Raw genomic sequence first — 144,179 nt, 5'->3', positions numbered from 1 at the left:
TGGAAAGACACCTCATGGTTCTCGTGACGGGGGAAAAAAGGGAAAAAAATCCCAACAAACAAGAAAAATTTTCCCCCTAAATGTCAAATTAGTACCTTCTCCATTGTCTCCTGACACCAAAATCAATCTCCAGACACAGCTTAGTAGAAACTCTGACTCCAGTAGTTCAGATGTTCACAGAATAATTTGTTCTCTGTGGGAAGCCGCCTTCTTTGAACCTGCTTCCTTCACTTGGTCAAAAAGAAAAAAAAAGAAAAGGTTTTAATGATCTTCCCAGTGCAGTGCTTCCCTTTAAAGACTTAGGGGTTGTTGCAGGGAAGGCCTTGAAAGGATGAGTGAAAGATATTTTTTGCTGATCATTGAAATTAGTTGGGGTTTAGGCTGAGTCTATTTTAGATTTATGACAAAGAAGCCTAGAGTACTGGATATATTTTCTTGTACGTTTGTACTAGAAAATGAAATATAATAAATCTATGAATAAGCATTATCCAGTCCTTGTTTTATGAGTCCGTAGAGATCTAGCCCATAAAATAAATGAGCACAATATCACTGAGTGTTGGACTTTGTTCAGAGTTATCTGAAAGTTATGCAAAATCATAACGAGATCTGCTAGCTTAAGCAAGAAGGACATTAGTCTCCAGCCACCCATTTTCTCCCCTTCTCCTCTGCACTCTGTTTATTTCAGGAAGCCTGTGAAGTTCCGATCTTCAAAAAATATAGCATCTGTACTTCTGAGCAGAGAGAAATATAAGAAACTGTTGATGTGTCTTCACCTTGGGTTTTGAAGTGAACCAAAGTGTTCACTGTGTTCTCGTTGCTAATTGTCCTCAGTTTAGAACTGTTCTCATTCAGCACAATAGAAATGGCATTTTTCAGCTGTTCAGACAGGTTTAAGGACAGATCAGCATTTTTTTAAGACATCACTTATTGATCCAATATCATCCTTGTATTGGAGAAAAAAGAGCTGGGGAAAATTCTTTGTTAAATTTTCAGTTATAAGTACAGTCATGAAGGGGCTTGGCACATATCTCTACCTCTTTAGACTTACTTCCTTCGTTTGCTGCTTTATCCTGGAGGTGCCTAAGGTACTGAGGCTACAAGCGTCTGACATTGGGGATTGCCAACACGCCGTCAGTGCCAAACAAATTTTCTGTCTCTGGAGTTCTGGCAGAAATCCCCAAGGAGGCAGCAATCAAGCACCTGTGGCCTCCACAGGTCAGTACCACTGCTCCAGCTGCACAAAAGGACATCTGTTCCTCCAATTTCTGCCACTTAAAACCCCATGAAATCCTTTTTCCAGTCATCATTCTCAGCTAGACTATGAGTTAAATTTAGGATTTTCCACCCAACCTCTTAATTTGCTCCACCACCAAAACAACATGAAAATGACAGAGAAAGCACTATGTACAGGGGTTCACATACTCCCCTACTGATGAAGACCTCACATCTAGTATCGTCTGACCCCACAGAGAGAAACATGGCACAGCTGGGCGCAGACATCTGCTGGAATCTACTAGTGCTACCATAACACATCAAAAAATACATAATAGTTGTGTCTTGAAACCAAAACAGCTTCCCACAAATCCCTGAGATTACCAAAACCAGGACTCGTCAGATCTGAAAGCCCTCAGAGTGTTCATCTGCCCAAATTTGGAGAGATTTTGAATGTTGCAGCTCAGTATTGACTGAAGCTGTGACTGTCTGGACAACAGAGGATTAAGAAGATATTAAAAGGAATAGCCTTATATAAAACAGGTTACATTTCAGAAACACCTTATTTCTGCTGGAAGCCAAGTACGTTTCCTCCATACCCATCTCTGGTGAAATATACCCTGGAATTTTTCGCCCTGAAATGCTAACTAGTTTGCTGTAAGAGAAAGCCCAGTTCACTTTGAAGTAGTAAGTATGCTTAAATTTGCTGCAGGCTTCAGTATCCCTGAGGGTCCTAAGGCCTACAAATTATTTTTATTCATTTAAAATGAAATAGAAATTAGAAAAAAAAAATCAATACCGCTAAAAAGAAGACCCTGGAGAGCTTTGTCACCCCTTCACTCTCCCTACGGTATTCTGTCATCTATCTAATAGGATCTCCTCTACCTTTTCTTCTGGAGAAAATTCTCCTTTCATTCAGAGCAGAGTAAAATTTGACATATTGTCTGGAAAATATAAAAAATATTACTTCCATAACTCTATTGTCTGGTGTGAATTATGGTTGTTAATGTGTTTGTTTGCATATTCTGCCAAAAGAGAAGCTCCAGTGAAAGTACGGTCACAGAGCAACTTACCACTGCACCAAAAGATATGACTGCAGCAAAGATGCGATGTTTTAACCAGCCCCAGTAACACTGCAGTGAAGACCATGGATTACATTTTGTCATACAAGAAGAGTGCTTAGCTGATAGCCCACACAGATATCCATGCTGCTGTATCTTCCTTTCTGCTGCTTCATGTTTTAGCCTTGCGGAGATTATTGAAGATGTGTCTGTGCACACTGCTGTCAGACCCCGAGTTACTCTGCAAGAGTAGCACAAGCTGACCCAGTGGGAGCACAGGTTTAGTGTTTGGAGGCAGTTTTCATTGCAGTTTGTGGAAACAGGAAACTCAAGGAACAAAAGTGTCATTCAGCCAACTCGAATCAATAGATAAAATACCACATCCCTATCCTCCAGCCTATGGATACCTCTGCCTAATTGAGCTAAGTATTCCCCAAAGCAGTGGAAATTTTTCTAGGGAATGCTTGTCACCATATTTGGCTTAAATACCTGTCCTACAAAGACTTCTTAGTCTCCATATATTTGCCCCATCGTTCAAGTACATTAGTTCCTATGGCAACGAGGATGTCATTGGCATGGGAGAGCTCGATGGCATGCATAATTCCTCTTTAAAGTCCATTTATAAAATACAAAGTCATTTATACTATATGGTTTGTCAAATAAAGGAAGTGTTTATGGGCCAGGTTCGGATCTGCTGATGTGGGTGGGAATTTTGCTACTGCCTTCAGTTGCATCCAGTATGGTCCTTATGCTGCACACCATATGTCTCGCTAACCACCACACAATCCCTCACACCAAACTGCTAGATCCTCTCTTTTTTGGAAGCAGAACTAGAGAGACTGATTCATGCAAAGTACCCTTGTTGTTTGTAATTAAAATTGAAAGAATAATTATTTTTAGGGGCTCCTCAGTGAAGGAAATTTTAGACTTCAGAGAACGATGCCAGATGATCTAGTCCTTGACTTCACAAAAAAGATTTCCACAGGTACTGCACTCTCTTCTGTTTCATGTCACTGCACCCGCCTCTCACTGACTCCTGGCACCATTTTAAAGAATAGCATGGGAATTATTTCAGACATGTAGAAGATGGTGTGTGGTTCAGTTTGAGATCTCAGTGGGTTGCAGGGATGTAATTGACGATTTTGAAAAATATTCCTACACATTTTCCGTATATTTCACATGTCATCCCACAAAAGGAACGAAAATAGAAGAGTCCCTTTTACTGAAGCTGTGAGTAGACGAGGATGGAAATCAGAGAGGTGAGTAAAATGTGCCAGAATGCCTCCATTTTACACATGTCATTCCAGATAAACCAGGCAGAAGTCATTTCCCACACACAGTATTTCTTAAAACCCATGCCACCTAGACTAGAAAAATATATGACACTAATACAATGCCTTCATTATTTATCATGTGCAAGTAGTGTGCTCAGGACAGAGAAAAAACTCAGAAGGAACAAGACTGCTCCCCAAGAAAGTCCAAGAGAGCTAAAAGTGGAATCAACAGCCGACAGTAAGTAAACAGCATTTTGGCTTGTGTGATCTGGAAGATTGGTATTACTGGAGTTTTGAACAAGGTACCGTGGAAGGAGATTTGGAAAGAGTGAGGGAGTTCCCCTGTGTACTGCAACTATGTGTAAAAGGAAGCATCAAGATTACCATGTGAAACGGATTTTATTCTACAATGCCCTCAGAGACTCCCAAAAAATACTTCCTGAAGCACATCGACCTCTTAAAGCCTCCGTAAGTTAGTTTCCAGCATCCCACTGGGACATCAAGGATGGGCAACCCTACATATGAAGGCAACCAAGGATCTTGCAGAGTGATCACATTAAATCTCAGGAAGCACCATGTGTTTGTCAAGATCCAGCTTTGTGGTAGTGAAGGGTGCTAAATTTTAGAAATTCAGTGCTAAACAGGGAAGGCTACAAGAAGTTTTAATGTCTTACATTAACTTTCTCTTGAACTCTATTCAGCTCTGCCTGACACTTTATGCAATATGGGACATATTGATATGTGTCAGTTCTGTCTGGAGGGCTGTACCAAAAATATATCAATCTTGGTACTTTATGAGACTGAATTGAATATTAAATTGTTATTCTACATAGGCAACACATTGCCTAGGTTGACTCACACATAGAAAAGGAAACGTCTGACTTAATTTCTGTTCTTTTTATGTCATTTCTGTGCATTTCTGTCATTTTAAGAAGAATCTGGTCTACTTTCACAGCTGAAGCCTGTTTCTTGTGAAAGAGAAACAGTGACATCCTGTGGTTCAAGTGTAGGAAAAGTGTGTATTTCACCATTATCCTTTCTCAGATGTAATTTCTCTTTTTCTATATAAGAGCAACAACAATCTGAATTTTGGCTATGAAAAAAATCATTGATTAGATAGTCCCAAACAGCACTTTACAAGTGCAATAGCTTTCTGTATACGTAGGATTCCGGTTATCAGGAATTTGAAGACATTTAATAAAGATAACACTTTACCTATAGTTTCATGCCAATCAAAATAGACTATAAAATAGATAATAATAATAGAAAATAATTTAGATAACAATAATTTAAAAATAGATATGAAAAGTGGCTTTCGAAAAACAAAGTCACTCCAGGCCTAGAATATAGCCCTTTCTTTCATAAACACCTTTAAGACTTACCATCTTTGGAAATACTTTGATTACCACTGTTACCAGAACATACTTGAAAGAATAGACTTTAATCAGAATATGATGGCATATCTCCAGGGTAAGCTGAGAGGACTAGCGAATGTAATAATTGAGCAAAGAATGGTCATATTCATGAAGAAAAAAAAAAAAAAGGATTCTGATATATTGATTTAAAAGGTAATTTCCTCACCTAAGACAATTTTAAACTATATTACTTTGGTCATTATGGAACTTTTGATGATCCTGTACTGATAGAAACAGTATCTTTAGACAGAGCTGTAACAATTTAAGATAATATACCAAAAGTGATGCCAACAAAACTCCACAAAGACCTTGCAATAGTATGAAAATCGTATTTCTATGGGAGAAAAGAACTGCAGAATTCCTCCACTTTGGCATAACCTTAATGTCATATACTGGTGACATCCTTAAGAACTTAAGACTCTATTTTCTTTTCAGATGTATGAATCAGACAGATTATTTCTGCAGTTTTCCTCATATCAGACTCACAGTCTGGATTTTTTCTGCAATTTTTTTTTTTGCTATTTCCATATTTCTCAGTTGTAAGGTTTACCCTTGCTTAAATTTAGTTTGTTTTTATTAAGATTCCCAGACACACATACTCACTGTAACTGTTACATCATGGCTCTCCTGCTTCTGTTACAGCTCTTGTCAGTGGCAGCAATACAAAGAGCAAATATTCTCTTGTCCCCTGACTTCCCAAATACAAATGGCCGAGTGGATGGGTGACAATGATGAAGAATGAAGTTGGAAAAGAAAACAAACCTGTTCAGACAGAAAGGTTGAAATGTGTTTCTTGAGCATAAGTGATTTTTCTCCAGGGCTTCAATTTCATTACTTTTTTCCCCTTCAATGCAAATAACCTCCAAAGGCAAAAGCGTGTTTATAGAAAAGGGGGCACCTCAACTTGATGTTAATGCTGTGCAGGATGCAGACATCCCTGATGGAAACTGCGAATACCAGACCATGAGCTATAAAGAAAGCATTGTTGCCAATGGATTATTTATAATCTTTCTTATCATTCAAAAGGTACGCACTTGGATAGGCACTTTTTTTTTAAGATAAAGCCAAATAAATAAGTAAATCCCCACACACGGCGTGGAGAGTGTTCACAGAGATTGCTAATTTCAGAGACAAAAGAATACGCCATCTAACATTTGCATGTATTTCATTATGTTTGACTGGCATATGGTGATCCATAAGCTTGCTGCTAATATAGTGCCTGTGTTTTTTAATTAAATTGATGGTCTTAAAAAAGGTACCTAGTCTCCTGAGTAAGGTATAATCTCTTCAATTTTGAATATTGCCTGGTCTCACACCAGCACTGCAGTAGTCCTAAAATTGCTTCAGACTCTAGAAGTTGCTTCAGACTAATTTTTAAAAATAGGCTTGTAAAATTATAGTAAAGGACAAAGCAAAACTATAACCAGGGATTTCCCCAAAGAAAAATGAAACAAAGAACAGTACAGCCTATAATTCAAATTGTCAATTAGATTTGACTCAGAGGACTTTGAAAATTAAGTTTTTAATTTCTATATACTCCTTCCACTAATCTGTTTGTGAACTTTAGACTGTCAGCTGAGAAACAAAAAGAAAGGAAAACTAGACTCTTTTGAACCAGAGATTTAATAACTCCCCTAGGTCACAGTGCTCATTATAAAGGGAATGAAGTGCTGGTTCTTGGGCAACAGAGCAAACATCTGCATCCTGCAACAAGCCAGGTGCTCTAAATCAGGGCAAAACCAAGGCAGCCCAAGCAGCAAAATCTGAGCATGTCCTTTCTCTCTCCAGCCTGCCTGGGTCCCTGCTATGATTGTGTCTGCAGCTGGAGCGACCTCTCAACTGAATAAGCACACCTGGAAACACTGATGGGCAGCAGCTGTCTGGCACCCACAGCAAAATTCCCAGCAGGCATCAGGTGTTTGCCTGACTTTTCCTAGGGGAGGTGGATGCACGTGCACTGTGCAAGCTTTAAAATGTCATTGTTAGTTTGCATGTCAGTGAATAACATTTAGGTCTTGAATTGAAATGACAAGGGAAAGAAGTGTTCTGCAAGAGGTTCTGTTATTGGCAAAAGTGCTTACTGCATTTTTATTGTGAATTTCCTTTCTGTAAATCTTTCAAGCCTCTCTCTTAAAGCATAATAAAATTTTAACTTACACACAGCTGAAAACTGCACACGTATCACTATGAGCAATGTATCACCTCCATTATATTCTCTTTCCTAGACAGTGCTTTACCAAAGTACAGAGTTGATTTTCACGCATTTCTTTGAATAATTCTGTATAATAGGAGTTTATATGAACTTCTTATCTGCCCTGTTCTTCCAACTCTGCATTTGCTCTTCAAAAGCACATACTGCTTGCTTCCTGACTCCCAAAAATTAAGATAAGCATTCAAGATAATCACTATAGTAGATGTCTATTTACACAGAGGTTGTTTGCATACATACATACTTTTTAATACCAGCAGCGTACCTGTAGGAGTATTCACAGCCCTGCAGGTATCCTCATGAACAAAAGCTTTCACACTTGAATGTTTGCAAGTCAAAGGCAGAGCAAATGCCACCAAAGGCTGCTTTTATGAATGGGGATCATGTGGTTTTATTTTACTCCAAAGGTTTATGCATCTGGGAGCTATGCTGCATTGCTTGAACGGTGCATTTTTGCTTTGATATGATTTCATTCTCAGCTTGGTCCAGGAGTAATGTATTAAACACTTTCTTTCACTAGATAAATAAAGCATTGGTTATATTCATGCTTCTCTGTCCCAGTCTGTAAGTGTGCAACAGATATCTTCTAACTTATACAAAAACACCTTTTGGGTACACCATATGTAAGAAAGAATGTTCCCCATTTGTCTGGGTTGTTCCAAGCATGTCCTCTTTTTACCCCCATGATGAGTCTTAGGATGTAGGAAGTCCAAAAGCAACCAGAAATCCTACATTGTATACATCTGCCATATGCCTGATTCTCCCAGTAGTTTATAGACTGTACAGATGACAGTGTAAATGCGGTGTGTACTGGATCCATTTGACTGACTATGTGTGCACAGCTGCATAGCACATGCACAGTACATCAGACATGGTGAGCTTGGGATGCACTTCTAGTCCATGTGTAGGCCATCTGGGTGGTGCATGCACACATATTTCTGGCCAGGAAACCCTTGTCACAGATATGGCAGTCCTAATCTAATCCAGGAACAGATCTGGAAACAAGTGCCAATCACTGCAGCTCTTCCACTTCCTCCCTTAAGCATCTCTTCAGCACTGCAGAGCAGAGATGTACCTGTCCACATCACAATGAACTGTTATGTTTTTCTTCTAATGTTGCTATTCAAGAGGTTTCCCTCCTTTTCCCATATTTAATTTATAGTGACTTCAAGATTTGTTGGCTGAGAATCGTATTTTAAAGGTGTCTTTATGAAAGGAAATACTTAATGCATTTATTTTCTAGAGACTGTATTTGGCATTCCCAGAGGGGTTTCCAACTTTCTGTTCCTAACCATTTGAGAGGCTGCAGTAGCCAGAAACCTAATGCTTTTATGCAGACAGACATGGTCACTACTAGTCTTGTATGTGGAGACCAGGATCAGTTGCTGAGAATCAGTTACACGCAACATCTCCAACAGAGCTTAGCTGTGTATTGGCAAAGACACTTTGAAACCGTTTGCCTCACTGAAAGCCTCCTGTGCATAATTTGGTTTGCCTTTGACCACTTCACTGGATTATTTGGTATAAACACCGAGCGTTTGCTGCTTGCTGTCACACAGTGCTTTCCATTTAGTCATCCGCAAATTAGTGGTAAAAGTAAACTAATGCTTTGCTGGTCCTTTCTGCTTCTCTTTTTTTGTGCTCACTGATGAGAAGAACCTGCTTGTTATGGATGGATGACTTTTTAATCAGAATTTCTGCTTTTTCTCAGGGTGTTATCTACAGAACTGTGTTGTGGTTTTAATGTGACCTCAGCTCCACATTTCTGGACTGTAAAAGAAGTTCAGATTTGATTTAACTTTTGCCTATATTTACATGGGACTTTTGGATGAGTTTTTTTTCTTAAAAGGTATTTAACACTTAAGATTATAGAGTCACCCAAGCAAATGTATTTTCCAGAGTTTCAATTATCCATCAGCCTTTCCAGGAAATAAATACCAGTGAAGAGTGTAGCACTGTACCTAGATTTATGTTAGCTGGCCATCTTACAAATTTAATTATAAAAAACATATAAATATGCAAAATATTTCAAGAAAAATCATGCAGTTTGATGTAGCTTAATGAGCACTAAGACAGCTGATATTACAGTTATTACAGTAACATTGATATCACTCATCCTACAAACTTAAAACTATTTTGAAGCTAGAGCTACCAAGGCAATCTTGACTCATCTATATCTCCTTAAGTCACCTGACTGTATTACAATAGACCATCTAATCATCTGACAGTAAGTTAAAGGTCTGTACTACAGAGACCTGGATTTGCTTTCAGAGATAGTACATTGTGCCTCTCGACCTGTGCAGCAATGGTAGTAGGTCAAGGGGTAAAACCTAAGATGTTTTGCTTTGTCCTTTTGGCAGCAGAGATTTGAAACATTCGGTAGTGTTATTTCAGTGTTAAGAGTAGTCTCAATACCTCCCCAGCTTTAGATTTTCATCATTGTCAGAGTATATGGATCAATGGCATGCACATTCTTTAGAAAAGGTAGATCTGGTGTAGCAGGAGGTAAGATATTTTAGTGACTCTGATAGTGCTCTTATTGGATACATAAGCAGTAAGTGTTGATAATACATCAGAATGCTTTTCTTTAAATTGCCTACTTTATTTTAATGTAATTTGTGTCTGTCCAGCAAAGAGTATTATCTGGTAACATCTAGTATTATAAGGAAGTCCTCATGAAGTTCTGCAAGGGCAAGTGCAAAGTCCTGCACCTGGAGAGGAACAACTTCATGCACCACTGTATGCTGGGAGCCACTCAGCTAGAAAATAGCACTGCAGAAACAGACCCAGGTGTCCTGTTGGACACCAAGTTGAACGTGAACCAACAATGTGCCCTTGTGACAAAGATCGCTGACAGTGTCCTGGGCTGTATTAGGCAAACCATCACCAAACAGGTCAATGGAGGTGATCCTTTCCCTCTACTCAATACTGGTGAGGCCACACCTGGAGTATTGTGTCCAGTTCTGGGCTTCCCAGCACAGGAGAGACATAGACATGCTGGAGAGATTCCGATGAAGGGCCATAAAGATGATTAAGGGACTGGTGCACCTCACATATGAGGAAAGGCTGAGAGAACTGGGACTGTTTAGCCTGCAGAAGAGAAGACTCAGGGGGAACTTCATCAATGCGTACAAATACCTGAAAGGGGAGTGTAGAGAGGCTGGTGCCCAGGGACAGGACCAGAGTCAATACACACAAAGTGAAACACAGGAGGTTCCCTCTAAACATCAGGAAACACTTCTACTGTGAGGTTTACCAAGCACTGGCACAAGTTGCTCAGAGAGGCTGTGGAGTCTCCATCTTTGGAGATGTTCAAAAGCCGTCTGGACACGGTCCTGGGTAATTGGATCTAGATGGTAAAGCTTGACTCGGGGGATTGGACCAGATGACCTCTAGAGGTCCCTGTCAACTTCAGACGTTCTGTGATTCTGTGGTTCTGAAAAAGACTGGACTTCTCAGCAGCAAAACTTTACCATTTTTAGTATCCCACATCATTAATTTCAGTCATCAGGTGGGCCTGTTTGTAACAGCTGCAGCTGCAGGAAGTGACAAGTTGACTGAGGATGATTGTCTTTCTGTGACCTCACCATGGCCTGATTGTTTCACTGCCACAGCCAGCACCGGCAGAAGGTAAAAGTGAGCATCGCATGGGAAGTTAATTGAAACTGTAACCATACCTTTGTAAGAAAGCTCAGGTCTCTAGATCACCACAGCTCACAACCTAGCAGCTGGTCAGGCACTCACAAGGACCTTTTCAGTGTTTACTTCATTGTTGCTTCTGGTCCTCACATTTCTGGCACGTCTGCTCGCTCAGAGAAAAGAGCAGCACTTACACGCCATGAGCACAATGAGAGTAACCCGAGGGAATGGGACCCCGGCATAAAGAACATGCTGTTTTACTTAGACACTTTTTCAGGAAAAAAAAAAAAACTTAAAACAACATGTATGCCGTTGATGCAGTTTCCCTTGGCTTAAAAACAGAACATCAGACACGTATTTAATCAGTTTTGCTGTCCCTGGGGGTGTTAATATTTGGCACTCTGCCCCTTTCAATTAAGAGCTGGTTCTCTAGTTTTTAAACAAAACTAGTCAGGAAAATTCCATTAATGCATTCTCATAGAAAATGCATTTTCTGAAAAATTGAACTTTATGCAAGGAAATATTAATTATATACCTTGAAGTTTCTGAATCTTCACCAGTAACACTGACTCCAAGGGAAACATTTTGACTGGTTAAAACACTTCAGACCAGATCAATTAGACTTTACCTCATGGTCACAAAAGTCATAGCAATGCCTCATGGGAGTTTAGTTCAGATACGTCTCAGTTCTTTTTGCAAAAGTTTGCTTGTATGAGCTACACCATAGGCATTCCTGAAGCTGAAACATCAGACAAGATCCAGTTGAGTTGGAGACCGCAAAACACAGTGGAAAAAGGGAAATGCCGCATTTGAACTCTAGTTCTCATGAGGAATCAGAGTCCCTCTGACTCTTGAACTAAAATGTTTGAGTCAACAAATCAAAATTTGGCATTTTTAATTGAAAATGTTAAGGCATTTAACTTCAGTCAAAGTAATTGAAGGGATCTGCTGAAATGCGTTTTAACTAGTTCTGTAGAAAGAATGATATTCATTGTTTTCCTCCTTTTAAAAGACAAGACAAAAAACCTCTTGGGGTTGTTCCATCTCTATGTGTGAAGAAAGGGGTGATAGAAACCTGGCCTGACTCAGAAAGTCATCTCCCAGGTTGTTAAAGTTTAAGGTCAGGACGGACCAACATCTCTTTTAGTCTGTTCTCCTGCACATCCCAGAGTACAATGTTTTTTCCAGTCTCCACTACTGAGTGAGATAGGTAATATATGTGACTGAAGTAAAACTTGCATTAAGTAAATACAAGTCTTCCAGAAAAGCATTCAGACTTATTTAGGCGATATCACTGGGTTTTCTGGTATTGTGTTGCAGCAGTTACTTTCCCTCACTGCTCAGAGAATGTTTCATGTTTTCTTCTGACTTATCTAGCCAGAGCTTCCAGCCATAACTCTTGTTGTGGACATACCTGTCTGGTTAAAGTTTACTTCAACATCTATCTTTTCACTTGAATACACACGAGCTTCAAGTCTGTGAAGGGAAAGTATCTTTCTAGCTCTCAGATAATTTTGGTTACTCTGTTTCCTCATTTTTCTTTATTATTTTTTTTTCCAGTTGCTCAACATCTTGTTTAAAAAGCTGACTGCAGACCCATGTACCGTGTTCTTATATTAGTCTTACTGTGCACACACAGAGGAAAAGTAACTCCTAATTTCTACTTATCGCTGACCTGCTTGTATACCTGGGGACTTCATAAGTTATTTGGCCTCAGCATCACAGCAGTAAACTGTCATGAACTTTAATGAGTTTCCATGTCCTATGTCTTATGTTCCCTGCTACAGTTCCTTTCTATATACTTCATGAACTCTAGCAGGGAACTCAAACTTTTTATAGAGTACTACATTCTCCCTTGACGAATTTACCATACAGGAATAACACTAATATACAGCATGCTCCAAAATGTAATCTGAACTTTGACTTCCTTTTTCATAAAATACACAATTCTCTTGAAAGAAAGGCTTTTATGACGAAGTGCTGATGTGTCCATTCTTTCTTCCCTCTCCTCCCCACTTTTTTTTTTTTTTTTTTTGACAGAACAGTACAAAAGCAAAACAGATAGAATACAATCAGATTAAATGGCAGTGGAGATAAAATTTCAAATTCTTCTATTTTCCTTCCTCCCACCCCTTTTTTTTCCTAATCCATTTTTTTCAACTTTTTTTTTTTTTCGTTTCTACAGAATAATAGAATATGCAACTACAATCAACTCTGGAAGAAGCGCAAGAAGAAAAAAAGGCTGGGGTGGCTTTTCATAGGGAATGTAGAACTTCTACTTTATACTTTATAGAAAGACAGAGTAAAAAGGAATAAGTATGAAAGATGTAGGAACTCACCAAGAAAATCAAACTGGGGAGACTAAGAATAAAAAGAGATATGTAAAGTCAGAGCTGCTCAGATGAAAGAAACTCTTATGTATCTTCTCAGAAATAACTGCATTGCAGTCAGTGAAGGTAGAGGAGTGGAATGCACTGGGGTCCTGGTCTGATCTTGTAGATTGAGGTGGGAGCAGAAGGGAGCACCTTGAATTCTTTCCAGATGGAGACAAATATCTCAGTGCTCCAGACGGGCTCAAGCCTCGCAAGAGGACAGGAATTCACCCTAAACTAATATTTGATGAATAAATACCAGCAGTTGGGCTTGTAGAGTGTCTCTTCCCTGGAAGGGGTCTCTAAAACTATGACACCCCCCGATTATATTTCAGTGGCCCCCAGAGCAGTCCTGACTTAGGTTACTGACAGCAAGAACTCTTTGCATGCACTTGCTAATCTTAATAATCCAAGTTGCTTCTCAACCTCATTCTTTAAAGTCTTGGCTGTAAAGAAACCACCAACAAAATTCCCATAGATTTCAGTAAATATAAAATTTTGCCCGCTGTGCATTTGTGCTGTATCAGTTAATAAAAGCTCTATAAATACATCCAGTTACAGGTGAAGAGAAGCCTGCTCCCTTCTGTTGTCCTTGCGTCTGTATCTGAAAGGGATGAAAACCAGCAGCAGTCTATGGGGGAACCAAATACTGTGTGATGAAAAATACCCAGGCAAAGCAGTGTTTTCGTATTCCTGCTTTTCAGCTAAGGTGCACGAAGTTGATAGAAAGCTAAGAGTGAGACTCCTGAGCTTTCAGTAATCAATGTACTTGAAGGACATGCAAATAAAAGGATATGGTGTTCCCAATTTTTTCATGCCATGCACATACAAGGGACTCTCCCTCTTCACCCAGTGTAGTCAGGAGGTGGCTCTCCAGAATTCATTAGACCAGTTCTCTTGTACATCAGCTGGGAATCAAACTACTTTTGCTTGCACCTTTATTTTTAAAGCAGTAGCATACTGATTATGTGTTGACTTTGTGTGTGCCTGTGTCTGTGTGTAAATCTGTGTAGAAAAAAATAATGTAAACCTTGGGATAATAATTTGAATATTAGGCAATAGAAGCAGAAAACCAACCCACTTCCTTCACTTTACTGAAGCTACAGAAAAGCATGACAAGGAGCAAAACCCAAAGCCATACTCGACCCTAGTTTCTGGATGCTGTCTCTGAACATCAGATAAGCCATGAGCCTAAGCTAAAGTCTAAAGAGTTATAAGGTCAGGAAGGTAAAGAGCAGGGCCAGTGCAAGCTTTATAAGTCAGTAAAAGAATTTTAAAGCCATATGCTGCTTAACAGGCATCAGGGTAGAGGGAACGTGAGACTGGAGAAATATGATCTGTAGATCAAGTCCTAGTAACAATTCTGGCAGCAGCAACATTCAAAACCATCTGCAGCCAGTTTAGCAAACAATCTGGAACATCACCAGGAACAAATTAAAGTAGTCAATCCTGGAAGTCATGAAAGACTGTATGAACAAGAGCTTGAGCAAATGGAATGGTGTTTTCTTGAGAATATCTTGCAATACTCTCAAAAACATCAAAAGAATTTTTTTGCCCTTTCTTTCATCTGAAGACAAAAAGCTGAAAGGAAAGTCGTATGGGTAAGCAGAGGGAAAAGTGTTTCTGCACTAGAGCTCGAAAGCAATCAAAATGCCACAGATTTCACTGGCAGCAATATTAATACAAGTCAGGAAGAGTCCTCCTGTACACCGCAGGGCCTCAGACCCGGATATTCCACCACACTTTGCACCACATGTTGAGTGCAGGAGCTGGGAAGCAAGTGTGCTGAGAAATCCCACAGAGAGGGGTGTGGGTGAGAAAACTGGCTAGCATATGCGGTGCTCCAACATATAGCAACTGAACTCTCGCTACATGGATCTCATTGTGCAGCACCTCTCCCAGCAAAGTGGAAAAAAAATTGCATGTGTGTAAGAGGTTAGGAGTTTAGGATGCAGTGCCAACAGGAAATAGAAAGGGAGAGAGAAGTAGAAAACCAGACGGTTGTAGAAGCTGCAAGGAAACACACCTCCACTAATGCTATCCAGCAAGGAGCGCTGCCTTGTCAGCTGTCTGGGATGGGAAATAGTCAAAGAGAAGAACACGAGAGGAAGTGTTTTCACAAAGGCCCACACATTGGATGCAGTACAGTCAGGGATTTCTGTTGTGGACTAGATTAACTCTTTTTGGGGACATCTGCCTGCTAAGTTTCACTCCAGGCATGAGAGGCAGCTCCCACTCCTGCTGCTCTAGTAGTGTACCCGCTCTCCGCTCCAGCAGCGAGGGCAAAGCCCTTCCTACTTAGTGCTCTGACTCGCCCTCCTTTTTGCCTGGGAAAAGAAGGGAAAGTTTTCATTTGTGTGTTTGCCTGGATTTTTTAATCAAAAGGAAAGCTGAGTTCAATACAAATTCCTGGCACTTCAGATTCTCGCAGGTTTAGCTGAATATGAGGAGCTATGGGAGAAATCTTTTCACAGAGCAGTTTGACCCACCAGCACAGATGGAGATGCAGAACATATGATCTGGGCCAGGTTCTCATTCAGACACGACAGGATCCAAACAGGCAAGTTTCATGCAGTGTCTATGAAAAGGAACATTAGCATGATATTAACTTTTTTTTTTGAGCAGCCAGGAGGACAACACGAGAACAAAAAATTAACTTCAGATTAATCCTGCTGTGAGTCTCTTGTTTTAGTCACTCTTCTCTCAGCTTTGTTACTCTGGAATTAATAGATATTAAACGAGAATTTTGTCCAGTTAAACTGCAGACAGAAGTCCTGTCTTCTTTGCCTTTGACTGGCAAGGGTGACATTTAACCCTTGGTCCTGGTCCTTAGGACGGGTTGTGTTCACAAGTTGCTACTGCAGTAGCAGAGCTGTGATGGAGCTGGCTCATTCCCAAGCACTGCTGCTCCTTTACTTACCCAGGATAAGGGTGTTAAGCTCACAACACGACCAGGCTTGGTCTTGAACCCAGCTGCAAAAAGCCACACAGATCCCACTGGGTGATTGTTTCATTGCCTTTCTCTCTCTGTTGGCTATGTCATGGCCATTCTTAATCTAGCCCTAAATCTGCAGTCAGAACAAAACAAAATAAAATGAAACAGTGATTTATATCCAAGAAAGCATATTCTGACAGACTGGGGTAGAGGAGGGGAAGCAAAGCAGACACCTATAAAACACTATTTCAATTTGTGTATCAAGACTTTTATTAGCAAAGCGGATGGCAGGCAGCACTCCGGGCTGATGAAGTTCACAATAAAAAAACCATAGAGACTGTTCTCTGGCTTTTTAATTGTGCTTTCTAAATCACCCATGGTATGGATTTTGGAATTAAGTTGTTTAATAGCTGACTCAAACGAATGGTTTTGATGATGGTTTTATTCAAATGAAGGACAAGCTGTGCCTGTAGTGCGAGCGGCAGAGAGGCTGGGGAGGGAGACATGCCGATCGAGATGGGAGTTCCAGGGTGCTAGGAAGCATTTGCACTCCCACACAGAGCCCGGTGCCCCCCCAGAGCCCATGTAGCTGCTCAGAAGCTGGGCAAGAGCCCCCACAGACCCTTGCTGCTCCTGGCCTGCAGCACAGGAGGCAGTGGGAGCAGTGAGGGCCCCTGCCCAGGCAGGAGCAAGGAGTGAGGAGGAGGCTTGCCTTTGCCACCCGCCGAGGACACAAAGCTGTCTGATTTGCCTTTTCCCTCAAGGATGAAAGGAGCAGGACAGGGTTGATGGCTGTGGGGTTTTAGGGGACAGGCAGCTGCCCAAGCCCCATCACAGGCTAGAAGAATCCTTGCCAGTGCTGAAGGGGGGAGCACCGTGAGCCAAGCAAGGGAGAGAGTAAAATGTGCTGCTCCCTGAGGCTCTGAAACACCAAGATTGCTCAATCCTACATAGCAAGACAACAAGGATTGGTTTAAAAATAGAAGGGAGGTCCTGTATTCATTCTCACTTGTATCCTAGCTCCTCATTTCATACCCAAACTTTAGTACATCCCTATATCTCACTATAGCATAGCTATTATATGACAACACAAGCACACAATCGCTGGAGTCAATACTAGACATGAAGAGCAAGATGTGGGCCAAGAAAACGCTTGGTGAAAACCAAAACTGCAGATCATGCACACTGACCCTCTCCTTGTTCTTCCCTCCTCAGAGCAGGAGCAGGAGGAATGAAATATTTAGACAAAAATGTCACTGAAGATGGGCACCTAAACTTTGTCAGTCTGTCTGGCTAAAGCTATATCCTGTATAATCAATAAGAAACCCTAGATTCCTTTTAAGGCCCCCAGAGGGGAGGCTATTGCTCATTAGATGCTTCAACCTGCCAGAAAAAAAATCTGTCTCTGGAGATCTTCAAAGCCCCTTACCTCTCTTGGTCACTTGTTTAGGGAATACAAGCACTGAGTTTAGCAGGACTGTTTCATTAGGTACTGACAGCATGGATCTACCTGCCAGACCTGTCATGCCCCATCTTTTGCAAAATATTGTTTTCAAACTTAAAAGTCCTTTATTCATATTTATATCTATTTTTCTTTGCAAGTATGGAGCACTTGGAGTCAATCAAATAAACTTGTGAAGTGAGAGATGAGTACCATTTCTCATTTTTTCTGTAGGGCTCCCTGCCCACCATAATATCTAACAAGCTATAAGGAACAAACATTTTTTCCACAGCTGCTAAAACCCCAGTAAATTAAAGAAATAGAAATAAAGATAAAATGCTTAAGCACTTTTACCCAATAACATTGTATTGTTTTATCCAGCAAAAAAATGGCCAAAAACTTTGGAAAACTAATAAACCACAATATTTAAGGCAGATTCTGTGGTTCATGAGATATACCAAGTCCTCAGGAACAAGACATAAAAAAACCTAAAAAAGAGGGGTACAATAGGTAGAGTTCTTACCATTTTTCTTCAAAAGGATATCCTGCCTGCAGTTTTCAGCACAAAATAGCTAGCATAAAAGAAAAATGTTTTTTCCCACCTGTCTTTAGAGAGGTATATTTTCATATACTTTCCATGTATATTGAGAAACGATGAATGAACGATGGATGTTTTGGCTGTGCCCCAAGTGACGACCAGGAGGGAGAGTGTCTCCCCCCACCTCACAGACGCACATGCAGTTCCTCACCAATCTTAAGAGGTAATTGAGATTCTCATACTCCCAGGAGACAGGCACTGTAAACCCCAGTAGGATATTCATGGACAAATGGAGTCCCACGGAAAAATACACAACTGGGTGACTGCAGGAGGTTCTCTCTGTGTTCATAGAAACACAGTACGAATCTTGGATGAAACTCTGAGGATGAATGTAAAAAATTATTCTTTATTATAATTTATTAGTGAAGCTGCTTTATCGCTAGGAAAAATTTATTGAAAGAATTTAAAGTTATTGTAAAGAAGGATCCTAATCATATGATATTTTAAATGGAAAATTTGTTTTATGGAAGAAATATCCAGTTTTCTAAAAATTTCCTAGTCTGACCCCCAGAAGGGACAATTATATTTTGAACTATTCAGAGATCTGCTATCGAGTAACCGCATTAAACCACCATCTCTCCTGTGTACTGACATCCATTAATCAAAATCATTGTGTCACCATCAATTACTTGGTAAAAGAAATAATACTGTTATTGTAATAGCACAAGATCGATATCTTCTGCTTTGAAGATAAATCTCATTTCAGTAAACGTCTTGCCTGCCTCACAGCAGGAGACGTATTACTCTACAAAAATATTCTGTTTCATTCAGATTATCTCTTAATTAAAAGTTTATGGCTGTTCTATTAAAAGTACGGTCAGGCAGGCAATTTCTTATGTAGAGCTGAAGCTAACTAGCTCTGTGGTAGAAACGAAAGGAAGACAGAAAAGTTCCTCTGTCCCTGGCTCTGGGTGCTACCTCCTGGTTATGAGTCTCACGTCTGTTTTCAACAACGATGCTTCACACTGGCTATCTATAAGGGCTACCGACAGATTCTGATCTGTACTTATATTTCCCAGACAGAAATATCTTTAAAAATGGATTTTCCAGCCTAAGATAACTTTATTTCAATTTAAATTAAAACTGTTAAAACCAAGAAAACATTTCTATTAAAATAATGAAAGTAATATCACTGAAATTGCTTCAGATTAAATATTTTGTAATTAATTTGGAATATTTTCTATAAGCTTAGAATCCTTATTATTTTTAATAGAAAATAGAGACAGCTTGGAAGTAAAAATTAATTTTAGAATCAGCAACATGCTTACCAGTGTTTCTCGGCACACTTGAAATAATATTTTGGCAGAAATTTCTGTTATTTTTTTTTTTCTTAGACACTCTAAATATTCTGCTGGCAAGAGAGAGGTCTCACCTCTTGAGCAGAGTGAAATCCTGCCCAGCACAAAGATCAGCGGCAAAAACTCTCTTGGCTTGGATGGGGTAAGCACTATTCTCCAACAATTTGAATTTCCATCTTTGTAGTCATTTCCCTGGCAAATACTTCCAGGTTAATACCATGGCCTTTCTGTTTTCTTATAAAACCTATTTTGTTGAGAAATGTCCTCCATAATATTATAGAGTAGAAATATTTTATATGAGTAGCCTCAGTTAAAACTTAAAATACAATTTTTTTCCCAATAGTTCTTTCTTTCTTGACAGGAAATCCATATAAGGCTCACAAAAGAGAGGATTAGCACCACAAAATTGAAATAATTTATAGAAGTGGAGGTGTACTGAGAAGCTGCAGTTCTGAAAATTTATAGCAAGTGAAAAGCTGTGGATCAAGTATCCAAACTCTCCTTCCATAGAGTGAAATGGGGACGATTCGTCATTCCATTAGACAATTCACGTGATAGATCTCCAATTGCTTCCAAGATATAAATGGATATAAAGCTTAGGGTACCCTGTGAGATTTCAAGACAACTTTAATTGATTTCAGTGGGAATTGCATTTATGTATCTACAGAAGGAACTCAGCTGTTCATATTTAAAATGCAGAATCTCAACATACTTAAATAATTTTGCAAGAGTCTGGAAGAACGGTGAGCTTAGATTTTTCTCAAGAGACATGAAGATGCTGCAGCTTACATGGGGTATATAACAATAATTTGAAAAGATGGGTATTCACATCAAGAAGGATTTTTAAGTGCAGTGATGCAATTCAGATAGGAGGCCTGCATTTCAGATCAGAAAGTATTCCCGAGTTTATGGCAGTTTCATTTCAGATTTCTGAAAGAAATAACAAAGTGTGTTGGGAGAGTTAACGGCTAAGGACTGATGCTTGTTTATTTTTATTTGGAGCAGTTTAGTAGGATGACTCGTCGTGCCTTTGTGCCCATCTGCAAGGAGTGGTGAACATACGTAGGAACGGGCATCCTTTTCAGAGTAAAGGGATTTCAGCCAGCTCTGGGGAGAGAAGTATGTTGTATTGTTGTATAGCAATATTGTATTGAATTCAGTCTGGGAGTGGAGAAACTGTATCTACTTCAGTTCAAAATACTCTTTCCACATTTTCTTCAGGACGGGGAGGGGAGAAGCAGCAGCATTGCAGACCCCTCTCAGGCGTTTACCAAGCCACATATTTTTTGACTTTGGCAGGATAGCCGCAGGTCATACACAAAAGTGTGCATGTAGAGGAGTGCCAGTCAGGTGAACTGTATGGTAGCCAGGGAGATTAACACTTTTTAGTGTATGTGTTTGTGCATTTTATTCCCAGCAGATGCCAAGTCAATGGGCACCAGGACAGCAAGCAGTAGTTTTTGTTTGCTACTGAAATGTTTTTCTCGGTGTAACTACAGTAAGTAGTTACTCTTTTATGTCGGTATGGTTAGTGTCTATTGTGCATTAACTGAAGCAAGTGCACCCTGCTTAATTTCAGACTTGCCAAGGAACTTTATTTCATGCTATGTTCTTCTTGCAAGAAAATCCAAAACCTCCTTTGGCCAGTGGTAGCATAGTTAAAAGCTCAAAGATTTATGACTTCAATTGTTTAGCTTGCTGGCAATAATGCATCATGACAGAAGCAATTGTTGGAACAGGCAGCTATGATACAATTCTTTTATGAAAAACTGTAGCTGGAGATGAGGAGGGCAAAAGAAGTCTTTTGTGAGTATTATTATCCCCTGGAAATTATCCCAAAAAGATTTGCAGTTTTTCTATAGATTACGGCTAGAGTTCGTTGATCCACAGACTGTCATCCTGAATAGCAGATTAAAAACAGATGGCTGTAGATCTGCTCTTGGCTGCAGTGGTGGCTGACCACAAACGAAAGCATAGAAGGGATTCTTCTCTTTTTTTCTTTAATTCCCTGTTTGTTTCCTCTGTAGTTTTATACAAAGTCCATTGTAGTTAAAACTCAAATAATATCAACACAGAGAAGGTATACAAAGTATACTGAAGTAGATCAAAATTATGCAAAGTATCCTAAAAATACACTACGAAGTCTTTTATGTGGGGCTCTTGTTAGGTTGTCGTGCTGGAGCAGTGCATTGTCAGTGAAAAGAATGTTTGTATAAACTGACTTGAACTGATGGCAATCCTTTTGCTTTAATGGCTCAGGTCAAGTGAAGAGTAGGCATACATTATGCGTCATCATAAAAGTGATAAAGCTATACTACAAGGTAAGGCAAGACAGAGGATGAGTCCCTGAATATTTTAACCATCATGTCAAAATCCTTGTTTTCATTTAACACATGCAGATTTGTTAATAATGTCAGTCCTTATGCACATAAGTGCAACCTCACAGACAAAGATTTTCCACCTTCCTTTTAATAGATTTTAATTAATTTATCATGTAGTGCCATTCAATTTTGAGTAATATTTTCCTTTTTCTCTACTCTGAATTAACTGAAAAGGTGTCCTGGAATTCCAAAGTTTCTTATGGAATAAAAATTTCAGAAAATTTTAATACATGCTCACTGAAGCAATCTATTTCAGCAATCTATCGGGTGTTATTTTATTCTGACCTCAATAACATCATTCTAACAACATAAAAATCCCTTAACTTAAGATTGTAAAAATTCTGAGTTTCCAGTTATAATTTTAGATATTTTATTTGGATTTTATTTTATATTAAAAAGTTCATTACATATAATACAATATTCAGTGCATTTGAATAGGACAGTAAATTAAACCACCTAAAAATGCAATACAACTTGTTTTTACTTTTTTCATGCCATATTTTCTCAAAATAAATAGATTAAATATTTTGAAAATAACAAAACTGCACTTTTATCAGAAAGCTGTTCTACAAAATTGTTTTCAGGCAGTGCTACTCCTAGATAGCAATCACGGGTCTGGTCAGTGAGTGAAATTCCCATCCAGTTTGTTATTCAGCTTTAGTTCAGCTTTTTGTAAACATTTTCAAACACAAGTGGAAACAGTTTTCAGCAGGAGTGTACTTAATATTAAAAAATTAATGGAATCAATCATATTAATGATAACTGCGCAATAATGGACGAATTATATGATCAATGTTATTGTTATAAGCATAAAGTGTCAATGGCCAGACCAATCAAATGACACTGTTTCTGTTCTTAGATTAAGAGTATTTTCACTTTTCGTTTCATTCTTGGAAATAGTGTCCAAGTATAGCTATGCATACTTCAAAGTCACTGTCAATGAAGTAGAGCATCTGTACAGGTGTGTTGTTCAAATATTAGTAAGAATTAGATGTAAAATCTTGACCAAAACTCACCTTTTTTCTATATTGACCATCCATAAAATACATGAAATAATTGTTTATCGTGATTGGAAGATGAAAAAAAATAAAAATAAAATCATCTCAGCTCAGTTGATCTTCATGCAACAGCATAAAAGTATTAGAAGGTGCCAGCCCTTCACAATCTGCCTGTGTCAGCATCTCCTGGGATGGGTAACAACTTGGAAATACAACACCGCATAAGTTTTGGCCAAGACAACTCTGTCTTCTGAATTAGAATCTGGATCTTGTAAGCGGCTAAAACGTTGAATTCAGCTCAGACTGAGCCTTTGGAAGGATGTTTAGGATTTTCAGTCAAACAGCCACTGGGGCTCTTGCCTCCCACAAATTAAACTTGCTTTTCCCCAGTAGATTGTAATTTCATTTACATCATTGTTATTCTCTACCAACACGGAAGGATTTAAATCTTATTTACATCAGGCTAAATCAACAATTTTCTATCAAAATGTTTTGAAATTAACATGAAAGTTTTGCTAAAAGAATTCAAGAATGTTCATGATTTTAATTAACGGTACAAAAGTTAAAATGGAAAAACTAAATATATTTTCTGTTGCTAGTGGACAAATAGCACTTTGCTTTTATGTTTTATGCACTAAATCAATATAACTATTGGAACAAGGGTTTTTTTTCCATCATCATCAAAACAGCTTCTTTACCCTCCCAATCCATCCTAAAAGAATGAAAATAAATATTTTTTTCAGAATAAACTATAAGAATTAATTGGTTCTGACATCTATGATTCTATGATACTTATCCTCTCTATAACCATCTCTATTTTACAATGCTGCTGGGTAGTGTCAGAATTCACCTTCTAGACAGGGCAGGGAATATCTCAGGCACGTCAGTTCCTCTTCAGGGGTCAATACATGAATCCAGCACTTCTTCAAAGATATTTTTTGATGACCAGTGAACTGATCCTTGGTGTCTTAGGGATTCTCTGCTTTTTCTGACACTGCAAGGACTAGCTCCCCTCAAATCCCAGACTGGCGAAGACAACACCATTACCTTTTTTCCAGATGTAATTCCAGAAAACAAATTGTTATAAAAATCATGACAATTCCAAAAACATTACCTCTCATAATAAATATTCCCTATTTTTTCTCCTTTGTGACTGAATTTTGATGTAAGTTACATTAAATAAACTTTTTAAGGACCCCTACTAGTGAGTGTCCTTCATGGCTATATCAGTTTCGATGTTATAATCCAATAGGTAACTTAGTTTTTGGAATGTGTAAGGAGACTAAAAGGCTCCTTCTTTTCAGGAGTATTGTTTAGCACATGTGTATGTGGAAGTTACTACTTAGATGACAATACCTTAATATGTCAAAAAACAGGCTTCTTGAAATTACAGAGAGGAGTGCTTGCGTAATTACGAAATGGTGGGCATTTTGAAATGAAACATATAGAGGACCTTATTGGTCTGGTTCAGTATGTTTGTGCAAAGAATACTAATTCAGATGTACTCATCCTATAACAAAATTAATTTCCTTTTCATCCTCATGAACTAAGTCAGATTTACAAGTCTATGAATGCAAGCAAGAGGTCAGCCGCACTAGCTGGACAGAGATTGGAGAATAGGAACTCATAATCCATTGATCTCTCTGTTGGCAAAAGAAATCCAGCCCTTTGACACAAAATATTAGACAATATGGAGCTGTGCTACACAGTTTGGAACTCTATGAAGGAGCTGGACAACAATGAAAGTTTTTCATTAAAGCAAATGTCAGCCAAGTTTGCAATGCGTCTTTGATTAGCAAAAATGGCTTTGCATGATATGCCTTTGAGTGCTTCCTCAAGGTCCCATTTCCCTAATTTTCTAAACGTGGGATTATTAATTCTTCACATACTGATGAGTTGTCACTGGTGCAGTGATGAGCACTGTTCCTCCCTGGCTGTGCTTGTTATAAAATGCCAAAAACGTTAATGACTTTCAACTGCCAAAGCATATTCTTTGCTATCCATTCTCTTTTCTTTTAACTTTCTCTTGTCTGATACAGTACTATCCTGCAAAGGAAAGACTGATCCCATGTCATGCCTAGTACTGTATTTTGGGGGAAGGTTTTTCCCATTTGTATTTCCAGGCTCAGGCAAGGCATCACACGAAATTTGCATGGTGACCTCAGGTGGGATTCTGAATACTCCTCCAAGCATCCAGACCTTTCTGATCTAGTGTCTGGTTCAGACTGTTGTTGGTCCAGTGTTTAAGAACAATTTTAAACAAAAAAACCTCTTCAATAGCCCAGACTCAAATCCTGAAGTGTGTTCATATGTGAACAATGAATCAAAACACCCTGCTGTTAATATCACTGCTTTATCACTATACTTTTAAGGATAGCCACTGTTTTTCTGTAATTTACACTGTCTTACATCCTGCAAAGCTAGGCAACTGTTCAGCCAAGAGTAGCAAGGAAGGTTAACTAGCAGTTCTTGTCTCCAGAGATCAGTCGATGTCATTGATTATGCTGTTGTATAAAGAAGAAAATGAGGAAACCACACTAATTTTAGTTTTGTTGAATATCCATCATAGTGAAGGGTCAAAGCAAAATGAATGTTTAATGAAAATAAATAGAAACATTGGAAGGGAATAATTATTCACAAAGATTGGAATGAAAGAACTACAAAGGAGGTTGCGTATTTTTGTGTGTTGTAAATGGTGTTACAGACTACTAAGTCTAGGGAGGAGTGAGATGTATTCAGACTATATATTTTGGTCTACAATACAGTCATAGATGTTTAGAATTACACATACCTTCAAAAAAATTGATGGCAGGTTCAATCTTACTAGCCAGAGCCAGTAAGTCATAGCTAGATATATGTTTAATGGCAATGACACACTAGGAAATGTAAACCGTCTGAATAGGGTGATGTGTCATTCTATAGACTGCCCAGGGAGCCAGACAACCTTTGCTTCACTCACTAATTGGTACCTTGAACTTAACCATCTGTTGGGCATGCAAGTCCATTTTAAGCACTATACTAGCTGGTCAGAATATATCTTGTTAACATGAACTCGTCGTGTGACCAGCTTCAAGAAGTATCTACACTGCGAAGTCCATCGACAAAACTAGTGCAAAGTAATCCACTAGGATCTCTGCATGCAGATATATGCCTGGCCAGGGATAATGAATTAATTCTCTCTGGGACTGAACCAAATGCTGGCAAAGCAAAGAGAGGTTTGCAGTGATTTTTTTTCTTTTGCTATGTTTTTATAGGAGGCAAGCTGGCTATAGAGTGACCTGCAGTAACCATTGAATTTACACTGAAGGAATTACCCCTTTTGAGAGACTGCAAAAAAGCTCAACCTGGTGAATTTATCACATTTTTGCATTTATTGTATTGTAGGAGAAATAAGGTGACACCACAAATGAAAACATAAGAAAGTCCTTCACAAGGATTTTAAGCGACAGAATTATTTTCAATAGCAGAACATTTGTTTAAAGCCTTTTAGAAAAACCTTTCCCCCCTTCTTTTGGCTTTAGGTCTATTTTGAAACATAACATGGCTGGTTTGCTCTTCTACCCTTCTACTGCCATTGTTTTTACCTGGAAATATTTTTCATCAGGTAGGAGTGTCCTGTACAACAAGGAAAGAAAACATTTTTGCTTATTCAAAAAAAATCCAAAGGTTTCATTGCAGAATGAGAAAGGGTCTGATGACATTTTCTAGCAGCCAGCAAATCAGGCTGTCGCGCATAGGGAAAAAGCCTCTAAAATATCCCCAGCTAAAATATCGCAAAATTATGTAGAGCTCAATCCTAGGGAGCCATCTGCCATGTGAGAGCTCCACTGATTTCTAAAGACGCTCATTGCAGGCGGGCTTGCAGGACAGGACGCATAATTTGTCCCTTTTAGAAACTGTAGCAGTCAAAAAGAAACCTTCATCAAAAACACTTGAGTGGCAGAGGCCGCCTGAAAAAAAGCCTGTGAATTCAATTGAGCAAAAAAACCCCCACCACACACCCTCAAATGGAGCTTGTGTGCTGACTGAAAATGCACCGCAATGACAGGTATAGAAATGAGCTACACATGAAAGATCTGATCCTGCCATGTGTATGCATGGAAATTTGCCGCTGTCAGGGATTTTTTTGTACCGAAGGTGTTCCGATAAGGTTCCTCCTCAGTAATTGTCCTTTTCTGAATTATTGGCCCTTTAACACTAAAGGTAAATAATGCCAGCCCATATGGAGGACTTTTTTACATACATTACACATACATGGAGTGATGTGTACATGTATACACATGTTATATTTCAGTATTGCCTTTTATTTTGCTAACAAATACCTATTGGAATGGTTTAGTGGGTCCTGCCATGTGACAGGGAGATGGACAAATAGCCTCTCAGGGTCTTTCTTCCAGCTCTGTGTTTCTGGAAGCGCTGAACCTCGATGTGGAGGAAGCAATCTGCAGAGAGGCAGAAGGGGACGTGTTTTAAAAATTACAGCCTGATGAGCTTTTCAACATTAAACAGAAAGTTACCATAATACAAATACTAAATGAAAAATCTTTTATGGCAGTAGTGAAAGCAAAGCCTTTGATATATATATATATAAAACAGATAAAATTCCATTAATTTTCAACTTGGGACAGACGGTATATTTGAATTTACAGACATGCCACATGGTAATTTTGGCTTCCAGTCTTTGAGATGTGGCTGATCTATTATGGGTGATAACAGCATATGCTACTTTCTGAGTCAGTTTCTGTTATGTCTTGAGAAGCATCACTGCTAGTAATGGAAGGCATTTTTATATTAGCTAAATTGCCAAATGAGGTCCATAACATAGAAAATAGGTGGGCTCCAAAGGTAGATTCAATATTTCAGGTGGATGTCAAATTCAATACTGAGTAAATAAATCAACAAAAGCAAATCTTACATGGCAAATCAACACGGCATGTAGCTCGTTCAGATTTTTTTTTCCATGATGTCAAAGGGTTTCATATCTTGACAACTTTCTTTAGCTGGTGATGCCTGGGAGAATTAATGGAGACATTTGGCTTTTGTGGGTCTGTGTCCAAACTTGTATGTCCCGGGGAGGTAAGTAGCTGCTTGAGATGCTGTGGAGCAGCGGCGAACAGCAGAGGAATGGGAGCATCTGAGTGCAATTTGATAGACCAGATGTTGCATCCCAGCACTCCACAGCTGCCTCAAGGCTTTGTCTGGTGTCAGCCCTTTCCTAAATGAGTTTTCATAATGAATTTATCTGTTAATTGACACATAAAAACCTATGTTAATATAACATTAAGGACGTATCTTAAATTTACCAATACCAGGAAATTGGAGGGGGGAAAAAAAGCCTAAGCTTAACTGTCACCAAAACTTATCTGCTGTTTTGCATGGCAGAGAAATCACTGACACTGATGCAGACGCACTTTACATGCCACAGAATTAAACAATTTTTTTTTTTTTTTTTTGCTTGTACTTGCTAAAGCAAATAGTATTTCTGTGGAAAGGTCCTTTTTGACAACTGCACAGACAGAGGCAGAACCTCCAAAGCCTGGTAAAGGTTTTGGCAGTTGTTCATGACTTTGGGGGTGCTGTGGTATTAGAACATTTTATTTGCCTTTACTTGGTGACCAGACTTCTGTCTCTGGTGGCACCAGAGTTGTCCCATCATTGGCCAGGAAAAGAGTGAGGCATTTCCCTTGCTCCTTGCAGAAATATAAATATACTCCCCACTGATCTTTCAGTGTTTCCGCCATTTTGACGGCAGAAAGCTAACAAAACGTAGTGGTGGCCCTCATTTCAGACATAAGCTGGGGCAGCTCCTTCAGTAAAATAGCCCATTTTTTACTATGTAAGATGAGAAATACAGAAACAACCTCCTCCTCGGGCTGATAAGATTCAAAGGTATCATTTTACCTTCAGGGCAATACCCTTCCCACTGATGGGTGAGGATACCTTCCACAAAATCTATACCAAGAAGAGTTTAATTGGTCAGTTTAGTAAAAGGATAGATGCTCTTTTAGTACCTGGGGAAGTCATATGAGTGGGGAGCTCCTGGGCACCATTATCGCTTCTCAGGAAAATTTATATATATGATGTTAAAACACTCTTACAAAGACCAGATCCCAGGAACTTCACCTTAGATCACCAGCTCATGCCCTCTGTTGCCTTTGACCTTGGTGCCAATAAATCTTGTTGCCCTCTTTTCTATGCAGCAGGATAACATCCATAGGAAGGAGAAATTATAGAAGAATTAAGGTACCTTCCCGAGTGAGGAATGGGAAATACATGGCTGAAAATATCCAGCCAGGAACAGCGATTAAATCTGGACATCTCAGCTCTCAGGAGGTTGTTTGAACCATGATGACATGTAGAGGGCACAGAAAGCCTAAGCCCTTCTCCAGTTGTGTTTTGAAAAGGAAATAGTGAGACCTTTTTACTCTGTTAGCAGAGAAGTCCTCAGTACCTACCTTCATGAAGTCAGGGCTGGGAAATGGGGGCTATTGCACCATGGCTTCCACAACCCAGGATGCATTTTATGTTTGAGCAATATTCACATAAGACTGACCGGAGCCCATTTGCTTGTGTGCTTGTTTCCATACTGATTGGTAGCCAGTGTTAAAAGACTGTGGTACCAGCTGCATTAGCCTTTGCTGCCTGTCTGGAGAGGGGAGAGGGTTGCCATGCAGGTCCCTATACAAAAGCTGGTGAGAGGCAGGGTGGCAGCTAGCACACATACCAGAAAGACACACTTTAATTGGCCAAAGTTGTTGTGGTCACCCAGGCAGACTCAGAGAGTCACTGAGATTGGACAATACCTCTCGAGGTCTCTTGTCCAACCTCCATGCTCAGAGCAGAGTCAGCTACAGCAGGTTTCTCAGGGAAGTGTTCAGTTGGGTTTCAAGTACCTCCAAGGATGGAGACTTCACAGTCTCTCTGAGCAACCTGCTCAAATGTTTGAACATCCTCACAGTAAAAGTATGTTTGAATGGAATTCCCTGTACTTCAGTTTGTTCCTGTTTCCTCTTGTCCTGTTCCTGGGCACCACTGAGAAGGGTCTGACTCTGTCCTCTTTACTCCCCCATCAGATATTTGTAGACAAATAAGATCCCCCTGAGCCTTATGTTCTCCAGGCTGAACAGCCCCAGCTCTATCAGCCTCTCCTCCTGTATCAGGCTGTGTGGCTTTTGGTAGACACCAATATGGCCATCTCTTCTACTGGGAAGCCCAGACCTGGGCACAGTAGATTTCGGTGATCTGGTAATACTCAGCTTAAGTTCTCAGATCAAACCTTGGTGCACACAGCCCAGGTAGGCAGGATATTGCCTTTCTAAGCTGAGGACCATGTAGAAGACAGATTCAGCAGCTGTCCAAACACACACAGATGTCTCTCTCCTGATAAACAACTACACTAATGCCTGGTTGCTCTGTGCTGCGTGGGTCACAGTATTCCTCTGTGTAGTGCCTGCACATCTCCAGGGTACCCAGGTGCAGCTCTGAGTGTGCACAGAGGGTACTAAAGACATCTCTCTACTGCATCTCCTAGTTTGGTACTCCTCTGCATGGGCAGAGCAGCACCACACACCAAGGCACAGGGTACTATGTCCCAGAGAAACTCTATCAACATCATTTGTTCGTAGCTAACTATTAACTATTCCTAACTGACTGATTATTCTAAAATTATTATCCTATATTTGAACTAATCTTTTTGGCTGAAAGTATTTCCCTTTTATTTTTCTCTCTTTTGGTTAACAAACTTCTAGTCCTATCCTAAATTTTCTTGGATGTATGCCCATGAATGGAGCTGCCACTACCCCTGCTGGTTCCTGATGAAGTATCTGAGTGGTGACATTGATGGAGAAATGATTGAATTGCTTTGAGCACAGTGTTTGCAATGAATGTCCATAACATGGAGGTGATAATGCTCAGGATACACCTGTTCCTCCTTATGGACCACCTGTCTCTGAAAAGGTGTAGTCTGTGAGGTTGAAAAGAGGCAGATGTGAGCTTGCTTATACATGTATTTTGTGCTTACATGGATGAAACACCTATAAACGCTGCATTTTGTCTGAAAAAGAAGTCTTACTCTAGGAAAAAAAACAACCCTGTTCTTTTATTGATATGAAGTAACTGAAACGCTGTCAAAACCACATTAGTGGGATCATTGGCAGTGTGGGGAAACTATCCGTGTATGAGGCAAACTGCACTCCTGAAAGAAAATGACCTCACATGCTGATCAAAGGCCTGCAAATAGCAATTGGTTCAAATTTTTATGGTGTGCCTCTCCTTCATCCAGCATCTCCGTGCAGCCTGACATTCCCAGCTGCACCTTGTGCTCTTCAGCTTTTCCATCCATGCACAGTATCACACAGTATCATTCCCTTGTTGTTATGTATCACTCCGTTACGTATCACTCTGTTATGTTATATCATTCTGTGACACTCTGCCACTTTGCCTGTGGACTGGTAAGAGACCTCATTACCAAACTGATGATCAGCAAGCATGTTTAACTATACTGAGTCTAGAAATGACAGTTTAAGTTTCATATTTGCTGATCACTTTGCTTGTATAAAGTCTGTGATTTACTCAAAAAAGCAAAAAACATGTGAAAAGTACCTTCACCAAAAACTTACAATTATTAATTATAAGTAACAATCAAGGGATCAAACGGAATAGAATACAAGACAGTGTATCCAATTAGTGGGATATACTTTGTGGGACTTAAGTGAATGTACAAGTTGCAGCTTAATTTTTAAGAATTCCTAAAATTTGGCTGAATTTTAAACTGCTACAGCAGGACAATCAAAGTGCAATGGGACTAAAAATTGTTTACCATTACTGAGTCAGTCAAAGCAATAACACAGACTTTTATGACCACCTGTACAGGACTATGAGCCACTGCCTTGGTTATTCTTAACCCTTAACCACCTGAATGTATCCATCACAAAGGACCTCTTTAATGGAAAACGCATTAGAAAAAAATTAACCAGCCAGCCATTTCTCTGCTTTTACATGTCATGCTCTCCAGAAATGCTGTGGAGCCAGAAGATTCCCACTAGCGAAGGAGTTGCTGCTCATGTTACCTTTCAAGTCCCTGGTAAGAGCTGATCTTGGACTTCTACATGCCCATCCTGGGAGTGAAAAGAATGACATCACTCAGCCTTCTCACTCGAAAGTGGTGTCCTTGTTATTGTATAAGTGTAATTGAGAACCATAGCTCTAGAAAATAACACTTGTCATTAAGAATATGATTAAGAATGTTTAGCTGTATAGCATTTAGGAGTTTATGGTATTGCAAATTTTTTATAATTTTGGAAAACATTGTAAAATCAAAAATGTAGGGTTTGCATTAATTTTGGTAGAGGAAAATGCTTTCATAAATTACCAGGCTTGAAAAACTAAGCTGCTACTTTCAAGGTCAAATTTTTAAAGATATGCTAATCTATTTTCTGTTAGTGTCATCACAGCTATTTGGAGGGTGGAAGGATTTACCCATAGTTTCCTCTCTGCTGGGGTAAGCCACAGACTGCATATCAGCAATGCCATCAGTATGCGCAAATTGGATACGAGGTGCACCATCAATAGAGGAAAATGACAATTAAAAAAGACATAGTCAAATGACTGTGCATGTGTAGAGGCAATATTGGAAAAATTTGCCCACGTTTTCTATGTCTCTTACAGAGGTAAAAACGTCTGTTAGATGCCATACTCCCCTAAGAGTTGCAAGGAAGTCAAACTTCTGAACGTAATGCAATTTCTCCTCTTTCATTATTAAGATTTAATACATTTTAAGGTTGGAGAAGGCAACATATCTCATTACAGACTGGTTAGTACAGAACGTAAAAGAAAAAAAACTGCTAAGTACTGAAATAATGAGAGCATTTTCCTTCTTCCATTCATAAATTATCTCATATTCCAATTTATTTCCACATAAATTTATTGTTGCATGTTAATACACAGAATTGAAAGAAGAAAAAAAAATTAAATGCATTGTAAAACATATGGAAACTTACAGATTATGTGATCTTTGCTAAAAATCCATCTTAATGATGAAAGCACCATTTAGCATCCACTTCTTCATTTATTTATGAGACACTACTTTCTGTAGACAAAGAAAGTATCTTCCAAAAATAGGAGTGCCATATTTTCAAGGCATATTGTGTATTTTATTTTTGTAACTAGAAAATGTCAAACAGTATTCATACACAGTATTGATGCATTAATGTTTTCATTCAACAGTGAAGATACCTTTCCTTGTTACATTATATATTTATGACACACAGAGCTGTCAAATAAATTATGCCAAAGCAACTAAAGCCAGACCTTGTGACACTTGAATCATAGAATCAGGGCAAATAACCTTTAAAATGAAAGGCATATGATGAGAGTTAGAAACATTTAATTTGCATAAATATAATGTTAACAGTCTTTCCCTTATTACATCTTTTATGCCTAATTTATTATTGTCACTATATTCATTTCTTAACATCAGTTTGCACTCTATTTTTTTTCCTCATTGCTCACTTTGTTTTGGAATGTGTGAACCACAAATTCTGTAAGAAACATATGATCAAATCTCCATTTTAATGTACTCTGATTAGCACATCTTGAATTTTGCGGGAAACTCTTCGGTCACATAACGTACTATCTAACATTTAGAATTAATTCCTAAAGATAGGTAAAAATTCCCGAACACATCAAGCAAATATAACATTTCTGAAAATACTGGGACATCTCTTGAAAACAATCTTGTATTAAAGTTTCCCTGTGAAGTGTAGAATACACCAAAATGTGCAAAATTGCAGCACTGACTTTTGTAAGCTAGGTGATTCGTACATTTTGAATTTAGGAATGTAAAATCTGAGCATCTAAGTATACCTATAGGAATTCCAGTGAATGGTTAGATTTTCAGAATTGCTTACTACTCAGAGTAGTAAACTCATTGGTTTCATTAGTTGAAACACATTAGTAAATGTAAGACTTCCTTGAGCCTCTGCTGGAGTATGCATTCTCCTGCTGACACCTTCAGAAACGAGTGAGAACAGAGACAGCTCCACACTTTGCAGGACTCTGCCCTTATTGCTAGCACTACACAAGCTTATGTATGCAAGCATAGTTAATAAAGCTTTTGATTAGTCTGCAAACTGCCTAGGAATGTTCAGGTAAATAAGTCTGGAAGGTACAAAGATAAATGTCTGCCTCAGGAGGGCACAATAACTAACCCCTTATTCTTACTGGCTGTAATTCACCTCTGTGTGGATAGCAAGACCAGGGTCTGCACTGCCGTAAGGAGACAGAGACTTTGTGCAGTCTCTTTGCTACAGGGTGAGTTTGGCTCACTTCGCACTTCTGAATCAGAAGAATAAATATGGTTTATTCTATTCTATTCTATTCTATGCTATGCTATGCTATGCTATAATAGTCTGTATTTTATAATAATGGCAGTTTGACTACATGATCATCACAGGTCCCTTTCAATTGAACTATGTTATTCTAGTCTATTCTCTTCTATTCTAGTGAAGCTAACCAGGATGTTTCGGGTTAAGCTCCTATACATTTAGATAGTAATTCTTCCAGGGAGCCAGAGGGAAGTCAGGGGACAGTCCATACAAAGAAGCATTGAGGAAAAGGTTGAAATTGACAGCAAACTCCAAAACTTAATCTAGACTGTTTAGGGTGTTTCCTTAAATCTTCGTGATAGAATTGAGCAGTTATTTGTCAGTTGACTCTGCAAGTGAAGCAGACACCATCACCAGAGATTTACAGAAAGCACCTCAGGCAAGACACTAAGCAACTCCCAGCCCACCAGCACAGTGACCAGTGATCTCCTGATGGTCAGTCACTAGTGCATGAGATCTGATGGTGTGTCGTCCTGGTCACCCGAAGACAGGCAACGTGCAATCACCAGTTTTACTAAACATCAACAGCTCAAAGAGGTGGTGGTGGAGAAACAGAAACTGCATCAGTAGTGAAGTAATTTACCCTCCTAGGTCAATGGTAAAAAAGAAATGACCCTCACTCACACACTAACCAGGGTTTCATAGAGCAGTTCTGGTCTGACAGAGCTTAAACTCAGTACAGGTGTTTTAGAAGCAACTGAAAGGGCAGCTATCTTCATGGGTCCCTTGAATGCTCTGTTCTTCTGAGAAAAACTATGATGCCAAGTGGTGCCACTTGCCAGAAACAGAATCTAATTAACAATGTATATTCTCAGAAATAGAAGGAAATCTAGGGTAAGTACATAAGGCAAAATACATTATAGGAATATTCTAAGTATCCCAAGGCCCAGTGTTGAAAGGGTAGGACATTTAAAGTTATGATTAAATGTTTTGAGGGAAGAAATGTGTTTCATTCCTTATTCTGTCCTGAGAGACAATCAAGCCGTAATCACAGCATTAAGACATTTTTCATTTGAAGTATTACACTGATGAAACAGTTTTTTAAATGACGCTGTGTCACAAAAAGATCTTTGAGCTAATGTGAGATAAATATCCATCCCAAAACAGCCACCTAGCTGTGGAAAAATTATTCCTATTGAAAGCGATGGAAACTGGGAGCCATTTTGATTAGCACTACAAAATTGTTAATTTGATGCAGAGGGTTTCATCAAGGATTAACACTACAAAGAGTTTTAAAACTATCTATGTTTTTCCGATCATTCAGAACAAACCCAAAAGCTTCTTGGTAGATGTTATCTTTGCTAGAGACCCTATTTTTAGCAATTTCATTAATTAACTTATCTGTACATTTTCAGAAAAAAAACCATTTAGCTGTCAAACAATAAATACTGAACTTAGTAGAAAATATACCATTTATTCATTTATTCAGTTTGCAGTTGAGACTTGCATTCAGCTGTGACAGAAAATGGATGTTTCTTCAGTTAAAGTACATAGTAAATAGTACCTGAAGTGTTAATAAATTACTAAAACTGCTTGAGGAAATTATTAATGAAATGTTATAGCCTGTTACTGAGTCCGAGGATGTAATGAGTCATTTGCAATCAACTAAAACATCTGAAATGAATGCGCTTGGGACAATATACAGAATTTATTTCTCCTGTGTATAACAAGCTTCTCACAGTTACTAATCAACCCTTTTCACAGTAATTATGAAAACAGCCTCAGAACACGTACAGAACACTTCTGGTCACCTGTGGGACAAAGTGGGGAATAACTCCAAGAGCCACCTGTAACTGGAAGGGTAAAAAAACCCATGGATCTCTCCCACTGACTTCTAGTAGTGTAGAATCACCAAGACCAGAATTAAAGCCTATCAATGCCTTAACACAACCACACGGAGATGTGAAAATCACTCCACGAGCCACCACATCTACTGCAGGCAGCTGCTTTGGGCAGACAGAGCAAGGAGAGTCCAGACCAGCATACATATGTAGCTGCTGTTGAAAACAGGATGCTTAGCGTTAAATTTTTCCTATACACTCCAGCTGCACAAAGCACCCTTGTACTTCTCTCCTCTCTATAGTACTAAGATGGCCATTACAGCTGTGCCATATTCATTTACCTTTTAGCTTCCATAGTTTTTTTTAAGTTGGTGAGCAAAAATCCTGCTTCCTTACCCTTTCTCATTTTTTGATTGGTTTTTGCTCAACTCACTTTTTACTGCTAGTGTTCAGGTATGGCAACAAAGGTAAGAGGAAAAAAGTCATACGTTGCCGCACAAGATGATACTGATATGATAGCATAGTCTAATATGATTGCCGGCAATCCATAATTGCAAACCAGATACTCAACTCATGAATTCCTCCACCCCATTTGTGTGCTTGCACATCAGGATTGGGGCTGAAATGTGGCCCACACCTTAAGGGTCTTTCCACTGTCATCTCTCAGCTGCCAAAGCTGAAGATTTCAACACCAAACAAATCACAACTCAAACTGGAAATGCAGGCTACTCTATGCTGGAAACAAGAACAAGTTTTGAAAAAATATTACCAGTATTTCCTCTTTGATTTGAGCTGAAGAATATCTGTGGCATTGAAAATCTAGTAAACCATAATAACAATTCATGACAACTACTAGAGGGGCAGACAATCCAGTGCACTTGGCCAATATACTTCTGCCTTCTCTGAATGTACAGTGCTCCCTCTGACCTTGGCAGGCATTAAAAAGCATGCAAAACCAGGTATAAAAAATGGAAGCATGTATTAGCTGTGATACAATGCTGTTATTGCAAATGGTTGTCCTGAACAGAAGAAAGGGTAAGTAAAGCCATTACAAAGACTATGCACTGGTATATGCCCTCCTGCATATGCTGTATCAATTATAACACCCTGGTTTTAAGAATTCATAATGTCTCATTATTCCATACACAAAACTACAGGTGTCTATTACAACTAACGTTACAATAGAAGATATCTAAAAGAATATACCTCACTGGTAAACACAGTCAGTACCTCATGTCTGTTTTCTAATAATTTGTATCTAAACTTATATAAAAATATTATGTAAAACCACTATAGAACAATTGTATGAACATTCTCTGAGTGATGGCAGATGAAAGTTTTTTTTCTAAATGGCAGATCAGTCATTACTGAATGTAGTAAATATATATGGCATACAAAAGATCACCTATGAAATCCCCTGGAGAAAAAAGCTAAGAAGAAACTGTGCTGTAGTTCATTCTGAATATGAGCAGATGAAACTATTCAATGGGTTGACATCACACTTCACTCTGGTCATTGAACTTGCTGTAATTCTAAATTAGAATAAACAGAAAAAAATGTGTCATAATGTTTTCCTACAACATAATATAAAATCAGCAGATGAAGCAGTGCTAGCTTGAAAATGCCACCATTATAAAGACTGATAAATCAAAAAGTTATTTATGATGAGGATGAACTGCATAAAGCAACAGATGAGTTTCTTATCAACATAAAAATGAGAATCACATGATATTGTCCTTGGAGGAAATAGATAATTGCATTTCTGAACAGCAGCAGAGATGGAAAGGAACCATGAAGCCCTCTTGCCTCTACCGTTCTGCCACTGAAAGACTATTTCCTGCTGCGGGGTGAAGCTGAAATGTAAATCGGAACAAACCGCTTCCTGTAAATCTCCAATTCCTTCCTCCTACCCTATCCTATCCTATCCCATCCTATCCTGCCATTTTTCCTTCATGTAAACACTCGAAATTCCTACTGGCCTCAGTGTCATAAAAGGGTACAGGAGGAGTACATAGACAAACAGTATTAGTTACAGTGTGATGGTGCTATTGCAGTCACCCTGCCTTTTTACTCCTGTTCATCTTATCTTCAGGTGTAAAATGCAAGGAACACATAAAAAACTCTGAATTATAACTTTTGAATACTCTGAAGAAGCATCAGCAGCACGTATACACTGTTCATAATTACATTTAAAATTTGAGTCTGTGTGCAAGCCTTTAGAACTTAGCCACTAAGCCACTATTCAGAATTTTGATTTGCCTAGCAGCTCTAGCAGAAATGTGGGATCAGTTCCTAGAAAAGTGGGCTTCTGAGCTCTAACTCCCCCTTTTCACTTTGAAAGTTTGTCCTGGTCTGTCCATGTCCCATTTCCATAAAATGAGAATGCTGGTACATAACTATCTTACAAGAATGTTAAGAAGGTTAATTAATGTCTATAAAGAATGCAGAGATTTTATAACACAACAATCATCCTAATTCATCTAATCAAATCCAGACAAAATATACAATAGCCATCTCCGTTACTTTTGCCCTGCAGTTACCATTTCAGTAAATTATTTTTTGCAGGGCAACAAAATTGAAAAAGTCAAAAAGCTCTGAAGAGAACATGTTTTTCTGGTCAATTCACTAGACAACTGTGCCAGCTAACGTTAGCTGGATAAATAAATGGAAAGTGATTTTGTCCATAGGCAGCTTTAATTTAATGAGTAAAATATAAAGTGAAGAAAAAAACCCAACAAACAAAGCCACAGGCCATGATGAGTTTAACATCACTTGGAGAAAGCTCTGAGTCAAGCTCTAGCCGTATTTGGAATCAAATAAAACCATGGGAAAGCACACTACTTGTAATGCACACTCTGTTGTGCTGGGGTTACAATGGAAAAGGCTCACACGGTTTATAAGCAAAGCCCAGGTTTACAGCCTTTTAACAAGGAATGTAAGAATTATTGAGCAAGTAAATACATGTTCAAGCAAATGCCTTTTCAAGCCTCAAGCCTCAGTTTCTGAGCCAAGCCTTCGTTCTCCCTCGAGCTCTCTCTTCCACCTTGCGCAATTCCTCTCCTCTTTTTCCACCAATGAGCCAACAAAGCACACTACAGTGCAGGGCAGTGGCAAGCTTATTAGCTTGAAACAAACTTTCTGAGGGACCAGAAATGTTTTGGTCAGAACAATGCAGTGCTGTGTGAAGCAGCTTTAAGCAACCCAGGCTGAGGAATAGAGGAGTGTAGATTCAGTAATGCAGAACTGACTGAGTTAATTTGCCTCATCGAGAAGCAATGTTTGGTGTTTCTAGATGACATTATGCCTTCCAGTGGAGAAAATGCACCCAGAATAATGCACCACAACACAGTGCCTCTGGATCTAGCATAGAAGACGAAGAAGTTGTTGCTAAAGGAGAGACAGTGATGGGAAAGTGTGTTAGCAGAAAAAGCTTGGTGACTGCAGACCAGAGGCTAAGGACCAGTTGTAAAGAATAGACAGACAAAAGATTACACAAAAGATTCACCGAGTAAATAAGATTTTCCCAGACCTTAACAAATTGCTGTGAGCATCAAAGAAGCCTTCCAGACTTCACCTACCCCTGCTGTAATTCTCACCCTGTGAATTTGAATGGCATCAATTGCTGAAGAAACAGATTCAAAGAAAACAGAATTTTCAGATTCGAGATTCCCTCCGTACTGCATTGCTTTTATCAAGGAAGCTGCAATAAAACAAACAAACATATGAGCACTGGTAAGGTAGTGATGCTATATAAACCATCATGTTAAAAATTTGATAAGTTCATACTTGCCTTTGCAGTGTGCTAGCAACACATTGATGTGTCTGTTTTTACAGTCCATGTAAATCTGTACGTGTGAAAACATGAAATTCAAAAACACTGTTTAAAATACCAATAGAGGATAAAATACTCAAAAAGAATATTCAAAGCAGGCAGAGAGCGTGGAGTGCTGCTGTTGAAGCTATACTGCGAGCCACCACCAGAGCGAGCCCTTCTACAATGCAAACAACACAAACCCACACTAATTTCCTCCACTCTCCTCAAAGTACCCTACAACTCTGCTGAGAATTAAATCTGAATTTAACTAACAATTTTGCGGTTTGTTACTGTATTTTTTAGGGTTTTTTTTCCAGTTCTCCTTTTTCAGCAAGTTTTCTCTTCTCCTCTCCATATGCTTACCTACCAGTCCACAAAGACAGGAATCAGATCTAGGAATCTTTGAGACTTCCAGCAGTCTATCAGAAAAGCACCATAACCATGATGCTACTTCTGCAGAAGGTTATTCTTTATTCTTTCTTTGAAAATGTTCAGCTTCACAAAGACTAAATATTCAATAAGCTAGAATGTAAAAAAAAAAAGTGAAAATAGTTCTAGAACCAGAGTATGACCTTTTGTTGGCAGATGAGGAACACCCAAAACAGTCCCTGCTTCAAAAAATATTTAAATAATCCATGTGAAGTGGAACAATTCTGAGAGAAGAAATTCAATGAGAACCACATCAGAATACCCTATTTTTAAAAAAAATAAAACAAAAATTTGACTCAGTCTAAAAATCACTCCAACTCTAGCAGCAGTGATGATTTTATTGGGAAGGAGTGTAATAACGAGGACATGTTGAGTGTGTTACCCCTCTGAGTAACTCGGTTTTCTAGCAGTCATTCAATCAGAGGCTGCACTCCAACCTGTGCACTTCACAGCCCATGACGGACTTAACCTCTCACAAATCTGTCAAACAGTTCTTTGACATAATTTGTAGTTCTCAGGTCTCTAAGACCTTTTGGAAATCAGTTTCACAATTATTTCTTTTTTTAATTAACGCTTTGTTGAATGGCCTATACTTGGAGGGGAGCCATAATAGAGTAACTCCCACTAACCCTATTTTTCCAGTTTTCTTTTTTATGTAGTTTTAATTTAATATTTTTAAGGCAACACCTACTTCAGTGCTAAATCACTGCATTGAATCAAGAAAATGGTTAGGATAAGAAAAGTCCTGGGCTGAGATCCAAGTTCAAATCTAGTCTTCTATCTTACTCAGAGAAATTACATGAATCAAACCTTGCATACCCACTTAAATCTGTAACAACTATATAACTATTAAATGACACACTCAATGGAAACTAAGAAATTGCTTTTGAACATAGTTTTTCATTCACTATATAGAAATGCTTACTATGTGGAATCATAGAATCACAGAATCATAGAATCATCTAGGTTGGAAAAGACCTTTAAGATCATCGAGTCCAACCATTAACCTAACACTGCCAAGACTACCACTAAACTGTATTCCTATGTATCTTTTAAATACCTCCAGGGATAGTGACTCAACTTAAGACCTATCCATGTCTACACATCTTTTGAACACCTGCAGGGATGGCTTCTCAACCACTCTCCTGAGCATCCTGTTCCAATGCTTGAGAACCCTTTCAGTGAAGAAATTTTTCCTAATACCCCATCTAAACTCCCCTTGGCGTAACTTGATGCTGTTTCTTCTCATCTGATCACTTGTTACTTGGGAGGAGAGACCAATGCCCATCTCACTACAACCTCCTTTCAGGTAGTTGTAGAGAGCGGTAAGGTCTCCTCTCAGCCCCCTTTACTCTGGGCCAAACAACCCCAGTTCCCTCAGCTGCTCCTCATAACACTTGTGCTCTAGACCCTTCACCAGCTTTGTTGCCCTTCTTTGGACACTCTCCAGCACCTCAATGTCTGTCTTGTAGTGGGGGGGCCCACAACTGCACACAGTACTCGAGGTGTGGTCTCACCAGCGCCAGTACAGGGGCATGATCACTTCCCTACTCCTGATGGCCACGCTACTTCTGATACAGGCCAGGATGCTATTTGCCTTCTTGACCACCTGGGCACACTGCTGGCTCATGTTCAGCCAGGTGCCAACCAAAACCCCCAGGTCATTTTCTGTCTGGCAGCTCTCCAGCCACTCATCCCCAAGCCTAAAGTGTTGCATGGGGTTGTTGTGACCCAAGTGCAGGACTTGTCACTTGGCCTTGTTGAACCTCATGCAGTTGGCCTTGGCCCATCGATCCAGCCTGTCCAGATCCCTCTGCAGAGCCTTCCTACCCTCAAGCAGATCAACACTCCCACCTGATTTAGTGTCATCTGCAAACTCACTGAGGGAGCACTCGATCCCCTCATCCAGATCAATAAAGATGTTAAACAGAAGCGGCCCCAGTACTGAGCCCTGGGCAGCACCATTTGTGACCAGTCACCAACTGGATCTAACTCCATTTATCACAGTAACCAGTGGTTACTGGTTTTAGTCTTCTGGGAGCTTCTTGAGGCTCCTGCGATACCTGAGGAACCCAGCCTGCAAGGCTGAAAAGCCAGGAGAAATTTGGAGATCATTAAGACCTCTGGCTTAACAGATAGCAGGACATACAGCTAAAATCACAAAATTAAAAGCTGGAATTTTAAAGGGGTAAATCTACACATAGCTCTGCTGCAACTGATATGACGAGGTCAAACACAATCTAAAACAGCTTTAAAATTTTTTTTTTTAAATGTTCAAAAAGTCATCTCCATTACATACAGATACTTACATTTGCACTGAATATCACTCAAAATCTTTAGAATTATTTTTTGTATAATTTTATGTACAAACACAGTGCAGCTTAATACCAAATCAGTGTTCATCTTTTCCATGAGTGATATGTTTATCCATTGATATAGGTGGGGTGACTAGTAGCTGACCCAAATAACTCCTATGTGTAATTACAATTTTATGTATAGAATTGGTCTGTCATGAATACCTGAAGCAGCACTGAGACTCCGGTGTAGTCAAAGAAATTCAGTCCACTGCAGTCTAATACCAAAACACGTTGCTCACTGTGACATGACTGCAGCAACTCACCTACACATTTGGTAAATGAAAAACTTCAATTAAAAGAGAGAATAGTCAAGAAACTCATATAAGAATAATGATAGATCAAGAAATAAGCCCAAACTATCACAATAAAAATTTTACTATTATGTACTGGGGTACCAGTCAAGTAAATGGCACATTTCAGAGTCATGAACATGAAGTGATGACAGGCAGAACATATTATTAGTGAGATGTTTTAGACAGGAATAGTTTCTCAAGAATTAAAGAATTGCTTCCTCAAATTTGAATTTCTAAATGAGTCAGGGTAATAACTTGGTGTGTTTGGAAGAATATATATGGGATACACAGAGAATACATCTCTCTTTTAAGTTCCGATGACAGTAATTTCTGTAGTACCTAAACACCTGCCTATATCTTAACTAATATCTGCCCATAAGGAAGGAAAATATGTAAAGTGGTATCTTTCATTTTCCTAAGGTTTTACTATGCTGTTTTTGTTTGGTTAATTTTTAAATACTATCATGTACTGATGGTGGAGAAAAAAAAAAAAAGATGTTGGTAAGATTTGCAAAGGTCTTGTATTTATTCTTCAACCTCATGCTATCTTGTGCTTAAACTAGGCACACTCTGTACTAAATGTGTCCTGAGCCAGCACCTAGATAAATGATCCCTGGCTTTCATAAAAGGAAAACTAGAAAATAACGCACATCTTATCTACATTGCTCTGTGAATAAATGTTAGTTATCATAATGCACAAAACTCCAAAGAAAAAAAAAATAAGATGAAGGGAAGCAATTCTGAATGTAAAGATGAGCTAAGCTATATGGTTTTGACAGAGCAGAGGTAAAGATTTTAAACTCTTGAGAACACTTAGAATTTCCTCATGGTGTAGATTTATAATGGTGCTAATTCCTTTCTAACAGTAGTCTGAGCACCAGAGCCTTTTGGACTTGCACCTCCAGAGATTTATTGTCTTTGTACTGTCCAACATATATTATAGATACACACTAAACAAAAATATAGAATTTTAAAGGAAGCCTCCTGCCTGCACATTACTGTGACGGAAACCCGGAAAGGATTTATGAGCTCTGCTCAGCTGCTCACTGAAATATTCTCTGCCTCCAAAACAAAAGAACTTAGTCTTTCTGCCTACTGCTTACTCCTTCTACCTTCCCACCCAGCCAGCACCCTGCATTATAGTAGAGGCTGCCTTGGCTTCTAGACAAGGGGGGTGGGGTGGGGTAGGGTGGGTAGTTACAGACCTGCTCCCTCTCTTAATCAGTGGCCAGGGCAGCAGCAGCTGTTTAATTTAGTGCTATTACAGACCAATGGCAAATCAGTATCCCCAGAGGGAGAAAGGAAACACTTTGACAAAGTAAATTGCCATGATTTCCGAATTGACTGTTGTAAGAATGATGGATTATGTCCTCCTGCTCCCCTATTTCCTGAAAAATTAAGCCCTACATTTCGGGGTGTTGTTTTGTTTTGTTGTTTTTTTTTTAATAGGGATTTTTCCTTTTTCTTTATTGTTTTTATTTTAAAGCCCCATGAAGAGTCACCGTAGACTGATTGGTACAAGGAGCAACAGAGCTTTCAAGTCCTTGAGGCAGGACTTTTACAGTATAGCACTGTAGTCCTCAGTAGCTATTACCATTACGTTGCCATGTGTTACAACAAAGCACTGTGTAACCCCCAATAAACTAAACACTGTAATATCATAAAAATGTCATGAGTCTAGTTAATAAATGTAACCATTCAGACAACAGCTTCCAAATCAGATTTGATGCTGTGGCCTCAATGCTTATAAATGTTTTAAATCAAGTGTTTTAATTCCACCCACTATGAAGACATTTGTATAAAGCATCTTCTACAAAAGGTTGATGCAGCTTTCCCAAGGGAACGTATGTGCTCTGATTTAAGTGTTACAAAACGTGGGAAGAGTGGAATTACCAGTGCAGTCCTTAATTGAAAGCAAATCCTTAGGTTTTTTTCTTTATTCTATCCTATATTGATATCCTGTACAACATTGATGGCCCTCATGTCACTGATAATTCGGTTGATATTTTCTGAGATTTTCTCCTAAGTGGCTTTAAAGATCACAAAAATTTAACACAGCCCTAATCTTAACCTATTTTTACTTTTGCATACTGATATTCCCACTGTGAATGCATAAAAAACCAAGACCAGAGCTTAGCGAAACAGCCTCTTAGGCCTTTGTCTTAAGACCAATCCAGGCAGTAACATGGGAAGTGGTTCTCCCCACTGCGTACCTCTCTCAGTATGCACACAGTGGTTCCTGTGAAATAAGTAGGGACCCCTGCAGAAAAGGTATTTTCATGGGTTCCCTACTTTTGAAATCTTAAGAAGCCAGTCAAGAACAAAAGAAAAATAGGACTCGTTAGGCCAGGATTAACAGAGTTTAACACTGTTTAGCATTCATGCTTCACTGAATTTTTGTTTTCCAGACAACTTAAGTTCACCTAGAAATAAGTAGAAAAGCGTGGAGCCATTTTGCACACTTACATGCATCTTGGTTTTAACATAATTTATAGATAATAAACTCACCATGACAACTTCCATTGGAAAATGAGTACAGTAGTGTGTTCTGCTCACACTGAAATAAAAGCAACAAACTATTAACACGCCAAGGAAAACTAGTCCAATGCATAGTAATCAGAGAAAATCAATGCAATACACAAGAATTCTGTTTCTCAGTATCAAAGTTGACTGCTTCTTTCCAAAATCATGCAACAGCCTATTGGATATAAAGTAGTAGCTGAGCATGTCTCTCAGTATTCTTCTAAAGTTATACCAAACTGATATTTTGCTTTTCTTTTTAGATTACTCAACATCTGTTGTGTTTGGAAAGCATGTTATGAACATGATGCATTTGGGGAAGCAGGGGCTGGTTAAAAAGTGGTCAAAAGATGAGAAAATATTCTTGAAAAGATAAATTCTAGACAGCAGTTTTATAAGATTAACTTTTGATACATTTTCTGCTTGCTGCAGTCTCATCTGCTACACTAATATTTCAGTAAGAACATTTTTGACATTTAAATTTGTTAAAGAATTACCTTTATCTGTAAATTTTTTTATAAAAATTTCAATATAATGCTAAGTTCTCAGTAGAAATATGAGTTAAAACCAGAAATACAGAACAGAAACAAAATCCAAAGCGAAATTTTTTCACTCCCATTATGTGCTAGAACTTTATTCCACACAAAAAAAATCATGCACACAATTTTGGGCAGCTGTACTGCCAAGTAACTTACAGAAGAGACAAGGGATAAAATCTCCCTCCTAAGCAACTTAAACTAACTTATTAACTTATTACACTTATTAAATTAACTCATATTCCATGCAAACCTTAAGGAATTTCTCTCTGTTTGGGGGTTTATTATCACACCAATCCAAATCAGTTAGCCTAGCAGAACCAAATAAAAAAAGCAGCACAACTTCAGAGCTGAATTTCTGAACAAGGAGAAGCCACCCATCAAAGGACTTATGGGTAGCACAATTTTTTGGCAAGAGACAGCAGAGGTGGTAGACAGACTGAACACTGTCTTAATGACCCATCTAAGAAATAGCTGTGATTTTCTCAGACGAATTTGCCAAACCGGATGACATTTCCTACAGTAAACATTGCATGGTGTCGGAATGTCTTCATTGTAATAATGAAAAAATAATAAGACTTTTTTTTCCCTTTTAGGGGGTCTTGTAGGAAGTTGCAGTAGTTACGGGCAGATAAACTCAAAAACCGCTATACTGATGGAGATTTTCTCCAAAACAGAGTTACACATAATTTACATACTGTTTATTTTTCCAATATAATCACTGCAAAAAGTGAAAAAGAAACAACCAGCTCTGAGAAAAACTTTAGCCAGTTTGTACCTTCTTCCTAATCCTCCTGGAATTCCTAGAAAAACAAATGAAGTGTCCATCTCTCATGGACCTATTTCCAGCAAAAAAAAAGGACATTTTATTCAAGTAGATCTGTAGCTACTCATTGCCTTTTTAAAATCATAAACTTACATCAGCCGAGGTTATGTAAGTTTCACCAGAAATTTTGAAGAGTTTTGGATCAGTGCTATAATGTCTTTTACAGGATCGTATACAGAAATAGTAGAAATATTCTTTGCAAGTAATAAGAAGAAAATAATCCATATTGAATCTGTTTAAGTAAGGATGAACTTTATTCTATTCTAAATGAATGATTTGCAGTACTACCTTTTTATATCTGCCTCAGTATCTGATTGCATTCTCTAAGAAATGCAAGGAAAGAAATCATGACCTTCAACACTGTCACCATGATTACTGAAGCATATAGCACATCCTACCTTGTTTACATCTTCACATGCTTGGCTGCCCACACTATCCTTTTGGATTATCTTTATCAGGTCGGTGCGAAATTTCCTGGCATTCAGAAAGACTAATGGGTTGTTGACTGAAACTATCTTTACCTGTTTTAATGATTCCTGTGGAATGAAATAAACATAATGCTGAGAAGATTATCTTGGGTTTGGAGAATGAAAATCAAATTAATTTCTCTTTTAAAATCCTGAAAATTCGTGTAAATCCTAGAAAGGAGCTTTGAATTGAGAATGGTTCAATAGAAAACTGTCTTGATCAGTTTTCATGCTCAACTGAAGTAGGAAAGGAAATATAACCACCTATAAGGAAAATTATCGTTAATTCAAGTTAGCATGAAAGAAAAATCATATTCATTACGATACATAGTAGTAAGAACTATTATGTCGCAAATAATAGTACCATTGTTTCAGTTGGTATGATCCCCAAACACAGGCAAGACAAGGTTTGTAAACAGGGAATATCTTTCATCAGACAAACACATGTATTGGAAAAACTAACAAGGTTTTGGGACAAACACTGCAAATGGTTTGGGGAGCACTGAGAATCTTCATCTTGGTCATCTGAAGATTACTTTAGTATAACAGTGATATTTATTCATGAAAATACTTAGTGGATCCAGACCAAGCTTGGGTGACACGTTTAAAATTTGCCAGCACATATCTACAATAATCACAATGAATAATCTATGTGAGAGCCATCAGCTGCTCCCAATCCTGCTCTTCACTTCATAACATATGTTTCAGCCTGTTCAACAGTTACCTTCAATGAATGATGTAGCTTAAAGCACAGACATTACACAGCAGAACAATTTCTGAAAGCCATCAGACAGAGATCAAAAACCCCCAGGTACCATTGGGGAAGGTTTCCCACAAAACAAACACTATTTCTTCCATTCTCAAGGTGGACTTAAAAAAATATCTTCAAGAGTCAGTAAGAAAATTAATATTTATGTTGAAATATATTGGATATCAGCAAACATATGCTCAGCTGAAATACAGGTTTTGTAGGTAGGTAAAATTAATCTAATTCTACTGAGCTGTCCATTTTCCACAGGTTGTGAACCATGCCTCTTTTCCTTAGGAAAATTATATCTGAGACAGACCAAATTCAAAGTGGAGCACAGCTGCTTTGATTTCTGCTGATTTGATTTCAGACTTGAGGAGAAGCCTGTCAGCTGTCGGAGACTTCTACTTTTTCCAGTTGTACTATTTGATCTAGTAAAAGATATTACATCTACTTATATAGTTCTTTATGTATATTCTAATAAATAACTGTATTAAGCTTTTACTCATCTAGTGCTTAAACAGAAATAAGCAGGATCACATGTGGTCTGTAAAAGTTACCAGTATTTTCAGTAGCATTTTCAACTTTTTCTACCTGACAATCATGCACGCAACTAGAGAATCTTAAATAGCCACAATAATTCTGTTCGTAAGTGCCAGTTGCCAAAAAAGTAGTAGGTTTAATTTGCCTTTCAGGAATCTTTTATGGAAGCCTGTGTTCTCTAGGTTACATGTGGAAGTTCAGAGCATTCTCCTTCCAGGTGAGAGGAAAAGAGGATCCTTGAACACACCACCTGAACCTTGCACAGCAACGATTCCCATTGGGTATTTTCACATCCAAAACATGGTATTGACAAGTGTCAGCTTCAAGTCTCACAAAAAGCTCTGCCCACTTTGGAAGAATGAAAACAGGACGAGAGACAACATTTTGCTGATTTTAATGGGCAAACACTGCAGCTGACAACACCTCAGCAGGTCAGCAGCAGACCATGAGGGCAGATCAACAGTTCTGACTCCAAGAGGTTGTCCAAAATTATTTCAGTCCACAAAAGTGCTATATGCAGTAAAGTATCCTATAACTAAGTGCAAAACCAGGTCTGGATACAGAAAATACCTATTTACTAGTGAAATAAAATATCTGACTTATGTGTCAGCTCTCAAAACCAAACCACTTGTGACAACGGGTAACAAGAAGTAAAAACCAAGAATTCACAAGAGAATATAGATTCAAAAAGCATCTCTTCTTCCCAACAGAAGTCAGAGTCATGTAACAAGGTTGTCAGGCATTGGAACAGTCTGCCCAGGGAGGTGGTGGAGTCACCATCCCTGGAGGTGTTTAAGAGACGGGTAGGTGTTGTACTTAGGGACATGGTTTAGAGATGTTGATAGAGCTAGGACAAGGGTTGGACTCGATGATCTTTAAGGTCTCTTCCAACTGAAACTGTTCAATGGTTCTAAGGTCACGCTCATACCCGAGTAAGTGGAGCTGACACAGGCCATTTTTCAAGTAGTTCAAAAAAGCATGGGATTGCATTGAAGATATACAGTTTTCCCAACAGACCTAAAAGCAAAGCAGGAATGGAAATCTTCACGACAAACCACACATACTACTTCCCTATTGTAGACTGCTATTCAGACTTCTAGGAACCAGAAGACAACACTGCAGTGACCATCATACAGACTAAGAAAACATTTCAAGCATCCAAAACTGAGGCAACGAACCCCAGATTATGTATAGGGACTTTTTGCAATTTACCTATGAATGCGATTGTTGTGTCCTTGCTAAGAAAGAAAATTATCTCAGGTGGCCTATCCCTGCTGTCACTTTGAAGGATACCGGCAATTGCCTCGTGCACTCTACAAAGCACTGCCTATGCTTGGGTAAGAGTTCAGTTCAGTGAATACCTATGATGCAGTATGTTCCACATAATCTTCTAAATATCCTCTTGATTTTTTCCACATGAAAGTCTCTTTTGTCCTATTGATGAAATAACCCCTATAAACCCACAGACCTTAATGGCAGAGTAGATCATTAAGCTTGCATATTTTCATTTTTAAAAGTCCTGTTGTTTATGTCTAAGCTGTTATTTACCAGAGGAACTTGGATCAATCTAACATTCATACATTAAAAATTACACTAAATGCCTGCTGCAACCCAATGATTCTAAATTCAATTAAAGGCATTTTTCTAAATCTTAAAAATATTTTCTTTCTTTGTTTAGTGTAATAAGCTTTTGAGCAATTTGCTTTCTTAACACAATGTTATTTTTCCCACTGTCTGCAGACACTCATTTGTTATTACTTGGGTACTGGCATTAATCTTAATTATTAAAGAAAAAAAGCAGGGCAGTAGTTAGCTTAAAAAAAAAAAAAAGACATGTAGGGATTTGTACAAAATGTTTTATGAACTGATATGAAAAAAAGCAGGCAAATGATATTTTGGTTACCCATCTGACAAAGTTACTCCAACATTTTTCCTAAGAATGAAAAGTGGTCTAATAATTGACAGCTGGGCCAGCCTCAACAACAGTGGTTTTAATTCACATTTGAGTCCTTCTCATTCTCATGTACCTTTCACATTCCAGCATTGCTCGCATGCCAAAACAGTAAACACTCTTGAGCCGAATTCAGATTTTGAGCCCCAGATAGCTCTGATGGAAAACATTTGCCAGAAAAAATAAATTCTTTAAAGAGCTTCTTAATGGTAAGGTAGTAACTGCTGAGCATGTTGGTTACTGATACATAAGACCCTTTATCAGCATTAGGAAAGGAAAGAGGGCGTAGTAGAAACTTCCACAGTGGAGAAGGCAGGATGTTCTACTGATGGGACTTCGTGCTGAAAGGACACATGGTTCTACTTCTGTCTTGGCTGCTGACCCACCATGTCATCTTGGAGGAGGAAGTTCACCTCTCTGGGTCATTACCCTTCTCTTCTTACCATAGGCCTGACCACAAGTAACTTTGATGATAATTACAATGAAAATAACTGAAAGAATTTAACATGTCTGACTGGTAGATTAAAGTTTGTAAGAAGCCAAATTTTAAAAGCACAGTCTTTGGGAGAGATTTTTACATCCATTATTCACGTGAGGGTACCCTTGTTTGAGTACAGCTTGCTGAGATGTGTGAAACAGTCTGTGACAACTTCATGTTACTGTCCCTCTCCTTCCCCAGCCACATGCGGTGTCCTCTGGGACAGTCCAATCACAAAGGGCTGGTGGCAGAAAAGGGGTAAGAAAAGTGATTATGCATGATGAGAATATCAGAGAACTTTCAGGAAATAAGGAAATACGATAAGAATATAGAGACAGCTGTTGTCGGCTCCTTGCTGCCAAGAGATTCCCTTAGACATAGGAATTAGGAAACTTTTACAAAGAGCAATTCCTTACTTAAAAGTAATAAATAAACTAAGGTAGACATGTCTAAGTGGATATACCTAACTTCACTTTGCAGACCACCAGCAAAACCAGAAAAATATTCTGATTTGTGATGCCCAGACTAGTTTTGTATTTACTAGGTCATACTGGCTTTAGATTTCAAGTGGTCGTATCATAAAAATGTTCCCTTGACTCACTGATTACAATCTGCTAGCCAACTAGAGAAAATAAACAAATCGGAAATAGTTGAACATACATACACACACACACACACACAAATGAACTTACACTATTATCTTCTGGTTTGTATTTATATTCCACTTCTGTCACAGTTTTCAAATTCAGTGTCTTTGCTCTGTAATCAATACACAAAGAAAATCTGTAAGGCAAATCATCAGTAGTCTTGAACAGAAACAGGAAGGGACATACCCCAAAACAACATAGAAGTTTAAAGTCGTGACAATGTAATCCATATGTATTTTTGTGCATATAGAGCTTATATTTTGTGGTAATGATCCAGTTAAAGACTAAAAACCTATAATGTATCACTTCAAAAATAGGAATAACGAAATTTCTGCTAAATAAAATTTTGATTTTAAGTTTCATTACTGTTTTGTATCTGGCCAGAGAGCTATTCTCAAGTCAAGGGAGCCAATATATAATCTACAGCTTCAAAAGCACAGACGTTTAATTAATATTTTACCCTGCAAAATCATATTGTAAGGAAAGGAAAAAAAAAAAAAAAGATATTGAAAAGCAACGGGTCATGAAAACTAAGGATGAGTTTTTGTCATTAAAATTGGCACCTCTCTGTATGATGAAGCAGAACATTGCATTCTAGCTATCAAAGTGGGGGACTTAACTGGAAAAGCCAGTATCCCTATGCGCTCTACACAGTCAGTGAAAAGGCAGCTCAGTGTAGGACCTACTGCTTCAATATATCATTTGCAGGAACACATTAACTGCAGAACAAGAGCACTAGCTACCATCTGAGCTCTGTGCCTAAAGCTAGGCAATGGAAATAATCCCGAAATACAAACATTGAATAGATTTATCAATGTGCTAGGAGTATTTGCAGGTACTGTGGCTGGCTAAATGAGGCTTGCAAAAGTCAGCTGTTCCTTCCTGTTTGCATAAGCCGAGCTGTAGCTGCTGCTGGTTTTAATACATTCTGATACATAACATGTACCACATCCAATACACTGGCATCTGAACTGAAACTTTGCAGTAAATCATCTATGGTATTTTTCTTGCTTCACTTTTTCTGACATTTTTTCCCACAACTGGATGGCTTACTACATGTTCTCTTCCTAACCTCATCTGTGCAGGGTGTATTTTAAGGCTGTTAGCTTGTTCAATGCCTTTATATCGCATGGACAATCGTGCAACCTTACTGAAGACCACAGAAATCACTGTGAAGAGTTTTATTTACTTTAATTAGTGCAGGTTCAGACTAAGGTCTCTGTTAGATCAGACAACAGAGGATCACCCTCTTTTGTGTCAGGTATCCCCCCCTTTCTGCTGTTGGAGAACCTCAGACATCCAGGCGCAGGGTGTAAACAACACAAAAACTTGCCTTTTCCTTAGCTAGCAGAATTTACCAAAATTTTAGTTCACTGAGTTGCAAAAGGTTATCAAAAAGGTACTAACTGTTGAACTGTTGTACTAACTAACTAATTCAAGCATAAACCATCCTCCATAACTTGTAATAGCCTTGTAATTTTGAGTTATTTTAAAACTGGTTCTGCAACTTATTCTGTGAGAACAGACCTATGCACAAATGGTTAACACCATTAACTTTTAGCATTAAATCAAGCTGTCTATACTGTGCTTAACTGCAATGGGATTCAATGTTCATGAAAACAACTGCCTGGAAGCAGCAAGTCATTTCAAGGACTGGTGAGCCATGGATTAATTTTCTAGCACAAAATGAACATGAACCTCAGCTGATATTTTCCTTTACTCACGATCCAAAGTAGCAACTGTAACATATGCAAAAGAATACATGAATTTGTGTTAGCTCTAGTTTCTTTGTCCTGACTTTTCTATTTCATACATAGAATTTATGCTTTTCATTAAACATTAGAATAGTTGTGAGGTTATGTTTCATTAATATATATTAGCTGTGCAAATGTCAACTACCAACTCCTGTGCCACATAGTGTCTAGGAGTTTATAAATGCATTTAGTTACTAAGGCTTACCAGACATTCTCCTTAAGCAGCAAATAAATATCAAATGGAAAAAAATTATAATATTTCTCTTTCTATTGATTTTATGCTACCTTCAAATAATGAATCATACAGATGTGTAATACTAACAGAAATCACAAAATAATACCATAGTATGAAATGTCTTAGAGATCCTTAGCATACAGTAAATACATAGCTGTGACTTTTCCTTTTGAATTGTCTTATCTCGTAATTTTCTGCAAGTAAAAACCTGACATTTCATTGTTACATTTGCTATACTGTATGTCTATCCCGACTGTGAAGAAATTTGCCAGAAAGCAGACATAATGATGTGCTACTAGAACATTTCAACAAATTGTTTCTCACCTGGGAAAGCGGAAAACCACAATTACTATAGTGCAGACAACACCATACAACAGTCCCACATTAGCAGCAAAGCATATTGTAAACACGTAGGTACTAACCCATATGCCCTTTAAGGAGGGAAATAGAAAGAGACGATTAGTTTTAGATTTTGTAACAATATGCATTTTTTGAACCAGAAATAACAATGTTTTAAAACAAAGATTGTTTCTCAGAGATGAACATTTGGATGTTTGAACTGGCAAATATTGAAGACTGAATTAGCGATTAAAACATTTCTTCCCCATGGGAGAACACATATGACATGGCACTCATCCCAACTCTCAGAGGTTCCTTCCAGAGTTTCTTAAAATAACATATGTAGTTGCACTAACAGCATAATTTAGAATTAACTCGGTTGTTTTGTAAAACCTGTATTTTATTTTTCACATTGCAAGATTTTCTCACCTGCACACATTTAAAAACCTCCTTCCCTTTTGCACAGTGAGGTACCCTAAAGGACGCATACAGAGAGCTCTTCTTCCACTAATTGCATAAGTGGGAATTATAATTTGCAAGGAGGTTAATTAAAAGTCGTATTTATCAAAGTACAGCTGACTAAACCAACTCTGTAAAAAATAAAAATTATTGGGGAATGAATTCCTTCACATGGAAATGGTGAGATTTCAGATTACTTCCCCATCTTTCAATATTTAATTAATAAACCTTTGGATTAATTTTAAATAAAATATAAAAAAAAATAAAAAAGGATATCTGAAACAGAAGTCACTTTGAAAAGGAATGTAAAATATTTTAAAAATCCCAAATATTTTAACATATCAAATTCGTTGTTATTTTCTAAACTGAAACAATCATTTTTATTTCCATACTACAGTGTCATGTATGGCTGAGAGATACCCAGATTTTACAATTAAAAGGAGAAAAGTACAAATTATTTGATTTCTTATACCAACCTAATGTCAGCATATATTTCTTTCCTTGAGGGAGCCTTAAGCAAAGCTGCCACCTAATCTTTATATAAAAAGTGTTAAAGAAGAATGGAATCTATTTTCACTCCTCTGGATGCCCTGATCTCCTGAAAAGGTGCCCATTTCAACAATTACAATGCTTCTTGTCAATGTTTGCAGAGGAACAGATCACATTACAATGGCATAATCAGGTTTAACATTATCCTTTCTGGTGCTTTCACTTAGCTCAGAAAAGCCAGAGACAATAGAATACTTTCAGTGTAACCGCAGGAATTTGCCCAAGCAGATTTCAGAACTGTTATTTGATGAATTATAAAATATAATTCATACTGTACTAATTTGTGCTTCACAGAGAACAGTGTTACATGACTCTATCAAGAAACCTTTTCCTCCCTCATCTTCAAAATTCTAAACTACTGCAAAGTTTTGCAGTCTCTTCAATGGCACGGTTGCTACCTAAAGAAGTAGTTCATTCTTTGAAACAGTGCTCAATCTCCAGTTATATTTTAAAATGACCTCTTATACAAATTATTGTGTATATACTTGCAAAGAATACCTTCATGAGCAACAAACATCAAGTTCCAATTAAACCCTGAGAAAGTAATTCTGAGATTTACAAATCCAATATATATTTATAAAGGACTTCGCCGGACATAAAAGGGCTAACAGAACTGCTACAAACCTGAAATTCAGGCAGGATGAAGAATTAGCCCAACCCGATAAGGCTGAATCCCTGACAACACCTGAGATCAAGCAATCCACTTGCACTGCAGACTTGAGCCTCATCTAACTAAATCACTGCTGCAAGACGTGCAAAACTCTTCCGTCTCAGGAGAAAAGAGAAAGCATGAAAACCCAATAAAAAGTCTACATAAGAAGAATGAAAGCCAAAAATATTTAAGTACTGCTGAGTAGTGAGAAAGCTAGTCAAGGGCCTCTTTAGCAGCCTAGTATCTTACATCCTAACTGTAACCAGAGACTGCAAAACAATCATTGGCAATCACTCTTTCAGTGCTTTGTATCGGCCTAGAGTCAGTACTTTTTTAGGTAGGGTAGCAGCAAACTTGTAGAAAGAAGTTATGTTGATCTGATAGACATTTTTTTTAAATCATGGGTTGTTGCAAGGTTCAACAAAGAAGTCATAAAAATATCTAAGTTTTCATTGGCAAGTTACACCAAGATGGATATTATACACTCCAGGACAGATAGAATCTACTCATTCTTCGAATCTTAGCAACGATGTGTTACAGGCAGATGTTATTCTCAAAAGTCAAACAAAATCCACCTTCAAAGTATGCTTGAACTGTACTAATAAAAAAAAAATTCTAAAGATTTAGAAAAGAAACAAGCAGAAGATAGGGATTTATGTTAAATTCTGCATGTCTCAGAAAGTATCAGAAGCATTGAGAGGTACTATGACTGTATATATAACAGCTGCCTCCAAAACTCTGTGGACAGTGTGTTTCCATCTAGACCTTTCATTTCATAGGGTCTACACATCCAGCATTGAGGGGAGAATGAGATGGGAATCTGGTAGGAAAAAAGCATATAAATAGGAGAATCGGGAGAACACTCTCTGATCCAATGGCTAAACAATACAATACTAAGGTACTGTGATACTAAATGTTTCCGTACCACTTTGAAACCAGACTATAAATTTCCCTTTTCATTGCAAACTGAGGTGATCAGCTGTTGCCTGAACGGGTAGGGGTCATTTTGCTTGGCATTAACTATCCACAACTGGGTGAGCTGTCTAGATTCCCACCATAATCAATGAGGATTTGGTTATCAGAGTGAGGGAGGTTTAGGATGCAGTTTATCTAACTCCTACCTGATTATGCTGGTGCTTACTTGAGGAAGAGATGAATCATATCCTAACATGACTCATCTGACCAGCTCTGTACTGTCTATAATGTAAGGCTGTGATGACTTGCTCAAATAGAGGCCCATGCTGCGGTCACCAGCAAGTAGCCAAAAGATGAATCCTATTAAAGTCCTGTTCATTCAGGAAGTGCCTTGGCAGGGAAGACGCTGGAGTCCTGGAGGAGGCTCTGGCTCCAAGGAGGCTGAGTAGCATGCCCATGCTCCCACGTCCTGCAGACAAATGACTGATGCGTGCATCCATCCTTAGGTTACCCTTCATCAAAACTTATGGTTCTAGTGCTGAAGTGAAGACCACCACAGCAATAGAGCAGGAACTGCTTAATGTGAAGTGGTATGGTATTTCTTCAATATAATTTTTCACCAGCAGTCTGTACACAATGGTTGAGAGGGTATTTATTTGCAAACTGCGCTGGAGACAGACAGACTTATATAAATATTATTCTTTAAAAATAATTTATATGGCAATTGCACTTTCAATGGAATAAGAATTTGTAAATGACTTCTCACCCCACTGAGACTAACTACACCAAAGGTAATACAGCTCAGGGTAGCATATTCACTAATGCAGGGAAGTCAGAAAATCTCTCTAGGATGTCATAAGATAGAAGCATTCATGTAAAATTATTACCACAGAAGACATGGCTTCCTACTCTGTGGAAAATTGTTTGTATAGCAAAACCCTCAGAGGTCTCAGAGCCCTCATGAATCAGGGTTCCTATGTAATGAATATCTGAACAAATCTAAAAGGCCATCTCTCTTCTGACGATAATATGTTAGAAAGTTCTAAAAATACATTAAATTGCACCAGTGAGATCCAAAATTCCATGGACGATCCTCCCTGGGCCCCCTCCTCCAAACTATTTTAATAAAGTAGATTGGCAGGGTGGTAGATCCATGTCTCAGAAACCCACACTGTCAAGATTTTGGAGGATACTTATTGAAAATGAGACCCTCCTTGTTGGGTCTACTTTAATTGCTGAATTAGTATCTTTCTTTGCATCAATACATATTAATATATGCTAATACACTTACAATTCATACATCCATAAGTGCCTCTCACATCATGAAGTCGTGCAGCAAATGTGTAATTTTTACCATAAATTGTTGCTATTCTTTCTGCTTTACAAGTTAGACATACAACTTAGCTTTTTCTCAGCTATGGTCATTTCCTGGACAAGTCATTTTTACAATTTTTGAAAATTTCTTTCTTTTTTTTTTGAAATGCCATAGTATTTCATGACTGAATACCCCAAATCCCTGTTATATAATTAACTCATTAGAGCATTGCCTTCTGAAATACTTTTCCCCATCTTTGGTCACTTTCAAGTCCAACTGTTAACAGCAAAAGGAATATTTTTCTTCAGCAGTCCATTGCCGGGCAGTGGTCTTTGACTAGCTTAAAGGGTTGTAGCTTATCTGGCATGCTCAGCATTAAAACCAAGAGTTAACAAGAAGTTCACTGGCCTTTTTATTGATACTAGGAAAGTGCACTGTCAAGCTAGGAAATAAAAAAAGGAAGTTAGTCAAGAAGTAGGCCTGCATAAGAAATTAGGTTTGAAGGAAGGATATGGAAATCGACTTTTGATCTAAGGACCTGAAAAGTGAGATACACTTATAGAAGAATTCCAGATCAACTTCCTGGTAGTTCCCCAAAAAAAGGCAAAAAATCAAGATGAATCATTCTTAGGTTAATGTACAAAACACAGAAACATGGAAATCAACACCTTGGAAACAGCCAAAAGATGAATATAGCAGAAGGAGTACTAATACCGTTATGCGTACAGTTAGTATGTAACATATATAGTGGAACAGAGCAATTATTGATCTGAAACTGTTAAGTCATCCAAGACAGTGTAGGGACTGACAGAAGACCTGAACAGAAGTAAGCATTAAATCTGCAAGAAGAAGCAATCCATGGCTGAAAGGAGAGATTTCATAACATCACAGAATATCCTGAGATGGAAGGGACCCATTAGGATCATCGAGTCCAACTCCTGGACTGTACCTTTTGAGCTGTAACTTTTACATTTAAAAGGATTATGTTTCATAAAGAACTAATCAACAAATAAATATTACTCATCCTGTTTGTGTTCAATGAGAAGATTAAAAAAGTGTGAAGGAACTAGGTAACAAACCCCATAATATTCTGTTTCCATGCACTATCATCTGCCAGACCTATAAGCATAACAAACCTGACTTCTATGCTACATGACACACACCCTTCAAAGAACCACTTCCAGAAAGTACAGCTGCTAATTATTTCCACATGTTTTGTTAGAGTTTCTGTCTTCAAAACACCTTGGATAATCTGGGTAATGGAACTGATTCAGCTCCAATGTGCTGTCGATTGCTGGGGTGAATCTTTTCAGGCCAAAATCAACATCAGTGCAGTTATTCATATCACTGGGCTTGGTGGGGCTCCTCAGACCGCACAACAATGTAAGACCAGCATTTATAGCCTCACTTTAGATTGTGCTATTTAAAGCAAGATGATTTACCCAGTCAGGCAAAGGAATGATGGTACAACTACTTGAAGATAAATCATCGTTCAAGTATGTTCAGTCAGAAAGATGAACCCAGCAAACTCCCACTCTCTATAGCCTCCTTAGAAATTATGACAGATGTTGGAGATGTAATAACTAACTACTTGCCCATCCTTTTCTGCCAAAACCACAAAAGCAAAAATCAATCAGGCTAGTCTATCTGTGAAGGCGCATCAAGTCTAGTGAGATTCCAGAGATTCTGCTGGAAAACTTAATTACTTATTATCTCAGTGTGCTGGTAGAGAGGGTATATCTCTTGCCCATAACTACGGATTTTCTTGAGTTCACTGTCCTCAAAACAGTTCTTGATCCATGTCATCCACCATTTGTGTCACTGGCAATATGGGTTAAGCTGAAGACCAAATACAGTACAAGTGGCAGAAAATATTTTCAGAATTTTGCTGCTTGAGAAACATAAGATTTCATGAAAGACAGAGCTTTTCTTCTGGGTGATTCAAAAAAACCCAACCTCTAGTCTTCTGTGATGAAATGTAGAAAATCTCATATAGCAAATCTTGGTATTTACTCAGCTCTGCTTTCCTTACTGAAATCCAGGACTTTATTTAAAAAAAAAAAAAAAAATTGCTTTATTCTGTCTAGACTTACCATTACTGCTGTACAATACTAAGTAACAGGTGAGTTCAACAAAGTCTAATACTACCTCCAGTAACCTATATCTCCCACCACAGAGAATGAGGATATGGCCAAAATACCTTTCTGAATATTTGTTAACTGAAACTGCATAAACAGAAGTTCCAAAAGCTTTATGGGATGTCAGTATGTATTTATGTAAGTGGTTAGAGGTTTTGGTTCCACTAATTGGCCAATACATTCAAAAACTCCCTCAGAAGAGAAATCTACAAGTCTTCCTAAGCATAGACTCATTTTTAATTTTTGCTAGGAATTCTATGCAAATGTATGTCAGACTATTTGGACTGTGCATTAAACTAGATCTCCATGCTATGTCTGTTTCCATCTATCTGCTTTCTCCGATGTATTCCTCCTCTCATACTGCAGAATCTTTCATTGTGGTCAAACAATACTCTGTTTGCAAAATCTGAAAAAGTTACAGCAATTTACCTACAGCATGGTAGGACGTGTATCTTTCTGCATCTCAATTCTTTCCTGTTCTGTTTGTCCTGTACTGTCATTCCATATCCCCAGAGGACAAAGATACCAGAATCTCTGGTAAAAGCATGCTAACCAGCTAGAGAAGGCATACAAAATTAGACATGCATCTGCTCAGATTAACCTGATCAATTTTATACACATCTTCATGATTAAATTAAGTTTGATTCTTTATCATTTGCTAAAATTCTATTTTTTAATACAATTGACATTACAAATGCAGTTATTCTGAGACAGAAAAGAAACCAATAGCACACAAAGCCTCTAATAATAAAAGCTTGCACTTATCTCTTCCAGGGCCACAGAACTATTAAAGCTTATTTAGCAGGTATTTGTTAAAGGGTCTCAGGAAAACCTCCTTAGATTAGGTTTCACTTACCCAGTCTATTTTATCCACATTCCAATATTTTTTTAAGTCACTGAACTGCATTAGCATCCCCTTCAAGCCCACAACAACGATGCTTGCTAGCACACACTGCAAAGAAATAAAAAACAAAAGCCATTTGCAGAATTGGTAGTGGAAACAAATGCTCTTTCAATTTAGCAGTCAGTATTATAATTAAATTATCAAAAAACTGAACTTAGTGTTTCAAAAACCGGATAAACATAGGTGTCCTTCTGACGCAGACTTAACAGTGTCAAACCCATTTTTCTTTTCTGAAGGACATCTATAGGACACCTAACTGTGAAAAAATGCCAGAAACTTCAGACTTCCCAAGACTCTCCATGTGTCACCAGACCACCCATATTCTGTCATAGTCTGCGGGACTCAGAAGCAAATCAGCACTCAACTTCTACACAGTGAAGAACTTTAAATCCCTTTCTTCACCACCTAGAGCAAAAAATCCATTAACTTTGAGACAAAGAAAATAATTTATTGTTCTCCATATGGGAAAGGGGGAGGAGATGGATGGAGAAATGATGTGGAGCTAAAAAGGATGGATTACAAAGCAACGGACTTGCAGTGCATAGGTGGCTGAAAAAGCATAGTAAAAAAGAAATGAAATAACAAGAAAGCAACATACAAAAAGGGTTTTTTTAAAATGTGAGAAAAAAAGTCTACAGGAAACCAGCCAAAATTTGTGTGTAATCTGTATAAAAAATGAAGGCAGGAAAGAAACATGGTAAGAAAAAGGACATATTGTGCTGCCCTCTTCAAGTGTCCTTACTTTGCATGGTTAAAATAAGCTATAAAAGGATCTGTGTTTGACAAGCGAGAACCTTCATGTGATACTGTGTAAACAATAGCACAAAGTAAATTTAAAACACAGTAGTGTTTAAATTTTGTGTAAAAACACAGCAGAATTATGGATAATGTTGGTCCTGTATTTCGCGTCGTTGACATGCCTCTATTTAAAACTAACTGTTAATTTGTAATACCAAAGACTAGATATAGGTTACGTGAACAAACACCCCATTGCTTTACAGTCTTAGTGTAGAAGATGTATTCCATGACAGAGATATAAGAATACCTCATAATCTTTCTGTAATTAAGCTTAGATCACTATCTACAATAATTTGTGTTAAATTTATTTGAAAAACAAAGTCATACATCATATGTGTAACTGGAGAAAAATTGTGGACCTTCATTAATTTCTACTGCTCTGTGTCAATTTACAAATCCACAGCAATCTGGATGTATATTATTCATAAATTACGTGCCAAAAGTAAGTAGAAGAGAAATGTTTTCTTATATTATGTGATAGCCTATATGTGCAACTATATATGTGTAAAATCTATATGTATTCTGTTGTCACCTCTGTATTTTATGATTTTGAGACTTACTGTACCCTTACTATTCTTTCTCCCACTGAAATTAAATAGAGCTGCTTTAGAGATAGTACTATCTTTCCCTGAAAAAAACTAAGTCATTAGAAAATATTTGACATAATCTTTAAAAAAGAAAATAAGTACCATACCATAGGCAGCCAGTACAGCATAGGTCCAATTGCATAGATCACCACAAGAACTAATACACAAGAGATAAGGCAAGCCACCTAAAACAATAAACAAGAAAAGCAGGTCAGTCTAACCAAAAAAAAAAAAAAAAAGTGAAAAGGAGTCATTATCAATTATTGTAGACAAAGTCAAGAATGAGATGTTGAAGATTAGCTCTTAATAAATCTATGGATTACAAATGCATATAATTTGTTTTAATTTCTGGCAATAACCTTCAGCCAACTACAGTGAAAACATAGTAAGAGATCTCAACATCTGTGCTTGACCCTGCTGACAGCACACAGACACAGACCACAGTATCACTTACACATTTGGTTATCAAGTGGACCTTGTGTGTGCAGTATCTCATCCCAGACGTTTCACAGCACCCACTGTCATTCTGTAACATATTTATAGCCATGCACCCTGTGTGGCACTAAATAACAGATCTGTCATAGCACTGAGCAAAAATTATGTGTGGAGAACTGTGTCATCATTTTTGCCCAAGAGAAGACTTCTAACTTCTTTTACTGGGATCAATGGTAAAAGGAAACTATTGTGCTAAGTCAGAAACAACCAATGATTTCATGTTAATATCAGTGGACTTTACTTTAGAAAATGTAGGAACATTTTTTTATATATATTAAAAATTGTAACTAATGCAGGTAACATAAATCCAGACAAATGTATGATCTAAAAGTTATATGTTTCTTCACAGTATTATATGGTATTAGTCTGATGGAAAAATACAGTAAAATTGCAGTTTCCTACTTGTTTATGACTACTCACAAAGTAGAGTGCTTCTGGTCTCATTAAGACATGGTCCAGATTCACAGAAGGTTTTTGACGATAAGTAGACAGATGCTCACTTTATTTTTATATTGATAATATGTTTCTTTACTAAAATAATTAAGTTTCATTTTAAGAGACAAGTTGTTAAAAACAAAACCAGACAAGTTGTTAAAACACTAGAAAATTAAAGCTGTGGTGTATTTAAAAATACCATCAAGAAGGATAGACAGAGCGTTTACAGAAAAAGGGACACAAAATCTGCTGGTGAAGTCACAGGGAACTTTTCCCTCTTTCTGCCTTCCCAAGAAGGAAAAAAGAAAAAGCTAATTCTATTTGAAGGGTACAGTCCTTCACTTCCGATTTCTCCCAGGGATAGATATCACTGAAGAATAAATTACACCACTGAATCCCAGGTATAGCCATCGAAGAAAAGAGGGCTGCTCTGAGCCCCTGAAAGGCTCTTTGCATTTCTTTCATGACATATACCAAAGCCAACTGACTTCTTTCTATTTAGTCAAAGCAACCCCTCACTCTTCTTTTTGCCTATGATCTGACTAACATTTATTAGTGATGTTGTTCTCATCTCTTCATTCTGCCTAGACAGCCCCAAAAGTAGAGGATTAAGTGGACATTTTGCTTTCCAAAAAGAAGGCAGTAAAGAGAATTTTATGTTTATTAAAATAGTCTCATAGTGCTAACGCATGGCCACACTCTAACTTTTGGATGCAGGCTCTGCTATACTGTGAAGCCAATAGTTAAAACTAAGCAGATACATGTAATTTTTACCATGTACTTGCTACCTTGAAATCAAACTATGGTGCTTTCTTTTTCCATTTCTTATGTTGAATAACCTTCTACCAGGGCCTTCACCTACATGTACCAGAGGCAATGTGCTCAGAAACCTATATACCCCACATGCCTTCAGGTCATAGGTCTTCCGGTTACTGTAAAGCTTCTGTGGAAAAGCTGTGACGCAGTACAACTGCAAATCATACAATCAATATGTAAACAGGTAACAGAAGAGGATATCTGTGAGGGTGAGGTCACATGGTATGACATTGAATCCAACTCAAAGATAAGAAACAGCTAATAGCAAAGTGGTAGCTTAACTATTTGCATATAAGTTCTTTTAGAGATTATTATTGGATAAATTATTCATTATGATCAATTGAGATCACAATACTGTGTAGGCTAATTAGCCAGTCGTTAACATGTAGAGTTTTGAAATAAAGCCGTGTATCATTTCTTAGTAGTGTGGTATCTGCATGAGAAATAATTGCAGGACATAGTCAAGAAGAAACAGTACCTATCAACTGTACTTAGCCCTGTTAGTTCTTCCTCGTTACACTTTTCCTTGGAATTAATGTCCCTTACACAGGCAAGAGCAACAGTTATAAAAAGGGATGTAGCATTTGTATGGCAGGGTGCCACTGATGGACCCTTGAGTTCCAGAGGAAGAAGGAAGAGGCAGTGCTTAGGGGGCTGCCTCAGGGGTGTCCCGGCTGCGGTGGCCCACACAAGTGCCATCACACGCAAGGGTCACAGACAAGGAGTTTGCTACCTCTCTTGTACAATTTGGACAGGTAACAGCCTCACAGGGTCACAATTATCATTTTCATCAATTGAAGTTCCCTCTTTTCTGAGCTACTGCAATAAGAACTTGTGGGTTTAGTTTCCAAGAGTAGGAAATAGCTCAAAAATCTGAGCGTCATATCTGTGCACTCAATGTATACTGAGGGACAGGACCAGTACCCCATGTCACAAGGCAGAAGTTGGGAGACTGGGGTTTTTTTAACAAGGGGCTCTTAAGGTTACTTTCACTTTATTTTGAAAATCAGATAGAAGCACTGAACTAAATACGATTTTTCTAAAACTTCTGTTTAGTCGGTAGCATTAACACAGCTATTAAACACCATTAGAGGGCACTTTTGTTACAGTGCTGACAAATTCACATGAAACTGAAAGAGGTTGTGAGTAGTTTCCTGCAGTCTGAAAAAACAACTCCTAACCTCTTCACTGCCACAGACTTTAGAGTTTATGTTGAATTAAACAGATGAAAACGAATAAGTGGAACGGTTAACCTTTCTAGTAAGACAGTTACTGATCAAATGCAATTCCATGCAGATTGTTAAAACTGACAAGGCAGAGTCATTTCTCAGGACAGAGCAAAAGGGAGAATAGGGAAATACAATAGATAAATCAGTACAAGTTCCAGTGAGTAGTATAGCCTTATTTCTCTTACATACTTCACTCTAACCCATTACCTGTGTTTTGGCGCCCGTACTGTATAAAAGTGCCGTCCGTCCCATTGCTGCAGCACTTGGTATGCAAAAGAAAAATGAAGGAATCACGTTGCTGAGGCCATGAGCCAAAAATTCCTGCAAAGTTGTTAAACAGAATATGTTTTTTTCCTACTGTTCTGTCATTTCAACGGTTCTTGCCAACAAAGGAGTCCCCTATGTAAATACTAGCCATGACAAAAGATGGCCATACTTTTGAGGGAAAAAAATCACATATATGTGATAAAAGCTCTCCCAACACAATATATCTGCTCACAATTCAGAACTAATTTGAATGATAGAGCTGCTGAACCAGCTTCATCAAGAGCAGGAGGCACATTTTGAATATATGGTATTGCTAAGTTTTGAAGACAAAGTTCAGCCAAAATATTTACATCTTGATCCACATCTGCTTTTTTAACAGTCCAGAGTCTCAAGTAGTGGTATCTGGACAGTGTCCAGGTTGTTTCTGGATTATGACTCCACTGGAAAAAGACAGCCACTAATTTTCTTTCTTTTAGAGGATGCTTTATTGAAAGTGAAGTATGGTGGCGATACTATCTGCATGCTGTCTTTCATTACAAGTGTATTTGGTGTTTATTCACAGTCAACATGCAGGCATGTCTGAACAAAGATTTATAGAAGAAAAAGTGGAGAAGCCACCTTGTATCTGTAGCGTAAGTTGAACAATGTTTTCTGAGAAAGTGCCCTAACTTGGCTACCCGGCACCAGTCTTCTCCAGACTATAAGGGGCTCATTCGTCTGCCAAGGGCAATGTGTTAGAAAAGGCATCACTACTGCTAGAAGTGCTTAGGACACAAATGGTATGGTATCCAGCCAGGGCAACACCTTATCGTAAGTTGTTCTTCACAGCATAAGACAGCAGGATTAAAAGCTTGAATCTCCCCAGACAGCCTCACACACCCACATGCCACCATGCAGAGCCTTATGCCTGGCCCCTGAATGCAATGCAGCTACACCAGCCATTGTAGTCTCTGTTCTCATGGAGGTTTATCTCTTTTGCTCCATTATTCAATGCAGACATATACAGAGTTTCCAACACCTCAGTAATTAAGCTGTGTAAGCTATAAGATTCCCAAAGATGCCAAAAGACATACAGGTTGCTGTGCCCCATTTAGTGCCCTTGAGACAATGCAGAATATTGCCCTGAAGTCTGACCTGTGTTAAGCTCAAAGCTTTTTCCCTCTGCTCCCTAGAAAACATGGCTCCGAAGCATCAACAGAAATTTGATGGCCCGATGTATTCATTCTGAAAAATATTTTAGCGACCTGAGTAGACAAGAATATTCCCACCATATTTTCCAATGCCATAATTGTTGTAAAGGACATGAACTGATATAGCGAGACTGACCTGTCTAGATAGGGTGTTCAAAAAGACCTCCAGCTGCAAAACCAACTGTTCTTCATTCAACCTTATGTCATTTAGCCCAAAACACTTAAGAGAAAGGTGAAGGCAATATTTTCGTCACACAGTACTATTGCCAGTTATCTAAAATTGAGCATTTCTTACCCTACTGCTTGAATTATTGTCTCCATGGATTTCCCATTGGCTTGAAGTTACTCACCTGCCATGACGAGCAGTGGGGTACTGCAGAAAGTAAGGTCCCACTTCTGTTTTAGCGTGTACACTGTAAAGCGGAACTCTGCACAGAAAGCTTCTATGGCTGCAAGTTTGGAAGTGCTCCCTGAACCCACCCTGCTTCTCTTGTACAAAACCCTCTTTAAATAAAGGATGAGACTTCTACTTTGCATGAGCTTCATTTCATAACATCAGATATGTCCTAGGGCTATAAGCACCTGGTTTGTTTCTAGAACTGCTTTGCTTCTTTAATCAGTGGCTTATTTAAGATCTTAACTTAAGAACTCAGCTGCCAGAGGAGAAGCTGTGTCATCTTAAAGCACTGGAAAACACATTAACACCAAAATGCTGCACTGGACGCAGCATTACGAGATTATCCTGAAGGATGGGCTTCCCCAAAAGGAGCATTCTGTAGAGCTGGTTTGGACTAGATTTGGGTTTTACTGTAATCACTGGAAGGCCTCAAGATGCCATATGGCACATACCCTTTCCTACTGGGCATTCATCTATAATACATTTCCAAACTGGTGAAGCAATTTCAAGGCTGACAGTGAGAAGAAAGAGCTTTACCTGGTTGTCATCCACAGTGTATTTAAACTTTTTAGCAGAGCCTTGAGCAAGAGCTAGTGACGCTACATAACCAACCAATGCTACTCCAAAAGCTTCAGTGACTACTTCAGGCAGGACATTCATGGGTGGTGTTTTTGGTGATGGCAACCTATAGAAAATAAAGACGATCTTTTTTGCAAAGCCTGATACATAACCTCGATATACCTGCAATTCATGAATATACGAGAGAAACAGTCTTTGCATGCACAGCTAGTTTTTGTAATACTTGTAAGGTGATATTTTTCAGTATTTTAGATTAAAAAGATCCCCGTCTGCAGGGGACTGCAGAGGAGAATTTGTAGAAGATGAAACAATTTCAGATGGAGTATTCTATTTGCAAACTTCAACTTCAGAAATTATGAAGGGGTCCTTATAAATTAGCTCGCTCTCTGACAGATAAAATTAACAACCATTCCCTAATCTTGTAAAGCTCTATAAAAGAGACTCTACTGCATACTTTTTCTTTTTTATAGTTAGCTTTCTTGTAATGTTTAATTTAAAGCTTTTAAACAATTTAGTGTTCCTGTGGGTTATGGACAGTATGGACATTTATTCCATCTAATACAGACCTTTTAATGGGGACTGCAATGAAATGCCCCAGTTAAGAACCTAACCACACCAGATTGTCTCTGTATTCCGCAAAAAGACTTCAGTCTTTCCAAAGCACACTGCTGAAGAGCCAAATTGTGCTCTTACAGTTTCTAATGCTATCTACTGACAAGGCAGTTAGATATTTCAGGTAAATGCCCAAAAATACATAGGAATGATCCAGGCTCTGCTTCTGTTTTTCAACATCACAGAATCTTCTCATGCAAGGTTAGACATAAAATAAGCTCCCAATTAAAGCTGCACAAACATAATTTAACTGTTCCTAAGACATATCAGAAGGGCACACTTAGCTCTCTTTTACTCTCAAATACATAGCATGTAATAGCATGCCCTAAATACTTAAAACCAATTTTCTTTCTCAGCAACTTCACTTATTTTATTTCTATCAGTGCAAACTGCCACACATGCACTCGTGCTGCCTTGGACTTTGACTTTGTGAAATTTAGCAAAACCCTGCAGTTTCCAAAGGGGAGATTACACAACAGCTGTGCTATTCCTTATCAGCCCTCAGAGTCTGAACATTCTCTCTGACATCTACTCTAATTTCTCTTTCCAGCTAATTATACTGAATTTTTTTTTCCTTCTTTTCAAGGTCATGGAGAAAAATGTATCACTATCTGTAGTCAGAATGCTCTTTTCTAGATTAAGCATATCTAAATCCTTTACATTTCCTCAGAAACCACATTTTCTAAAATTACTAAGTAAGTGAGAGGAAAAGAACAAAGTGTAGCAATCTGCAAGGCTTATCTCATTGCAAATCCTTTCTGCAACAATAACTCAAGGCAACTCTCAAAAAGCAGGTTGCCGTAATCTTGTTGAGAGTGTTCTGCCCTCTTGTCATACATCCATCAGCCATCATCAGGTACTACCTACTTTTCTTCTATAAAATAATAAAAAGTTATGAAAATGTACAAGAAAGTCTGCATTTTTATGATTATGTCTGTAGAGCTATACCTTGTTAACATGGGGTTGAATTGCGAGAGAGTATTTGAGGAGGTCGGAAATTAACGTAATAGATTTTTTCCATTTCTTACTTCAGAAAACTACTTTGAACACTGCAGAGGCTGTTTTCAGAAGGTAACATATTTAAAAGCCACAAGCTAATACAAAACACATTACCCTTCAGGAATATGTCCCACAACTTCTAGTCCGTAGACGTATTCCATATCAGCATAGTAGCAAGCAACTGATGTAGTAATTATCTATTGATTCAACACAGAAAAAGATGTTATGTTTCTATTGCTTTTAGTTTCTCACATGGTCCCTATTATTGCCATATCTAAGCACATGACAGTGTTCATGTATTTCTCCTTAGATCTATCCAGTAAGACAGGGAAGCATTATTACCAGAGTTTTTGCAAATGTGGAAGAAGAAATTAAGATCTGGACACAATAATGAATTTAGAAAAGATGGCTGAAGAAGGACCATGGTGGAGTTTGTACGTTCTATGTTAACGAAAGGGATCTGTACAAGTCTCTGTAAAGCCTCAGGAGCCTTGCCAATCAGTGTCCAAACCACCTCTATGCAGCACACGCCCCAGACCACTGCTGTTCAAGTGAGCAGCTTAAAATAATTCATAATTTAGGTGCTCCTGAGTTCAAACTCACTTCCTGTACTTTTTATGAGATGAACACAAAAATCCCAATAGAACAGGCACAGGTTCCAGTTCATGATCCTCAGTTTGCTGGTACACTTTATCCAGTATTTTTTAAAAGGTAACACAAAAACAGATCTTAGAGCAAGGGCCAGAACCACACTACCTCCTTTTCCAGATTTGCCCAAGAAAAGTTATTCTTTCGTAAAAAACTTTTTCCAGCTAAAGAAGAGTAATTACAATGATCCATTTTCTTTTAGAGGTCTGAAGAAAAACAGAAACCTTCTGTCCCAGTGCTGATTATTTGACTACAGCTTAATCCTTAAAGCAGGGATTTACAAGGCAATAGCTAATTTCAATATAGACTATGCCACGTGAAAGAAGAACTGTAAGTACAATTACAGAAAGCAATAGCATCGCTATTTAACTTTGTTGTAGATAAATAAAAAGAAACGTCTAAGCCACAACTACCCAGCACAAGTATTGACTGGAGTTAAAATGTGCCAGCTACTTTGTATTTTCTATTTCAAACTTCTTAACCTTTAACTTTATAGGCTTCGTGTGCTTGTGATTACGTAAAAGGTAGTACACATGTGAAAAATATTATACAAATTGGGAACGTATGTCATTTCTTCCTCAACTATTTAGCCAAACTCTTTCCTGTTCTTACATTTACCATACAGTCATGAAAATTAGCTATCCATTTAATAAGTGGCAGGTGTGGCTGTGGCTGACTACAGACAACACAGTAAACTTCAGCAGATTAATTGAACCACTGAAAGCTTTGTAAGTGAAAAATCTAATATTTGATTTGTACTTACCAAAAGTAGGTCGACGGGAAGAACAATTTTAATGTTTCTCTGAAATTTCTCATTCAGTTCTTTAACAAGAACAAGCACCACGATGCTCAGCAAGGAGAGAAGTAAAGCCTCCAACTGAACTGAGCTGATATTCTCAAATACATAGGCATAAATCTACAGTGAACAGCAAATAATGATCACAGATAAAAAAGATATCATTTTGGGTCACATGCTCTGACATATTCTACACAACTTCAGACATAATACTCTGTAAGAGCTGAATTGATACTGCAGGAGCTGAGTCATCTGACAAACTGGCCTACACTTAAGAGATTTCAAGGAAGAAAATCACCAATTTACTGTTACTATGGACTTTTGAAAACTCCAAAATGCAGCAAATCTTCATACATATGAATTTACAGATTTCTATTGGTAGAAGCAAACAAGAAAATTCCAGTAAATGCACTACGTATCCTTTCTTATTCAGTCTCATTAAATTCAGTGAGATAAATGAGCATTGCACAAAATTGTTAAGAGAAGCTTCCATGTACAATTATTTATTTTCCATGTCCATAGATCATAACATCCATGACCTGCAATAGTAAAACTTACTTCTGAAGAAAAATTTTAAAAGATAGAAAGAAGGGGGAAAGGGAAGGAGAGGGAGGAAGAATGAAAATGGAAACAAAAATGTAGTAGTGGCTGGATGGAAAAAGAAGCAACAGGAATCTTCCTAGAGGAGCGTCCTCTTGAGGACATCCTCTCCAATGCACGAGGGGTTCCATCCAAATATTTTTCCAGAGTAACTGTATAGCTTCAGCAGGGTGCACTCAGTCTCACTGTTGGTTGCTCTTGCCCATTACACAAACAGTGCTCCATGGAGCATGGTTTAGTCACGTCTGGATGCTGCACACACTAAATAGCTGTCAAGCTTGTGTACATATGTTATTGGCTATTCAAAGAACTAATGTTATCTACTAAGCCCTATTTCTTTCCTCAGCATAGACTTTTAAGTTAAAAGCTACAAAGCAAGATGGAAAAAGAGGGCAAGGGAAGAAGGGGTGATTCACAGATCAGTGGCAAGTGCTTTCCAGGGGAAATTCTTCACAGCAAGGTGCAGGAATTGCAGGTGCAAGGGTGTGAGGGGTGGGGCACACTGGACCACGAGGTTCAAAGTCCTGTTGCAGTGGGGTCTGGGATGTTGGGGAATGGCTACGTCACTGCAGGTGAGAGGCAGACTGCAGTGTTAAAAGAGAAAGAGAAGCCTGGAGCAGAGCTAAGGAGCTGCAAATGGAAGGCCTTCAGCTTTTCAAAGGTTAAGGTGTGGTGCAACATGCTGTAAAATGGTTAGGAAAATATAGTTAGATCTATGATGAAGAAAGGAAATATGGTGCTGAATATAAGGGACATGTGGAATAGAAATATGGAATAGGAATAAAATGACCAATGATGATGAGTAATGGGGATCTCTGATGGTGAACACAATGTGGTAATAGACTTGAAAGAATGCAGTTACCTTCACACCAGCACAGGTGTCACGGTGAACTGTAATTTCAGTTTGAATTTGGGGGTCCAGAAAATTAGGCTAAAAACAGTATGATAAAAGACTAACAGAAAGTGATGAAAAAAATTACAGGTTTACTGGAATCCTTAGGAGGAGTGAAGAAAGTTAGAGGGAACTCATGTCCCAATAAACAAAGAAGTAGTCAGATCCCTATCACAAGCTATTTTCAGGCCTCATGAATAAAAGCAATAGTCTGTTTCCTGGAGGAACAGGGAGGCATGAAAATGGATATGATATACATGCTTACTAAAGCTACAGCAGAAAAAAAACAAGGTAGGCTCAGTCCTTGAATTCTGCATTTATATTCTGGGAATTATTGTGTAGCCTGAAATGTAAACCATAGAGAGAACAGTAGTTAAAGTCTAGGATGTAGATTTAGACTGCAGCACAAGTAACTTCTTTTTAAGCCACAACATTAAGGATAATAAAATCAAGAAACTGAGGCTTGAAATAATAATGGAAAAAAAGAGTGTTTTCTCTGGTAACAGTAAGACTACCACTAAAATAAACGAAAAGTGACACTTGTAGTTTTATCAAAACAAAGACTAATAATTTTCTGCCCCAGAGAACCTATTCTCAAATACGTGTATAATGCTAACAAGGTTTGACAGTTTGGAGCTTAAATACGTACATTTATATTGAACAGGAAAAAGCAGTGGAGCAATTATTTTAGAAAAGAAACCTGTTCCAGCAGAAAGGTGGTCAATACAATGATAAAGTTTGTTGTTACTGTCCTGATTCTGTCACTCCTTGAACAGATGTGCTCATTTTGAAGAATGAGTAAATTAAAATAACTTCCTGATTTTTCCTCTCTCATACTTTCCAAGCATATTTTCTTAATGTATAAGTGGAAAAAAAAAATTTAAAGCCCTAAAAATGGTTACAGAAAACGAAACAAAATTTAGTTTTCTTCACAAAGAGGAAAATTTAGTCCAGTCCTTTGAAATTTAGCCTTTGGGTTTTTGATTAAGAACGCACATTATAAACCAGCACAAACATTTCTCAGAACCCAGGAAAACATTTTAAAATCAACTTGTTAAATAATATGATCTATATATATGTCATAAATCTGAAGAATGGTAATCAAACCACAGTTTTTAACCTCATATTGCCCTGCTGTTATCAGACAATATCTGGAATTGTGTCTTGAGTGGCTTGGTACTAGTCTCTGTACCCATAATTTTCCAAGAATGCATTTTCAAGGGAACAGAGGACTTGGCTTGGTGTCCAAGCAGAAGCTGTGATTAATCAGGACAAAAGAAGGCAATCTGGAAAAGTATATTGCAAACTGTGCCCACAAATTCACCAAAGGGTGAGCTAGATCTAAGGTGAAGTGGTAAGAAAAGGGAAGAAATTTATTGATTCTTAATTGTCAAAGTCAAAGAGATGTGGGCTTGCTTTGAAATGAATGGTGCCTATTGAAGTGTCAACGTTAGCTACCTGTGCTTAGGGCATTTAATTTAATTTTCCTAGACAAAGTCTAGACAAACAGAAACATATGATTGCATGAATAAATAGAATTTTAATGAAGAATTACAAAGAAAAATGCATAAGCTTTTAGAATTTCTGTCTTTCTTTACATATTGACTAAAAAAGAAGCTTCCATTTAATTTTTAAAAAATATAGCCAAATCTTGTAGACCTTTGTCACAGCTTTTTCAGACTTTGCAACACTTTTTATATGAACTGCCTAGTGTATTCTTTGGTGTTTCCCTCCAAATCATACCATTCAGTATGTAGTCTACATGAGCCAATAAACAAAAAGGAATGAGACTACCAATGCTTCATAGCTCATACGAGCTCAGTAGCGCCAACAGCCCTATCCCCAAAGTGTCTGTAGTACACTGAAAGAGTTCTGGCGATAATATATAAATATGAAATCAATTGCTACACCAGACTAAAGAGCTTCCACTGACTATTCTCTTTCTGGGTAACCACTCTCTGAAAACCTAAACACACCCATTATGTGATGTGACTAGCAAAACCAGGAGACCATTTCACAAACCACCCAAAGGCTCTTCAGAAAGAAAGAGCATGTGGCTCATATGAATGAGGTTGACAAATACTATAGCCATCTCTCTAAGTTGTATGGTTCACACCTTATACTATCCACTCAGTTACTGTACTCATCTGAGATGAAACCGTAGATCCTACATGTAAGCAGCTAAAGCTCAAGCTTGTAATAACACTGGCATCTGATTCTAAAGAAATATTTAGAAATGTTTTCATCACAAACATCATTATGAAATAAGTATTTTACATACTGTGACGATGCATTTACTGAAATAATTTAGAAATTATGTGTACAAAGTAATTTTTTGTGCCATATAATTAACAGAATTTTAAAATATAGCAATCGTATATTAATTGAGCTCTTTGCCTGTTGTTTTTTATTTTTATTGCTAGATTTGTGTAAAGTTTTTTAATGGAAATAATTTGGTGACTTTATGCGGAATCAGTGCACTTTTTGGCAATGGATGCAAATTCACATGAAAGGGAAAAAAGTAATATTCTAACTTCACACGCATATTAACCATGAGCCAGCAGTGTGCCTTGTGGCCAAGAAAGCCAATGGTATCCTGGGGTGCATGAAGAAGAGTGTGGCCAGCAGGTCAAGGGAGGTACTCCTCCCCATCTACTCTGCCCTGGTGAGGCCACATCTGGAGTACTGTGTCCAGTCCTGGGCCCCCCAGTTCAAGAAGGACAGGGAACTACAAGAGAAAGTCCAGCAGAGGGCTATGAAGATGATGAGGGGACTGGAGCATCTCTCCTACAAGGAAAGGTTGAGAGACCCTGGGGCTCTTTGTCCTGGACAAGACTGAGAGGGGACCTTATCAACATTCACAAATATCTAAAGGGTGGGTGTCAGGAGGATGGAGCCAGGCTCTTCTCGGTGGTGCCCAGCAACAGGACAAGAGGCAATGGGCACAAACTGGAGCACAGGAAGTTCCACCTCAACATGATGGAAAACTTCTTTACATTAAGGGTGACAGAGCACTGGAACAGGCTGCCCAGGGAGGTTGCCCACAGAGCAACCTGCCTGGACGCAGTTCTATGCAACCTGCTCTGGATGATCCTGCTTTAGTAGAGGGGTTGGACTAGATGATCTCCAGATCTTCCAACCCCTACCATTCTGTGATTCTGTGATTCTGTTCCTATTCTCATGGGAAATTAATGGCTTTGAGTTCCACTATACTTCCACATACTTTCGTAGGGTAATAATGAACATTGTAAGTGTTTATATTCTAGAAAGAATGTGTATTCTGATACATTAATGAGATGCTCCGCATTGTTTTTTCGATGTATACATGAAAACCCAAAAGATTAGTTCTAAAATGAATATAGAAGCTGAAGAAAACAAAAGAATTAAAGGAACATTATTACTTAAAACACTTAATACACTTTAAGAGTAGGCAACCTCACTGCATTTTCAAAAATGTTTCATTCTGACCTTTGTTAGACAAACACAAGACGCTGTGGGTATAAAGTGCAGGCAACAACTGTGAACTGTATATGGAACAAACTAAGAAAAAAAGAGTGAAAAAAGGACTGATAGCAGGAACATGAAGGTTTTTTTGGCTGATTGCAACACAATCACAAAAGACTCCATTTTGTAAAGTAGGTTTGTTATGTGGCAGTTCATTTTGCAGTGCTGCATTTTCTTAGAAACTTGTGGAAGAATAAATATATCTACATATAGATAAAGGACAAATATAGAAATGTTTTTCTGCTTTCAGAGACTAAGTAAACTTGAGGACACTTTTCTTGTCCCTTGTAAAAATTAGATCTCACATGCAGTCTTCTCTCACCACTTTTCTTCTTCACCTTGCTTTGCCTTTGCCATTTGCAAAATACCAATTGATGCTGCAATGTGCAGCTCAGTTACAGTGTTACAAACCATGTACAGGGAAAATTAAATTTAATAACTTAAGTAAACTATGTGTAAACACAGAAAGCCCATAGGCTCAACACTAGTGTAGTAGATTTGTTCTTCATATTCAAATTTCATTTTTGCATATTTAATCATGATCTCACTTGCTACAAAGAATCCATTTCACTGGCTTTCTTTACTTTCAACTCTTCTATCACACTTTATTAAACATTCTTATCCTTGCTTTGCCAACCAAAATGCTGCCTAAGGCGAAGCAATAGGCTTTGTGAGTAGGAGGTGTTTTGGAGTGGAGAAGGAAAAAAAAATGTAAGTAAAAATACCAGTCTTTGGGTTCAAGAATTTGGAGAGGAGAACGTGTCCGGAGAGACATGCCAAATTTGCCTTTCACTCTCTAGTTACATGTGCACACCAACATATATCTGATTAGCATAATTTTAATATAAAACTACTAACACAGAAAAAAACTATTAAAATCTAAATCCGATGCTTTTGAGATAATGGACCTTAGAGCAACCCGTAAGTCTGAACAGATACCAGAAACCTTTTAAAAACACTTGTATGGTAAAATTGTCCCTTCTAAATATGGAGATTTTTTTATTCTTTTAAGTTGTACAGTGGGGTTTTTGTTTGTTCGTTTGTTTTCACACAATTCTACAGAGCAGTTCAGAACAATAAAAAAATCATGAAAATTTTTCTTTGGAAAATATTCAGAAGGGTTTGATTTCAACAGTGAAGTGAAGGGCAAAGAACTTGTTTCAGATACATTAAAAAATACAAGGGATAAGGGAACGGATTTCTTTCAAAGCATTTGAATGACCTCATTTATGATATCATCAGCACACACCAACATGAAAATACTTTTTTATATCACTGTTCTTTATTGTGGCTCATAATGTATATTTTGATTATATCTTGGCTGTAGTACTTAACAACAGTCATGTCTACAAGATGAAAATATTCCTATATATAAAAGTACAGTCTCCATGGAAATGCCATGAAAAAGAGGCTAGTCACATTTGATATTAAGAAGTATTTATGAAAAGTTTTTTAAGGAATTAAAAAATACTTTAATAGGTGATGAATCGTTTGTAATAGTCTCACAGGCCAACTGGCTAGTCATAAAAATGGCTATGACACTTTTAGTTATGCCCCTACAAGATAAATTACTTGTGTTTATTATGTGCCCCTAATTCTCTTTAATAAATTCTTCATCAAGTTTTACTAATCTGTTCTTACAAACAGATCTGGCAAGATCAATGTTTTGCTATTACATCTTCTGTTCATTCACATGCATGCATAACAAATTTCTCACACATATATAGCCAAATAGCACAGTTATTTAAGAAAATGTTAGCTAATGGAATAACTCATCTCTTTTACTGAACTTACATGAAAAAGTCCAAGTGGTCCCGATATATATGGCATTTTCATTCCCAGCAGATACTTCACTTGTGAAGTCACAACGTGTGTAGCCGCTCCTGTTGTCATTGCACTTATCACTGGTTCTGTTAACAAGAAAGTGGCGCTGCCCAACTGCAGCGTAAACATCGCTACCTGAAAGGCAAAGGCATGAGTATCAGCAGTCATAATAAAATGCAGCTTCCTGTTGATAGGACAATGAGCCAGGGTCCTTTTAATAAACTGTAAGATAAACGAGATAAAGATAAAAAACGAAAGTTCTTTGAAGGACAACTATATCTGAAAATGGAATCCATTGAAGCTCTGTGGGCTTACCTGCATTATCTTACATGCACCACTAGTTTAACAGACTCTATCACTATTTTAGTAACAAAAGCAGACTCAGAGAAACTGTCTTGATGCAATGCTTAGTATTAACTCCTCTCAAATATGTGAGCACAATAAACACTATAGAAACATCAACTCAACACGGCCAAATGAAGTAAAGCAACTCAAAAAGCGAGGGTGGTGCTAAAACTCTCCTGTTCGACTGCTATTCAGCCTGAGTAGGCAAAGGGCCATGTCTTGATCCAGCTTATTGATCGCCAACATGTTGATATCAGGATTCCAAATGTTAGTTGTTTCAACAGCTACCAAATTTATTAGGTGCTAAAACTATGGAGAGATGAGTCCCATGGTGAGAGCTTCGTCATCCTGTGGAGCCCTTCCCTGTGCCAGGCTGCTATGCCACCAGTTTTCCCTTCCCATGTGGTCACACAACAGCTTTGCTCTTCCTGCAGACCCTTAGCCTCCACACTGACCCTGTGCATGCTGTTCAATATACTATGATACTTAATGCTCTCATGCTACAGTATCATAATATCAAATATGACAAGTGTCACCAGTCCACTACCCCTAGTTACATCAGCTTCATATGTCAAGGTTTCTGATTTTGCAGGTATTCAGGTAAGGGAGCAACAGAATTTGCTTCAGATGATGGAGGACATAAAAATATTTATCTTCTTCACAGATAAACAGAGATGTTTATATAGTTACATGTTCTGTATGAACAGACTTTATAAACTTATAGTAAAAGTAAACTGTTTAAAGATCTGTAAAATCTACCTCCTGTGCACTGGAGAAATACTTGAAATAATTTAAAGGAGAATATCTGTATACAATCAGAAAATTTAAAATAGGGAGAAAAATTCAACATCCAATTTCATAAACAGAGTCCCATATATAAACTGGATTTCTCTGCTAGAAAGAAGAGTATACTTCAGCTCAGCTATATTCAACCTTGAAAATTATTTCTGCTTTGTTGCAACTTTTATAGCAGTTATTTCAGAGTACAGACATATAATGAAGGGATAATATTCCTCTCTAACCCAGAAATCTGGACTACAGTTGAATCTACAACTATTGTAGATATTTCGTAGGAATATAGGACAAATACCCAAAGTATTATTGTGTACTTCCGTGTTTTCTTCCCTTATCCCAGACTGCAATCACTCTTTTCTTCTGAAGAATGAGAATTGATAGCTTTTAATTCTTTGAATGAAAGATATTGCATACCTACGCATGGTACTGTGGTTAGCATAACACTTAATCCTTTTCCGATCCATACATTTACATTTAAACTATGTCCTCTTACAATGAGTTCTGCAGATTCGTTAGATTAAAAAGCAGTTTCTTACTTCTATAGTCTTTTGCATTTGCTATTCTGCATGAATGGTTACACGCTCTTGGCACAGAGTTGTTTGTTAGATATTTTCTAAAAGAGGATTATTTTGTGTTTATTATACTAAATATCACCCTTTTGGAATACATCATAGCCTCCTTTGCTTTATTTTGTTTTATACTGAAGCTAAAATAATAATTTCCAAATGTTATCACTCTTTATGCCTGAACACCATTTACTTTTTCACCATAAATCTCATCTGTATGCAGCAAGCTATGACTATAATAGCACAAAAGAAACAAAAATATCAAAGTGAGTGGCGTTTGATTTACCACAAAAAACTCTAGTGAGCAATTTCCTCTTCCATCTGAGAGAGTAAATCTGAGATTTTTTTTTCTATTTCCCATTAATAGCATGCGAACAACTCTGTACTACGAAAAATCAGAATATTGATTGTCATTCAAGATTGAGACTCAATAATGATAATTATTATTACACCCTCAGTGAGCAGTAGTTTAGTTAGTCAGGCCTAAAACCCGTAATTACAGACTTCAGATATTTTGTTTAGTTGTTTGTTCTAACAGTGTGCCTATTCATGTATTTAAAACATTCACAGTAGCAAAGTTCAAGAAACAAATTCTGCTTTCCCTAGTGATTTTTTGTTTGTTTTCCAAGATATTTGTATCGTATGGATGTGAAATTTCTGTGTAATAGCTGTTTCCAGAGCATGAGGTGTTTATTTAGCTATGGATTCAAAACCACAGAGACAATTCTGTGAAGCACATAATACCACAGAGAAATATTAGTTAATATTAACATTTCAGAGAAAGTTAATACAGTGAATTACAGGTGTCATGATGTCACAGCTTAGAAACCTTGTTGCAGAAGGGCAATGAAGCTGGTGAAGGGTCTAGAAGGGCAACAAAGCTGGTGAAGGGTCTGGAGAACAGGTCTTACGAGAAGCGACTGAGGGAACTTGGGTTGTTTAGTCTGGAGAAGAGGAGGCTGGGGGGAGACCTCATCGCTCTCTACAACTACCTGAAAGAAGCTTATAGTGAGGTGGGTGTCGGTCTCTTCTCCCAAGTAACAAGAAATAGGACAAGAGGAAATGGCCTCAAGTTGTGCCAGGAGAGATTTAGATTGGACGTTAGGAAGAATTTCTTTACTGAAAGTGTTGTCAGGCATTGGAACAGGCTGCCCAGGGAAGTGGTAGAGTCACCATCCCTGGAGGTGTTCCAAAAATGTGTAGAATTGGCACTTCGGGACATGGTTTAGCAGGCATGGTGGTATTAGGTCAATGGTTGGACTTGACGGTCTCAGAGGTCTATTGCAACCTAATGATCCTATGATTCTATGAATTTCAGCATCACTCTGAACATTTCCTACATTTCTTTTTTTTTTTTTTTTTTTACTTTAGATCTTCAGCATTTTAGGGGCATGTGACCCTGCTTCACAGGCAGTAACTAAAAGGTCACATTTCAAACATACTTTTTATTGTTTGTTTATAACCATGGGTTATGTAAAATACATTCAAACCCTGGCTACATTTTCAGGTAGATAATTTCTATAGCCACTCAGTTAAACAAGCAGCAGCCTATGCTGCTGAAGGTAGCTCAGGAATTCCATAAACAGCAGCAATGTTCCATCAGCATGTACATCCTGCTCTTTATTTACATTATTGTTAAATAAATACAATGTGCATCCACATATCTTCCATGGTGAAGGTCTAACAACGAAGCAATCAGAACAGAAAACATCCGGAGAGGATGGTGTAATTTTCAGCATAAGCTGGTATGGGGAACACCTGCTGTCCTTGCAACAGGAGTAATGTGCCAAAACTGCATAGATCAAGAGGGGGCAAAAAGTTGTTTTGAAACAAGCATCCCAAATCCAATTGCGTGCAAGCTTTCTTGACAGATATACTCAGTATTTTGGGGATTTATACAGGTCCAGATGAACTTTCCGGTTAACCCTCCACACTCAAGGACAGACATCCAGCCCACAGCTTGACTGCCACTGCTTTTTGCATAGACAGCATTTGAAACTAAGCTGAGCTGACTGCACAAGATTGTACCACACTGCGTTACGTCATAAAATCTTTCACCCATTAAGCAATAACCAAAATGTAGAAAGTTCTATATTCTTAAAGAAATTTCTGATAATCTGCTTTATTCTTGCTGTGGTCATGATGTGGGTTTTCCATCTTATTTTCTAATACACTGTATGATTTTTCTTCCTTCTTGATGCAGAAAGACTACAGGAAAGACTGACAGTGAAGTGTCAGAAGAGCAAAAACATAAAGTAAAAAAAAATGAATGTCAAAAATAGATAGTTTTCTCTTTTCATTATTTGTACTAATACTGGGCTTTTCTTAAACTGTAAAAGGAACAAAACTTTCAGATGTTTTAGGATTGTCTCCAGAATTTTTCATTTTTCAAAATTTAGTTCCTAGGGGGTGAAGGAACATTTCAGGGAGAGAAAAACCACAGTAACAAAAATATTTGAAAGGTGCATGGATACAGTTTCTTTGTGAAGCTTTTTCTTTATAACACACTATGTTAAAAGGCTCATTAAGAAGTAACTAACTTGGGATAATTGTGCTTTCACCAGGTATGCAGTCTTGGTTAATTTAATGTGAATAAAATCAAGAGCTATCATAGAAAAGAAAAAAAAAAAAAACAACACATAAGAAAGTGAGGGAAAGCAGCCTTGAGTTAATGCACAGTAAAGGAGAAAAGATGGTGGAACTAAATTATAAAACCAAGTGATTAGGCAGAAGTGGTGGAAGGTGTAAAAAAAAAAAATAGAAAAAAAGAAAACTCAAGTTGAGAATGGAAGAAAGATAGTGCAAAGGGAACCGTTTCTTGCAGCTGTACTGCTCCGTAATTTTACCCTCACAAGCAGATGAGAATGGGAACTTAGCCAGGAGAAGGGAAATGAGTAATTGCAAAAAGCAAAGCCCTCATGTTCATTAATTTAAGCTGTTTTGGTTATTGTCCACTTTCAATACTTTCTTCCCATGACAGCACACGGGGTTTGTTATTGTTATAATACTACTCTCACAGTGTAGTCGATCTAACATTATGGCCAGTAAAAAGATTCACTTCATAAATCACTAATCTCAAACTTTCTGTCCATATTACCTGCTGCATGAATTCTGTTTTGGAGGAGGAGTTTTAAATCCCTCAAAACTCCATGTTCTGGAAGGTTTGGCTTTTTTTTCACTGTTAAACCAAACAAAAAGTGGTGGTACTCTTTCTGATACTTTGCTGCTAAGACAAGATCATCCATGTGGAATATCTCAGAAGGCAACAGTACAGACCGTGAGCCTCTCATTTAGTATGTTTTGTTGGTTATCTCAAAATTGCAGGTTGCAAACTTCTTCTCCAGATAACCAGAAACGTTTTTTTCTTTCCAATACTGTACATCAGCAACTAATTATATGTTTTTAAAATACAGTAGGTGAAAAACTTACCAGTAAAAATGTAGAAGACTAGAATGCAATAACCAGCCATTTCTCATTCACACAAGAGTAGCACAACAAAATTCTGTAGTACTGTGGTTCTTAAGAGAATACAAATATTTTTCTAGGATAAATTTTTTTTTTTTCTCACTTCAAACTGCAAGCATCTTTTCTTTTTTTATTCAGCAAATTTAATTTTGAATTTCAGTTTAGTATGTTGGGGTTTTTTATCTACACATATATTTATTCAAGCATTCTTGCATATATAATGTACTAATAGGAAAAAAAAAATCTTACCCAACAACTTTATTTGAGGATTTTTTAATGCTGTAAAGGCATCACCCAATTCTAATTACAAAATCATTCCATAGGTATTTGTAACGTTCTGTAGTTTCCTCTCCCCATCAATACCTCTGAAGTATTTAATATAATAATAATTCCCTTAACTTGATTAGCTTTCCATGACCTACTTATCTTTCTAGAGTAGCAGTTACATAAACATTAAAAAATCTGCATTATACTTTCCATTCTGCTTTTAAAAATGAACTGGTCTCTGTGAATCATATGAAAGCATCATATGAAATGCTTTTGGTAATTACAGGTTTTATTTTATGTTTACTTATCTTCTGTTTTAATACTATGATATCTTCATCACGTTGCCTCTTAAGATAACTAAGTATCTTCCTTCTTTTATGAACACTCAGGAATCTGAAATTAATTACTTGAAAAATTTAGGCAGCTAAGCCCCAAATTTCAAATCTTATAAGCGTGACCAGAAACCAATTCCAATTTATTTCATGTCTTGATGGAATTGAGATTCACAGAACCCGCTCAGAGCTTGCCTCACATGCAAGGCACTGGCAGCGGTTTTTCTAGTTCTTCTCATTTCAATCGGACTTAAACAGGACATAGGCTGAGATAATTCAGCTGGTGCAGCTGAAGGCATATGAAAAAGCAGAACTTTTCAGAATGAAAGAGTAAGAGGTCCAGTGGCTTTAGATACCTAATGGGATTCTGCAACAGCTAGGCAAGAAATTTCTGCATCAGATTTTGAAGTTGAATCAAATGCAGGCACCAGCTTCCCACTTTAACACCCAAACCTCTCTGGGAACGACATAAGAGATTGTCAGGCTGTAAGCACAGTGTTCACACATTAAGAGCTCTGTGCAAGCTCAGAGGACTCTGCTGTTACAAGCACCCTGCATACTATGCAGTGTTACGTTGCACACACTGGTGCGATGGTACGGCACATGCAGCAGCCAGGCACAATCAGCATCAGCTCTACTCCATATGTTGTCTGTGGGGTTTCCCTCATACTGCTACCCCTAGTCACAATTCTGTGACCAATAAAGAATGAAAAAATGTAACAGAAATGACCATGCTTCTTGTTATTTCCTGCAGACTAACATAAGCATAGGCCCCAGTTCCTGCCAAGGGTGCAGGCCACTGGAGATCCCATTCTGGGCTCCTTCACTTATCCTCTGTATGGTAGAGGGATCCAAAGCACCAAGCACAGGTGTCTGAGTTTCTTTCAAGAGGCCAGGTACCCAGGAAATGTTGCTATGTCAAGTGTTGGAACATGTCTTCCATTTTAACATTTACAAGGAAAGAGGGAAACCTTCTTTGAAGACCTGAGCAGTTGGCAATGGATAAAGGAACTCAGCACTTGTGGTCAGAATAGGAAAAGAAGAAATTTAAAAGACCTCTGATCAGTTGAATAAGCTTTGGAGAATCATTTGAAGACATCTGGTTTACTAATTTATTTCCTTTTAATGATGGGTGTGTGAACTTTAAAGAGAATTTAAAGATGTTTTACCTACTATTTTTAATTATTGGATATTGTATAGTATTTCTCTTCAAGCCAAGAGCAATAGAAAACCTCAGGAATATGTCAGCACTTACTAGGAGCTGATTCATGTTCTGTTTCTGAAGGAGAAGGAAAAGGAGCACCAACAGCAACTGAGTATTATATTAGAGCTGACTGAATGTGCTTTTACTTCATATTGCCACACCCTAGGCACAAGTATACAGACAAATACCACATCTCAACAACAGAGCAGTAAATTCTTAAAACACATTCGTTTCATCGCTCATGAAAGTTAGACCAGACCCATGGTCAGTTTGTCTCAGAGAAGCGAAAAAAAATTATTACAAAACTCATAGCTGCCACAAATGCAATGCATCAGTAGCACACAGAATATAAGTTCTCCACTGACCTGAATGATTCCTCCTAGAAATGACACTGCTGCTGCAACTCCAATTCTCTGCATTTCGAACTCTGATAGGCCTAAAACTTTTGAGTAATTGTTTGTAGTGAAATTAGTGCTGACTGAAGGAACAAGACGCTCAACTGCATTGGCAGATATTAAGGAAGTTAAAGCAAAAGTTCCTGTAAAGAAAAGCCACCAATTAGTCACCAACAATTCTATACCTGTCTGTACTCATGACTCACAGTCTGTTTTTCAAAACTTTGCCATTATGAGAAAAAGTTTCAATTTGTGCGTTCCTGTCGTGCTAAGAACAATTTTTAAGGTAATTTTTTAGGCAACACACATTTATTCATGTAAAATACAATTTGTACTTGTGAATTAAATGTCAATTTTTTGTGAGCATATTCATTTAAACATGTTAACAAAATAGGTTTAAACACAACAATTAACATGATTTCAAGTTATCAGAAATCCTTTTAACTCATCCTGGGTGTGATGAAATAGCTTTTTGTCTAAGGATCCCAAATGTTCATCATTCAAATTTCTAGAGCCAGTAATTCATACTGTATACATAGTACCTAGCCCATTATAGTTAGCAGATGTATATGTTCAAAAACTCAGCAATACCTGCACTATAATAAATGGAGGCAGATTATGAGAGAAACACTTATTTGCTGAGCGAGGTAAAGCAAGCTTAATGACACATAGACAAACAAGGATGATAATTCAATATTTAAAAGTACAAACCATCATACAGAGTTGTAAAAGCATAAGAAATGCCCTACTGTTTCAGACCAACAGTCTGGTCAGTTGTTGCCCAGCACTCTGCCTCCAGCTGTGGCAATCAGAGGTGTTACCCGGGGAAAACACACAAACCTGGCCACTTTCTGCAGGTCATTCCCCTCATAATCCCCCAGCATCCGTAGCTGTTGTGTTCGGGAAGGACGTCCTTATCCACCCTTTTTAGATTTTGTTTATGGACTAGCATTATTTAATTTGTTGAATCTCTGAATCTGCTTGTATTTTCTGCCTCCACAATGTCCTCTGGGAGCAGGTTCCAGAAGTTCACCATCTGCTGTAGTATTTTCTTTAATCTATACTTTTTAAGTCTTTTAAAGTGATCTCTCACCAACTTCATTGATCTCCCCTTATCTCTACTGTGCAGGATCTGCTGAATACAGTTCTATTTTCACCTTGGCCTTATAGAGTAAACCTCCCAGCATGAATTCCTTGGGAACGTACCAGGTACACCTCCACCCTGAAAAAAGACCTTTAAGTCCTACCTTTTGCTTCTTATCTGTTAACCCGCTAATAATGACTAAAAGAACTTTTCTTCTATCACAAGGGCAACATGATTTCTTTAGTAACCTTTGGTGTGGAACTTTATCAGTAGCTGTTTGACCATTCTAATGTCTTATATTTAAAGTATTTCCTTTTTCCATGTGCTTACTGACACTCATACAGTACTCTAGGAGGTTAGTAAGGTAGGATTGTGCTTTTCAGGAGTCACATTAACTCCTCTCCAACAGGCTGTGATTATACATATCTTTTAGTGGTCTTATTTTTTATTATAGCCTATAATAACAGGGGTGCAAGACAGGTCTGCAGTTCCCAGGATTCCCTCCAGAGCCCTTCTGACAGATGACATTACACTAGTAACTTCACAGTCCTGTGGCCTTGTCACAGAATGTCCCTGTTAGTTTTGTCAGAAAGGTGTCCCACCAGTTTCTTTCTCCAGGTTCCTGATTTTGATGCATTTAAAAGCGTTAATTATCAGTTTGATGATCCACTCTTCAAATTCCTTTTTTTTTAGCCTTCTAAACTTCCTGCATATGTTCAACCTACCACATTTCACGGCTTTCCTGCTTATCTAATTAGGTCAAGCTTTCCATTTTTCAAGCACCAAATTCTTCCCTATACTAGTCCCCTTACTTTTCCTGTTGAGCATAAAGGGTTTTCTTGCATCACATTTTCTTTTTTTTGAATCATGATGCACATTTTACCTGGGCCTATAATACTTTTTTTTTTCCCAAGCAGGTTGTAGGTATTTTGCTTTTCAGATTGCTTTTCTTTATTTTAAACCTCTTCTCTCATTTTTACTTTTTTAAAAAAGAAACAGTTTGCATAAAATTGGATTTGAAAACACTTTACATACATAAAATTATATCTGAAATCAAAGACCTATATATGGTATTATGACAGATGAAGCTGTCTCAGAGGATGTTCCAAGATCAATTATACCAAAAACAGTCATGAAAAAGGTGTAGGGGTTAGCTGCTCAGGTGAGTAATCTTTTAAAGTAGATCAGCTGTATCACAGAAGAGACATATTAAGTGAGTAAAAGTTGACAGAACTGAGCCATTAATGAATTTTCCATTTCATACTAACATAACTGACTTCACTAACAAAGGGCACTTTTATAGCCTATATACATATGGAGAGCCCTGCTGATCTTACAGAAAATGCTGGTGGGAGATTGTCACCAATTTACATGAGGAATTACAGAGCATTTGGGGATCTGAAGCAGGAGGTATAGCTCCAGTTCAGCCTGCACACCATAAGGCCTTAAGCAGGGCTGGTGGGACGAGTGCATAAGACGTTTCTACTGGAAGGATCAACAGCATATGTCACACACATTTATTTTAAAGAAAAAAAAAAAGTCTTCATGACTGAAAAAGAACTGGTTTGTTGCTTTTTTTTTCTTAAGATGAAATTCTGGAATAGACACCTGTGAAAGGCACAGGTTTCCCACCAAGGACTGTGCGTCAATCCGCAGCTACGGAGCTGTGGTACTCAGCAAATGATTCTCTGAATGGTATTCCCTCCCAAGGATAAAACATCAGACTTAACAGCTTGTACTTACCCATTTTATCATCTGTTTTCATTACTATGTCAGCCAGACACTTATTTACCTACTTTCCTACATATGAACATATGATGGATCCTTTTTTCCTAATAGTCTTACACCAACAAACTGCTGACAATACACTGCTAAATTATTCATTTTCAAAACAGCGAAACAGCTTTTTAATATAGGTTCATGTTTTACCAAGTATACTGATCTATCTCTACTCAATAATCAAAATTATTTTCCAAATTCTAAATTTTCACTATTTTTTAATTCTTCTCTTTCTTACATGAAGTGAGTACATTCTGTCGTTCATTACAACATGAGGTCATTAACAGAATCCACAGATCCTTCTCGGACATGAAAAGGCTCACATACTTTCTGTGCCTTTAGGGAAAACAAACTTTCCGCTTTCCTTTAGCTCTAAGGCAATTTATAGCTCTTCAGCAATTTTTAATAATTTCACTGAATAATTTTGAACCAAATAGTTGTTCAAAATATGTGGCTAACTCCTTACTAAAGCACTGCATGCAGTTGCACGAGCAATAAGATTCTGCAGAGTTGGGTTTGTGTGTGATTACACAGAACCATCCTACCTCCTTTCAGGAGTTTTTCTCCTCCACAAGGAAAACATACCTCCTCCCTGCTTAAATCTACTGACAGCCACAGAGGCTGCTTCCCTTCACCCAGTCCTACCATGGTTTACTACTGGGCCTGTCTCACCCTTCCTGCAAACTTCAGAGGCCACCAAGTGCCCAGTTCTGCACACCAAAGAATTTGTTGTTCAATCTCATGAACGTTATTTCCAGCTTCCATCCTTAACTTACATTTTTTGAAGTCAGAAACAGAGCATTCGCCAACTTATTAGGAGAGCAAAGTTATATAACTCTTGCAGCTGCTGTTGGCTTTGCTGAGGGTAAAAAAGTAACTCATAACTGCTAGCATAGTAGCCAGAGAGCACATTTTGCTGCCTACTTTTTACTCTGCAAGTGGACAGGAGTTGTGCTGAACTCATTGGGAGAATCTCTAGCTTTACAAGAGCGGGTAACAGGCACAGAAAGCCTTTCTTCTGAGAAATGTGGGGTTTGTGTTTTAGACAGGTGAGAAGTAATGTGTGTTTTCTATGGTTTAAGAAGCAGACAAGCCCTTTTCATTCCTGTTTGCATGTATCTTGTTGGCAGAGTTCTTTGTTTAAATCTTAGCCCAAAGCAGATTTCTAGAGTTAAAATACAAAAGCCCTTAGTAAACGACATTTACAAAGGAAGTGTCAACGCAATATCAAATTATAATGGCAGGAGTAACTCCAATATATTCTTAATGGGGCTCTTTAAAGTACTGGCAAAAATAGTCATAAAAAGAAGCATGAAACCATCTTATTTCTGTTTACTCTTATATAATTTTCCTTCCATTGATCTTACAACAACAAAAAAATGTTCGGTTTCCAATTCCTTATTTCTGAAAATATTTTTAGCAAATAGGCACTTACCTGTCGCAACATGCCGTCCCGTTCCAAATATGGCATAAGTAATGACAGGGAAGAAAGAGCCATATAAACCAAAAACTGGATGGACTGAAGACAGAACAGCAAATGCCAACCCTATAGAAAGTTAAATGGAATTACTTCACTATATGAAGATAAAACTGTTCTGCAATCAATTTTTCTGATGAGGAAACATCTACAATTTTATTAAAAGCAGGAAAAAACCCACTGTCATTTACAAAAACCTAGAGCAGAAGTCAATCACTGTACAATTAGGATCAGGAAGAACTGTGGAAAGTTTTTCATCTATTATCTGTCATCAAAATCCTCATACTTTCTTCTGAGTCTTGGTCACGCGCGGAAACAAATGGGTCACAGATACAATCTATGGCACCAGCCACCATGTTTCCAGGTTGTCTCCATCACTAGTTCCGAACCTTTTTTTTAATAGACCATCCTCACAGCAGGAGGCAGAACTGTTTCACCCCCATCCTCACAAACAAAGGTTTGAGACTGACAGGGTTCCAGGCAGTTAGATGTCATTTCTTGCAAATAGTTCAAAACCTAGAATTTTGGTTTGGATGGAGACACTTCAGTCTGCTTTTTTTCTAATTTCTTAAACCAAAAAGTATTCCAGAGTTCACTGGTTTTAGGTGTCTGGTTTTTTTAATCCTTTATGTATTTTTTTTTTTTTTGTTATGTAAAGCTGTTGATCCAGAAAGAGAAAGTATTTGACTTTCACGTTGAGATGGAAGATTGGTTAGGATTTGTTAATTGAATTGATTAGAATTTAACTTTACAAACTTACTAGTTACCTTCGCTGTTTAGCATCCACCATCTTACAAAGTCTCAGAATATGCCAAGAAATTTTCACTTAACAGAGACACTCCTGCAAAGCAGCTTTGATTGCTGTACAACTTTATATACTTCAGTCTGCAAAGACTTAACAAATCAGCAGAAAGAGAGACTCCCCAGACTGCTTCAGACCAGCAGTCTCTTCTACCATTTCACAGGTTTTCCTCCTAGAAACTAAGAGTAGGAGAAGTTGCCTGGCAGAGTTTCTTCATAAATCTTGATAAATACCTTGTCATGGGCTAGGGAAGACAGAATTGGCTTGTGTAACACATAAGGTACCTTTTTGAAGTCCACCTTCAACCTGGGTGACCAGTCTAAGCTAGAATATATGTGTGTACTGGGAGAATGACCACACACAGTCTGTGACAGAGGTGATTCAGACCAATGAAATTGAGTTGCCTTCTATGCACATTTGAAATCTCCAAAGAAAATTAGGTATGTAAGATTCACTGTTCTCGCCAAACTTTCCTGGCCACTCCAGAAAGCATTATTTGCCTGAAGCACTGGTATATGAGGTTTTAAGAATGTGGAGAGTGCCAAAGGCTATCTTTGCTTATAGACTTTCAGTGTCAATTCAGAACATCTTGATTCAAGAGCTCTCTTCTTGAATTTGGATTTAGGTCTATGACAAAGAGCACATGGTGGGGGGGGGGCAATAAAATGCTGAAAGGCCAGAAGTGTCAAGTTCCCTGTGAAGCAGACAAGGCCCAGCAGTTCACCTGTTCTTAGAAAAACGTCATGGTGATGATTTTGCTGAGATGGATCTTACAGGGATCATCTTCATCCACACTGCACTCAGCAAAGCAGCACCATCAGTTACAACTTGGAGAGGAGATATTTTAAAACATGTCTGTTTTAAACCTTTGATGTCTTCTTTTAAATAGAAATGGACTTCGCTGCTCTTTTGCCTTTTAATTAGCATAGCACGTCACTTCTGGGTTTTTTTCTTAACACATCATTATCATGAACCAGGAAGATCTTTGAAAAGAAATTGTAGTTTTACATCCGTGTTCACATGATCAATAGATGTAAAAGAAGATTATGACCCAAGAGCAACACAGAAGGGGGTGCCTGAAGAGAATAAAAACAGCACAGGAAAGAACTGCATGAGCCTATCCAGATAAAAGTGAACATGGGGGGGAAAAAAGAAAGAGAAAAGGAGAAGGAGATTTTTAAGGCTTGTTCAACACTGAAAAGATCTTCTATTATGATGGATGGTTATCTTATGAACAAAAACAAACAAAAATTATGTAATTAACTACCTAGTAGAATTCCACTCACACAGATATTCCAATTTTACAAAAAAAAAAAAAATCCAAAAAACATTATTCAAGCCTAATTTGTATTCCTTTCCCAAAACTAAATGAGCAAAACTAGTATCACTTCAGCCACACTAATTATAACAGCATAGAATCTGAGAATCATAGAATCATTAGGTTGGAACAGACCTCAAGATCATCAAGTCCAACCGTTGACCTAATACCATGCCCACTAAACCATGTCCCAAAGTGGCAATTCTACAGGTTTTTGGAACACCTCCAGGGATGGTGAGTCCACCACCTCCCTGGGCAGCCTGTTCCAATGTTTGACAACCCTTTTGGTAAAGAAATTTTTCCTAATGTCCAATCTAAACCTCTCCTGGTGCAACTTGAGGCCATTTCCTCGTGTCCTATCGCTTATTACTTGGAAGAAGAGACCGACGCCCACCTCACTACAACCTCCTTTCAGGTAGTTGTAGAGCAATAAGGTCTCCCCTCAGCCTCCTCTTCTCCAGACTAAACAACACCAGTTCCCTCAGCTGCTCCTCATAACACTTGTGCTCTAGACCCTTCACCAGCTTCGTTGCCCTTCTCTGGACACGCTCCAGCACCTCAACGTCTTTCTTGTAATGAGTGGCCCAATAACTTACATAACTGAAATGAAGTGACCTTTCTGAGTGGACAGTTATAAGGGAAATACACTAGATTTGACACTGAATGTTGAGCCAGCCATTTACTTTACAAGCACTATTGGGAAGAGGTCTATAAATCCTGATTCAGATGATCTGCAAAGTTCTATACATTTAAGATCCTCACCCATTAAACAAAAGGAATTCCCTAATACTAAGACAGAGTATTACAAATATAGAACTTTTTCATCTGAAAAGATTCCTGTTTCCAAAAACTCTTATTCACATGCTGCAGAACAGCTACATAATGCACAGGAAACTCACCTTGGTAAGTTCCTTTGTATGCTTTCCTCCTTGCACTTCTTTTCAAAATGTTTGGACTCTTATCAGTTATTTCAAAGGAAGCACAGAATTCCCTCTTTGCTAGGAAAGGTTAACAATTTTGAAAGATATATTTTAAAATATCAAGACCATTTTGCAGAAAACAGATTAAGTTCATATTGTTTTTAAGTTTGTGCTTGCATTGTGTTAATTTTGGACCTTGAAGTTTTCCTTACAAAATATACATGGGTTACTTTTAATAGGTCTTTATCCTAAGCAGCTTTATCACTCAGTTCAAGAGGAGGTTAGCTTAAAAGTTGTACAAAACAAAACTAAGGGCACAGTAATACACCCCAGGCTAAGCTAAAATATTTCCAGAAAAGGGTCCACTGGTTCTTTTACTATTCAATTTTTCAATTAATGCAAGATTAAGAACAGTATACATTGTTCTTTCAACATTTACAAGGAAAACAAGGGTTCAGCTACCACAAAATATTCTGTCACCATCTGGCTGTAAAAGCCATTTCTCTCTTCTTTACATGTGTTTGTTTTTGTGTTTCCTAAGACCTTCCGAATCTGAAGCATTTGACAATTATGGGCAGACTGTGTTTGATCCTGCATAAGCTGTGGATAGAGTACAAGAAGCTCAACCCAGCCCTAGACCGCGCACAGAGAAACTGTGTCAACATCTCAGTCCAGCTCCCTGAACAGGGCTGAGGGAAACAGAGGGGCACAATCTGAATGAACCCTTACAATCAGAAAAGCTGGCCAACAGAAATCCAGAGTCAGTCCTGTTAAACTGTGGAAACAGGGTGTAACGGGTCTGCGTGGCAAGGTTTTGGTAGCGGGGGGTTACAGGTGTGGCTTCCGTACGAAGTTGCTAGAAGTTTCCCGTATGTCGGATATAGCCAATGCCAGCTGGCTTTAAGATGGACCCGTCGCTGGCCAAGGCCGAGCCAGTCAGCGACAGCGTTTTTCGCCTCTGTGATAACGTATTTAGGAGAGTGAAAAAGTTGTTGCGCAGCAGTAATTGCAGCGAGTGAGAGGAGTGAGAATATGTGAGAGAAACATCCTGCAGACACCAAGGTCAGTGAAGAAGGACGGGGAGGAGATGCTCCAGGCGCCGGAGCAGCGATTCCCCTGCAACCTGTGATGAAGACCATGGTGAGGCAGGCTGTCCCCCTGCAGCCCATGGGCGGTGGAGCAGATGACTGCCTACACCCTGTGGAGGGCCCCCACGCTGGAGTAGGTGGATACCTGAAGGAAGCTGTGACCCTGTGGGAAGCCTGCACCGGAGCAGGTTCCTGGCAGGACCTGTGGCCCGTGGAGAGAGAGAAGCCCACGCTGGAGCAGGTTTGCTGCTAGAGACCCCGTGAGGGGGGCTCACGCTGGAGCAGTCGGTTCCTGAAGGACTGCACACCATGAAGGAGACCCACGCTGGAGCAGTTCATGAAGAACTGAACCCGTGGGAAGACTCATGCTGGAGAAGTCATGGAGGACTTTCTCCCATGAGGGGGACCCCACATTGGAGCGGAGAAACGTGTGAGGAGTCCTCCCCCTGAGGAGGAAGGAGCGGCAGAAAACAACAGTGTGATGAACTGACCCCAACCCCCATTCCTTGTTTTCCCCCTGTGCCTCTGGGGGGAGGAGGGAGAAAAATCGGGATCAAAGTTAAGCCCGGGAAAGGAGGGAGAGGTGGGGGGAAGGTGTTTTAAGATTTGGTTTTATTTCTCATTACGCCTCTCTGAGTTAATTGGCAATAAATTACATTTTTCCTTTAATCGAGTCTGTTTTGCCCGTGACAGTAAATGCTGAGTGATCTCCCTGTTCTTATCTCAACCCCACAAGCCTGTTGTTATTTTTTTTTCCCTCCTCTCTCCTGTCCAGTTAAGGAGGGGGAGTGATAGAATGGCTTTGGTGGGCACCTGGCATTTTGGCCAGAGTCAACCCACCACAAAGGGTTATACCCTGCCCAGCAAGCCCCCAACATCGAACAGGAATTTTGCTTTACTCACAGGCTTGCTGCAGAGAAATATCTCTTGTTTACTGGCAGATAGTCAAAACATAAATCCAGACCTTATTTTTTCCCTTTCACGCATAGACCTTTCACAGTCCTTTTTATTTTAGGTTTGTAGAAGCAATGTCTCGTTCTTTTCATGGTGAGGTCACAGCAGTCAGGCTAGAGCTAAAATTACCAGCCTTTGACTCTAGTCCTGGCTCCATTTGTTAGTTTTTTGCTCCCGTTACTGAAGCGTGTCAATCATGTGCAAGACCAGAGAGGCATTCTAAAACAGAATTAGTGAAGAGTTCAGGCTTTCTGATTAGGCATATGATGTTCTAAAGGTTCAAATACTTTTAAAGATATAATCAGTAGTATATTTCAGCTCATTTCATTAATTTTCATATTAAACTTCTCTACAATGCATTCCATGTGCTCAAGAACTAGTCAAAAGACAGGAAACATTGTTTTAATTTTTTCAGTCCAAACAGTAACAATACTCAAAAGAAATAGATCATAAAATAAGAATCCCACATAATCTTCACTAGTAATATGGAGAAGCCTCCATGGCAGTGACATTAAGGTTTTCAAATAAGACTATAAATTCCATGGAAAGAAGTGCAAACAAAGAATAAACAGTAAGTTCAGATACAGTACATTAATATTGTGGTTCTTAAAGATACCTCCTTATCATAAGATAACATTGTGGGACATTGTTTCATTGAAAATCATGCTCTCTGACTAGCACCAGATGCATAACAATTCTCTGGCACACCACACTGAAAAACCAGAGAAGTTGCACCACTATTGGTAATGTCAAATGCAAATAAGCACAAAATAACAAGATTGACACAAATAGATACAAGGCCATGTCCTACCACGGGAGAATGGTCTCAGTTTAAGTTGATAGTTTCTGCTATGTAGGCTAGTGCCAAAATTACAGCAATAAGAAAATATTTTCCATAGAAACAGCTATGAATCATCAGAGTATGGTCAACTAGTTAACAATTTTCTGCATCTGGAAAGACGTCTATGATACATACATATGTTCTGAGGAAATCTATACCATGTCTTTTGGAAATATGATCTGCATGAAGAAGCAGGAAAAGTAGTAAGTCTATAATTAATCGAGGAGTTTCCAAATTTATATCATTTACTGTTTACTATAAGCTATACATTTGAAAGTTTTTCTGGTAGTGTATACATTCAAACAACTTCTGTTATTGTAATGTTTTATTCTTAAATTCTTATACTGAGATGGTCAGACCCCAGGTGTAGGGAACCCAAAATGACACTAACATATCTTATCCCACTCAAAATGTTATCTGCAGCTGTGATCATTCTCTGATGTATCAGAAAAAGACAATTTCTCCCTTTGTTCACAAAGCTGGATTATGTAGTAAGAAAGGTATTTCCTGTAGATGCCCTAAAATGTAGAATTAACACACATATATAATGAGTCTCCTATCAATCCTTCTTGGAGAACCAACAAATCAGACATTCAATGGTTCCTATCTCAGGCTTTAATTTCTAACTCCAGGATAGCTAACTTTTACTGAAGAAAAAAAAACCACAGAAAACATTTTAAATATTATATTATGTAACAATTTTGCTGTATAAACCTATAGTTCTGGAAGATTCTTTGATTCCGGCTTGTTAAAAGTTATCCTCTGGAACTAACGTCATTTATCTCCAAACACTGTAAAGCTCAGTATTGGTTCTCTCCATGGTGCACACACGCACACATCAAACTTGCAAGATCTCTGTTTCCTAATGGCACCATTTGCTGGGGCTACACATGTGGATTGTACCTTCTGTTGACTTATTTAAAGACAAAGTACCAAGAGCTTAAAATTATTCCTTAGTTCTTCTGTCATTCAAAGCCTGAGGCAAATGAAGAATATAAAAGCAAGATGAGAGGACAGATTCTGAAAAATGTGCCATAATTCTTTCAGAGACCACACAAGTTTGAGTTAGCAACCATTCTCTCTTTGTTGAGGGATGCTTCAGTGCAGTTCCTTCCCATGGAACTGTCCCCTTGAGTCTGGCGAGAGTTAAGCATCTCAGCTGTATTAGTAGTAGTAGCTGAATTCACAGTACTTCACAGTATCTGAAATGCAGCTTTCCCAGTGTACCATCTGACAGCTACATCAAAAGTATATTTCAAAAAGCACTGTTCTATTCTGCCACTTTGCAGATCTCCAGACACTGACACTTATATCTTGATGTTCAAAAGAAAGGATATGCAAGTGTTATGGTAGAAGAAACAAGTGGACTGCATGACCCATTTATGAATTCCCTATTCAAGATAGCTTGACCCTTCTGTACATAAGAAAGTTTGGATACACCCAAAAAAAAAAAAAAACAGAAGAAAAATTATAGTATTTTCTTTTCTTTTAATGGAGATCCTGGAAAAAAGCTATGACTCTTGACAGACAATCAGAGTTTAAATGTTTAGACCTCTTTAGGATGAATTTGAGACAATACCCGAACACCACAGAGATTTTATAAACTATTATACAGAGAATTCTGTGAAATATTATACACTGGTCAGCCATAATACCTGAAGAATCTGGCCATCTCCAAAATAAAATTAAAGAGGCCTTTTCAAAGTGGATTATAGGGAAAATCTTTTGCATGTCAGTAAGAATAAATAGAGAATAAAACACATAAGAAATTTTTGGCAAGCAGGTAACTATGAGATAGTCTTTTGAGAAGCACCAATGTTGTGGAGAAACAAAGACCAATCATGACTGATGACAGGTCTTACTCAAGATGAATTGGACTTTTTGGAATCCACGAAAAGTGTATCCATTCGACAAATTGGTGGCCAAGGATCTTATCACTAAGAGTCTTCTTGATATCTCTGACCTGGAAGATTATAGGTGGAGTAAATTCTTCTTCTTCCTTCAGGGAACCAACATTCCCTGGGTTTGTCAGTCTCTGTCCATGGTTCTCAGGTACCCCCTAGGTGCAGGCATCAGACACCTGCCCAGCTCATCTGGTCATACTAAGACAAGTGTACCTGGACATTAGGCTCCAAGGGATTCAGAGGTTATTCAGAAGCTGAATTCACATTTCTGTCAGACAGGCCTGTATTAACACATGTGTAACTTTGGAGAATTTTAATAGGCATTAGAAATAAAATATTGCATGCACAGCAACATCAGTGCCTTTCTCCTCTACGGAAAAGTTGTATAAACATGAAACATTGCCCTACATTTACTTACTATCATGTTACATTTTATGGTCAGCTACATTATTATTCTTTGTATGGGAGAACTGTAACAGAGTTCAGCTTGATGCCGTCTTCCACAAACCATTTATGAACTACATGTATTCTCCAATGCATTCTCTAGGAGATTTTTCTGGCTCTGTTTCCAAATGTGCTTATTAAATTTTACCTATAAATGCTATTTGTAAGCCAGATGTATATTTACAAGACAACTCTATGCCTTAATAAAATTATTAGCTCCAGCTAGTCTGCTCAGAGTATATTTATGTCAAAAATTATGGTCAGATCCTGAAAAAAAAAACAGCAACCAACGCCCTTGAGAAGACACGGCTGGGGTTTCTCCAGGAAAAGCTAAAAAAAAAAAAACAAAACGTATATATATGTTTTTGGCATCATGCCTTCCAAAACACTGGGCACCAGTTCTGGAATGAACGAAGGCAGTAGAGTTCAGTTTTTTAATGGTGAGGTCTCCAGCCAATGTTAAGGAATTAGTTGCTCAGCAATATATCCAGCTCAAGATTAAATTACCTTTGATTAAAACATACAAAAAGAACCAGTCCTCAGCGAGTTATTATTGGGCTTGCAGAATGAAAAAAAGTAGTTGGCAGGAATAACAATACATCAGATGCCATCTACATATTACACTTTTAGAGGGAATATGTCTCAAAGGCCCTCCACCACCAAAAAAAAGCAGCCCACCAAAACCCGCTTGAGCCAAAGAATTTCTTGTTCATGATAGGTCATAGGAAAAGCAACAAATGTATAACACTACATATAAAGTCTATATGAAGTATATCCATGTGCTAGCTGACTACAAAACACATACTTTTTAAAAAATTACAAACACTGCCATAGTCCCAAATCTCATTAACTTGAAAGTCCAAATCTTATACCCCCATGCTTCCACATGGGTAACTTTTGAGTGTAGGTGGTATAGCACATGGACAGATGTTTATTTCAAAACAAATAGCATAATGTTTACGAATCCAGCCAAATACCAGGAATTGGGTGAGATAAAGATTGAATCCAGAAACACAGGGACAGTATTTTACTTTGAAAAAAAATATTTGTCTTATTAATAAATATACCTCAGTTCAAAACTTCCCAGTTTTTTTGAGCAGCGGTAGATATTGAAAGGAAACATAAACTTGTGAAGGAACCCCCTTGCGCGCTGTGTTCTATTCCCTCTTATGACAGGCAAACATTTATTTTAGTACATCTGTGAATGGAATTATGTGATAAGGAGGTACATCTTCTCATCCCAATACTTTAATGGAATATTTTTAGAACTACTTCCAATTTTAAGTCTATACATATTCGTGTTACTTTATACTCATTTGTTCATGTGCTGCAACTGTCTTTTACTTTAAATGCTTTTCCTGATATGGAAAAACCTTCTCAGGTTTCAGTTAACCTATCCGAACCATTTAAGTCTTCTCCCAAATATAATCTTTCTTTTTCTGATCCTTCTCCTAACCTTTTCTTCTCCTAGTGAAGTTTGAAATCATCTTCCGTGAACAGACACAACCAAAGTTACACACTATATTTCAGATAACAGATCAACAGTCAGCACTCTCTGTGGTCATCAGCTTCTTTGCAGCTCCTAACCCACATAACAACCCATTTTTTTCAAATAGGCTAACTATTTTCCACCAGATCATTAAAACTACGTCTAACTGAAAGCATGAGCAGAGTTGTCTTTGGAATGCATTCATAAATCTGAAGCAAAACCCACTAGCCGTCCTGGAGCCTTGCTTCAGAACTGGGTAACAGAATCAATCACTCTGGTATCCTTTGTTGCTATATGTGCAAATACTATTTTATTATCATTAAAGGGAAAAACACCTCTGTTGCTTGCATTGGTCCAGTCCCTCATCTGCAATGCAGTCTTGTAACTTGGTTACAACATTTTACTCACTATGATCCAGTTATAGAATATCATTCTAAATTTGACAGAATCATCAAAGGTACTTGTTGCTGGATCTGCAATATCACTTACATATTCTTTCAGAACTCTGAAATTACAATTACTCATCTCAGCCCTTGATCTGAGAGTGTTTCATTTTCTGTGTTTAATTCCAGTTATATATCCATGTGCTTGACCATTTCCCACATGGGCAAAGTCATCATCCTTCAGGAAAACTGACACAAAGTACTAATTTTGTACTGAGGCTTCAGTTTAGACCAAATACTTAAGCATAAAGTACTGTGTCCTTGTTTTGTCCCTTTTTTCCCTAAGGTTGAATAAACTTTTGTGGGTTTGGGTTTTTTTGGAAGGATCTAACTCAGCTGTGAAGTTGGACATTCACATCAGTAGCAAACAATTGAAACCTGTGTTCTTTGCACCGTAAACTGTCAGTACAGTATTGCATGAGTCATTTCTATGTTACAAACAAAAGCACTTACGTGTTTCTAATTTCCCTCCCCATATACTTTTCTATTACTGCATAGTGTAAAGAGCTCCAGGATGCTATAATGACAAGTGCAGGGTGAAAGTATTACCATCACCCAGTGAATGACAAAACAGAAATTAGGTCATGTATTTGCCTAAGCTGGAGTCTCTCTGGTCATTAATTGCTAGCCGAAGAGGATTGTAAGTATCAAAACCAAAAGCGAGATCTTGGAAGAAGCTTGGGGGGAAGGGTTGACATTGTCTGAATCTAGGTACCTACATCAAGAATCTACAACCTAAGACTTCAGGTGTTAAGCAGAGCACTTAGTTTTCACATTATATAATGTCCTAACCAAAATACTTTAGATACATTCGTGTCCCCTAACTATATAGAAAACTGATGCACATAAATTGCGTACACTAATATACGTATTCAAGCAGACTACCTTTGGGGATAATTCCTCTGGCAATGAACTCAGCTGCACAACACAGGGTATATTTGTATAGAATTTTTCAGACAAACTCAATCTTACTTTTTTTACAGTCCATGAAAGTCAGAGAAGCTAACTGATGGGTTGAAACATTGCCTACATGGCTTCTAGATGCCAGTCTTTGTGGACAGTATGCGTAGTTCTGCCCAGAGAAAAACACCAAAACAAACAAAAAATGTAAAAAACACCAAACCACAAAGAAACACATTCTAAATAACAATCCAAAGGCAAATACTGAGATGTGATGTACCAACCAACATACATTGCATAATTCAAATCCTGAGAGAAGGTACAAAGATATTTGTTTGAAAAGACAAAATTGGATGAAGGCGGCTGGTAAAATGCATTAATAAGAGATGGATCAACAGCTTAGTAATGAATAAACGATGCCAGGAAAGATCATCTATGAAAGTGAACTGAATACTTGAAAGTAAAGATCAATAATTTGCTTGGTGCACTAAAAAGTTACCACAGACTGTGAAAATGAGCTAAGCAGCTGCATTCTGAAGAGATATGAAGGGACTATAGCACATGTTCAAAAGGCTACAGAAAAACACACAATGACAACTTTATGAGATTTAGCTACATGGAAAGACTGTATCATAATGCATCTTAATATTATTATGCAATGAAATTGAGAAATGTTTAGACATAGCTTGATCAGAGTATGCTTCTTGTACAAGTAGGTGGTGTCCAGGTCACATGAAAAAGCCACAAAAAGAAATCTAGTATTATTGTGACAAGTCAATGGATAAGTTACAGGAAAGAAAACAGTAAGACCTTCCTTTAACCATGTTGAACATGAACTGTTTATTACCCACAATGCCACAGATATAATGGCTGAGATACATCTCACCTAAATTTTCATGTCTATATCATCGGTGTCTACACCTGAGCCAGTCCCCTGTTACACTCAATGGAAATCTTACCAATATAATCAATCAACATTAACAAAGTAGATGATTAGATTTAGTCAGATGAATCAAGCTTGTAGCGTGTTGATCCTGGCTAGAAGCATCAACCCAGCCACTCACTCCTCGAAGGATGGAGAAGAGACTCAGAAAAGGAAGAGAAAACTCATGAGTCAAAATAAAGACAGTTTAATAAGTGAATGAAAGAAAAAGAGAGTGATGTAAAAGCAGTCATTCATCACCTACCACAAGAAGGCTGAACGCCATGAATTTTATTAACTCCTATCAATTAGATCTCCATTGACTAGTAAGGAATGCAAAAACAGCTTGCTGAGAACTAGATACGTGCACCGCAGAACCTTTGTTTTATTAGCACAGTTTCAATTTGGAGAGAAAAAAACAGATTAGGCACTTAGGAGACTTCTACATGGACCTAGCAATTGAATTTGCATGTGTGGATGAGGAACACAGAATGAAATGGAAAGAAAAATCTTCATATGATCACTGTTGATGGTGTATTAATAAGTTTTAAAGGGAAAGGGAAGAGAGTAATGAAGTGACAGTCCAAGAAGCAAGTTAAGGATTTATTTGTAAATTTAGAGACATCTTGCTTTAGTCTATCAATAACAGATTTTTGAGAAACACATATGAATTAGGTAGTGATTACCAAAACATGAAAGCTCAAATTTCTTAACTATTTGTGAAAGTATATAACAAACTTCAAGACTGGATGACAAAATTCATTTTAGATTCAAAGGCTATTTTTGAATCTCAGGTATCAGAGTAGGAATAAGGATTCTATGCCTGAAAAAAATGGTGTTGAGCTCTGTATTATTAAATGACAGCTGGAACTAATATTAAATGATAGCTGGAAATAGTGAATCCTAGATTTTTTTACTGCTTTTGACTCCTGGCTGACTGAATTCGCAGTCTAAGACAGTGCAAGCTCCAACTGAATATTTCCAGCAATTGGTGCATCTGAAAGTGTTGGGGTTTTTTTTACACAGATCATCTAATGCCTAACAAGGTATGAGTTTTTATTATCACTGCTGAGAATTTTTAGGATCTGTTTCCACTGCCCATTTTTATAAAATTTGTAGAAACATAATTATCTTTGACACTTCTTTTTCCACCTTCTTTGGAATTAGCTGAAGGACTCTAAAATTAGAGGGCATATACAGACAGCATACAAGTATTGTCTCAATAGGTAAATCATAGAATCATCATAGAATCATAGAATGGTTTGGGTTGGAAGGGACCTCAAAGATCATCTAATTCCAATCCCCCTGACATGGCAGGGATGCTTCCCACTAGACCAGGTTGGTCAAGGCTCCATCCAACCTGGTCTTTAACACTTCCAGGGATGAAGCATCCACAACTTCCTTAGGCAACCTGTTCCAGTGTCTCACCACCCTCAGGGTGAAGAATTTCTTCCTTGTATCTAGTCTAAACCTGCCCTCTCCCAGCTTCCAACCATTACCCTTCGTCCCATCACCACAGGTCCTTGTAAAAAGTCCCTCCCCAGCCACCTTGTAGGCCCCCTTCAGGTACTGGAAGGTTGCTATAAGGTCTCCCTGGAGCCTTCTCTTTGCCAGGCTGAACAAGCCCAACTTTCTCAGTCTGTCCTCATAGGAAAGGTGTTCCAGCTCCCTGGCCATCTTGGTAGCCCTCCTCTGGACTGGCTCCAACAGCTCCGTGTCTGTCTTGTGCTGGGGTCTCCAGAGCTGGATGCAGCATTCCAGGTGGCATCTCATGAGGGCAGAGTAGAGGGGTAGAATCACCTCCCTCAACCTGCTGGCCACACTTCTCTTGATGCAGCCCAGGATACAGTTGGCCTTCTGGCCTGCAAGCGCACATTGCTGGCTCATATTCAGCTTTTCATTCACCAGCACGCCCAAGTCCTTCTCTCCAGGACTGCTCTCAATCCACTCATTGCCCAGCCTGTGTCTGTGCTTGGGATTGCCTTGACCCAGGTGCAGGACCTTACACTTGGCCCTGTTAAACTTCGCAGTGAATTTTGGGACTCATGAATTAAGATTAATTTGGCATTTTTGCAGACAATGAAACAACTATAAGAACACTTAGAGAATGGCTGTTCGGTTTCAGCAATTACTCTTTCATCACAAATGCCAGCCAGCACACCATGATAATCCCATGCCTTCCCTTCCATCTCCCTGCACTCTGTCTCCTTTACCCCACCCAAGTACTAGATCCGTTCATTGTACTGAATGCTGTTGATCAATGGATTCCCTCTGAATGGTGAAATATGACTTGGGCGTGTTTTAAACAGATTTCACAAGCATTTGAAAAGTAGGGTTAGAAGATTCACTCTCTGCAGAAATTATTACATTATTTCTTATGGATTATTTGCTAATTATTATATTTTCTATTGAATAACATTGTGGGAGAGTAAGGATAACACCTTAGTCACCGAAGCATATCGTTTTACCTTAGTTCAGTGTTAGGCAAGGTAGCACCTTCTAAAGATCCGTTTCTTCCACACTGTACATGGAAGCGAAGACAATTAAATACTCCGGTAGCATGCCTTTCTTGTACACCATTCCTAGACTCTGCCACCATAGGACATAGTTTCTAGTTTACATGTGTCATGATGGAAGACATTTAAACCTAAACTAATATATGAGCTCAAGTGTTTAATTTTTCAAGTAGCTTAATTGAAGGTATCTTACAGGAATTTGAAGGCTTAAGTCACATTTAGAAACTAGTAATTTTGACCCAGAAAATCAGAAGATGAACGGTAACAGCTCTTTAAAACTTTATCCAAAATAAAAGGTGGCCTAAGAACAGCTATTCTGGACTATTCTATACATTTATAAAAGATTGTTGGGGAGCAAACATTATCTGTGTGCATTGATCGCTGTTATTTCTATTAATTTGCTCTTTTTTGTTTTATCACTTATGAAACAAACATCAAAATTCCTATTGCATAGGAATTCACCAGAAAGAATGTCGGAAAATTCTATGAGGAGCAGTTACGGGCATTACCTTTGTTGCATTCACTACAATACGCTAAGTAGAGTGACTTTCCTGTTTCCTTCCTTCCTTTACAATGGAAAGCCAGTTATATCATCTAAAATTTAGATTAGAAGTTGGAACACGGACACATTAGAGCAGATTAGAGCAGTTGCCAGCCTGAATAGTCTGAACATGGCCAATGCCAGATAAATAAGAAGTCCCATGGTAGGAAACTGTGGAAAACACAGGTCAGCTGGAAAGTATTTCTTAACTATTCTCAAGTTACTGGACTGCTCTCTATCCTGGAGGATGCAGCTTACATGACTCAGAAAACTGTTGCATACAAATACAACTGCAGATTTTTCCACATTCTTCCATAACTCAAGTTTATTTCCATATTCTTGAATTTGCTTAAACACGTTTCTACAACACCAAATGACATTGTGATCTGCATGTCCATTGTCACCAGTCACCAATTTTTTCCTATCATTGTTAGAATTTCTGCCTTTAATTTTGTTAAGAATTTTGTTTTATTTTGTAGGTGGAAGGAAACAGGAACAATAAGACCTGTCAAAATTTGGGGCCTTTCCTTCGTGCTATATAAGAAATGGAATGTTTTATTTTTTCATAACCCTCCCGGTGAAAGTGTTAAAGGATAGTCCTGGTAACCGGAAGGCTCACAACACTAGGAAAAGAGATAATGCAAGCAGGGTCTAAATAAATGTGCTGTGTTCAAGTACCACAAACGTGATAAAACACTTTGGTATCTAACTCCCCTACTCTTCCATCCCCTAAAATCATTCTGAAATCCTGAGAAGCCATGAGGAGAGAGAAAGGGAAAACAGTGCTGCAGGAAGGAAGAGTTTCAATGTATTTGTTTTTAGATAGCATAAAATAAGAATAACAGTGTTTCTAGAGTATTTAGAAGTAATCTAGAAAAACAAAACCAATATTTGCTGTCTTCATTGGATCTTAAATTTATCTGTTACATCATATTACTTCTTGGTACAAGACTCAAACAAGAAAATCCTGGCTAAAACTACTAACAGTGCAGAACTGCTCTTTAATTGAATATTTTTGATTAATTTCAACATACTCTTACTAGCAGTATTTTAATTACAATTGTATACACACACACCAGTGAAATTAGTTACTTTGCAGTGTTACTGTATTAAGGTTCTTAAAGTCAAATCATGCCAGTCCAGATGTTCCTAATTACTTTAAAAGCACAAATATTTACACAAATCCTGTGTTTCCAGCTCCAGCATAATTCAATTTAAAGAGTGCTTATAATTTAACAACATGAATGATAGTTAAGCATAGCTAATATGGGAAATTGTTAAGAAATACTATATATAGTTTACATAAGGGAAGGACTTTAAGTCCATCTGAGGCAGATAAGAAGCTGTGATTTGCCCAAGACAAATATAAAATATTGCCAAAAGAAGGTGACACTATCAAAGACACATCAAAATATGACAAAAACATCTATTTCCCAGTAGCAATCACTTTACAAAGCAGGAATACTGGGACTTTAGGTTTCTGCAGGTCATTGTGCAGGCTTTTGTTTATGGGAGTTTTTCCTTTTTCTTTTTCTTTTCTTTTTTGTTTTTTTTAAGCTGCCAAACGGAGTCTAGCTCCACCCCTACTTCATACTGCTGCTTGAAAAGAGATGTGGTAGGTATTGCAATACAGCATTAAATGAACACAGAAGCTGAAGCACATGCCGCTGATGTAGGCAGATCATCTCCGTAGGTAATGTCTCTGGCAGGAGCACCCTTGTTGTTTATTTTTCCTGCTGTGCTATGGGCTTCCACAGGTAGTTGTGTAACACCGATGTTTCTTCCAGAATAGCATCTCTTAAAATGTAATTATTATGTAGATATATTTTGTTTCCCATATGAAATAGGGAAAAAGGTGGTCATTTAACTGATAAAACATTGTATGTAACCATATGCTCTGTGAACAGACTTACTGCTCTTTTATCCACTATATTAAGTCTTTGAAAAATTATAAAAGAGATGCCACATAAAGTTCCAGCTCACAGAAATTAGCTGCAACACAAGGCATTTCTATACACATTTGCACATCCACTATACACACATAAGAATTAAGACTGTACATTTTTTTCCTTATACTTTTTTTTACGTTAAATTGACATTAGTTATATAGGTATGTCTTTGTTTTAATTAAAGCTTTATGATAATATTAAACAAGAAAGAAAGAAAAAAAAAAAAAAGAAAAAGAAGACCAGACTGATTCAGCACAACCAGATTTCAAAATGTGAATCAGAAAGGAGTTAACTGTACCTTGAGTCACCTGTTGGATGGCTAACATTGTCCCAGAAACCATGTCAGGAATCAGATTTTCCTTCCGGTTGTAGACAGGCACCCATTTCAAGATGGGCAGCCTTCTCATACACCAGACTTTGATATCTTCAAAGTGAACAGCCTGGATCTTCCTCCAGACTGCACTTTTCCTTTTTGCTCCTGCCATCATTCCCACCCCCCCAAAAGCAGTTGCTCTTTCAGAAGCACACACAGTTGAGGAATCGCTCTGATGTGTGTAAGTCTCCAGTATTCTTCTGAGATTTTGCAGTTCCAAAACTACATAGAAAAAAAAAAATAAACAGAAGCACTTGAGATTTCTGCAGCTGTTCTTTAACTATACTCAATAAAAACACTTACTAAATGCTTCAATCATATAAACAGTTACATGCGATGCAAGAACTGTTTATAGTAAAGATCACATTTTCTGCTCTTTGCAAAAATCTGGTCTAGTCTTACGTTAGTGATTCTTTCCAATAACGTCCTGCTTTATATTGCCTGTAATGCTTGTGCTTTTGGCCTCAGTTCAGTGCAAAATGAGGTATTACTGGGTGTGTGTGCAGTATAGGCTGGGCTATGCTAATATGAGCGGAAGTGCCCAGCAGAGTAGGCATCTCCCTGTCAAGCTCAGGAGAGCAGCCTTGCGTCTCCTGGGGGCAGCTTTTCCAATCGCAGTCAAAAGACATGAAGTCCTCAGTAACACTCATGCTAGCAAATTTGTTTTACTCCATCAATGTTTTGTCTTCTAAATGACAGTAAAAAGCTTATTTGTGTAGCAAATGCAGAACATCAGGTAGCAATAAGTCCTGCTGAAAACACACACAGATTCTTTCTGTCGGTTGAAGCCTCAGACTTAAGTGTAACAAGCTCAAAGTGCAGTGAAGGACTGAAAGCTATTGTCTTCATGTGGGCAGTGCCAAAAATGCTAGCGAAGATCATTCTTCTTCAAAGCTACTCCTGGTAGTCCACCCAGCAAAGGCTCTCTCAACAAAGACAGTTCACCAAGTAACTTTTGATCTTATAATAACTTCGTGTACCTTGTGTATGATACAAAGTGCTCAGACACAAAGTGATAAAAGCATGGAAGAGTTTTAAATATCAAGACATCTAAATGCCTTGTCCAATATGGAGCAAGGGCATAGTGGCTTTCCTTTAAGATTTCTGTATCTCTGGATGGCAAAGGAATTTATGTTAAATTGTAAGATCTATCATATGGGTGAAGTGTCTTCCCAATCACTATTCTGCAGTAGGCAATAAAAAGAAGTATTTTTCTTTAATATTCCCTTTTTATTTATATAAATTAGTTTACATTTCTTCGTTTAGATTAAGAACAAAACTGAAGCATTGCACATCCAAAACAGCTTTAGAAAAATGAGACTTTGTTTCCAAATGCAATAGGAAGAGAAACACAAAGGCAAATGCACCACAGTTCATTCTACTGAGTGACATTCTCAGATGGTGTCCACTGTTGTGTCCCTTAGAAGTGCAAAGGGAAAAAAGGAAAAAAGAAATAGCAGGAAAAAATTGCTTAATACAGACCCTCACTTTTAACTATTCCAGGAACTCTTATTCTTTGCCCTGCCCCTCCTTTAACCGTGTACACATTTTAAAGATCAGAAGAAACACAAGACAAGTTTATCTTACTTCAGTTCACTGGAATAAACTTCTAAGCATTGATTCCTTTTTTTTTATGTGGAGTTTGTTGTTTGGGGTTTTTTGTGTGTGTGTCCCTGCTTTTAGCTTGAAAGTGCAACTCAAGGACTTCATAATCAATGCTTTTACAGCTGCCAAGTGTTTCACAACACAGACCTTTTTCTACTTTCAATGATCAGAAGTGGACAGGAATCCTTCTAGCTACAGCGAGAGTTATCAGCTGTCAGGGGCTGCTTAGTTTTGATAAAATGTTCAGTGCCTCTAACTGTAATAGCATTTACTGGGGAAAAAAAAATCAAAATACATTCATACACATAGATATGTATGTACAAAAACATACACAAATATGGGTACCTTTGTAAGAGGGATTAGACCCAGGGTTTTGTTTTGTTTTGGTTTGGTTTTTTTTAAAAAACCCAAAACAACAAAACAAATCATGGTTTGCTAGAAATTTTGAATATTCTTAAACAGTCAAAAAAACCCACAATATTATGAAACCAAAGAACCATCACAGAACAAACAAGAATGTACTCTCTATTCTTCAAACTTTTTGCATCAAAATGCTGAAGTTGTTTGGAAAAGTCTGTAATTGAGATTTTCCCACCTCATACATACAGAGTCAGCAAATGTGGTCAGTTTCCATTAAACCCAGATTAGTATCTGAACTCCTAGGATTAGCTGTATCAACACTTTTGTCCCTCCCCAACAACATGGGATGGTTTCTCTCTATGGGTGTGTGCATGCATGAGTTCTAACATGTTACAACTAACACTTGAAAATAAGCCATGTTAGATGCAGACAGAGCTATATATGTAAAGTCTTTAGGATGTCTGTATTGATGGGGAATTTGCACAGAAGTTTTATTTTACTCCAACAATTAACTTGATGAGTAAAATTTGCATTATCATTAAATCTGGAGTTGACAACATTGTCACTAGTCTTGAAAAAGTTCCTTCCTTGTAACTTTGAAATTAATAAAGTACTCTCACCAATGACATAAAGCAATGTATCATTTACAACCCCCCAGACAAAGAAATTAAAAATTTTAAGGGAAAACAGATGTACAAGTATGCGTAACAGCAAGCCTATACACACCAGTCCAACATGTGAATCTTAAAGAAACATCAAAAACCACTGTCTAAAACACTTCAGTATCCTAACTGAAACACATACTGTATCACACACACAGGATGTTTAAATATTTTGCCATCAGGCAGCTTTCCTTAACCTATAATCTATAAACTCCCAGACTACGTGGACTTGTCATGCTTCAAACTGCATCACAATGTACCTGAGCTATCAGAATTACAAGGCCTCTCTTTTCCTGAAACAGGCAGATAAGCGTTAGTTTTCTGAAACACCAGAGAATAAGCACGAGGACCCTTTGATTTTATACATTTGAGTCAGTGTATTCACACACACACCATTGTAAGGTCAGATTTTTTACAATTGGCTCTTTTGGTAATCTTATTATAAGTAAAGCCTATTTGCAAGTGATGAGATAGTTGGTTTTTTCTGGGAAATAAAGTATGATTCTAGTAGTATACGTATGTACAATGCTAAAAAGATAACTACCATAAGTCTAAATTTAGAATACAAATAGTATATAAAAGGAAAGAATTATTGCATGATAGATCAGAGCTGCTGGGATTTTCAAACCTGATTTATAATGGGTTCCAGAACAATGGGGTAAACCTGGGGGGGGAGGCAGTCTGTATTTTCATCACCTCCTCTAACATTTACATACATTGGATATTTACATACATGGTGAATATGTGGTGGTAGGAGGTTTGATTCTCTAGCTCTGGCCTCAAAGGACAAAAATTAAAAAATTTAAAAAAAGAACTCAAACACCTTACTCCAATTTAGACCTCAAAAAGAAAAATTTCTGGCAAACTTTGTGATAGAAGCCCTAATCCCCACTTCATATGGAAGCAGCTTTTGCAAGAAATCATCAGACTCTTGCATAAGAACTGCTTTTAGTCTGCATATAAGTAAAGTTATTGTTCAAGATCTATACTTATGTTTACATGGGCTCACAGAAGTTAGATGAAGTTATTTGTACCTTAGGCAGGCATAGACACCATGATAGAAATAATGTAACTTGTTCTCTGTAAGCTTTCTCAGGAAGACAGATTGCTTACTAAATATCTGCAAACATCCAGTACTAAATCAGCTTTGACTGACTAAACCTGTATTCCTGCTGATGTATATAATTTGCTCCCCAAGAACATCCAGTGCAGTCACTTCCCCAGGTTCTCACTGGGCAAGGGAAAGTGCATGCTATCAGTAACCCAAAACTTCCTGCACCTTTCTGGCTGGGCATTGACAGAATGATTGAGCTCTGAATATATACTGAACATGTAATGATTGAGCTTTCCTCACCCTTTCTTCAGTGGGGAAACTAGTTTCCATTCATCCTTTTCCTCTAATCTGACCAACAATTTCTATGAACTCAGTTTTGAACCTGCTATCTTTCTGTCAAATACAGATGACAATGGCCAAAGGATTAAGAGGATGTCAGGCAAAAAACTTAAGAAAAAATGTCAGGCAAAAATCTAAAATTCCGAGAGAAATCCTATGAAAAATTCCAAGTATATTTGACAAAGCACAGTTGGATGGGAATGGAAGTCAGATTTAAAATAAGGGGTGGCAGGTACTAGTTCAAAGAGACCAAACTGTGCAGTTCATACATTGCAGAAGTCAGCATGTGAGAATATCATACAAGTTACTTGAATGATAAGACAATGCTAACAAATGGAATAAAACAAAAACTGACAAAAATCCACACCTTCAATAAAGCAATCCTGAATTTTGAGAATTTGTAAAAAAAAAAAAAAAAAAAAAAAAAAAAAAAAATCAATCACATGTATTACATAAAATATTAAACTAGGCTTCAGAAGAAGCATACATTTAAGTATGCAAATTATTTACTACTGAAATTTAAGGAACTTCCCCCCCTAAAATTCTGATGCACAAAACTAAACATAATTCACAAACTTTGAAGCTTGCCAATATATCTTCCAAAGTTGGATGCAATGTATTTATTTTCAGTAATACCTAACTTTAAAAGTACACCTGATTTCAATCATCAAATACTTAAACGTGGACCTAAATTGAAAAAAAATACAGTTCTTACCCTTCACAAAACAGATTAAGCTAAAATCTCCATCCCTTCAAGATACAGGACATTTAGGAGTCACTGTGGGGGACGCTGATAAATATCTCCTTTGCCACAGAATACTCGGAACTATCACAAGATAAAGGTGAGCATCCAGGCAACACAGAAGTCAGGCTCGACTCAAATGGCTTGGGCTCGACTCGGTAAATGGGCTTGCCAGCACGGTTAATGATGCCGTGCTGCGCGACACTGTGTGAAGCAACACTGACATCGAGTGGCTTCGCTTGGTATTTTTCTTCGGTTATTGCAGGGTCCAAGAGCACTGTTTAGATCTGATACTGTCTCATGACGTGACGGTTTTTGAACTGGATAATATTAACTACATAGTTCAATAACACAATATGTTAAAAATCAAAGATCTGTAGCATCAGTGAAGCTTTACTAACTACATTTCAGATTATTTACTGGTGAGAAATTTAAAACAGGAGGATAATGGATAGATTAGCAAGGTACTGAATCACAGCAGCTCCTAATGCTCAGGTAGTCTGCTCTCAGCTCATCTAATGAATGAGAAATGCAAGTGCAGAACAGGCAAAATAAAATTTGATACTGCAACCATCCTCTTAAAATTCATTCCTGTTGAGATACTTACAGCTGTCTGCTAATAAATTGCCACACAGGTGCTAATGAAGAAAAAAAAAGTAAAATTATTCGGAACTTGTGGAGAAATGCCAGGCTTGCAAGGTCATTATGCCCTGGACAGAGCAAGGATGAGGGCTGAGCACCTTGTTCATCTGGCAGAAAACAGCAAAAGGATAAGAGTGCTGGTATATGCTTCCCCCTTCTACAAACCTTGTGTGGGGAGATAACAGCTGAAAGAGGAGTCTTTTGGCAGCAAGACAGCTCTGTTTTGGCTAAAGAGTGCAGAAAAACTGTTGCAGCGCAAAAATCTGAATGCTACGATGCCCTGGAGTGACACTTTTGCTTAATTATCTAGAAAATTAATATTACAGTTAACAACCCTGTTTAATTCTGTACACATATGACTATGTCACTCAACTCTCCGCCTAAATCATGCTATATGTAACCTGTGCGAGGGGAAACAAAGAATAAGAGAATAAAAAGAGGAGAATAAGAGGTAAAAATCAGGAGAAAGGGACTGAAGATCTAGAAATGACAGTTGACGGGCTGTGTTCCTCTTCCTCCACCCAAGATAGGGACACCTTCTTGGTAAGAATAGCGCCTTCGCCCCCGGCCAAGAATGCCTGGGAAAACTTGGCCAGCATTACTATAATGTATTAGCGCTATTGCAGTAAGTGTATTTATCGATGGCAATTCCATACCTGTTATATTTGTCGCCTTAATAAATTACCCGTATTTGCAACTTTGCGAAACTGTTTCACTGAAAGTTCTTGAGAGGACTCTGACAAGCAAACATCACATCCTTACTCTTAATGTGACAGAAGTTATATTAAATAATTTTAGCGCATCTAAAACAAGCATAAGAAACCAAATAAGGCTCATCTCTTAAGTAAAACATCTGTAAATAAAATACTGATTTTTTCATTGTCTTTAAGGATGTTTCTAACAGCTGTTCGAAGGTTACCTTCAAATTTATCTTCAACTTAGTAGAAAAAGATTAATTTATTTCTTTCTAAACTGGGACAAGTGTCATAAAATGGACTGGAAACTGATTTATGGACTCGTACATTTAAGAACACATCTTCATAGCCAAAATACATAAATAATTATACACATACACCGACATTAAGCACAAATATTTTGTAGTAACCCTTAGCCTTGACACGGACTCATCTGTGCAAGAGAGATGCTGTTTAAGGTCTCAACATCAAAAATGCATGTTGAAAAAATGTTTAAATTACAAGCATCAGTTTATTCCTATTATTTCACTTATCCAGACATTAGGACAGAGTGCATAAATTGAGTGCACAAACCAGCCTATAAGCCACGCAATGAAAGGAGATCATGTTAACTCTGGAAGCCAACAGATCTGAATTCAAGTGACCCCCTTCCCTTGCGTACCTTGCGGGTTGGAAGGTGCTCAGCAGCCTGCAGAACAGGGCAGCCACACAGCAGAAATAGCTCTTCACTAGTTTCAGTTCTAGCCTGACCACCAGAGAATGAGGTTAAAAACCTCTGCTCACTCCAGATCTTCTTTCATTTCAAATTGGTAGGTACTGACCATTTAAACACATCTTGAAGAAGTATTCATCCTCATGTCTGAGACCTAATCGTAAATGATGGTGCTGAGACCTGGCCCACAAAAGGCTGTGGGACACTGGGGCACTGATGCACCTGGGAAGACCAAACCTCCATTTTTCCTGGAATTCAGGTGCAACGGCCTTGTGAGTTAGACAGCAGGTGGGTCTAAAATGTAAATATGTTCAAAAAGTACAACCCACTCCTCCCAAGCCACTCAAGGGTTCATATATCAAGCTACTTTTTACCTGAATTAATATAATGTTCTCATCAAGCACAGAACATTTAGGTGCTCACTGATTACTGTTTGTCTCATGACATAATTATTTGGGAACAACTATCATGAAACAAGCATTCCTGAAGAACTTTATCTCCAGATAGCCTTAGAATCATAGAATAATTTAAGAGGGGAGACATCTGAAGGTCATCTCATCCAAACGTTTCCTCAAAGAAGGGATAACTTCAAAGCTAGGAAAACAACTTTCAAATAACTTGAAGTTGCTCAGGAGCATTTTGCAAATCTCCCAGCACAGAGATTCCACAAGCCCTGGGGACAAACTATATTTGTACTTAACCCCTCTCGCTGTATTTCCCCCCACCCCACACGTGTTCAAGCAGAATTTCCCTTGCTAGTGCTTGTGAGCACTGCCTCTTGTCCTTCTGCTATTCAACCCTGGCAACAGGCTGTTTCTGTTTTCTCTACTACCTTCCTTTACTTGTTCCTCAGACATGAGACTCCCTTGCTTCAGTTCACTTTCAAGTGGACCCAAAAAATAAGGCAGTCTTATTAGAAAAATAACCACACATGAAGCTAATCAAAATGGTAATTGTCTTTTATATCAACAAACAACATAAGTTGATTCCAAGCCTTCAGACACAAAAAAATGTATTAAAGGTCAGTAAGTGTAACAAATTTCACTCTAGTGGAGCAGTAGCAATGTGTGACTACAAAAAAAAGCCACCCCTGTGCCACAGTAACTGCTGCCTGTAAGCGTGTTGAAAATAGGAAAACCTTAGCTACCATCAGGATCATGAAAAAGAATAGTTTTAATAGTTATATAATAGATCAATAAAGAAAATTTCAAGCAAGTGGAAAAGAACTCTGAAATGTGATATCACTGTCATTTTGCTTTGAAAGTGGTGAAGAATCACTTCCCTGTAGTATCTTCTGGGTTACGATTTCTTCCCCAAAACATACACTACATTAAACATTGTGGGCAATGTAGAAAGTTTTTCACATTCTCTTCCTTCAATGTTACCTCATCTTATGACAGAGGAATGTATACTAAATCAAAGATTATCCCAATTTATGTAGCCTTCCTTCAATAATAAATTTTTGTTCCAACACTTGCAGAGAGAAGATACCACTATCTGAATAATCAGCAATACCTTGCCTCCAGACCCTTCAGCAGATAAAATCCCTTCTTTTGCATCACATGATATTCTTATCACATTCCTTTTCCTCTGTGTGAACACCTCTAAGTGCCCTGTTTCTACCCTCTCTTAAGACATATTGTGCTGCTGTTAAGTATTTTACAGATTTTGGTGCAAGTGTTAGTTAGAAAAACCTGCAGTTTTAAAGTGTCCATATACATTGGCTTAATTTCAGCCAGCTGAAATGGATACTTAATCACCTCACTAACGAAACTAACTTAATGGTGTATTTATAAGGCAGCATATTAATCCAGATCTGTAGGCTGTCATAATATAAATCACGGTGGTAACAGATTTTACAACATACAGCAGAAAATACGGCCATTCAAAAAGGAAAGCCTATGAAGTGTAATAATTAAAATTTAGTATTTAAATAGCTACTGTCTTACTGACCTCAGAGGCAGCAAACCGATGGAATTCCAGGGCCACAGCCAAGCTAATTCCATTAAGCCTTTGGAACAGCTAAAACAATTCTTGAAAAAACTGATCTAAAAGCATTAACAAGTTCACATTGTCCTTTGTTTCCTCATTTTAATTTAAAATATCTGAAAAGGTACTTTATGAGACTACTACCTTGTAGTCTGCATACTTTACAGAAAGTTTCACATGAAGAATGCACAAAGCATACTAAAAAAAAAGAGGTTACTTAGAATCATAGAATCAGCGAACAGTTTTGGTTGGAAGAGACCTTCAAGATCATCGAGTCCAGCTTGTCCTAGCTCTATCAACACCACTAAACCATGTCCCTAAGTACATCTATCGATCTCTTAAACACCTCCAGGGACGGTGACTCCACCACCTCCCTGGGCAGACTGTTCCAATGCCTGATAATGTTTTTAGTAAAGAAATTCTTCCTAATATCCAGCCTGAACCTCCCCTGGTGCAGCTTAAGGCCATCTCCCCTTATTCCATTGCTTGTTACTTGGGGGAAGAGACCGATCCCCACATCGCTACAAGCTCCTTTCAGGTAGTTGTAGAGAAATAGGGTCTCCCCTCAGCCTTCTCTTCTCCAGGCTAAGCAGCCCCAGATCCCTCAGCCGTTCCTCATATGCAACACACAAACTTTTCAAACACGAGCCCAAAATTGTTATTTGCCAAAGTGACCTAACAACCATCAACAGGTACAGATGAAAATCCAGTATATTGTACACAATGCTATTTTCATGGCTAAGAAGTTAGAGAGAAGACAAAAACTTCTGTGCTAATAATATTCTGAATTGTAACATCAACTTTTACTGGTTCCAGAAATAAGCCTGAAAGATATATAGAGGCATGAGAACACTATTTTTTCTAAACAACTTTACTACTAGAAAGGATAGTAACCTCAGAAAACCCACACAACAAGCAGTTGTACTGAGCTATCTTGCTTACTTCAATAAAAAGTCTCATCCTTGCTTGGGACTTAGAGAACTAGACACATATGAAACACTTAAGTTTGAAAGAAAGTATTCAAAAAATACCCCACACAGGTATCCAAAAAAATAGTATAAAAACCCATTAATTCCAAATTACAACAGTTTAGCAATAAGCTAAATCCCCCAGTATACTTGCCAGGTGCTCTGAAACCTTGTTGCTGCTTCTCCAGCACTTTCTTCCAAAGTGTCAGGAACAAAACCAACCCAATCTGTGTAGAGTAACTCAGAACACAGTGACTCGCATGCCAGGTTCTTAAGAAGCCATGAAAATATATTAAAAAAAAAAAAAGAGATTGCTCAAAGACACCATCCAGACGAGTCCATATATTTTATTCAAAGTCCCCACTACACAGATCCATATTCCCCGAGTCCCAAGACATGGTCCATTTTAATTTGCATAAAAAATACAGAATAATTGATTTATATATTTAAAATATGCAGCTACTTGCACATTTTATGCAATTGTGTATACAACTGATTATGTAAGCAAGTAATTCCATGTATGAGCAGACTTCATGGCCTGGACCCTGTGATTTGCTCATTTTTTGCCCTAATTGTTACCCATCTCTGGTTACTGCAGAAAAATCTCTTCCAGGTGATCTTGAGCAATGCATTGTCTTTATACCTCTGCTTCACATGCTGATTAAGATATACTCCTGTTCTCTTCTGATGTGATTGCTAATGACTTCATGGATGAAGTACAGGCTGTCATTTTGCTGCTTTCTTAAGTATCGACTGTTACTCAGAGAGACTGAACAACTTAACATCAGATAGCAGTAAATTAGGCGATCTCAGTAAAGACTTTATGGCTTTGAAACATGATTCCTTTCCTGGGGTTCTAGGGAAATGATCTACATTGCACAACACAGTATATCTCTTTTTTCCTGGGAATATGAAAATGGCACCGACTAGAGGTTGGAGAAAGGCTAATAAAGATGGGATGATGCGATTGGCGTGGCTGCAGTGTACACCATTCCATCCTGCTTGAGGGAGCAGGGAGGAAGGAGAAGACCTTTGGCCATGGTCCGCTAAAAAGAAATGGTTAATTCATTATCATGACCGAACTGTGCACACTTTAATTAAATCACATTTTTAAAATGTTTGAAAAGTTTGTCTGAAACGTGCTCATCAGGGCTAGAGGAATACACCGCTGCTACTGGACAACTGTTCCAGAACTTCAGTAATCAATAGCTGCCCTAGACAGCTCCAAATCTTATGAAGTTGTCACCCTCCCATGTCACAGTGAGGGAGCACAGACAACTGAGATTGTTCAGTGCCAGTGCTCTCTCTTAAATTCTTTAAAACTTGTATTCTTAAGATGTAACATCAAAACAAAAAAACATTAATTGATGATATGCAAATTTTTCAAATACATTTTGGAAAGTAATCGGGAAGACTGTGCTTTTCGTTGTGCATGCTTTTAAAACTTTACATATAAGCTTTAAAAATATTTTTTAATCATTTTCTTAGCCTCATTTTCTGTAATCCTGTAAACAATTGGAACACAAAACCTACGTCTTACTGAATTAAAAAAAAAAAAAAGTCTGAGAGATTAAACTAATTCTCATAGCACTTATGGAAAGATTTCTCCAGACCCCAGTGATTGCTTAATTGACTGTGGAGTGCTTTGTTAAATGAAAATGCACTTGAGCATATGGTTGGATACTTTGCTGATTCAGGTGCTTAGCAGTTGCTCTTAATTAGTTCCTTATTTTTGCAAATGGCACAAACCATTTTCTTTTGCCTTTTCCCTTCATAGGTCCTTTTCTATTGCTACTTTTGAAATTTAGGCTTTTTAGCTCTTGTGTTGATTTTGCCTTCTCTTCCACTGGTTCACAATTCATTTTCCTCCTCTTATGTAAAATTTCTATGTTCTGGCTCTCATACTCCATACAGACCTTTCTCTTCTACCACATTAAAACCAGTCCGTCTGCTCAAACGCTGATGAAATTATTTACTGATTTTTCTCTATCGCAGATCAATTTTGCACTTTTCCAGTTTAGTATTACTTCCCTCAAAGGAATCCCTCATTCAGAAACTTGCGATATTTGTAAATTGGAGATTAGGCAGAACAGTGCATGAAATAGGGTGTATATAGCACAGATCTGTTGTTTCAAACTGTAATTACTTTGAGTTAATTTTACCATAGCTGAAATTGTAATAGGATTTCATTGGAAAGAGAGGAAGCTTTCTCCAAGATACAGCAACTTAAAAAAATACCTTGCTTTAAAACACCTCTTGGGATAATTTCTAGAGAAAACCTAGTTACCAGAATGAGATACAGAAACTTGGATTAATTCAGAAAGTGCCTTTTCAGACTTCAAAGTGTGTTTACTTATGCATTTTGAATGAGAAACAAGACTGATTTCACCTACATGTACTGACACAAGTTTGTCACATTCAACTACCATTTCAGTCTGCCTGGACAGAAGAGCTCTGTGCATGCTTCTCTTACATTTCACATGGTCTCTGGCCATCCATAAAGGGAAGGAGGAAATGTTACAGAGAAGTTAAAGCAGTTAACAGAGAAGGTAAAGCAGCGAGACATGTGATGACTTTCCTTTACACAGACTGTAAAGAACTAAAAAGGAATAACGGGAACCTACACTGGGAGACCAATGGTTTGGGCAGCTGTTAGAGCTTGTACCCACTTTGCTGCAACATGACTTCATTTCCCAACTCTTCTTTTACCTCCTGCTGTGTCAAGCCATCTTAGACCCTAGTGTCTGACAAAGAGAGCCCTGATTGCCATCGAAGACTCATTTTATCTGCATGTGTAATTAATATCTACCACTTTGATGTTGCCTTATTTATTTGTACATTTATTTTAAAGTGTGCTATTTAGAGAGTGAACAAATTAGAACAATGTCAATATAACACCAAACAGGAAACACTGTAAAACTTGATGTTGTAATAAAACTGCTTTCGAAAAGGAAAATGGGACAAACATTTCAGTGTGAATTAGAATACCTACATTCTATCTATCAGTGGCTGGAGTTTAAACAGCCTAAACCACCACCATTACAGAGTTACAAGGAATAATTAGGTATATGAATAGATTACTACTTTGGAATTCATTTTTTCTCCATCTGGTGTACATTTTATTTTGACCACAAGTGTGGTACTATCCTAGGAAAATAATTAACAATTATTGTGAACAATACCAAAGAGAGCAATCTGATTGATCTACTGGGTGCATTCCTTGCTTGCTCTATGGCCCAGCAACAGCAACCAGTCTGTGATCACGCATGGTAGGAGCACAGCACCTTCCTATAGGCAACAGGTGTACATTTCAGCTTTTTTCATTTTCTTCTGAAGATAAGAGACACTGTACATACTTCCTGAAGAATTTCAAAATTATTTTACACAAATCTATAACACAAATACTGCGGAGTTCTTCTCCTGTAAGGTGTTTTTTTCAAACAGTTAGAAGGCACAAAGGCTTCCAAGGGCACAATTTTGACTCAAATTTTGTCTCCGAGACTCATATTTAAATATAAATATCCTTAAGACAGAGACCACTGTTACCTGCTGTGTCATATGCAACACTGAGTAAGGAGTGGACAGTAACGTTGCTGCAGAAAACTGAAGTTTTCTGAGACCAAAAAAAGTGACTTAGATTAGTTTTAATTTAGGAAGAAGGAACTAATTTATTATTTGTACTGCAGTACCATACTAATTGGGATTGGACTTCACAGAAAACATCTATACCGTTAAATAACTGAGGGATACAAAATGAACTTCTGCATCGGATCCTTCAGTATCGACACTGCTTCTTTTTCGCTCGCTCCCTGTCTGCTCCAGGTAACTGAGCAAAGTTTGGAGGAGGTTTCACTTCGAAAACAGGGCCAAAAGGCAGTATGGATAAGGTTACACCAGTCGTCTTTTTCTGTGTACCCAGTCCTTCAAAGCTGTATCCCAGAAGTTTTTCCATCCCCACAAACCCCTAAAAACCTCGTGCTGCACTCTGAAACATGCATACATACCTTCACTTCTATCCTATAAAAGCGTCGCCCTGGTGAGCTGGACAAAGAGTCCTCATTTTATTTCAGAAACTTTAAAACAAGGAGCAAAGAATGATGGCTGTCTCTTAGAGCCACAGGCACATCACACAGGGTCCAGCAGAGAGCCAAGGCCAGCTGCTGTGCCACAGAGCATCGGACAGGCAGCTGTGAAGAGCAACACAGACACTAGCCAGCCTGTGCCACTTGGCTTCACCCATGTAACTAGAGACAGTTTCAATACTGAACAGCCAAAGGTTGAAGAGACAGGATGGACAGACAAACAGTCAGAATGGCAACAGAGGGAAAACCACACTGACTCCTGGCACTGGTCTGCAGCAGCCTTCTGCCCTGCTTTCCCCGTCAAGGTCCAGCTGTGTGATGGAGCCAGCAGATTAGTAACTCCTCACTTCAAAATTCAGAATACTGTTAATATTATCCCCTATCCTACATTCAGTTTGACATTTTTAAAAACCTGACTTCATTTCTATCCTTAGCTAATGCACCAAGAGATTTCAATTGCCTGAGCAGTGGGTCACACTGGGTGATCTCAGAAGATCCCTTCCAACTGAGACGGTTCTGCGATTCTCTGGCTCCATGAAATGCATGACTTGCCAGTAACAATGAAGTAAGCACTACAGAGACACTGTAAACTGACCTCGAGTTTCTCACTCTTTTTTTTTTTTTTCTTTTTTAATAATGTTACCTGTGTCTACAGAAATGGGAGCAGAAGCAATATCCAGTTGGGAATTTGTTTAAGCTGTTGTGAAATCCAGCTGTTACTGTCGGCTGGGAGCAGTTCCATTTTCAAATGGTTCTTAAGAGAACAGTTTTCCAAGGTCTTGACCGTCTTCAGCCGTCATTTCCAACACCCAAATTTGGACCCAAAATGTATTTATATTTGATATCTTAAAAATGCTTTATAAACTTAATAATTATAAAACAGAGTAAGGCTTTTGATTAGACAGCTGTATAAGACACCAACCAAATACTAAGTCCTTCAGTAAAGCACCACAAGCCCTTTTACCTAGGATCATCCAGAAACAGAAAAACAATGAAGTTTCAAAATCCAAATACTTCGGCACTTCAAAGTTCATCTACTTCCATAGAAATGTATGCTTATGCTGAACAGCATACATTCAGGATTTCCTGTTTCTCAGTACAGCACATCCAAATGCTTCCTAGAGATTTACAGTTCCATCTCAATTTTTCATCCCACCTCCATGTGTAACCCAATTCTTTCCTGTTGTACAATTCATCATATTACAGACAAACCGTTTAACCTCTATGACCTTACCTACCATAGCAAATCAGTGGCCTGCATAATGAGCACCAAGATGCATCTGTATTCAACTGATAGCACTGAAAGAGCAGCCCTTAATTCACAACACCTCACAAAAATTTGGCTTGAATAAGAGCACATCCTTTGCAACCCAGTCATAAACAAAAACTAAGAGTAACTGCGAACAGGTTATCAAATCAGGCCTTTGTTTTGAAGACCTTTGTTTCTTCCTATATTCACTGGCATACACAACATAAGTGCTAGTGCCCTTAAGCAACTGTGTAGCCATGACTAAAAAGCCAGCTGTATTCTGTTCGAAATCTTGGACTAAGATTTTGCTCCAAGTTGTTACAGAACGTCAAAAAACGACAAAAAAAAAATTTAAAATGTATCGATTTTCTTTTCCTCCAAATTTTACGTTTGAATTACTGCTTCTATTTTTTTAATGAAATTGCTCATCTGATTTCCATTATGGAACACTTAGAAAAATTTAGTGAATTGACAAGCCTATCTTGCACATTAATGCTACAAAAACTGGTCCCGAAGGCCAAATTGAAAAGAATAATATTGTTGGCTGATGAAATATAATTATTTCCTTTTATGCTAAAGTGCTTGAAAATATCCTAATAAGTATAAATGCTGTACATTTGATCTAAATAATAATTATCTTCAAATGGAAAAAGTAGATGAATACATTGATTTTTCTGTTATCACAAAAGATTTCCAGTTCCTGTCACTGCCATATTGTCTTCCCTCAGATGAGAAAAAGATAGCAAGAAAAACACCTGAACAAAAACGCCCTCTTCCAAGCAGTACAGACAAAAATGTATTTTAAAAAAAAAAAACCAACAAACAGTGAAGTGCTCTTGTTTGTTGCTTTCCTTCCATGAGTTATCAGAAGAATTTCAAGGCTGTAGGTATTTCTCAACTTAAAATCTTAGCACATTCCACTGTGGCTCTGCAAATGACATAAAATACTGTGTATTTACTGTTACGAAATACCTGAAATACCTGTTTTGTTTGAACAAATCCCCAGCAGAACCAATCATACCTAAAAGAAATTAATTTCATGTTGTCTTTTAGTACTTCAATAAATTACAGTAACATATTAAGCAGTAAAAAAAAAAAAAATAGAAAAATCTGCTTCCACTTTGGCTAGCTTAATTATCAAGCTTAGCTGTTTTTCCCTGGCTTCATTCTGTCTAACCTGGTGAGGTAATTTTAGCTTGCATGGTATAGATCATTGGCAAGATTAACAATACATATTAAGATGATGTATGTTTTATTGCTGTTCAGCTAAAACATGTCAGCTAAAGTAATTATGGTTGTGAAGCTGCATTTATTTTTCCGTAACGGGACCCTTAAGTCACACACATTTGGAACGAGGCACATCTACCTCAGTCTCTTTCAAGAGCAGTTTTTAACTGCATTACATCATTTAATATGGGGTTGAAATTTCATTATCCAACACACAAATTGTTTACTCCCAAACCTCTGTAACTTTTAAGAGGATCCAGGGAAAAGCTAGGATTATCAGCGCTATAGAAAGTAAATATGTATGAAAGTGTCTTGAGGACTGGATGGCTGAAGGAGACGGCAATGGAATTTAGGACCTTCCATTTCCAAGTCACTGTTTTCATTATGTAGTCTATGAGCAATAATCAAGAGTTGTTACTACAAAGTACTTGATATTAGCTCCCTGGCCTGAGTCCAGATACTCATGGATGAAGTCCAGATTTTGAAAAAAATCATCATATGGTTGGAACACTTACTGGCAGTCATAGAAGAGGCAGTAAGAACTGCATTTGCAGAGAAATTATTGGTGACTTTGAGATGGAAAAGTCCTTTCAAAGGACTTGAAAGCTTATGAAATTAGTGATTTCCGTGTAATTGGGGTAGTTTATGTCTAGCTAACAAAGTATTCGATGTCACATAAGAAAGTCTGCCAGAAACACTCCATACTTGTTGGGACTAGTGCTCCATGACGTAGATAGACTCAGGGTGAACTACAAAGGGACAAGGCATCCGCTGAGTGAGAGAGTTAATGCTGTGTGACAAAGTCCATTACTGCTGTCTAGTCCAGTCTTATGTAACTTTCATTTAATGAGGTGCAAGAAGTAGAAAATGCTTTAATGAGATGTGCAGCGGCTTCTAATTTGCAAGGAGGTTCGTCATAAAAAAGATCCCTGGAAATACAAACGAAAAAATAACAAACCGAAATTCAAGTGGGAAACAAAGGGTGCGTTGCTTACTGTCTGTCCAAATGTGGCAAGAAGACCTCTTTGCACAGGTTATGTTCACAGCCACCATGGTATACAGGTGAGAGCTCCAGGAGTCTCAAGCAAGGACCGAGGTCAAACAGGTGAAGTTCTCCAGTAACCACTTCAACAGTTCCCAGCCCCAGCAGAAAGATACTACATCTGGCACTGCAATGCTGAACTGTTTTCCAATAAGACGATTTATCTGAAAAGCCCTAAGTATGATAGCTCATATGAGAAATGCATGGCTAAGGAGAATAGAATGGAAGACTTGTCTAAAGGAATAAGCATCAGGTGAGTTAATCCTACTGAATACAACACACCAGCACCATAAGTAGGCTGAATAACCAGAAATACCTTTAAAGCTGTTCTAGTCTGTCAGCTGGATCTATCAATCAAAGACAAAGTGAACAGAAAACCCCAAACGTCTCCCTCAGAATGGCCTAGGAGGCTAAACCTGAAGAAGCTGTAAAATTCATCTCAAACTGAGGAAAACCTCAGCTAAAGAATTTGTGAGAGGGGTGGTCCCTTTGACCAGCCCAGCCACAGGAACAAGGGAACTGCAGTCTGAAGCAAACACACCGGACAAGCATTTCTCTTCTGTCCATGTCTACAGAGTTCTCAGTAGCCTTTCCTCTCCTTTTTTCACATATAGAAGAACGATGCTCAAAGTGAAAGAATAATCTGATCTATCTGAATCTAGTGTCACTCTGAGTTGGATGTCGGTCTGAAGACCACTAGAGATCCCTTCAAAACTAAAATATTCTGTGCAAACTGTGCTTTGTATTTACCCATCTGTTTTGCACTACATATCAGAAAAGTGTGATCAAATTTTGATAGCTTGCAAACCAACTATTGGAAGGTACTTTCTCAGTTTTATAACGTGTGTTATTGAGGCCACCTTGTCAAGGATTTTTTGCCTAGCTTCGAGACTCACATTCCAACCCCACATCAAACCTTACGTTATGCTATTTTAAAAACAGGTTATTATACTTGAGATAAAAACTACAGGATATTTAATACATATTTATTATCTTGGTGTACAGTCCTTCAAATACTTGGCTAAACTATCCTTGAAGCCATTAACTGAATGAACAGAATGTTATATGCTTTGTGTGCCAGTAATATGTTCAGCGCTGACTACAGAAATTTGCTTAAGTATTGTTTTACTTTAGAAAATAAACCGGGGGAAAAAAAAAGTACCAAATGTGGAATATATATATATTTTTTAATATGAGTATATATTTTTGTATGTCCATGGGCAGATGAGCGACATGCAGAATCATAGTTTTATAATTTAAAATCTAATTTGAGTTACTCAGTATAGTTATGGGTTATCTATTCCCAGGCTTCTATATTTCAAAAGCAAATATTTGTAAGATGTACTACATGCAAAATTAGAAGTGAAGTTGCTTCTATCATTTTTAAGGCACTTTAATTAAGGCACTTCCTGACAGTTTTATTCTTGACAGTATAGAATTTGTACAACTTGAATTTGAAAAATTGGAAGCAAGAAGTGTTTCACTGCTGCGACAGTCTACTACTACAACCGCTCTGTGATTTGCACTGAGACACAGGTAACAAAATTAAAGTACATCTAAAATTAGTCAAGTAGAAGACATTTTTATTTGATAATCTCAGCTATTCTGATCATCTTTTGGGTGTCTTAAATGGGCTGAGTTTGACCATTTCTAGTTCTCTAGTAAACTCTCACTCAAGTAGAAAGAATAATCTAGTAGAGCAAATGAGGATTAGCTGTCCAATTAAAATAAAAGAATTATTTATTAGAAGCACGAGGAGACTATGTGGTCCTAAATTTTTGCAAAGGAAGATGAGTTTTAACTTAGCATACTGCATAGAACATCTGCCTTTATTTCTTTATCCCTGAATAGCTTTTTAATTTGTAAACCAGTTGATGTAAACTGAAGCAGCAAAACTGCTTAGTTATTAAGCGTAGCAAACTTTCCTGTTGAAATAAAAGGAGGATCTTAGGCTAAGGGAATTACACTGTAGGAACAATGCACTGCTTTAGAAACAGCCCATCAATATCATTTTGAAAGAAGAGGTTAGTCCTCTGAAGATTAGCAATGAGATAATCCAAATATTACATTTGCTATAACTGCAGTCATTCAAACCCAAATATTTAAAAGAATTCTTCAATAATACAGAATATTTTAAGAAACTTCAGTTTATCTTTCTTATTGGTGTACTCCTGTGCTATTTTTTTATGATGTTCACTCACCTGATTAGTAGAAATGCACCCACAAATAGAACAGAGATGTGTATAGACAACTGGAGGGAGGTCTGTTTTTTCATCATTCTGAAGGCGTATTTTGCATCATTTTTGATGTACTGTGGCCAATTACAGGGTTGGTTTTTTTAAATCTATTGGTGTAAATGAAATCAAAGATCTTGTGTCAGTGCTTTGTGAGAAACAGTGAATTGTTCTGACAGATGGGCAAATAGCTTTAGAGATCTCTGCTAAGTTTCTTTTAAAATTTAATTACAGAAACTTCAGGAATTACTTTTCTGTTTAATATTATATCTTAATTATGCCTACCTGTTTAAGGTGATGGTTTGATTACATAAAATAACTTTTAGCCCACAACATGTATTTTATTTATGCATAAGTAATTAAGCATAATAAATTCTGCCCAAAAAAATAAGCTTACATGTTTAGCAGATATCCTGTTTGTTCTCTTCTTGGACTGTTTACTTAGATTCTATTATAAAAGTAGCCAGCAGTTCTCATCTCACTTTACAGTGTACAGTACAGGGCTGGATTTTTTTCCCCTTACTAACAGACATATTTTCTTACTTGTGCTTGAAATTATGTAAGTGCTCTGATCTGGAAAATGTTGCATACCAATGCAGTTGAAATTTATAAAGACTGTTTCAAGACTCTTAAATCATGTAACATTTGTTACCAACTTTGGAAAGCCCACTCTTTGAAGGTGATACCTGACTTTGTGCATCTGACAAACTTTTGACGTTACATGCATCCCTGTGATATGTACCGTACATTGTGTGAAGTAAGCGAGAATACAAGAAAGCCTCTACTGAGGCCTGGTTTCACCTATTGTACAAATAGGCTATATTGTGTGTTCTTCTTAAAATACATAAATAACTCTTGCAGGGAAGAGACCGAGTTTCACACACAGGACTTAATGAAGACTTCATAATCAAATACATTTACTAAACAATAGTTTTCAAATTTATCCTGCTGCTTCTTACTTTTAGATTAAGGCTCATAAGTTGGCCAGGGAACTCGAACTGTGCAGAAACTGCACTAGCAGTAAATTTAGTAAAAACGTGTTGGTTGGTGTGTAGCAGGCAGCTGCTACAACACGCCCCATGTAGGCTACCCCTCTGATCCTGACCCATAGGCTATGAACAGACCTGTCACCTGTCCCACAGACGAGGAGGGATAAGCTAAACCTCTCCTCCTCACCTTTCCAGCCTGTCTTTCCTAAAGAGCCTCTATCCATCCAATGCACCACTTCAGTCAGGCAAGCTATTCCACATACCTTTTATTCCCAGGGATGTCCTAGATCTGCAACAGCTCACAGACATCCAGCTCCAGCGCCAAAACTCTGTAGCTAAGAAGTTTTTTCCAAAGGGGCTATCACATGGGACAAGTCAGCACATACCCCACAATGCAGATGTAGGAGTATACAGATTTTAAATACACAGTTTTCTCAATATGCCCACATAGAGTCTGGATGTCTCAGTTCAACTATTACCTAATTCAGGAAAGCAATCTGTGTCCTTCCTGTCCCCCCTCAAAACCCCCACCATTAAATGCACTTTTTTAAATTAAAAAACCTGAACAGTTCTAGTCCTACACACAGCCACAAGGATGTTTCATGAAAAATGTTAGAAGCTCAAAACAGTGCTAGAAAGAAGACCTTTATCATAATTTTTGTAATGTGTCCTTGCACTAGAGGGGGAATATCACTTGTTATGTCTGGGAAACCTACCATTCTTTTAGAAATAACAGAATCTGCAAAACCTGAGTACACTATCAGAGGTGTGACATCCAGTTTCTTCTTTATTAAAAACATACTGTGTTTTATGTCAATGAATTAGTTGCAGTATTTGCTGTCTGCTTGATCTGCTGCTTGAGTATGTCATCTGTCTGCTTCTGAACATTTTATCACAATTTTTGCAGACAACTGCAGACAGAGTCCACACGGAGATGTGAGAGACAATCTACATGGGACAAGGAGCTGTAGAATGCTTTAAATCCAACTTGAAAGACTGTGCTGTTCAATAAAAACAATAATGAAGATTCTTAAGGAAAACTACGTCAAATACTTATAAATATATCAGAGATTATAATAAGTTTTTAAAATCCATTGAGGTAATCTGCAGCTCTACCAACCAGTGAAGAAGGTGCAATGAAGGCTGCCAGTGAGGCTACAAAGCAGCTCTCTCTTTCAAGGAGCTCACCAAACTCTGAACATTTAAGACTGTCAGTTACTTGGTGAATTTCTTCAGAACAAGTTGTGGAGACATACACAAATAGGACTTGTACAATTATGTATACTGATACTTTTCATATTATTAAGTAAATTATGAGCTAGAAAAAGCAGCAAGTACTTACCTTATTTTCTTTCCCCTTTCAGAAACATATTTTAGCATAAGAACAGATCCCATGGGGTCACAAACAATCCATCCGTCTTTTGTTTCTGGAAAACGGGTGACTAGCTTAGTTTGCCATCTCTATGCTTGGCTACTCCTACAGCTATCCTAGTCCTCACATTTGTGTTCTCTCTCATCTTGCTGCTCTTAGCCCAAGTATTTTTGCGCATTTCAATCAGGTATCCCCTGATTAGCAACAACTTTCCCTATTCTCCTTCTGGCTTTTTGTGCTCCAACATTCTGCACACAGCTAAGAAAAATGGTTCTTCGTTAGATATCCTCTCACTACAAGACAGACACTGAGGTGCTGGAGCGTGTCCAGAGAAGGGCAACGAAGCTGGTGAAGGGCAACGAAGCTGGTGAAGGGTCTGGAGAACAGGTCTTGTGAGGAGCGGCTGAGGGAACTGGGGTTGTTTAGTCTGGAGAAGAGGAGGCTGAAGGGAGACCTTATCGCTCTCTACAGCTGCCTGAAAGGAGGTTGTAGTGAGGTGGGGGTTGGTCTCTCCTCCCTAGTAACAAGCAATAGGACAAGAGGAAATGGCCTCAACTTGCACCAGGGGAGGTTTAGATTGGACATTAGGAAAAACTTTACCAAAAGAGTGGTCAAGCATTGGAACAGGCTGCCCAGGGAAGTGGTGGGGTCACTGCCCCTGGAGGTGTCCAAAAAACGTGCTGATGTGGCACTTCCGGACATGGTTTAGTGGGCATGGTGGTGTCAGGTCAACGGTTGGACTTGATGATCTTGAGGTCTGTTCCAACCTAATGATCCATCTTTTGTCCCTCGCTCTTTCCCCATTCAATGAAGCCTTATTAGGATTTAACAACGAACTATTGGCTATTTACAATGCTGAGGTTTTATTCATATTTTGAGTTTTATCAGATACATATGTATATAAGGAAGAATTTTTAGTTTAAAATCTCCACATCCCTAGCTTCCTCAACAGAGTATTCAAATACCTTCCAGAACGCAATTATTAAAGTGCATCTTTGTGATAATTTCAAAAAATGATACCTTGCTCAAATGTTTTTTCCTTCAAAAGGAAAAAAACCTCCAAAACTTAAAAAAAATAAAACAGCATTATTCACATCCAGAAGGCTTTTAAGTTTGTTTCTGGACAAATACAGCATCCTCAGACTCTTCATGTATCTAATCTCTTCAGATATCATGAAAGAATATTTGCAGGACCGATGAGGTTCAATGAGCCTTTGCAGAAAATGTAGCTCCCCTAAGAATATTTTTTATCTTCTTACCTTTTAAGCTTATGCTCCAATTTTTTTAATTTATAAAGAGAACAAAGCTTTTCAATTGACACCTTGATGTATTTATTTAATCCGGAACACAGAGACTACATCAGTTTATTTTTAATTTTACCGCACTTTTTTTTGGTGTGAACGATTCTTTTTATGCCCTTTTATAATGTACAGAGGCAACTGCTAAGGACTTTAGCTGTATTCAAAAATACGTATATCATATGCCTCTAGTGATTAATCATAACCCATCTGCTCCAAGAGGAGGCCGGTCTTTTTCCATGTCTGAACTTGCCCAATTGTACCCATTGCTTTCAATAAGTTCTTTCCTTTAAGAATATTGTACACAATTTATTGCAGATCACTAGACAGCTTCCCACCCATTCATGTAAGTGTTCCTACTGGAATTTTTAAAATCTCAATTAATCTTGCAAAATAATTACCTAACAGCCCTCAAAAGAAATAGTGGCTGAAGAAACTGATGGCAACGCATTGCAGAGAAAAGCAATAAATACATGTAAACTCAAAATAAGTAGTGCCATTTTGCAGAGAAAATGTAATCTGACGAAGAAGTTAAAAGCTAATTTCTGAAAAAAAATATCTCAGTTTCACTTGATCATTTTTAGGTATGGAGAAATTCAATAGTGTTTTCAAATACAGCTTTTCAGAAAAGTTCAAGTTTAACTGCCAAAATGCTAAGGATAAATTTTGTTTAGAAACAACTTCATTTCATAACGAGTAAATCTTTGTCTGCTTGAACAGGAATAGTCAGTTGTTGGAGAATTTGTACTACAGTAGGACACTAAAGTCATAAAAATAAAATGAGTAAACTTATCAATACTAGAAATTAATAAGTGAACAATCTAAGTTCAAAATAAAAAGTGACCACAAGAAGATTTGCCACAAATAAACCGATTTATTACTTTTTGGCAAGTCCCATACAGCATGAGCAAGGATCTTTCACTCTCTATATTAAAACATTATTTTGCTTTATACAAATTGTAAACATCTTCAACAGGACAAACTGTTGGTACAGGTGTTCCACAATTCTGGCATCTCTTATCTGTCAGTTAATTAAACAAGAATGAAAACGCAGTAAACCAAAGAACCTTTTTCACAGGTTATCTATAAAATGCACCATGTGCATTTCATATCATACAAATTTTAAGCACTACAGAGAAGAGTATTTCTGATAATTATTTTTAGAGAAATTCATAGTGGTATTATGAATAGAGACACTTTTTCCATACTGTTGTATCCAACTTTTTGATTGAAATTAAAAACATTGGTTTATACAATCATGGTGGTAAACCAAATTCTACAGTAAACCAGCTGCTATAAATGCAGCTGTATTTGCTATACTGTATCAAATAAATAAGGATGTAAAAACTCCTGATTTGATTAATACTTTGTTTTCTCAGCTTCACACCAGTCTAAAGAAGTAGTAATTCAAGTTATGCTTGTCCAACCCCCCCTGTTATAATTTGTCTGATTTTTTCCCCCTCCCTCTCTCTCAAAGTGCTTTAAATCAGACAATTTGATCCATAAAGTGAACACTTATGTCCTCCTTCTTAAGAGCAGATTTTTCTTTCTAATTTATAAATCCCAGGAACGTCAATCTGCTGGCTACCTTTACTGAAGGACTACAAGATGCGCACTCTTAGCTCATAATCCTCAATTCAGGGAAAAGGTGTTTTAACTTAACCTGAATTGCTTTTCATTCCAAACCAACTCCTCAGCACTAAAATACAGACAGTTCTCATGTTATTGACTAAGACTTTAAAACAAAAAAAAATTGTTAAAAAAACAACTGCATTACAACTTTGGTTTCAGTACGCTGCTAATTTACAATGACTTAAAGACAAAAATCTACATTTCTAATGTAAAAAGTCAAGCCATATTAAAAAAACTCCACCTTTCAAGTCTCTGTGCATCATAAGGAGCAAGGAAAATAAAATCAATTCTTCTGCAGATCACCTTTAAAGTTACTGACAAAACCCAAGGTGGTTATTTTTACACCTGTATGCAACCAGCTGTTTTAAGTGTTACAAAACATCACACTTCAGACCACGCATAAATGATGAGTTCAGATGAGCTTCACTACCTGAAATGAGGACATGGAGGAGCTTTTTCTTTGTAAGATTTCTGTATTATAGAGATGCACAGATGAAAGATTACGGAGGATGAACAGCACAGTTAACTTGCATCAATAGTCACAAACAACAAGGCTCTTCCTACAGATTCAGTCGTAGGAACAGCATCAAGTGTTCAGTACCTACTGTCAACTGCAAACGAAAAAAGTGAAATCCTCAAACCTTGGGACAAATCTTAGATGAAAGTCTTTAAAATAAAAAGATTGTGCAATTCCTTCAGTCAAGCAAGATATTCTACTACCGGATTTCCCTTCAGCTCTTCTCTGCCCAAATAAAGAAGGGGATCCCTACTACAGTGTTAAAGCTAGATACTAATAGAGCTAAAGAAACACTGTAAAGGATATTCCATCAATTAAAACAAAATAAATTAAATATTTTAACTCTTCTATGGTCATCAAAATCCATCAGAAATAATGTAAGAGGAACCTTCAGGTAACCTTAATTCTTCAGCAGAAATGCAGATTAACCATAATATTTACTACTCGGTATTTTCACGGCAGCATGGAATGAAGCTCTATTAAAAAAAAATAAATCTGATCAACACAGCCACCGTTTTAGGGAAGATCTTCTAAACATGAGTATCGACGAGTTCAAAATACTGTTGTGTGGTTTTAGTTTAGTTTTAAAACAAGAGCTATTTCTGATTTATAGTCAAACCTTGTATGTCGTTTTTTCATTTTCAATCCATTCCACTTAGTTCTACTTTCCAGTCTGTTTGGGAATTGTTTGGAGCCCAAAACACCAAGACGCAACTGTTATCCATGTGGATTTATGACTTCTGTATGCTAGCTGACATTTTCTGTAGCAGCATCTGTTAGAAGTTTTACAGAATTGTAATGTTCTCCTAATCCATAGGCATGTCTCATATACCTAAAAAAAAAGTTACAGAATGAGCGTTCAGTTTAACTAAAAATATACATCACGCCAAACACTAACAGCACTGTAAGACATCCTTCCTAATAAATTCAAATTTTAGCACAGAAAATATATAGGGTCATTAAACAGGAGAGTATTAATAAGAGTTTTTAACTCTGTTGACTTCCAGGCACAGATTGACAAACTTCGAAAAGTGTCAATTTCACTGTTATTTTGTAATTATCTAACAGGTAAAATGACCTCGTAGTATTCTATAAAGCAGCGACCCAATCACACTTCAGATTGATTGCCAGCATTTTAAGAACTCCATTTACAGTATCTTTAAACTAGGCATGTCGATCACAAACACAATTTCTGACCTGCAAGATCATTATTCAAGCTGCATTTCAAAGTCAGATACGTAACAGAAAATAAAAGAGCAGATGAGAATCAAAGCTGAGCCCTCTGCTATAGAAATAAGTGCACTAATTTTAAGAAGGGATAAAATTACGTACTTACACAAGTATTATTGGTTTGCCTGAATATTCTTCACCAACAATAATCGGAGGGGAATCCATTTGCACTACTTCAATAGCTGTTTGCAAAATGTGCGACAAAGCCCTTAGCTTTAAGACATAAAAACAACTCAGTGGATTAAAAATAGGATTAAAACCAATGTAGGGAGGAAAGAGGAAGACATTGCATTTAGTTTCAGCAGACATGAGTTCAGGCATAACATTTCAAATATTGTTAAAAAAAAAAACTTTATTAAAATAAGCAAAATTAGTTTAACTTTTTAAACCTTAACTGAAAACAGGTTGCCTTAAATTAATCATTGTTTTGATGATCTAACACAGGTAACATTGGGCTAACTTCAGTAATTTGGTAACTACTCTTTCATTAAAAAAAAAAAAAAAACTTTATAAAAAATTATTAAAAATAAGATATAAACTTTTAATAAAGATATAAAAATACGTATTTTCTCTGGTTTACATTACAAAAAAATCTAACATTGCTTCACTCTAGTCAGCTTTGCTACCACCTAAGTCTGCATAAAACGCTTTCTCCTTAGAAAGTCTTCCCCTACTCATACTGTCAGCCTTTCTAATGATACTTAGAACTACTGAATTCATTAACTTGCATGTCATCAAATACATCAGAACGGCAACACACCATCAGAAAAGCTACTAATTTGGGAAGACAATTTATAACCACAGGAGAAAGTTCTTGATAAACTATTTATGACTATGTTCCCTTATGCCTTCAGCTATTCTTTCTTAAGAAGCCCTTTTTCGAAGGTATGCTGACCCACTTCAGAATTCCACAAATAAAAATTATCAACATGATACTTACTTCCAGCTGACCACCCCATGCAGCTGTATTTGCTATATCATCACAGTATTTTTCAAATTCCTCTGCAGGGAAGGAAAAGACAACTTTTAGTACGTTCCATATCTGAGAACAAGCAATTGAGGAAAAATACTGATTGTACAATGAAGACCTAGAACCTGAAAAGTCCAAACACATTATAGAAAATATGTATGTTCACTGAAGACAAGGAAAGGAAAAGAAAAACACCAGAGGCCAAAAAAAAAACTGTTTTAGAATGAAAACTTAAGACTGAAAACAGGAATAAAACCAAGTATGGGAATACAAAGTAGTACAGGTTTATATTTCAAACTTTTTATTCAGGGAACCATTAACAAGCAGCAGGATACTGCATACAGTTTTCTTCCTGTTAAGTTTCAGAGGGTATTGTCTTGAGACTCTGGAAAAGAATGTGGTAACAAGAAGCATGCTTAGTTCTTACATTAGCTAGGTGTCAGGTATGTTTATAAAATCTTGTAACTGTATGTAGTTCAACTGTTGGGTATTTTGTTTGCTTTAAAATTTCAAAATTAGCTGTCTTGGTTTTAATCTCTGAAGTATTTATTCCAAATAGTTCCTCTGTTAATAATAAAATAAACCTTTTGCTGATCATGTTCTACAGAAACCAAACTTTCAAATTTATAAATGACAACCCTTCAGGCTTCTGAATCCTACAAAGAGATTCTGATAAAGGAAGAACAGATTTTCTTAAGACTGGTCAGAATTGTTTTTCATACATTCCCCTTATAACAGACTTAAGAAAACCACGACTCCCTGCTGCTCCGCAGAACTTCACTCAGTCTTCTCTTGGGGCACATTTATCCTGTTACAATTATCTCTGTCAACATGGGAAAGACGCCTCCTTCTTCACAATAGTCCCCAGTCACCAAATGAAACCCACAATAGTAACTATTAATTTGATGTAGCAGTAAGTCAAAAAAATGTATAAAGTCATTTGCATGGTGTTCCAGACACACAGTAAGAAATGAATAAACCATGTATGGCTCCAATAAGAAGTACATAAATTCCACTTAACTGCATTTACTCACCCTACCCCATTGCTCCACACTAAATGCCTTTATATTTTTTTAGTTTAGTCTATTTATAAGAAAGGGCTCCAAAAGACTTAGTGTTGTCCTAGGTTACAGTGTAAAATGTGCCAAAAGGAAAAAAAGTATTCTATTACCATCTTCAGGAGCTGTTGAGACCAGGTGGGGCGGTGCTCCCTGCCTCCCCCCTCTGGACTATCTCCTGTTACTGGGCACAACAATGCCTTATCGCCTGACCCATCGATAACTCGCTCCTGGGCTATCTCCTGTTAATGGCCCATCAAGGAACTGCCTCACGACTCCCCATCCCATTGTGAGATGCTCCGCCCGAGGGGAAGGAGCCAAGCAGTCCATGCTAAATAAAAACTGAAATCTCGAACACCCTAGCAGCCTTCTTCCACTGGATTCCCGGAGGAGTTTCCCCCTCCCACTGGAGTTCCAGAGGACAAGAGCTACCTACCTACCACTGGATCTTCGGAGGAAGACCAGACCCTTTTACAAGATCGCTGCTTCCACAGAACTACATCCATCGCTTCAGGAGGACTGCAGCCAGCATCTTATCGGACTGCTACTGCCACTCTAACAGGGTGGCAGGTTGTATTCCTGACTCTGTCAGTGTAAACCAGTGGGTTGTTTGTTTTTCCCTGCCTTGTGTTTTATATATATATATATTAGTAAAGAACTGTTATTCCTATTCCCCATATCTTTGCCTGAAGGCCCGTTAATTTCAAAATTATAATAATTTGGAGGGAAGGGGGTTGCACTTTCCATTTCAAGGGAGGCTCCTGCCTTCCTCAGCAGACACCTGTCTTTCAAACCAAGACAAGTGTAAATAGTGAAAATAAAGGCTAGAATAAGAAAAAAAAAAAAAATCTATGTAAACTACTTTAAAAAAGATTTGCTTGAATTTCACACTCATTTTTAACAGCTTTCCTATGTGAATCGAAAACATCAATATAAAAGTTCACAAAAAATCATCCCTAACTTGGTAGACAAGCTGTTTATAATACAACATCCCAGAACATGATTACTATCTAGTAACCAGCAAGTTCTGAATGTTTTTTTTTTTTAAATGGGGAACAATGTTCGCTAGATTACTTTAAAAAAAAAAAAAAAAGATAAATTACAAAGATGCAGGTGTACCAAGTTTCATAGCAATGATAATTTGGTGTTCCACAGAACACAGCCAAACCAACAAAGTAACAAAGTTCAGGAATAAACACCATAACGGGTTAGTCCCAATTCAGCTGTAACTAAGATTGAGAATTATCAGAAATAGTTATAACAGTTTTTAAAATCTCTTATGCCACAAGTCTTACCTCTGCTATACATCTCTCCAGTACTAGGGTTTGTAAGAAATGGCAGGAAGTCATCAAAGTGACTTTGCATATACTTTGCTGTCTGGTTCCTCAGAGTTGCAACAGTCCAGGAATTCTGGCGATCCTTGAGCTGATCTTCAATAGCTCTGTACATGCAATGGCCATCTGAAGGGATCTGTTTAATCTCTAAGCTCCTTGCTGCCAATAGGGAGGCAAGTTTCTGACTTTCAAGATGTCTAGCACCTGTTAAATTTTCTATCTCAGCTTCAGCTATCCTTTCTTCTCTCTCTTTCTCCAAGGCAGCTTTTTTTTCCTTAGATTAAAAACACATAAAAATTACAGCAAATGTTAAAATTTAGAAGATGCAGTTCTTGGCTTTGTGCTTGCTTCTAACTCTTCAAATGTTTTCTCAGTACATTCGTATCTGCAAAATGTTCTCCCAAATCACTGCTACCGAATCTTAGAGGCCTCCTAAATCCAAACTTGAACAAATAGTAAGTGTCCAATATATCCTAACCTCCTCTGACACCACACCCAAAATCATGGGGCAGGAGAAACCTTAATCATAACAACATGCAAAATAACACTTTACAATGCCCGTAGAAAGGCTATTAATAGTAGTAATTTCTTCAGGATCACCTATTTCACCGCATTGGCAAACAACTCAAGTATGAGAAATCTAATTAAACAATAGAAAACATTGCTCTTTCATAATAAGTGAGAACTACCAGTTACGCATACAACTGCACAACAGCGCTCATGTCATGAAACTCAAACTCCCTCAGGCTAGGTACTATACATCATAAAAGACTGCTCCTAACCTAAAGGACAGGTGAGAACGCACACAGAGAATACTAGAGGGGATGTAATAATACATAACATAAAAATTACTTCTATAGAATGCTTCATAAGTTTATGCTTAAGTTAACAAGGTAATAAGAGTCAAAGTAAATGAGCAAATAAAAAAAGAAGCAGTACAGAGAATGATCTTCTCACTTTCACACTTAAAATCTGCCACAAATCAAGATCAGATTGGTTTAGGCGACCAAAATATAGGAAATCTAGACTACAGAGTTTCTAGTTTGCCTAGGCTTGGTGCGACGAATTAAGAACATCCTTTCATCGTGTTTGTAACAAGGCAGCTCTGCAGCAGTGATCATGTATCAGGGGATGGACTCTGCACAAACAAAAATGCATTCTGCTTAACTCTTTGCTAGATCGCTAACCAGAAAACATTCATTCAGGTACAATGAGAATGTTAATCCATTGCTATTTAACACCTGAAGCTTAACAAGATTTAACCCTAATGGCCTGGACACCAGGTTGTGTTTCTTAACAACTCAAATATTTACAAGAATTTCAGTACTGATGTTCTTTTGTTAAATGTCTGAAGTTCTGCTACTTGCATATTTTCCATGTAGTATTATACATTGTTTCATTCAATTACTTTACTTCTTTATTAATGTTTTTAGTAACAATCTTTTAAAATAGTTTGCTTTACATCATTTGTTTTTTTCTGGCTTCCATCTCGCTGACCTATTCTGATTCCCAGCTCATGGCTGAGGGTAAAAAACTACAACTATTTACAAAATACTTACACATCTCTAGGTAGCAGCTTTACAGATTTTCAAGGCACCCAGTAGGTACAGCATCAATACTGAATTAGCCAGGTAACGTCCCCCGCAAATTGTTTAACTTTGGTTATTACAGTTAAGTTTAAGTGAACATAACTTCAATCAAATATTTGTAAAATTATAAATGTTGTCATACCCGCCTCTTCTGTGCTTTTGTTATTCGAGGATGCTGAATCTGTTGCTCTACTCCTTCAAGCTCTAAATTTGCAACCCCATCAGCTATAGAATCTGCCTAAATAGAAAAAAAAAATTGTTAAATGTTGTTCTTAGTATAAATGATAACTTAGATGTGCACCTCTTGAAACAGTTTTCTGTTCCTAGGCAATTGCAGGGTGTATTTATGAAGTTTAACCACAAAGATCTGCATATAGCACAGAGCCTGTCAAAAGTAAAAGCATGTCACGTACCAAACCATGTCACGCATTTTATGACTTTTTCTGTAGTCTCAGAGACAGTTTTGAATTGCGCATCTCAAATTTAATCTGTGTGTTCTCTTACAAGCTTCCATGCTGAAGTGTGAACATTGCTTACCGGCTGAAAGGGAAAGTTTTCCTCACCATAGCAGCTGACCACAGTATCCAAACAGCCATTATCAAACTACGTGACAATTAAAGCAGCAGAAGGCTCCACCTTCCATACCAAAGCATAACCACCAGCTGGAAAGTTGACACTTCTCAAGAAAAATGACAAAGCTACCGCTGTAATGGTATGAACTAGATGTCACCCTTGGAAGGACAGATATGTTTCAATCCAAATAAAAATGTTGAGAAGTGAAAGAAACCATACATCTCAGAACAAAATCACAGAATCATAGTATCATTTTGGTTGGAAAAGACCTTTAAGATCATCAGGTCCAACCATTAAGATAACGCTGCCAAGCCCACCACTAAACCATGTCCCTAAGCACCACATCTATACGTCTTTTGAACACCTCCAGGGATGGTGACTCCGCCACTTCACTTGGGCAGCCTGTTCCAATGCCTAACCACTCTTTCAGTAAAGAAATTTTTCCTAATACCCAATCTAAATCTCCCCTGGCACAGCTTGAGGCCACTTCCTCTTGTCCTATCACTTGATACTTGGGAGAAGAGACATCTGCGTCACTACAACCTCCTTTCAGGTAGCTGTAGAGAGTGATAAGGTCTCCCCTCAGCCTTCTCCAGACTAAACAACCCCAGTTCCCTCAGCTTCTCCTCATAACACTTGTGCTCTAGACCCTTCACCAGCTTCGTTGCCCTTCTCTGGACACACTCCAGCACCTCAAGGTCTGCCTTGTAGTGAGGGGCCCAAAACTGCACACAGGATTTGAGATGCAGCCTCACCAGTGCCGAGTACAGGGGCATGATCACTTCCCTACTCCTGCTGGCCACGCTATTTCTAATACAGGCCAGGATGCTGTTGGCCTTCTTGGCCATCTGGGCACACTGATGGCTCATCTTCAGCTGGCTGTCGACCAGCACCCCCAGGTCCTTTTCTGCCGGGCAGCTTTCCAGCCACTCCTCCCCAAGCCTGTAGCGCTGCATGGGGTTGTTGTGACCCAAGTGCAGGACCCGGCACTTGGCCTTGTTGAACCTCATGCAAATGGCCTCAGCCCATCGATCCAGTCTGTCCAAGTCCCTCTGCAGAGCCTTCCTACCCTCGAGCAGATCAACATTCCCACCCAATTTAGTGTCATCTGCAAACTTACGTTATGTTTAATGCTTATGCATTAAACTGCTTAAGCATCTGATTAAAACTACTACAGAAGATTGTTACTGTCATAACTCTCACAATTGAAAACTTTTTTTTCTCAAGGATTCTCAGCAGATGCTTCTCAATCAAGTCAATTTCCCTAACAGTCATTCAAAAATGTTTTCACTCTCATTTTCAAATAAAAGTGCATTCTGCTTAACTCTCTGTTAGACTGCTAACCAGAAAACACCTAGTCCAGAAGGCAGCAGGCAAACATGTTTTTGTTTGTTTCTTTACAGGATTTAAACAGCAAAAAGACAAACACTGAAACACTTAAGGAGATGTATGAGCATGGAGCATTAGTATCATTCATAGACTGGTATTGCACCAATGTAGCCACAAGCCTACTTGCAGCAACGGTCCTTGTATTCAGGCACATGATACAAATCGAGTTCTTTTCAGTACTGGATATAAAGAATTAAGTCTATAGATTGCACTACGACAGGAGTTTCCAACACTTTACTTATTAATTAAGTGCTAAAACATAGGTGAATTTTTGTATGTCACATAAATATCTAGTAGTATCTAGTTTACTCAGGTGGTCTTATTTCTTGCAGCTAAATTTGAATAACACTAAGCATCTGTTAAAAATGAAGTAGTTTGCTATCAAACACCAAACTGGAAGCATTTAAGTACATAGCTATGTTGCCAACACGGCAGAATAGCAGCATTTAAGGAGACAATTATTATCACAGAAAGTGTCTTCTTACAAAAAGGTCAGTTACACTGTTGACAGAATTGCAAGACAAAACACACTGCATCAGTCAAATGCCTGCTGAAGGCCAACAATACTTTAGTAGTCTACATAAGATAAGTGGAGTGACAATATAACAGGAAAAAAAAATAATTAAATGACTGAGCTACTAATGTAGCCTTAAGAGCAAAACCAAATACTGCTCAACAACAACAACAAAACCCCCCACTGTTAAACACCCCTTCTAGCAATGCCCAGTCACTGTTACAGCTGAATCTTTCCAAAGATGAAAAGAGTTACTAATACTGCACGGGGAAAGGATAAATACTTTAAAGTGTTACTTCATTATAATTTTTAAAAGCTAAAGAAGCGCTAACACAAATTGTATCTGTACAACTTAAACTCTAGTTAAGGTACCTACCTTACTCTGCTCAGGTGAAGCTTCCTTCAGCTGCTTTAATTCCTCCTTGTGCTTCTGTTCAAGTTCTGCCTCTAGTTTGGCAACTTCATCAGCCAGCTGTTTTCGTCTCTTTTTATCATTCTTGGGAACTGCATTTTTCATGCCTTGAATTTTTGCTGTTAGAGAACCGGTGTCAGAAAACATTACCTCTAAATATAGACACTCCACAGTCATTGCAGAAAAGAGAACTGCAAGTCATAAAGGAAAAAAATTTACAAATATCAACATATCGCTATGTGCTAACAATTTTGTTATGAGACTGCCCATTATGATCATCACATTTTAAAGCAGCTATATTTTTCTTAAAAGACACAAACATTGTATCTGAAGAAGAGGAAAAACTTGTGACAGGATACTATTATAAATACTTAAAAACTTTATCAACACAGCAGCCTGTTGCCTTCAAAAAATTTATTTGGGCACTGAGGTGTCAAATCCTGTCACAGCTAAATGGGTAAATTTTTAATCACACAAGCAGCAGATTAAAAGTAAAAACAGAGTTTACGTGTCCTTAAAATAAAGTTTCTAAAAGCAAACAAGAAGGAAAAAAAAAAAAAACAACCCTCAACTTGCTAAAATTCTGTGAGTATTTTTAGACTGTAAGTCAAGGCTCCAATTCTCAAATCATAGAATAGTTTGGTTAGAAAGGATGTCTAGAGGTCATCTAGCTCAACCTCCTCCTTAAAGTGGCGCTGAATTCAAAGCAACATTCTGCAACCCTTCTGGGCACGTTTTTTTCCAATGTTTAACCATTCTTGTTATGAAAATATTTCCCTTTTTTCCTCCCATGAGGATATTTGTTGTTCCACTTTCAGCCATTGTCTCTAGTCCATTCCCTACACTGTACTTTGAAGAGCCTGACTCCAACCATTAAACAGCAGAAACAATAACCAGATCCCCCACAGCCTTCTCTCCTTCTCCAGCCTGAACAAACACAGCTTCCACAGCCTGTGCTGTTACGTGAACACACCCTGCCAGCTCTCGTCACTTCTGTATTCACTGTTTTAGAGTTACAGCACCAATTATTTAACACCCTGCTCGCTATTCGTTGCGGCAGGTGCACCCACCCCCATCCAGACCTGAAAATGACCAGGTCTTTCAGGAGACCAGAAAAAACACCCGGCTGCTGCTGGTGCCAACTTAATTAACAATGACCACAGGCCAGACTCGATTTAGGTATGAACGGCATCCCGCCAGAGAGCTGATTTGAGTCGGTTCTTCTCGGAGCAGCAGGTATGCAGTCAGGGACTCTCCCCTTGAGCTGGGACACTGTCTGAGGAAACTCCCCGGGGTTGAGTGCCTCACCCCCCCATCTTGGATGACTGATTTCTTCTGGATATATCCTTGAGTGAGCCCTCGCCCTTTTGGGTGAGTGATGATAGCCTTTGGGTACCATACCCTTGAGAAAGATTTTTCCCCCTTTCATTAGTGAACAAGTACACATTTTGGATGTGCCTGTTTGAGTAATTTAGGAATTCTTTAGACAGCTGAGTAGTAATATATTCCCAACTGACATCCAAACCTTATTTGTCTATAGGAGGGATATCTAACTTTAGTTAGAATAAATCCACATTTTTGGAGTAGTTGCTCTGTCTGTTTTGTGAGTGCCTCTGCCTGGCTTCCACACTTGCAGTTTGCTCAGGTCTGTAGGGGTGTTCAAGTGACTGCTCTGCTTGTTGTGTGGGTGCCTCCATGACATTCATCACCTGTACATTGAAACTCTTCTTCACCCTTGACTGACAAAATCGAGCTGAAGATGATGGTGATGATAACGAAACTTTTAAAGAGAAAGCAGCAAGAATGCTCACACTGAAAGATTTGTTAAGCGTTCAGCCTCACAGATGAATCGGCTGAGTTTGACAGAGAGAAAGTTTTCTTCATAAAAATTAAGATAATGGGGAAGAAGAAAATCCAGGACTTGAGGCAAACACAAATACACAAGGAGTGTGCACGGGGAGGAGGGTGGAGACAAGGATCATCAACTGGAGAAAATACTGGATTTTCAGAGGCTGAGATGCACCTTACGTTAATTGTATTAAACAAATTGTTTTGCTGACTGTCAAGCAGTTAATCATTGCACTTTTCAGGAATGTATTTTTTCAAGTGGGAAAACATGTGCATATAGGTCACCTGCCTCTCCTAACTGGGAAGACTGAGACTCTGTCTTCCGTATACCCCTCCCACCTTTACATAAAGGAGGACTACAATTAGATACCGCCTCATCACCTTCTCTAGGTGGAAAAACCCTGTTCCTCAGCCTCTCACAATCAATCTGCCATGTGCTCCAGCCACCTATGTTTGATTCCCACCCCTATTTTCAAAATCAAACAAATTTGAGGGAGGAAAAGCAGTAAGTTCCTATAGATTTAATGACAATATGCAGCCCCTAGTGTCTCTCCTCTTTAACTCTGATAAAAGGCTGCAGATGGGCCTATTTCATTACCTACCAAAAAGACAAACAAGGAAGAGATCACATCAATATACCAGCAATGAGAAAGGCTTAACAACAAAGTTATAATCAACTATAAAACTCACCTCAACAGAATCCAGCTAACAGAATTACTTAATTATATTAATCTACTGTAATAGTGTAGATAAAGACGGGCTCATGAACAGTTCATATACAGCACTGTAAGACCACACAGGTCTTCTACTACTGATACGTTACTGTGGCTGGACAGAACGTTTAAAGTTCGTTTCAGAACAACCGCATTCTGAATGAAGAAATAGCAGCAAGGACCCTTATGCAGGCTTTTCAACTAAAATGCCTTACTAAAGCACGCCTTCTTAAAAGCGAAGCAGAAAAACGTTAACATAATGTTAATCGTCCAGCGCTATATTACGGCTCTCGGGCACTGTGAGGCTTCCAAGATCACGGCCAGGCGAACGCAGCGACCCGCCCGCATGACAAGAACCATACCTAGCAGCAAGGCGTGGCTTTAACACCTCTGCCAAGACGCAACATCTAAACGACCGACGTCCTCTTCCCCTTGCGAAGGCACTGCAAGGGCTGCTCCCCCCCTTTCCCAAAGCCCTGCGCTGCCGAACG

At 38.0% G+C, this 144,179-nt stretch overlaps 2 protein-coding genes across 3 annotated transcripts in view; both read right to left on the bottom strand.

The window, feature by feature from the left end:
- Positions 1-37,494: 37,494 nt before the first annotated feature.
- SLC26A7 (solute carrier family 26 member 7) lies at positions 37,495-106,763 on the bottom strand. Its single transcript, XM_086465491.1, has 18 exons — positions 106,574-106,763; positions 89,203-89,313; positions 84,875-85,047; positions 77,506-77,670; positions 70,683-70,835; positions 69,386-69,468; positions 67,619-67,766; positions 65,435-65,548; positions 62,360-62,437; positions 60,820-60,915; positions 53,921-54,027; positions 51,653-51,719; positions 47,193-47,309; positions 45,400-45,448; positions 42,761-42,861; positions 39,789-39,843; positions 39,595-39,698; positions 37,495-37,530 (listed from the first exon to the last, which is right to left on the bottom strand). Exons 1-18 carry the CDS (start codon positions 106,761-106,763, stop codon positions 37,495-37,497), a joined length of 1,947 nt encoding a protein of 648 aa, XP_086321617.1.
- A 25,004-nt stretch (positions 106,764-131,767) lies between these two features.
- Positions 131,768-144,179, bottom strand: part of OTUD6B (OTU deubiquitinase 6B) — a 12,724-nt gene continuing 312 nt past the window's right edge. The window contains exons 2-7 of one of the 2 annotated variants that reach the window (XM_086465406.1): positions 141,088-141,246; positions 138,382-138,473; positions 136,612-136,924; positions 134,229-134,290; positions 133,395-133,501; positions 131,768-132,890 (exon numbers count right to left, since the gene is read on the bottom strand). In XM_086465406.1, the coding sequence (XP_086321532.1) occupies positions 132,806-132,890; positions 133,395-133,501; positions 134,229-134,290; positions 136,612-136,924; positions 138,382-138,473; positions 141,088-141,246 (818 nt within the window). In that variant the 3' untranslated portion in view covers positions 131,768-132,805. Of the gene's footprint in view, positions 132,891-133,394; positions 133,502-134,228; positions 134,291-136,611; positions 136,925-138,381; positions 138,478-141,087; positions 141,247-144,179 lie in introns of both variants that reach the window. The other variant, XM_086465405.1, reaches the window with a different exon arrangement.

The sequence above is a fragment of the Leptosomus discolor genome, chromosome 5, assembly GCF_034619465.1.
Source record: "Leptosomus discolor isolate bLepDis1 chromosome 5, bLepDis1.hap2, whole genome shotgun sequence".
NCBI lineage: Eukaryota > Metazoa > Chordata > Aves > Leptosomiformes > Leptosomidae > Leptosomus > Leptosomus discolor.
This window is presented reverse-complemented; position numbering and strand designations above follow the sequence as displayed.

What these genes read in the sequence shown, in the direction of transcription:
- SLC26A7 (XM_086465491.1), bottom strand. Translation starts at nt 106,763, where the DNA reads ATGATGGCAGGAGCAAAAAGGAAAAGTGCAGTCTGGAGGAAGATCCAG. An exon ending in GTACGGGCGCCAAAACACAG is followed by an intron (nt 62,438 to 65,434) that starts GTAATGGGTTAG and finishes TTATTGTTTTAG; the next exon opens with GTGGCTTGCCTTATCTCTTG. An exon ending in TTCCAATGGAAGTTGTCATG is followed by an intron (nt 42,862 to 45,399) that starts GTGAGTTTATTA and finishes CCAAATGTGTAG; the next exon opens with GTGAGTTGCTGCAGTCATGT.